The 132,702-nt window shown below is 43.8% G+C and overlaps 8 protein-coding genes across 11 annotated transcripts; 4 read left to right on the forward strand and 4 right to left on the reverse strand.

Annotated features, from left to right (window-relative positions):
* Nucleotides 1-5,663: 5,663 nt before the first annotated feature.
* On the forward strand, nucleotides 5,664-56,022 carry kcnh3 (potassium voltage-gated channel, subfamily H (eag-related), member 3). The gene is made up of 14 exons (XM_069662632.1): nucleotides 5,664-5,808; nucleotides 11,960-12,094; nucleotides 19,638-19,777; nucleotides 21,464-21,722; nucleotides 24,106-24,263; nucleotides 24,757-24,958; nucleotides 32,170-32,544; nucleotides 36,727-36,926; nucleotides 37,135-37,384; nucleotides 47,228-47,442; nucleotides 52,532-52,788; nucleotides 53,094-53,194; nucleotides 53,288-53,340; nucleotides 53,684-56,022. The coding sequence occupies exons 1-14, from the start codon at nucleotides 5,679-5,681 to the stop codon at nucleotides 54,644-54,646; spliced, it is 3,438 nt and encodes a 1,145-aa protein (XP_069518733.1). The 5' UTR covers nucleotides 5,664-5,678; the 3' UTR covers nucleotides 54,647-56,022.
* Nucleotides 56,023-57,559: 1,537 nt separating this feature from the next.
* On the reverse strand, nucleotides 57,560-69,691 carry armc8 (armadillo repeat containing 8). Of its 2 annotated transcripts, none has more exons than XM_069663716.1 (22): nucleotides 69,614-69,691; nucleotides 67,799-67,875; nucleotides 66,590-66,661; nucleotides 65,960-66,102; nucleotides 65,756-65,853; nucleotides 65,249-65,341; nucleotides 65,058-65,138; nucleotides 64,874-64,949; nucleotides 64,696-64,786; nucleotides 64,553-64,613; nucleotides 64,267-64,467; nucleotides 62,752-62,847; nucleotides 62,583-62,665; nucleotides 62,374-62,455; nucleotides 61,803-61,889; nucleotides 61,618-61,710; nucleotides 61,337-61,486; nucleotides 60,801-60,896; nucleotides 60,475-60,570; nucleotides 60,145-60,217; nucleotides 59,263-59,356; nucleotides 57,560-59,178 (listed from the first exon to the last, which is right to left on the reverse strand). In XM_069663716.1, exons 3-22 carry the CDS (start codon nucleotides 66,655-66,657, stop codon nucleotides 59,145-59,147), a joined length of 1,896 nt encoding a protein of 631 aa, XP_069519817.1. In that variant the 5' UTR covers nucleotides 66,658-66,661; nucleotides 67,799-67,875; nucleotides 69,614-69,691; the 3' UTR covers nucleotides 57,560-59,144. The 2 variants fall into 2 exon arrangements, with proteins under 2 accessions (XP_069519817.1, XP_069519816.1); XM_069663715.1 differs by having other exon boundaries at nucleotides 69,418-69,674.
* Nucleotides 69,630-74,079, forward strand: dbr1 (debranching RNA lariats 1). Of its 2 annotated transcripts, none has more exons than XM_069663718.1 (9): nucleotides 69,630-69,713; nucleotides 70,658-70,872; nucleotides 70,955-71,079; nucleotides 71,163-71,243; nucleotides 71,328-71,413; nucleotides 71,516-71,740; nucleotides 71,867-71,944; nucleotides 72,032-72,177; nucleotides 72,925-74,079. In XM_069663718.1, exons 2-9 carry the CDS (start codon nucleotides 70,676-70,678, stop codon nucleotides 73,688-73,690), a joined length of 1,704 nt encoding a protein of 567 aa, XP_069519819.1. In that variant the 5' UTR covers nucleotides 69,630-69,713; nucleotides 70,658-70,675; the 3' UTR covers nucleotides 73,691-74,079. The 2 variants fall into 2 exon arrangements, with proteins under 2 accessions (XP_069519819.1, XP_069519818.1); XM_069663717.1 differs by lacking the exon at nucleotides 69,630-69,713 and adding an exon at nucleotides 69,991-70,116.
* A 1-nt stretch (nucleotide 74,080) lies between these two features.
* On the reverse strand, nucleotides 74,081-80,678 carry rab5b (RAB5B, member RAS oncogene family). Its single transcript, XM_069663720.1, has 6 exons — nucleotides 80,600-80,678; nucleotides 79,026-79,334; nucleotides 78,768-78,919; nucleotides 78,535-78,657; nucleotides 77,826-77,919; nucleotides 74,081-77,390 (listed from the first exon to the last, which is right to left on the reverse strand). Exons 2-6 carry the CDS (start codon nucleotides 79,189-79,191, stop codon nucleotides 77,275-77,277), a joined length of 651 nt encoding a protein of 216 aa, XP_069519821.1. The 5' UTR covers nucleotides 79,192-79,334; nucleotides 80,600-80,678; the 3' UTR covers nucleotides 74,081-77,274.
* A 561-nt stretch (nucleotides 80,679-81,239) lies between these two features.
* On the forward strand, nucleotides 81,240-87,066 carry lcmt2 (leucine carboxyl methyltransferase 2). The gene is made up of 14 exons (XM_069663529.1): nucleotides 81,240-81,393; nucleotides 81,822-81,946; nucleotides 82,091-82,172; nucleotides 82,270-82,450; nucleotides 82,579-82,735; nucleotides 82,836-83,025; nucleotides 83,151-83,258; nucleotides 83,818-83,905; nucleotides 83,976-84,203; nucleotides 84,322-84,567; nucleotides 84,651-84,748; nucleotides 85,617-85,804; nucleotides 85,923-86,058; nucleotides 86,244-87,066. Exons 1-14 carry the CDS (start codon nucleotides 81,346-81,348, stop codon nucleotides 86,406-86,408), a joined length of 2,040 nt encoding a protein of 679 aa, XP_069519630.1. The 5' UTR covers nucleotides 81,240-81,345; the 3' UTR covers nucleotides 86,409-87,066.
* Nucleotides 87,067-87,208: 142 nt separating this feature from the next.
* Nucleotides 87,209-92,880, reverse strand: crygs2 (crystallin, gamma S2). 2 transcript variants are annotated; one of them, XM_069663191.1, is made up of 3 exons: nucleotides 92,872-92,880; nucleotides 89,958-90,200; nucleotides 87,209-87,481 (listed from the first exon to the last, which is right to left on the reverse strand). In XM_069663191.1, the coding sequence occupies exons 1-3, from the start codon at nucleotides 92,878-92,880 to the stop codon at nucleotides 87,209-87,211; spliced, it is 525 nt and encodes a 174-aa protein (XP_069519292.1). The 2 variants fall into 2 exon arrangements, with proteins under 2 accessions (XP_069519292.1, XP_069519291.1); XM_069663190.1 differs by lacking the exon at nucleotides 92,872-92,880 and adding an exon at nucleotides 90,665-90,673.
* A 23-nt stretch (nucleotides 92,881-92,903) lies between these two features.
* tbccd1 (TBCC domain containing 1) lies at nucleotides 92,904-98,996 on the reverse strand. The gene is made up of 9 exons (XM_069663184.1): nucleotides 98,859-98,996; nucleotides 98,161-98,225; nucleotides 97,811-98,077; nucleotides 97,485-97,643; nucleotides 97,224-97,340; nucleotides 96,502-96,751; nucleotides 96,224-96,410; nucleotides 95,190-95,717; nucleotides 92,904-95,078 (listed from the first exon to the last, which is right to left on the reverse strand). The coding sequence occupies exons 1-9, from the start codon at nucleotides 98,917-98,919 to the stop codon at nucleotides 94,865-94,867; spliced, it is 1,848 nt and encodes a 615-aa protein (XP_069519285.1). The 5' UTR covers nucleotides 98,920-98,996; the 3' UTR covers nucleotides 92,904-94,864.
* A 302-nt stretch (nucleotides 98,997-99,298) lies between these two features.
* On the forward strand, nucleotides 99,299-106,962 carry dnajb11 (DnaJ heat shock protein family (Hsp40) member B11). Its single transcript, XM_069663168.1, has 10 exons — nucleotides 99,299-99,468; nucleotides 100,296-100,452; nucleotides 101,659-101,756; nucleotides 101,920-102,052; nucleotides 102,232-102,374; nucleotides 103,977-104,059; nucleotides 104,134-104,191; nucleotides 104,306-104,417; nucleotides 104,507-104,666; nucleotides 105,986-106,962. The coding sequence occupies exons 1-10, from the start codon at nucleotides 99,395-99,397 to the stop codon at nucleotides 106,048-106,050; spliced, it is 1,083 nt and encodes a 360-aa protein (XP_069519269.1). The 5' UTR covers nucleotides 99,299-99,394; the 3' UTR covers nucleotides 106,051-106,962.
* The last annotated feature ends 25,740 nt before the right edge of the window (nucleotides 106,963-132,702 follow it).

Genomic DNA, 132,702 nt, shown 5'->3' on the forward strand with positions numbered 1-132,702 from the left:
AGTGTGACACACTTGATTAAAAGTGGATCAGACTGTCGTCTGTTTGCAAGCGAGTCGATGCTCTGTGTTGTCTCCATCCTGCAATCCTTCTTATGAGCCACTTCAGTTCAGACTTGTTGAACTCAAACCAACCAGAGTCAAAGCCAAAAGAAGCCCTCGAAGAGATGAGAATCTGAAGAAGCAGCCCGTCCTCGTCTGCAGGGAGAAAGCTGGTGGCTGAATGAGAGTCGGCCTTTTTCTGCGAGTCATGGATTAGGTTTTTATTGCTGTGGCGTCGCGTTTTGCTTTCAGGCTGCAGCGATGTCTAGGTACCATGAATATTTAACACCTCTGCTACAGTAGAGAGCTAAAGATCAGCCAATCAGAGTCTCTTAAAGGGCTGCTATCAGTTCAGTGCATTGATATTTGGCATTAGGGCCTCTCTCTCCTGGTCGGCTGAGTAGGACGTCATCGAGCATTTTTAAAGTTTAAAGTTAAAACTTAAACAGAACAAACTGAATCACAAATGAAGCTTTAAGGTTTTCTGCACCAAATACATGAAACAACCAAACCACACTTCAAACTTTTAAAGCTTTTAAACGACGACGTACATCTGAGAGTTAATACAACACAAGCAACGATCGAGACAGGAGGGGGCGGAGTCAGTGAGAGCCAACACACAGCTTCAAGTGAAATCGGACGCTGGTGCTGACAGGCAGAGTGTAGGGCGTCAACAACATCAACAAGGTTGATATAGTCATCATCATCATCAGTATCATTAAGGTCAGAGGTCATAAAGAGCTGGGTCTGTAGCTTCTTCTTAAAGGTGAAAGGGACTCTGCGGACCGAATGGAGTTTGGTAGCTCGTTCCACCACCGGGGGGCAACTGAGGAGAAGAGTCTAGTTAGAGACTTAGGGCCCTGTTGTGATGGGAGCACCAGGCACCTTTCATTGGCAGAGCGTAGTGGGCGGGACGGAGTGTAGACCTGGATGAGGGCGTTCAGGTAGGCAGGAGACGTTTTTGTTGCTGTTTTGTAAGCGAGCGACAGGGTTTGAATTTGATGTGAGCGGCAGCTAGGAGCCAGTGGAGGGATACGAGCGGTGGAGGGATACGAGCAGTGGAGGGATACGAGCAGTGGAGGGATATGAGCAGTGCAGGGATACGAGCAGTGGAGGGATACGAGCAGTGGAGGGATACGAGCAGTGGAGGGATACGAGCAGTGGATGGATACGAGCAGTGGAGGGATACGAGCAGTGGAGGGATACGAGCAGTGGAGGGATATGTGTCGTTTTGGGTTGATTGCAGACCAGTCGCGCTGCTGCGTTCTGGATCATCTGCAGAGGTTTGAATGTGCATGCAGGAAGGCCTGCTGGTAGAGAGCTGCAGTAATCAATGTGTGATATCACGAGAGCCTGTAGCAGCAGGTGTGTTGCATGCTCTGACAGGTAGGGTCTGATCTTCCTGATGTTGTACAGGGCAAATCGACATGACCGAGCAATCGAGGCCCGAGACGTGAACCTTAAAGGTTAGCTGGTCGTCAGTTGTGACGCCCAGGTTCCGGGCAGACTTAGTGGGTCTGAGTTCAGTTTGTCCGAGCTGCATGTTGATGCAGGTGCCCAAACAAACCCAAAGTGTGTCTGTTTTATGACTGTGTTGTTCCATCTGTTGCTGCACACGTATGAATCAATAGTTTGGCAGCCTCCTCGTAGGTGCTGTTCGCCCCGTCTGGAACAATCTAATGGAAGTAGATTATAGCCTATAGTCTGACAATAAGACAGATAAGTTATCAGTTCAGTAACAGAGCGTCAGACATACCAAACAAAGAGTGGTGAATCTGTGGTGTTCAACGATCAGCTGACGAACCTGTTCCTCTTACACAGACGGCACTAATAATACGTAAAACACACGCACAGTGGATGTTCCCACACAAAAGGTCAGACCCAGCACTTCTCTGTATGTAAGTCCACTCACAGACAGCTCAGTTTGACCTCACAGGAAGTGACATAACTGCAGAAAGCAGACGGCAAGACGTTCATTAGAAGCAGCTCTCAGCTCGACACCGAGAAAGAGAAGGAGACAGGAGGGAGGCTGCAGAGCGAGAGTGAACAGGAGCTGACGGGGACGATCGCAGAAGACGGAGTTGAACCTTTATTAGAGAAACACACCTGTTACAGGGAGAGAGAGAGAGATGGGGAGAGAGAGAGGACGACAGTGACAGTAAGACAGGGACATGGACACGGATCAGAGCGCTCATTAAGGGAAGACGTGCATGAAAACTGTATCATGGCAACGAAAGAGGAAGACGGGGACGAATGAAAACACAGACAGAGAATATTTTAAAAACTGTTTGTTCATGTCGTCATGGTTAAAGTCGTTATATTTCTGTTTCTGTGCTTTTTCACTGAGCCAAGACGTCACTTTTAATTCCCCTGATAGGAATAATAATCTGCTCCTAAAAGAAGAAGTTGTTTAATTTCTTACATCCAAGAGAAATAATCAGATTCTCTCTGGTTCTTCTATTTACAGGTTTGTGTTTGTGACAAATAAACAACATTTCTCTTACTTTCCCTCCTGGGGATTAATGAAGTATTTCTGATTGTCATTCTGAAATCAGATCTTCTCAGTGAGCTCTTTTACTTGCAGACTTCTTAAGACTTGTTAAGAAAACAAAATAAGTTTTTCAGAGCTTAATAACGCAAGGAAAACAAGTTCCTGTTTAAACAACAGAATGTCTGAACTCAGGAAGAGGTCACAGATCAGTGTTTGGAGGAATAACCTGGTTTTTAATCACAGCTCTGCGTGCTCTCCTCCAGTCTGTCACAGAGCTGCTGGGTGACGTCAGGCCGCTCTTGGAGCAGCTCTGCTTTGTTTGATGGCTCGTGACCGTCCGTCTTCTTCTCGATCACATTCAGGAGGCTTTAATGGTTCACACCTGGATTGGGCGGCCATGACATGTAGAGAGAGATGCTGAGTTAAGGAACATGTGGAGTGCTCTCTTAGTTTGTTCTGCAGCTGTATAACTGTTGGGTTATTTAACAACACGGACACTCAAAAAGCTTGAAGTTATTGTTAGCTGGAAAAGAGTTATTGTAGATTACCCTCCAGGGTTTCTGTGTCTGCCACTGAGTCCAACATGACTTAGATGACTTAGTTAACTACAGCAGGAGTACTCTATCGCTACAATAGTGATATAAATATGAATAAATGCTGTCCTCAATAAACAACAAAAAGCTAAGAGTAAAAATGAAAGTGTTTGGAGAACTCCAGCAGTGATGCAACCTGTCGTCTCTCAGGGACAGGTCTTAGTTTGTTGTGTCTCTGCTGTAATTAACAAATCAAATGAGCATAAATGTGGTTTGTTTTTATGTTTCTCATTGGTCATGAAGTAACTTGAGTGAGAGCCACAGACGGGACAGACGGGCAGCATTCAGAGACACATTTTTTATTTTGTTTTTTTCCTGGGATTTGGTGACGATTTGAGAAATACTAAATAACACCTGCATCATCCTGACGATGATCATACGATGCAGGTAAAGTACATGACCAACGTCCACAGGCAGCTGGATAACAATATCTATTTGTTACCTTTGTTAAACATCATATCTTTGTTGTTGTTGTATAATTAGCGCGTGATGCCTTCAGGAGCCTTGGTCTCTGAGCCCGGTGTCTCCCGCCTGGCAGCGTCTCCAGGCTCAGCGCCCTGATGACATCATGGCTGTCTCCCTCAGGAGGAGCAGGCAGGAAGCACGACGGCCTGCGGGGACTGTGAGGAAGGTGGTCTGCACTTCTCCTCTCAGAGCTCCGCTTCACCACAGTGACAGTAAAAAGAGAGAGAGGAAGTGTGCACGTGTCAGGCACAGGACTAATTAGCTAATGAGAAGGATTACTTTGTGTTGTGATGGACGGCTGATAGTCTGAGCAAGAATACACAAAACATGCTTCAGTGCTTTGGAAGACGATTAGATTCACAGAACCTGCTTTTGTCTCCAGGATTTGTTACCTAAACACTTTCACACAAACCGCACACACACCATTAAATATTTAACACGGGGTCTCGAGGGCGTCAGAACTGATGGATCAATGAGAACGCCCGAGCTCAGAGTAATAAATACTCCATTTTACAATGTTCACACATTAACATGCCCGGGGCCATTAACTTAATATTCACTGCTAAAATGTTCCACTCAGACACACACGCACACACACACACACACACACACACATCTTCATCTGCTCAGCGATGGACATCCTGTGTGTGTAGCTGTTGTGTTTGTAAAGCAGGTAACCAGGTAAGCAGGTAATGCAGAGATGCTCCTGCCTGTACACGAGGCTGTTAAAGCAGGAGGGAGGAGGACGTGTTGTTGGCTTAATAAATGAAACCTCCGAAGGTTTCATGATCGTTCGTCAGTGTTTGTTTGAACCGATCGATTCTTGTTACTGATCTGCGGAGGCCTCCTCGCTGTGGAAACACAGCTGTGCTTCCAGGAGTCGCTCTCACGATGAGGCTGCTTTCATGCACGCTTGAATCTCTTAATGAGATTAAAACAACTTTCTCTGAGGAATCACTACTGAGGGTTTTGTATAAACGAGATCAGAACAAAAGGTGCAAAAAAAAAACAGAGAGAGACATCATAGGAAAGGTTCAAAGCTTTATATAACAGGAGCTGAAAGGAAACTTCCTGAGTATCCATGATGTCCTCACAATCCTAGAGCTCCGTTTGATTCGTAAGGGCCTGTGTCCACTAGCAGCGTTTTTGGCGCTGGCTGCTGCTGTTTTTCTTACAATGCAGTTTAGTGTTTTCAGCGCTCGGCGTCCTCAGCGCAAAAACGCCCTCGACATCGGCTGTTTTTGTCGCTGCACTCTCAGTTGAAAGTAGTAAAACACCGCCACCCTCTTCAATGTCACTTCTCCCTCACCGACCAATCAAAATCAAGAGGGGGCGGGACTTCTGATGTCGACTTTGTCAACAACAATGGTTTCGTTTTTTTTGAGGGTATCTCCAGGTGTAGAGCTGCTGCTGACGCCAAGAGACGATTCCTCTCCATCGTGTTTAGGTTTTCTTCTGTGAATAAAAGCAAATATTAAACATACAGAGCGTTTAAAACAGACTTTACGAAAAGCTGGAGTAGTTTTAGGGAGGGAGGGATCCTCCTCTCATGCATACACCAGAGACTGTTAGGTTTCACATAAGGACATTAAATACTCCAAACAAAATGTATTAACATAAATATTTCAGATCCAAACATTTCAAAGTTTTCACTTGTTTTTAAAGTTGAATTTCTTTCATTTCAGGGTTGTTTGAGTTGTTTGAAGATTTTTATTGGATGAAAAATCTGTTGAAGCTGCAGATTCTTGGACATATTGTGCAAATAACCATCTACTAAATATCTTTGAAGTTTTCTATGTTTTGATTCATTTTGGGCAATAATATACAAGTTTCATTCAGACCACAGAAAGAGCGTGACGGAGTTCTTAATTACACGATGCTTTGACTGAAACATAACGACCGTGTTTGCATGTTTAGTTCTTTGACACATCAGCGCTGAACTCTCACGTGAAGTCCTTCTGAACTGCTTCTCCTCTCTCTTTACAGACAGCAACTTCGTTCTGGGAAACGCCCAGGTGCAGTCGCTCTACCCCATCGTCTACTGCTCCGACGGCTTTTGTGAGCTCACCGGCTACGCCCGCGCCGAGCTCATGCAGAAGAGCTGCGCGTGTCACTTCCTGTACGGCCCGGAGACGAGCGACCGGTTAACGGCTCAGATCCAAGGAGCTCTGGACGAGAGGAGGGAGTTCAAGACCGAGCTGGTTTTCTACAAGAAGGAAGGTGAGACTGCAGGAGGGCTCTCTGTTACCCGACCTGAGAGACCCCAATGTTTATTCAGCGGAAAAACAAATCAATATCTCCGTCAGAGCTTCTTCCCCGGCCACTTAAATGAGTCAGAAGATGCTTTCTGGTACAGTTTCCTGTGACAAACACTGTCCGACTGGCAGGAGATGCCACTTAACACTGCAGGAAGTAATCTGATTCAGTTCAATATAAAATATTATCTGTTAATGGAGCCACAAGTGAATTTTCAAATTGAACTCTAATTGTGTTGAGTGAAAGAGAATATTAGAGGAAGGACATTAGGCCGTGCAGAAAGGAGAAAAATTAGAGGGAGAGCTTGTTCTCAACATTTCTGCTTCATTCTTAAACTGCAAAGAACAAGAAAAGATAAGTGAGAGGAGATTTTTATATTTTATAAAAAGACACGTCCCTCCTCGTCTTCTTTTTAAGCCCGGCCGACAATTATTCCTACATTAGAGGAAAAGGCAAGACGTGCCATGAAAACAAAGCTTTCCCTTTTTCTTACTGTGTCCATTCGTGCCACGTTAAACACACATATCAGCTTTAAAATGGTAAACTGTCAAAGCTTATTGAAACTAGTAAAAGAACCCTACCGATCATTAACGTCTAATAATGTTGAAGGTGCAGAAAGTTGACTGTGATTCTGTTAGGAGCATGAATCTGGGCTTGTCTTAGACTGTTCTGTTTGGACGGTTGATTTAAAAAGTTCTCTTAGTCTCAGAGGCGCTGAGCAGAGCCTTTAACCCCCGACAGCTCTCAGAATCAGCTCAGCAGCCGACAGATCACACTGAGATGCTTCTGTGCAGCTTTCAGGTGTGAATGTGTGAGCGTGTAAACAGAGCTTCCCTGGATACCAAACAATCCAAAAAGTCATGTTAGACTTTAAAAGCCCTGCTGACTTCCACACAGTAAATACTGTAGATTGAATGCTGCGCTCTGCCTGCTGTGTTGAACACGTTGGCAGAGGGAACGGGCTGCTTGTTTAGTGGCCCAGCGCTTCAAAATAAGATTCTTCAGGTCGATCAACCAAGCTACAGACTTTATTTAACACAAAGTGCTTCCTGGTTGAGCTGCAGAACATTCTCCACCCTCCACAACACAATGTCTAAGATGTAGTCAAAAAGGCCAGAGCAATATACTGTCAATGTGTGTGTCATCAGCACAGAAGTGTCAGCATGTCATCGTTAAAAAGCTGAGGACCTAGACTTGAACCCTGAGGAACTACGATACCCCCTTAGTGTCATTTCTGGACCCTGTCCTTTAGCTTATTGTTGTCATTTGCCACTGAAGTCAGGTGACGTATGAAGAGCAGAAAAGTCTGCTCAACATGACGGTCGGGGGTGAATGATGAGTCAAACAAACACGTATTTCATCATAAAACCTGGCTCCATGTCTGTGTGACACAAATCACCAGTAGTTGATTCTTTCTAAGTTAAGCAACATACGTTCGTGAAGTCAAACGTGATAATTTACTAACATATTCTTAAGCACTTATTTACACCAAAAACCTGATCTTTATCCTGAATGTATCATTGTAGTTTTTGCACCTAAACATAACCAATCTGCAGCTGTTTAACATCGCATTAATTATTATTAATTAATCGTATTATCGCCAACTTAACTGCTTTATTTTGAAAGTCTTACCAGCTGTTGAATATGTATCAAAGCTGACCTCATTAGAGATCTCTTCACGTGCAAACGCTGACACAGAGTGGTACCTAAACATCATATTTTGAAGCACTGTGGACGTTTTTGACTCTGATATGATTCCATATGTGCAAATCAGTTGACTGAGGATTTATGAATAATGTGCATATATAAAGGAAGCCATGGCTCTTTAATGTGCAAAGTCAAAAGAGCTTCCTCTTGCAGTGGCTGGCTCACATGTTTCACTCTGAATCGATCCAGTCAAACGCTGCAGCAGGCAGAAACGAGGTCGACTTTACAAACAACTTCACATGAATGTCATAAATTAATGAATTCTTAACTCTAGTAATGAGTTTACATTTTACAAATACTTAAAGGTTATATGTATTCACTTTATATGGCGTGCCAAAGCTCTTGATTGAGCTGCAGGAAGAGATGGAGTGTGTCGGGGCGGAGGAGAGAGAGTGACAGCAAAACAGGAGAGTGAAAAATGTGAGCCGGGCTGTGAAAGAGGGAGAAAAATCTCCACTCATTCATCCACTCTTTATTAATTATTGACGAATCGGAGCTGTGATTTGTGATGAGAAGGAGAAGATGAATGAGGAGGTGAAGTAGAAAAGGCTCGCTCTACAAGCAAGAAGTATAACTCGATAGAAGAGAGAGAGACGGGCAGACACGGACACATCTGCTCCTCTGAGATATAAGCCTGTAACAAAGAGCAGCACAGTGTTATAAAGCTTGTTGCTCACAAACACACAGATGACAAATTAGAAGTGTTTCATGCTTTTATCAGCTCCCTGTGAGCTCACATTAGCATTTAGCTTTTCTCCAGGGGAGCGAGGAGAAGAATAAACACGTAGTTCCCTCACCAGAGCCCGAGGAGTCGTTTTAAACTGTGTTTTATTAAATAAGTATGTAGTCAAAATATATTCACAGAAAAGAAACACATTGAAAGAATAACTGATAATGTTCGTTGTTTAAAGAGTAAAAGACAAACCAGTCCAAGTTCACTTTAACTGTGTTTTAATAAATATCTTTTAATTGATACGTGGAATAGAAGGGGCAGTGGTTCGAGCTGTCGCCTCTCAGCTAGAAGGTTCCTGGTTTGAGTCCCGGTTCAGACGTAGTGGGCCTTTATGTGTGGAGTCTGCATGTTCTCCCCGTGCATGCGTGGGTTCCTTCCGGGTACTCTGGCTTCCTCCCACAGTCTAAAGACATGCTGGTTAGGTTCATCGGTGACTCTAAAGTGCCCGTAGGTGTGAGTGTGAGCGTGACAGGTTGTCTGTCTCTATGTGTCCGCCCTGTGATTGACAGATGACCTGTCCAGGTGTAACCCCGCCTCTCGCCCAATGCGAGCTGGGATAGGCTCCAACCACCCTGCAACACTTGATGAAAAAATAGTTTTTAAAAGATATGTAATAAAAAACAAGAAAAACAAGTGAAGCTCTTTAGGCACACCAGCACTTTGAGCTCAACGCTAACTCTGGCATGCTAACATGCTCACCATGACAATGCTAGCTTACTGATGTTTAACAAAGGCGTTAAATAGCAGAAAAAGACTTTTGCAAATTAGCCAGGAACAAAGATTACAAATGACACCGATGAGAAAGTCATAAAGCAAAGTTCAAATGAAAGAAAGAGGCACTCACTGATGTGACAAGATGTTAAATACCTTATCGTATGTTATCCTATCTTATCGTATCGTATCGTATCGTTAAACTGTATTAATCATGTCTTGATGACCTATGACCTTACCATCAAACTCTCGCTGATGGAGGCACAGAACTTCCTCTGCTGCCGTCCTGTGTTCAGCTGACAGAGCGGTCAGCATCCTGCCAGGAGAGACACGGTGTGACGTACGAGGACTTTATGGTGGACAGAACAGCAGGAAGCACTCTCTGTCTTTCTCTGACTAAGATATTAAAGCCTGAGACTAATGAAGCTGATACAGGACTTTGACATGTCAGGCTTTATTTTGTTTCCTCTTGGCTGATATTTATGCATGCTGAACCCGAACAGGAGACAGTTTGTGTTGTTGCAGCTGCTTTTGTTTCCCATGGTGTTCCAGTCAAACGGGGACAGCCTCAGCGCGGTGTGTGTTTTTATTGAGGCGATCCTCCCTCTTGTTTAAATGCATTATTTACATGCATCATCCCCTGTTGGGAATTAGTCTCAGAGCTGCAGGGAACAGTATGAGACGTACAAAACGGACCCGCAGTGTCACGAGTCGGAGCTTACAGGTGAGTAACAGGAAACCAGAACAGATTGTTGGAGACTGATTTCATGCTTTTATTCTGCAGCCAGCAGGAGGTCCTGTTCCATGACCTCAGGTTCAGGACGAGGATGCCAATATTCAGCTTTTAATGTCGTCAACAAGTCCAACCAAACAGCCATTTAGAGATCTCAGAAAAAACGTATTGTTTTATTTTCCACAGTTTGATGTCTCATATTCTCCTGCGCTGTAGACTCCTCTCAGGGCCGAAGTGGAACTCGTGTTTTATGCGTCTGACCAGCCCGCTATAGTTCAGAGCCGACAGGAGATATAGAGCCTAATAGAAGGTTTATCACTGCTGCAGTGCAGTAGTAATAATGTTGTTCTTAATGTACTTTTTATTGTATAAAAGGGCCAAACTTCTGTCTGCGTGCAGTTTTCTTGCTCGTGCAGTGAGAGACAAAACGGCTGCACATGAGTTTGTTTCTATGATGACAACTTCTTGATAATTAGGTAACATAGCACCCTCTCATTGCTGCTGTATGATAGATTAGCATCTCCCTGTTACTCTCTATTATAAATGTGTGATGCTTATTATGTACATGATTCACAACCGTCTCCAGCAACGTTCAGTGTCCGTCCAATCTGCTCCCACATTTGAGCTCCTCTGTCTTTGTTACGATCTGTGATCCGGCGAAGTTCCACACGGGCGGGGCAAGAACAAGCTTGTCTTTCATTTCCTGTTCACTACGCCAGAAAATCCTGCCCGTCTAATGTATTAGGATGCTGGGTGTGGCTGCATGCTTCCCGCATCCTAAGTGATCTTAAAGAAAATTACGATCTTAACGATCTTTGTGCCTCTTTCTATTGTAGTTCAATTAAAAAGACATGCTGATTTATGTCCATGTGTTCATTTTCCTGACAAGTTAACTTTTAATTATTTGATGATGTAAAAAGCGGGTGTGACCTCATGACTGACAGCTCTGTTGGGGGGGGGGGGGGGGGGGGGGGTAGCTTTAATGAGAGGAGGAGGAGACGTAGTGCGTCTTATATATACATCGGTCCTCACTCACACTAGTGCATGAAATAAATATGCAACAAATGCAAAAACACTTGAGTGACGTGCCGAGGTTACAGGGCTCAGCTGTTTCAGGCAATCACTTAATTTTCCGTCCATTATCTCCCGCCTATTTACAGTTTCATCACGGTGGCTGCATGCAAGGTTTTCCAGATGAAATATATGTCCTTCAGTGAGTTCTGGGTCTACACACCCCAGCATCCTGACAGGCATCCTACTCCTACTACTGAAATCGTCCTTTTGATGCAAACGAGCAGCAGCTCTGGACGTCCAAGCTCCTCCCTTCACCTCCTCCTCTAAGGCTGAGTCCACCCTACAGAGGAAACTGTCAGCTGCTTGGATCTGTATTCTCTTAAGTGAAGATCTGAAGTAAGATCGTAAACTTAGACCAAAGGTGTCTTACAAAAAAGGTTTTCAAACTAAGCTGCGTTACTCTGTTTTTAAGTTCAAAGTCGGTTGATTTTAACCTTTGCGGACCACAATCATCTTCTACAGTGTTAAAACACTCCTTCTAACAATGTAAGCACAAACACAGATGGCATTAATGATGCATGTTGGGCGGCGGTTTAAATATGTGATCAGAGCCGAGGAGCTGCCTCAGGAAGGCCGTCAGAGGAATCTCATGCAGGGAATGTGTATGTGTTTTCTGTGCTATTGTACTTCTCAGTTGAGTCACGGCCTGGAGGAGCTTTAAAGTGAATCTATACTGCCTGTTATCTCCCTCTCCATACTGCTCCTCCTCACATGGGATCCTCTGCAGGATATTCAGAGGGCACAGACAGCAGAGAAAAAGCAGCTTTTTGAAGCAGCTCTGAATGAATACAGTCTCATTATAGCTGCAGGCTCGGAGTCCTCTACCATGTGGTCACACGTGGAAAAGTTCTGAGAATATAATAACCTCTCTACCGGTCAGGGAAATGTTTTTTTAATGAATGACATAGGAAATGTTATCGCTGACGCACACAGATGTCATCTCCTGCCTTCGCTCACTTTTTAATCGCCTCTCCTCTGAAAGCGTCTCATTTGAAGTCTCGGTGTGTTTGACGGACTCTTCAGATCCTGAGCCAAAATGATTCAGATCACAAAGATTTACACAGTTAAATTATCTTCAATAAGAGCGCTGATTCTCTATGTGGATGTACGTTTGATGAGTGACGCACTGACTGTGTGCATGTTTGTGTTCTCTTTAGGTACTCAGTTCTGGTGTCTTCTGGACATTGTACCCATTAAAAATGAGAAGGGTGAGGTGGTTCTGTTCCTCGTGTCCCACAAAGACATCACAGACAAGAAGAAGGACCAGGACCCGGAGCAGGGACCTGACACAGGTGAGTTACACCTGCTTGCATTTCTAGTAATGGATGTGACACTATGTATGACTACTAACCGTATAGTAGCCTCGCAGTCTGTCAGTCAGAACATGACCTGCTGTCATTTCTGTTCGGAAAAGCCAACAACCATCCTGACTGACATGTACGAGCCGCCACAGATAAATCAGTGACACTGACAGAGGTCTGGTGAGCACAGACACAGCTAGCTGCTAATCAGTGCTAACATGTAAATATAATAATGAGTGTTAAAACAGTGTGTGAGACGTGTTGGACGGTCTGTTCGTCCAACAAAGCGCACACACAGATTATCTGTCTGATATTTACATGAACAAATCTCCAAAAGGCTCCAACAGCACAAACACGGCCCAGAGGTTACGTTCAGTGACTGAGTTAGCTGAGGGGACACCTAGCAGACAGCTAGCAGCTCCCACCTGTCATTCAAAGAGGCCACGCCCCTAATGCTGCATCACTTTAAGCCTTAAAGGTCCCATATAATACTCCTTTTCAGCAAGTTCACATCGGTCTCAGAGGTCCCAGAGGTCCCAGAACAGTCAATTTGAAGTCTGTTGCCTAAACACCCAGTTTGTTCCTGGCCTTCAGCCAGCCTGTAACTCCCTCTACTGAGAATGAGCTGTTTCTGTGTCTGTAGCTTTAAATGATAATGAGCTGTGCCTGTTCACGCTCCCTCCCGCTCCGGTACCATGCGCTAATTCGGTTGCTATTGGCCGGCTCTGCCTTCAGTCAAAGAGAGACAGGCACCTTCCTTTAACACCGGCTCTGGTTGGCTATTGTAGGCTGAGAATCAGTAATGGAAGCTCCTATTGGTTCGAATGAGACCTCTATAGAAAGCTAAGCTAAGTTATTACAGTAAATACACGGGGAAATGTGGCATTTCTGACGGCTAATTAGTAACGACGAACGGCGATCCATGGATACTTATCGATGGAATAATGCTTTTGGACTAAATACTTTACTGGATTATATCATCTGGACCTTTAGCAATGTACCAGGAGGGAATTTATGAAAATAATATGCATCAGTGGAATACAGCGAGCCTTCATCGGTGAGTTACGTCAATTTTGTAAATGTTTGTTTATGTTCTGTTGCCTTTGATTGCACCCGCTGTGGTGATTGGATCTTTTAATGGTTCATATCAATCGAATCTTGAGCTTGATCGTAGCTTTCCAACGATGTGACACACGAGTGGCAACATAAAGTTATCATCGTAGCTGCAGGGCAAATATTGTAGCAATCGCGATGACGGCCCGCCGGCGGGCCATAGAGTGGTAACGGGTTTTAACGTAGTATAAGGAAACTATGTTACCAACAGTAACTTACGTTAGCTGCTATGCTAAAACCATTCAACAGGCTATCACGCTCGGTAGGCCTATACAGTAAAGCAACATGACCTCAGACGAAGGAGGTAAAAATAGACTCCTGTGCTCGTTTGTGCAGCCAACAACAGAGCAGCTGCCACGCTTTGCCCGTACCTTCGCCATGTTTATTTGACCGGAGCAGCGTTTGCAAGAGGAACAAAATAGCGCCCGCAAGGAAGTTTCAGGGGGCAGACCAAACATTTATCTGGGGCGGGGTCACCAACCTGGAGGAGGTGTTATTGCCCTTCATGACGTCATGTAGGGAAAAGCTGCAATCGGGCTGTTTCAGCACACATTTTCTGAGAAGTGGAGCAAGAGAGGAGAGGACAGACTTTTGTCATGTCGGGGGGGGTTTGTAGACGGGCAGGGGGCGCATGTTATTGTTAGGAAACCATTCCAAAGGGAATTTTGCATAATATGGGACCTTTAATATAATGTAAACAGGTGAGCTGTATAAAGATTCTCCCCGTACAGTTGTCATGAAGAGAGAAATGAGCTATAGAGACCCAAACTGTTTTTGTACCAGGCTGTAAACATGTTTATTTCTGCTGTAAAGTTTAACATGGGGCTCTATGGGGACTGACTCACTGCTGGAGACAGCCTCAAGTGGACACCAGAGGAACTGCAGCTGTTGACACTTATGGATTTGGATTTCTTTTGGTTCTAAAGGTGTTCATAATATTTGGGTTAAAGTAAACACACAGCTCAACCAAAACATTGAACATGGGTCGATTTAAAGATGCAGAAATGTAACCTTGTTGGAGAAGCTCTTCGTGTCTGCTGATACAGCACACGTAGCACCGTGTGTGTTTTTCATCTTCTCAATGAAGTTATATTCTGGGATCTGTTTCAGATTTCACAATGGCTGCTTCTCATAAAAAGACATGACAGCTCTGTCGTCTTCTCCGCGTCGTTTGAATCGTTTTTAAATTACCTTTCATAAGCACAGAGTGACTGCATGTTACACCTTTCATCTGTTAAAGTGCCACCGTGGTTATTGTAATCTCAAACAAACAGCAATTAAGAATCAGTTCATCATTTTCATCCGTCCTTTAATCCTGCGTCTCTCTGCAGTGTAAATCTCACCCTAATTAAACGTGTCTGTCAATTTCATTATTACATTCGTATTAATGACTGCGTATATTAAATGCACGTGGTGAACCAGAAACATGCTGTCAGAGACGACACACAGCGGCATGATAATGCAGATACTCGACGGAGGGGGGGGTCGCAAGTGAGATTACCAGGCTGAGTTTGTGAGTTAATTAGAGGCAGTCAGGAAGTGATTTATGTCGGGGACATGCAAACTGTCAGACATCTTTTATGTACACACTCGCTGACGTGAGGACTTTAAGAGACAATCGTGAGACTGCCCGTCTAAGAACGGCATCCGTCGTCCAAGTAGGTCCCAGAACCAGAAGCAACAAATTACAAGAGCTCATGTTGCTGTGACTGAGTAGCTTTTTCGTTTACTTGCACTTTTTAGTAAGTCAACTGTGGACATTATGCTTAAGGTTCCCAGCTCTGTGAGCAAATAAAAGAGAGGGTCTTCACACATAAAATGCATCTCTGTCATCATAATAGTCATGTGTTCGAAATACCATACTATACTAGCAGTACACACTGATGTGGCCTAAATGTAGTGTGCAGTATGCAGACGAAAGCTAAATGTGCAGTATGCCAAAAATACCCAGATACTGATTTGGAAAAAATCTCCAGTCTACCTCGCCTACTGTATCCCACAATGCAAAGTGCTGCAACGTCACAGCGGCAGTTGAAATGGCAGCAGCAGCAGAAGAGCAGAAGGGGGCGCTGTAGCTAGAGAAGCAGCTTTTTCTTGTTGGCGGGCTGTTGTTTAGTTCTGCTTTCCAAAACCGGAAACTGACGCCTGGCGATGCATACGACAAAATACATTTGATCAGCTCCGTACTACAGACTACCGCTGAACGCAGTATGTCGTATGTAGTATACAGTATATAGTATATAGTATACAGTATGCAGTATATACTATACAGTGTATAGTATATAGTCTTAGTCTTCCTGGGTCTGAAAAATCTGCGTCATTGTGCTGATTTTGGTGCGAGGGGTAATAGATTTGCAGGACATCTTGATTTTTAATTTGTTTTTTTGACTTGTTGAAAATAATTTAGCACACACTGAAAGTCTTGTTTCTGGCATGCAGGGCCAACAGAATATACTTGCTCAGATTACGTCTGTAGGACCTATAAAGGGAGCCCCGTGCCAAGTTCACCCGCCTCCATCGTTAGATTTTTGTCGCCTGTGGCCTCGAGTCCGTTCATCTCCCTGATGTTCACACCCGGCCAATAAATAGATTTTAGTTGTAAACGTGGTGGTTGTGTTTTACACTCTTTATCGAGCCTCCATCAGGTCCTGCTGTGAGTTGTTTGGGGCGTGTTGAGCTGCTTGTTTTTCCTGAATTTAAAACTGAAAGAGCAGATTTAAACATCTCAGAGGCTCGTGTTGAGTCTGTGAAGGAAATGTCTTAATCACTGCTCAAAACTCAGCATTCAATATTTTGTAATCCTGCAGACGCCTTCCTGAAAACATCGAACACACGGTTATTACCAACATTCAAATCTGACTTTTAAACCCCCAAATCTCTACCACAGAGAGAGCTGAATACCGACCGTGTGGAGAGACGGGGAGAGAAGCAGATTAATCAAGACTCTCGAGATGAAGTGGGATGTTTAAATCTGTAGTTTTTTTACATTAGACTTCAGAGCGGCGGTCTGCACTGCTTCCTCGTGGGAAAGAGCACCTGCTTGAAATCATTTCCCAAATTTCCACCCACTCTCTCGATTGGCTGAATATCTCATCGCCTTACAGCTGCAATGATTGAAGCCTGCTTTCATATACTGCGGCTGTATATTACACAATGCACGAGTTATTAGCTTTTAATTCAAGCTCCCATATTCAGGGTACAGTACACGCAGCAGGGGGCCGAGCACAGATAACGAAACAGACAAGACAAGAGGGAGGATGAAAATGGGACATGACACTTTATCTGCTCACACGACGCTCAGGTTTCTTCCAAATTAAACACCTCTGGATGTGAGAACAAAACAAAAAGTGACAAACAAGGAGGAAAATGAAGGAATGAAAAGACTCTGACATTTACACTGTGATGAACTGACACGTACAATCACATTTACCTGTTTGTGCTGCTCAGTGGGAAGCTGCTGCCGGGCTGAGCGGCTCACTTCTGGCACTTAGCTCAGCGTGAAGCGCCTTTCTAAACACAGAATGAGTTATTGAGAGGGAAATGGAGGGACTGAGACGGCTGAACAAGGCTGGGGACACAAAAATCAAAGAATCAAACAGAGGGACTTAATAGACCGTACACAAAGGCGTACTCTTAAGAGTACAAACTGACACACTCTGGATTGAGCTGCCACTTGCTCACACATTCCCTCACTGTTAATTGGCTGTGTTAATAATTTAACATGTATGGCCAGCCCATTTTCCCTGCCAGCACGCGCAGGCTCCCCTGGTGAACGCGTATACTCTGAAAAGCAGCACATCAGTAATCACGGCCTAATGAGAAGGATGTACCCGCAGGCCCGTAAATACCATCTCCTGCTTTGCATTCGCTAATCAGCCGGCAGCTAGAGCACGTCGAGCAGTTTATAGTGTAAACAGACCGCAGCCTACGAGTCTGCTTAAACACCTTTATTTCTGTGTGGGGCTCTGAGACCTCAGCTTCCTGCTTCTCTAAGTCACACTGATAAATCACAAGGCCCATTTGTTTTGTCCCTACAGTCATATGATGTTGGAAGACTCAGAAAAATGTGTGTAAGACAGGGAGAGGTCACCCGTAGGAACAAAGACCAACTGGAAGTCATATTAAGCTGAAAAATGGTGGATGAAAGTAAACATTGTGGAGACGGCAAGACACTTCTATGAACTCATGTATTGTAAATCATTTTTTTCATATGGCGTGAAGTAAATCCTTCGAAGGACGCGGTCTACGAAGGAGGAGTCATTTGAAGTGTAGACGGTGAGGCTTAACTAAAAAGAGACAGCTGGTCTATGTCGCCTAGCAACAGGTAGCTAGCAGACTAACTAGCTATCGTAACTAACGTCTAACTTAAAGATAATTTGTTTCAAGGCCCCTTTGTCTTTTTAACGTTTTTTTTAAATCCAACATTTACTAAATCTAACACCTCTAAAGGTCATTAATTACACCTGTGCTGATTTACTGTTGGAGAGGGAGGAAGAGGGAAGACTAATAATTGAGGGGGACTAGTGACTTCCTGTAGTCTGAGAGTGATTTTGATGTATTGATATCCTCGGACACGATCGAGAGCCATCTACCATCGCCTAATGTGCAATCAACGTGATGAAGTTCGCCCCAGGTGCTTTCATTTAAACGATTTAGTATATAAAGCAGTTAAAATGAGCTTAAAAATCTACAGCAGTGAAATCCAACATACACATTTATGTGGTTAAAACATTATAAACTCTGTACGGGACCATCTCACTGCACAAAGGCTTCTTTTACTTTCATACTTTGTGGATATTTCCCTGATGATACTTGAGTCACGTTTTGGACGCAGGACTTTTTCCGGAGTATTTCCAGAGAATCTGAATCCTCCCCCACCGCTGAGATGAGGATACAGAGTTCCTGCAAACCCGCCCTGAATATGACGCACAAATCTTATTTACTGGCTGAAGATGAAATGATTTGGTTACAGGGCTGGGTATTTGCCAAGCATGACATCATATTAGGGCCAGACAGAGGAACGATCATAATAGGAAATGTAAAATGGAAATGAAGCGGAGGAGAAAAGATTTTCTGTCTTGATGGCGGCTGAACAGAAAATAACTCTCTTACCTCTGCGGCGTGTGTACAATCAATCTGTGCTCTTTCCTTACCTGCACGACGACTGCTTCACCTGATCTTATCTCTCAGTTATTCAATAAATGAAAGAAAGGATGACGTGAGAGAGAGGTTGGAGAAGAGCGGCTATTGTTATCGATTGTGCTCCGCAAATAGAGATCTGGATCTCAGCCCAGATTATGATATTCCACATAAAGAGCTCCCAGTTTAGTCAATAAAGAGCCACGAAGGCAGACAGCAGGTCAATATCATATTAAATATTTACCCACAGACTTGAGCAGCATGTGTACAGCAGAACATAGCACTGGCACACAGGAGCAGTGGGCGAACATAAAGGGGATTCAGCGCTAACACGAGCTAGCAAAGAGAAATGGTTTGACACATGTTGGACTGGAGGTAGCTGGAATGAGACAGCGGTGTTGTGTATCTCGAGATGTACAGGTTACTGTATGTTTCCAGTGCCTCTGTTAAACATGGCTGTGAAAGCTCCTCCTCTTTGCTAAGAGGAGCTTGTGTTTCAGACAACTGATTGATTTACATGATGCCAGAGGAAACGCATACAAATCAAACTACTTGTAATGTTTGCTAGAAATTGGTTGAATGCTAATGTTAGCTGTTGTGACGTAGCTGTTGGTAACCAGCTAACATTACCAAGGTATTTAGACCTTTCTTATCGTATCATGCAACACTATCAAGCAGTAATGTTAGCTATAACGTTGTTGGATGCTAGCATTAGCTGTTAGCTAAAGATAGCGAAGGGGTTATCAAATGTGTTGTTTTATTTTGAAATACGGCAGGATAGAAGCGACCATGTTTGGATGACAGGGTGGAGATGGAGAGGAGTGAGAGCTTAGCAAACGTACTCTTCTCAGCAAAGGCAAGAACTAGCTTGGTTAGCATTTTTCGCTTTAGACACAATGTACTTCCAAAGAACAGCAGAGTGTCTAAGCTCAAGGAAACGCTGAACAACAGATTATACAGGTCGCTGTTTAATTCCAAGGTAGCCCCGCCCTGTAGCAGACCCTGCTTTATCATCTCTGACTCTAAATGGAGCATCAGTGACTAAATGAACATCATGCTGTGTTGAAGAAGACTTGAAACTAGAGACTGAGACCATAAACTCATTAGGAACATGTTTACTGAGGGAATACATCAGGAGAGGAGGAGGAGCATTTTCTCATAGACTTCTATAGAATCTGACTTCTTTTGTAAATCATGGAGTTGCCCCCTACTGACCATCACAGGAATGCAGGCCAAAGGCATGTACAGAACTGTAACTGTTTCGTTCCCTTCTCCTCCACAGACGAGGAAACGGGTCTGGAGGTGCATCAGGTCACTCGGCCTCCGGGCTTCAACGCCAACCGGCGGCGCAGCAGAGCTGTTCTCTATCACCTGTCAGGACACCTGCAGAAACAAGACAAGAGCAAGCTCAAGATCAACAATGTAAGTCTCTCTGCACATGTGTACATCTTATCTAGCCGGCTCATGTCATCATTTTTCAATGATAAAATGTTTGGCTGCCAAACTCGCCCCAGACCGCCTCTGATGTCATCAGTGTTTTTGAGACGTTTGCATTGATTTATTTACAGAGGAAAGGATTCTTTAAAACCCTCCACAGATTGTGTCAACAAACAATCTGTTCTGAAGACATTTCCAGATTCTTCAAAGACTCGTTCATCACAAAGGAATAACACGTTAAAACAGAAGTTTATTTAATTGCTTCCCTCGTTGTTAGTTATGTTACGGAGGCCCTGAGAGGAGAGAGAGCAAGAACAAAATCTGGAGATCCGTTTTCTCACTCTTTTTTATCCTGTGTTTATGAGCACGGAAAGACCAGCAGGTACAGATATAGATTGCCTTTTGTAATAGCAAATAAGTGCATTACTTTAATTTATCTGTCATCCAAGAACAGCTGGAGGAAACTGTTGTCTTCAGTTCATTTCTCTATTTTTTTATTTTCATGGAAAAACACGAGAAAAGAGTTTAACCTTTTTTCAATCAGTTCTTAAGTCATAAACCCCGAAAGAAAACACGTGGGTCAGCATGTTATGTTGCCTCTCAGGGCCTGAGTAACATTTACATGATCATATGATACAACACAAACTCTGGGCTCAGCCCGCTCTGGCTCTGACACACCACCAGAGACATCGGGGGTCAAACTCAGAGGAGGATGCGGCCCGGCGCTGTGGGATCTGTTTGTTCTCCACACGGCAGGTCGACTGCAGGACAGCGGGCAGCGCAGAGCCGGACAGATGCTGTGAATGTCATCAGGGTGCATTTTACTTCTGTGTGACTTTAGGGTAACAGAGCTCAGCCTTCTGCTGATATCAGTGATAAAACAAACATGCAGACGTGTGCACTTTGCTGCCTGCAAGAAGCTCACCTGTGGAAGGATTTAGTATTTATCAGGATCATTTTTGTTTGCTTTACATAGGGATTCATCTGTTGTTACTTTGTGTATCTAAAAACAGGTGAATAAACAGGCAATTAAACGATAAATAATTCAAAGTGGAAGTTAAGAAGAAGCCTTAACCTTTTTAAATGAGCAGCTCCTTTGTGTTTCCTCTGATCATCTTCTACACACAAACATTTCCTGAGGGGATGATTGCAAGAAAACCTTGTTTACTGGGAGACGTTTTCAAAAGCAGACGAAACAACAACCTTAGGATCATTGAGGGAGCACAAATCTGGGTGTGAATTAAGTTAAAACCTGCTTCTTTCATAAACCAAAGATATCTTTGCTGCAGGTACGTGCAGGTGAAATATTCATTTGAAACAAATGTTCCCAATTTTCTTTTGAAACGTCTCCTCTGGTTATTGAAAACATTTTTTCTCACAGTGACTCTGCAAGACGCTGACCTGAGTGAGACATAGTTTTTATGGCTGCACTGTTACAATAAATGGAAACTCTTTTTATACGCACTAAAATTCATCTTGCTTGGCTTTGTTGGAGACCTCGGGAGCTTGTCTAGAATGATACTAAACCTCTGTGTGTATTTAAATTCCTGTGTGCACGATATGAGCTGGAGAAGGATCAGTAAAGTGTTGTTCTTGTGTGCAGGTGTGTGTGTGTGTTTTGTGTAGTATGGAGAGTAGTGTTAACCCCTGTGTCCCTGTTGTTTAATTCAGAACATGTTCGGGGAGAAGCCTCCGATCCCGGAGTACAAGGTAGCAGCCATTCAGAAGTCCCGCTTCATCCTGCTCCACTACGGGACCTTCAAGGCCGGCTGGGACTGGTTGATTCTGCTGGCGACGTTCTACGTGGCCGTCACCGTGCCCTACAACGTGTGCTTCACGGTGGTGGGAGGGAGGGATGAAGGGAGCAGCAGCGCCCCACGGAGCCCGCCCAGCGTCAGTGACATCCTCGTAGAGATCCTGTTTATTTTGGGTGAGAGAGCGTTCTGTGTTTGCTAACAAGAGTCAAGCGTGTAAATGAGTCATAGCTGCAAAAGGATTTGCTTCAGGAGATTGCTTCAGCTGAGAAACAGGCCGTAATGGCTGCAATGTAATGCTTTCAGGGAGGGTCCATTAAATGTGTTTGTGCTTCCACTGACAGGCTGAGTTATTCTAAGTGTCTGACAACATCACAGGAAGGATCCATACAGAGATAGACCTTCTTGTTACGGAGGAAGATCATTTTTTGCAACCAGAAACAGCCGTTACTTCGTTCTCTTCAAATCCACCAAACTCCATTGACAAAAACACTGATTTTACCTCCCAGAACGATGCTTGTCTCCTGCTGCCTGGATCAGTCTGGGGTTTTGTGTACTTGTGTGCCACACAAATATTGTGTTGGATCTGAACTAACCATTTAAAGCAGTAAAGTCAAAGTGTAACTCAGTCACACTAACAGATCCAGACATGGTGCCAACAGCTTCCGTGTTCTGCAAGGTTAAATGGCTGTTTTTGTCAGTGGAGTCTGGTGGCTTTGGGGAGAGCAAAATAACAACTCCGTCTTTAAGTAAAAGGATCTAACCTTTAAAGAATAATGTTGTCAGACATTTTTTTGGACATACATTGATTAGGCTCACCTGCCCCTGAGGATCACATTGCAGCCATTACAGCCTGCCTTACAGATGCTAGTGGAAGCAATCTGTTGGAGTTATTACAATTTGGCCTATTTCTCATTTAGATCCAAAGTATGTGAAAAGAAGGATCAGGTTTGAATGCATGAAATCCCCTTTATGGCTGCTTGTACCGCTTGTTTGATAAGTGCTTCTCTTATCACTCACACCAACGCCGGCTTCATGAAGTAACTTTGTAAAAGTTGATCAAGCTCATATTAAGTCATTAAAGCAGCCCGTGTCTCAGAGGCTCGTCAGTCATAATAAACGTTTTCTTGGAAGTTTTTAATGACGCACAAACAGCAATTAAAGGATGTGAACCATTTAGACCATTATGTCTCATTGCTCACTCATTTCCTCCCAAACAGCCGGCCTCTCTGTCCCTCGTCTTGTCCGTCTAACTGAAGGAAACTTGTTCCTCTTTGGACAATTGAGCTTAATGGAAAAGAGTGAACAAACGCCCTCCATCAATAAACGTATGTAATGAAATTAGACGCGCCACCCGCACTTAAAAGGCTGACTCCTGTCAGTCGATATCTCATTTGTTAGAACTAATGGGCCTGCCTGTTTATCGACACGTTCACAGAGCCAACAATCGTGGATTGAAATGTGCAATCAGGCTTCCGATTGTTCGCTCTTTTTCTGTTAATAAGCTGCTCTTCAATTACTTCTTCCTGAAGACTTATAGAGACTTAAACATGGAGGTAACTTAAGAGCCACACTGTTGGTTTTGTCATCATGTACTGTGCTTTAAGACAGACTATGGTGTCTTTTTGCGGTAATTCCAGTATAAAATGCAGCCTTTACGTTTATATTTTAGGGTCTTAGTAATTTTACCTCACAGACTTAGGGAGTTCGTTCAGAATCAACACAATACTTAATGCAAAACAAGAACAACATTCAAGGCATGAGTAGAACACTAACTCCCATGTTCTGGTCGGTTAAATTAGTGTTTTTGTCAATAGAGTTTGGTGGCCCTAAAGAGAGGGGTGTAACAGCTGTTTCTGAGCATCTTCCTGTTTAACAAAAAGGTCATCTCTGCAGGGATCCTTTTGACCCCGAGCACTGTGTCGGTGCCATTAGAGCTGAAGCTGGAGTTGATCTACCTGAACAATCCCAAAGCACAGAAGTGTAATGTGGTCGAAACTTTCAGCGAACAAACGAGAAGTCAGGAAACATTTTTTGTGCCGCAGTTAAACTTTTAAAAAGTTAAATTAAACATTTTCATAGATTCAACATTTTTACAAAGAGGGAAAAGGAGTCGATGTATTTTTGATCAGTTCTGACTTAAACTTCTTTTGAGTCATAGACTGTGATGAATTATGATTCAAGGCCGCCGTCACACATGTCCGGAGGGGATCTTTAACTATTTATGGTTGGTTTTCATATTAATTTAAGAAATTCGCCTGAAGTGTCTCAATCAATCTACAGCACAAACTGACCTTTGAAAATAATAATGAAGTCATTTACCAAGCAGTCCCTCGGGGGTCAAATAAAGATTTTGGGTGTAACTTTCTTCAGTCAAAGGAACGTCTGGATGAAGTGTTCTTTGGGTTTGGATCCTTCAATGAAGCTTCTCATAAAGTTAGTTTGTCAGCTGTTTGTGTTACTGACGTCTCTTTTTGTCTCTAACATGTGGTCCGGTGAAATTATTGTTCTTCATCTTGTAACTGTATCATCCTTTGCTCTTGTTGTCGTCCTCTGCAGACATTCTGCTGAACTTTCGAACCACCTTCGTGAGCACGTCGGGTCAGGTCGTGTACGACGCCCGCTCCATCTGCGTTCACTACGTCACCACCTGGCTCTTTGTCGACCTCATCGCTGCCCTGCCCTTTGACCTCCTGTACGCTTTCAACGTCAGCGTGGTGAGTCTCCTCTGTGTGTCTGATCCTGTGTTTACATTAAGGAAACTGCATGTGATGAATTAAAAGCACTTCACTCATTTTCTCTGGGAAAGAGAAGCACTCGTGATGCGCACCAACACGCTGCTGGCAACGAGTCAAGTTGGAAGAAGAAAGAATTAATGCATAAAGTCAGACGCTCCCTTGTGAGTTTGTTAGATCTGAGTTGAAGGCTGTCAAACAAACAAATGGCTCAGAGCCAGGCTGCACATTCTGCAGCTCTCATTCGTCTGTGTTTTTCATGCTCCGAATCCTAACAGACGATTCAGCTGCAGCTCGATGACTGCACAGCCGTGCTGAACGAGTACTCGGCCTAAAATGAGTGTGAATAATTTATACTTGAAGGATGAATTAAAGATCTTTTGAATGAAACAGTCTACTGGTTCCTTCATAGTAAAATGAACATTTAGACCGTGCATGTGCGTGTGATTAATGAGGTGTGCATCTGTCTTTGCAGTATTTCGGGGTGCACCTGTTGAAGACGGTCCGGCTGCTGCGGCTGCTGCGGCTGCTGCAGAAGCTGGAGCGGTACTCTCAGTACAGCGCTGTGGTTCTCACTCTGCTCATGTCCATGTTCGCCCTGCTGGCTCACTGGATGGCCTGCGTCTGGTACTTCATCGGTCGCAGGGAGATCGAGAGTCCCGGCTCCTGGGACATCGGTTAGTAAACGCTTTATTTCACCCACAAACAGTGCTGTTAAATTTCCTCCGAGGCTGTGCTTGGTCGAGTTTTGGAGTTAATTTACTTCACACACAACCACATTCACATTAATCTATCACCTCATTGCATTTCAGACGCTGTGTACATTTGGTTTTCGCCTTCTTTAATAGCCTCCACTTGTTGCCATATTGTCACAGCCAGATCAAATGTTGCCTTCAGGTACCCACAGTAAACTGTTCTCTCCTCAGATCCAAATTTAGTTTCAGAAGCAGCTTTATTGTCCATTTTCTCTGCTTGCAGAGCTTTGAACGTACAGCTTTGAATTTCTCTCAAGTTTTTAACTGTCACTCTGCATTCAGTAATATCCCTCCAGTGCCAGACAGCAGAATTTCATTTGGGCAAATTGAGCAAATCCACAGTGTCACAGTTGGAAAAGATTGGAAACTCGATTGCTCTTCTCAATCATACTCTCAGCTGCGTCCTCGGGAAACGATTTTAGGGCTCCCTAGCGGACATTAAAGGAGATCTTATGTAATTGCCGCCTCCCTCTGAGCTTCAGTCTGATGAGATCATTAGATTTTAACATAAAAGTGTTGCATACTTCAGCTTTAACAACTTGTACATTCTCCCACCTTGTCTTGTTTGAAACACAGTCCTGACCTGACAGATATCAGCCTCAGCAGAGTGATGTCGGTAACTTTGTACTCGGAACAAAAGCACAAAGGCAGCTCAGCAGAAGAATGGCCCCTGCACGTCTCACATTTCAGCACGGCCGTTGCTTTTAATAAGACGCGGCTTTGTTGATTTTCCACAAACATCTCTCCGCGGAGAATCTCGACTCCTGCGGGCGACATGAAACTCTGGCACACAATCTGATAAACTTGGGATACAAGCAGACAGGCTGATTGAAGTGTAATCTGTCTGACTGTGATCCGGGCCGAGGAGCAGAGAGTGTCTTTTATTTAACTCTACCTACCAATCAGAAAGAATCTACCTGCTGCAGGAACTCATAACGAGATTGATACTCCTGTTGCTTTTCTGTTTCCACCTGATCTTATCTCCTTCCCTCCAACTCTCCCTCTCTCTCTTATTGACTGCTACAAGCCCACCGATCATTATCCTTTCAGCAAACCACATAATGACAGGCAGTATCACTGCAGTCAATTCATGTCAGCACTCCCAGGATTTACTGTTCAGACAGACGGAGGGAATCCAGGAGGCAACAAAGACCCGTCTGCGGTCTGACCTTTCTGTGACACAAACACACGTCTGATATCGGCGTGTACGCGGCCTGAGCCGTCCGTCTGTCTGTCAGAGGATCGGCTGCTACCTGGTGGGGGTGCAGCTTTTTTTTCTGCAGGGCTATCAATAATTCAAGGGCAGTGGAGCCATGGCCCCCCCGTCAGGCTGTAGGTTTCTAAAGGAAGATTTCCATACATGAATTTAAGTTTTTCTCTTGTCTGTTTTTTCGAGCCAGAAAATCCCAACGTGAACACCTTTAGGCTTTAGAGCAGGAAGTGCTGAGAGTGACAGCTTGAAACATCTGTCAGTTAGTCAACATGTAGAGAACCTTTCTTTCATTTTTTTGTATACATTTGTGAGGAGACGTACGAGAAACATACGTCACAAACCTCAGAGGAACGGTGTTATTTATTTTGTGACACTTTCAATGAAGTTTGTTTATTTTTAGCAGCATTATCACACATTTATACTTTCCTTTGCTTTTATTATCAAAACTCTATGTAGATATTAATCATTGTGCATGTCAAATTATAACAAGGTGTATAAAGCATTGATAGTGGTGGACATGCTGTGTTGTCCACCGCAGTGGGTAGTTGGCTGAGAAGTAGTTCCAGGAGGGGAAGAGAGAGTTTTTGTTATAAAGCTACTTTTAAGCGGGACTTCGGCGTTCTGGGGAAGAGAGGACGCATGTTGAGCGAGCGAGAGCTAGGCGATGAAAAGCAGTTAGCCAACCTGTGTGTTGTTTATCCGGGGACACCTGAACCTCGGGTTAGCTGCTGCTGCGACAAGGAAATAAATCTGGGCTCTGTTGACCGAGCACATCGCCTCTTCCTCGTCCTTCCTCCATCCGTCGAGCTACCCCACAACGCTACAACACTTTACACCTCCATGCCAAAGTGACAGTCTGAGTCCTGGCTCATGCAGCATATTTCTTTTGGTTATTTGTTTTATTGTCTTACACTTTACTTGTAGTAATTACACTTAGTCTCATACCAGAATAATTCTTAATCAGGTCTGTAATTTGACTCACTTGTCTTAACGTGCTGTGTGATTCTTCTTCTTCTTTCAAACTCTGTCGTCACTTTAGCACGAAGTATGAAAGCTGAACTTCTGACACATTGTATAATACTCTGTTTAAGAAAGCTGTATAACTTAATCATGTTGTCTTCTGGATGCTCTTCTGATCCATCACAGACGTGATCTTTATGGAAAGTCTTCCTTTATGTTCATCTTACTGTTTTTAAAAGACTCAGATGTTGTTCAACGTTGAGGCTCAGTGATTTCCTAAAACTATTGTGCTCTGTAATTTAAGAAGGAGTTCCAGAGGTCTCGTTGGGGACTACTTTCAGCTGTGGATGAATACAAACTTGGTTGTCTTGAGAGTTTTTCCGGCACAAGGACGGCTTCTGCAGTATTGACTCAGAATAAACTACGCTGGCCTTTTCAGCATAACGTCCCCTGGTGCAGCAGTGTGGCTCATTTATGTCTTTTTAATACTTCATGTGTGGAGCTCTCTGGCCCAGAGGAGGGAGACCCCCGGGCCATGTGTGGCTACATGGACCCTACCTTTGAATGGGGTCATTAATTGTTGGTTTTATGTCGTCACATGGGATTTGTTAACATGAGAACACTGTAAAAGAAAGGTCATTAATTCTGCGCTGGGGCCAGATGTTGGTGCCACTTCTATTAAGGTTAATACTCCTACTATCATATCTGTTGTTTCAGGTCTGACAGAAACATGCTTCAACAAGGTCATAAAAACACATTCACTGATGTTTTTAATCTAAATGTGAACAATTACTTTGCTTATTATTTGTATCCAAAGTGATCATGGCTCCGTGCAGCAGCTAAAGCTAAAATAAGGACCAAAATCAGAATCAGAATCTGTTTTATTGGACAAGTTTAGTATTACTCTCAATGTACAGACAAGCTAATGAGACATACTGCTCTTTAAACAAGTTAGACAAAAGGTAGCAGTGCTGTGACGCCTACCAGAGGAGATAGGTTGAATAGGTCTGCAGCTGTGTTAGCTGCCCGTTTCCGGACCCTGGAGCCGTATAAGTCCTGGACGGAGGCCAGGTTGGTTCCACTGATCCTCTCTGTAGACCCGACTGCCTGTTGTCGTCTGTTCTCGTCCTGTTTGGTGGCAGACCCAAACCAAAAGGACCGGCTCAATAGTGCGAGAAGGACGGCAGTTAAAAGCGGATCAGTTTGTTACCTGCTCCGATGAAAACAAGAAAAACAAACACATTAAGATGAAGAACATCAGTCAACATGTTTTTTTATTATCTTCTGGAAGCAGTTTTTAGTCAGATGTGGAACAACAGACATAATTGGGTTGTAGTGGGACTTGTCGTGTCTGCTCCATTAGCTCCAACAGAAGTGGCACCAAAGCAGAATTCAGATGATGTAATGACCTTTCTGTCTCTTTAAGTTTCCTCTGTTTTTAGTAAGAACAAATCAGCAGTCTTTTCCTTCCCTGTGCTGTTTGCTGCGTGTTCAGGTAAAGCCCCCCCAGCTTGTGTTTGCATCAGGACGTGTTTGACAGAGGTAAACAACAGTGACAGGAGCAGTTAGCGTTGCCTGCAGGGAAGCACAGTTAGCTTCTGAAATCATTTAATGTGAGCACTTTTCTTTGTCAGGCTGTCGAGCGCTCATGAGGCTACTTAACCTTTCTAATGCAGCTCGATAAGACACTTTAAGCCGTCCGCTTGCTCTGGCTGAACTATAAACTATCTGTGCTTTTTCCACAGTGACTTCTCTGTGGGTTGAATGTCATCCTACTTTATGTTTCAGAGTGGTTGTGAGATTAACATGTGTGACACAAAAACAAGAGGAAAAAAAAGTCTATTGATAAAGATTTGCAGCTCACTATGCAACACAGAAAGTTACCAAAAGCCTGGCTGTGATCACCAGCTGGGTTCTGACCTGAAAGATTCCAATTCATTCCCATGACATGGACACCGTAAAACCCAAGCACCTTGTGAAAACGTCAAGACAGTACAGGAGGGTGTAAGCTTTAACAAAAACATTGGCTCCCATTACCAGCCCAGCAGCAAAAACTCTCAACTCTCAGCACATCAGGAAGTGCACCAGGCTAGCCGTTGAGCTAACTAGGAATTAGCAAGATAGCTAGCTTGGTCCCTAACCACATAGTCAACATGGATAATGTATTTAAGAGACACATTTGTACCATTCACCCTATTCACACTTTTCTCTTGAACTTTATCAAACTGTAATAAACACTTTAATAAGTGTTGAATGCTATGCTAGCTATCGTTAGCTCCTTGGTTTAAGTGTAAGCAAATCCCCTGAATGTAGAGTTTCCATTGTAAAAGTCAGATTTAAATCCAAAAGCTCAGTGTGGTAAATAATGGTGAGTCAGAGTGGATGACAGGAGTTCAGGACCACGGACAGCTCCCCAGTGAGTGCAGGCCATTCTGAGAGAGAGGGGGGAGAAACCAGCACCTTGGACAGAGGCAGAGCGGCTCCACTTGCATGCTGTGAACAGTCAAGCAAAAGACCAGGCCAAATTAAAACCTATTTCAGGTTTGGGAAAATTCCAACTCCCTTTAAATTCTTCTCTGGTGTTTTCACCTTAAGTGTGCTTTAAGGGTTCTGATAATGGTACTTGTAACTACAGGTGAGACAAAATATCAATACAGCAATGTATTGTCTTCCTGACTCGTGCAACACGATTATTGATTGGCTGGAGCCGAATATCTTTATCTTAATATACCAATATTTGGTGCTCTAATCAGATTTTCCTGACTCGCCGCGTCACTACCTCATGACTCCTTGCAGCGGCGCTTATCACATGCGCCTCATTTATTTTTAACAGTTGTTGAATATTTCTGGAAATGTAATTTACAGACTGAAAACACGTTCACTGTTTCATCTCAGTTTGTGTCGAGTTCTGGGAAACACCAAATTGCAGTGAATGAAAACATGAATCCTGCACTTTTCTTTTTTAAGGGGCATTTTATTTTCTTCTTTTAATCTGTCCTGCAATATATCAGTTATCACAGAGTCGCTGTATCGTGACATTATTGCTGTCGTGGGCCACGTGTCGCGTATCGTATCGTGAGTTACCTTGTGAATCCCACCTCTACTTACCGGCCCTTCTTTGTGTGTATGTGTGCTGAGAATGACCAACTCTAGAACCACATGTATGTAATATCCCTGGGTTATAATCATCGATGAATTAATGTGCTTCACTAAGGCTGTCGCTGGTGAAGCTGGAGCTTATTCTGTACGCTGCCCTGTACGCTGCTTCATGAGCTCTGTAGTGTGTCATAATGTAGTTAATTTATATTTCGTATTAATAATCTGAATATTCAAAGTGTAGTAAAAAATGTAGTGAAGCATCAAACAGAAAACATCATAGAAAGTTGAAGTAGCTGAAAAGTGTTCAAAGTAAACGTGGTTAAATGTGGCTGCAGACGTTATTATCATTTGTCTCGTCAGTGACATCAGTGATGCCGCGCACGTTTTCTGTTCTAACAAGAGAAGCACCTTTATTTTTCAGGCTCTGATCCTCAGGCACGGCGGTGCATACCATATAAGGTCTTAGTCAGGTCCTCGTTTCCTCAGGGCGGCGGAGGTTAAGTTCTGCTAATGACAAAGTAATTAGGAAACTACTCAGGTGTTAAATCCTCTAATGTTGTTGGTTTAGCTGCTGAGGGGAACTCTGCTCGCAGCTCGACTGGCACTTCTGCTTATTTATGTTGGCAGGCTGCGCCCACTGCCTCTCTCTCTCTCTCACACACACACACACACACACACACGCACACACACACACACGCCAGGTCAGAGCTGCTTGCCTGCAGAGTGTGCTGCCAGAGATCAATGAATGGATGCATCCATATTGTATTATTTATGTTCCCTCTCTCGCTGCCTCTCTGTGTCTGATTCTGCTGTCAGAGGCTCAGCTGGGCTTCTCACTCATCCATCCCAAATACTACTTTATCATTTATTCATCCTTCCTCCTTCACTTCATACGTTCACTCTTTCCCCTCTCACTCTCTTCTTACATAGATTACAGCTCTTTTCTTTCCTGAAGAATGATAGTTTCTGTGTCCGCCGGAACAGTTTTCATTTGATTTTACGCTTTGTTAGAATGATGAACATGATTTGGGTAATTTAAGGGCGTTTGCTAAATTGGCAAACAAATGAGCAGCATGAAGGAAGTCTTTGGTTTGAGCTCTACAATCCAGCGCAGGTCCGACAGAGGCAGGCGGGAACTCACCTCCGAGTTGTAGATGCTGCCAGGAGAAGTACTGAAAGTCTGTTCATTTAAAAGTTTTGCAATGATTCTACTTGTGTAAAAGTTTAACCAGCAAACTGAACTTAAAGTAGGAAAGGTATACGTACTCAGTATGCAGAGGAGAACCCTTTTAGAGTGTCAAACCACTGAGCCCTGAAGGTCCTGAAAGATTATAAGAATCTTTTTTAGCAGCCAGGTTTGTGTACTCAAAGAATTCATTTCACTCTGGTTTCACATTCCTGTCAGCGAACGAACAAAGAAACAGACGACACGCAGCTTTAAACAAGGTCAACAAGCCACACAAGGATACATTAATATTAACATCATAGGTACGGGTGTACAGATATAAATATTTACATAAAACTGCACCACTCTCCTGTCCTATTATTGTCTGATGTGGTTGTTGCGGTTGTATAATTTAAGATGTGTAACAGGTGGCTTCATATGCATGAGGCTGATAATTAGGATAGTAAATAAACTGTATGAACAACCTTTAATTATTATCTAGTGCAACATAAGAAATAACTTCTGCTGTCCTGATCAGAAAAACAGAAAACTTCATGCTTCTTATTTGTGACTTATTTGTGTGAAGTGATTAATGGTGTCATAATATCTGCTTAATGTATCTTTATTATCCCTTATTATCTTCTTTATTTACATTTAAATAAAGGTTTGTGTGATTTATCTCTCTGTCTCTTTCAGGTTGGCTCCATGAGCTGGCCAAGCGTCTGGGCTCCCCCTACTTCCTGTCCCCCCTGACCACGCTGGTCTCCTCCACCGTCAGCAGCCTCTCGGCCAACAGCAGCCAGTGGAACGTGTCGGGGTCAGAGGTCACGGGGCAGAGCTCCTGGAACTCCAGCCAACCTTACGGGAACGTGTCGGGAGGCGAGGCCGTGTCGGGGACGGGCAGCGGTGGTGGGGGCTTCGGGGTGCTGGGTGGAGGCCCCTCGATGAGAAGCAGCTACGTGACCTCACTGTACTTCGCTCTGAGCAGCCTCACAAGCGTCGGCTTTGGAAACGTGTCGGCCAACACGGACTCAGAGAAGATCTTCTCCATCTGCACCATGCTCATAGGAGGTGAGGAGAGTGTGTGTGTGTGTGTGTGTGTGTGTTAATTCTCACGCTCCTCTCTTTCGTTCCTTCATTCTTTCTCTTTGAATGCTTGTTAGTGTTTCCTCTTCTTCTCCTCTCGGTCTGAAGTCCTCACTCACGTAGCATCTGGTGCCAGTGATCATTGATGAGCAGCTGAGCACATTTTGTTCTACTTTTAATTTCTACTTTTTCATATTGTAGAAAAAAAAAACTGTTGCAAACACGTTTGTTTGTAAAAACCAACCATTCACTGTTTCATGACTCCCACTCTCCTGAGTTACTTCTTCAGTCTCAGCTCTGAAATTCTTGTATTTATTTTCATGATTTAGCAAAAACTTTAACAGATTTCAGGGATAGATGCTCATATTTCTGAGCACCGAGTCCACGCAGCAACATCAAACATCAAAAGATGTCAAAAGACAAAAAGTATCTCAGAGAATAGTGGGGTTTTTTTAAAAGAGGAGGTATTATGCTGTTCCATTGTAATACATATATATAACGTTACAGTGTCGGATGTTCAGACTAGACGTGGGTGGAGTTTCAGACCTGTAGGTCAAAGTATGTTGGAGTAAGCCCCAGGCTCCTCAGCTCCGTCTGCAGGTTTTTCTACACGCTGCACTCAGTGACGTCACAAAGTGCAGCCTCAGCTGGTTTCGGAGAGCTGGCCAATCAGAAGAAAGTGGGCTTGAAGGGGCGGGGTTTCTTAAAGGGACAGAGCTGACTGAGGGCCTGCACAGAGCACCAGTGTGAGAAACATGAGGAGTTTTTTTAACTGTAAATTATGCTAAGCTATCATTAGCATAATACCCCCCTTTAAGGGGAGGCAGCACTCTACAGAAAGCAGCGTGTCTCCTTCAGTCAAACTCAGACGGATGATAAATCTTTAAAGTGAATATTTTAAAGATGGATCATTAAATATGTAAATGAATTAATTGACCTGAATGTCTAAAATTAACTTCACTAACTTGTCTGTTACAATATTAATGGGAGAAAAAAGGAGCACAGCATTTTAGTGACTCAAACTCAGACGTGACAGAAACAGCAACACAGCGGTGAAGAATGATACAGCTGTGATTCTAAATATAACTAACTGGATTTATGAGATGATGTAAAATGCAGCAGAATCTGCACTGAAGCTAAAATCGTTGTGGATAAAAACACAAGAAGCCTTCTAACTTATTTCCCTCGTCAGTTCAAACAATAACACCACAAACATACAAATGTTCCTAAGATGAATCATAAAGCATATTTTTAAAGCCCCTGGAGTTCGTGGGGAAACTTCTCTGCAGCCAAATAAAGTCGTCACATTAAGTTTTATAAAACTAAGAAACATTTTTAAAGCAACCTTCAGATGTCAGCCACCCTGTTTACACCTGGTTTAACCTGGAGCTCTAAAATACAGATTGATCTCTGTTGTTGAAACATTGGCACCAAAACAACCACAGCCTGCGGTGAGGACATATTTCCTGTTACTTCCTTTTGACTCATCAGGATGCATGAGCGTTAACACCACAGATAAATGATGTTTATCGAGACGCAGACAACCGAATAAAGTGGTTGGGATGGTCAGATCAATATCACTAGTACATTAAATCTACCACTATACACTTGTGATCCTGTTTCTTAAAACAAAGTGTAAACAGAGTCAATGAGTGTTTCATTCACAGAGAAGGAGCTTCTTAAATACACCAGCTTTGAGTCTTATTGTAAGGAAGTGACATTCTGCAGCCCGTTAGGATCCTTCTCTGCTGCATAAAACTTAAAGTACATGTTGGACACATTCAGGACAGTATTATATAGTTGAGCCAAGAGTTCTGCTGGTTTTCTGCTGCTGCACGTCCGTAACAGGAGAGAACGATGAAAGAAGAAGAGAGAGAAGGAGGGATGAAAAGGTGAAGAGAGCAGAGGAAAGCAGTGATTTATGATCGGAGGACACAGAGATGTGTGGGGACGTCTCAGGCCTCAGCGCACATTAAGTGGGCTGTAAATGACCACACACACACACACACACACACACACACACACACACACACACACACAGTGAGAGATTTATTATCATATACCTGTGAGGACGTTGTATTGACTTGCTTTCGCTCTCCTGTGACTAAAGACCGAATTGTACCTTAACTGCCTTCATGCAGTCACACACACACACACACACACACACACACACACACACACACACACACACACACACACACACACACACACACACCTTATAGGTAACAATCTCATTCATTTTCCTGCTGAAAAAATGATGATATCTGCTCTTATCCAATGACAGGTGCAAAGACTGTGCGAACCTCTAATATGTTAATCTATCACTGACAGTGGGTGTGCTGCAGCTCTGTAATCAGCCTGTTAACCAGCTGTTTCATTAAACACCATGTTGTTGCTGTAAATGTTCAAAGAGCATTGAACATACTTCGCTGCACAGCTGGAATAGTTTCGTGCAGATATTCCGTTCACGGTTGTTTCAGTAAGATTTTCAGCAGCAGCAGAAGTTTTTAAGCATCTGCACCTACAACAGCCGTGGACCGACTGATTCATTCATTTGTCCGACCCATTCTTAAAACTCCAGAAACACCAGGAGGGAAAATGATCCACAAAAGTTGAGTCTGGTTTTAGTCCACGGTATAAAGAGTTTTCTATGTGTAGAAGAATTATTATTCCCTTTTATAGTGGACAGCTGATTCCACTCATTGAGCACTATGTGCCATCATGCACTGAGCTGACAGAAAACAGAACATGCACAAACCCCTCGCATACCTGTTTGTTCTGCACACCTGTCCTGCGACTAATTGTGGTGCAAACTCTCGTGCTTTCAATATTCAAATATATATTCTCCATCTCGGCCAAAGTTACGCTCTCGTTCTGCGGGAAACAATGGATGGGAACTAAAACTAGACGCACAAGTGCAAGGTGGTACAGTGGTTAGCGCTGTAGCCTCACCACTAGAAGGTTCCCGGTTCGAGTCCCGGTTCAGGCCTTTCCGGGTTAGCCTGCATGTTATCCCCGTTCATGCGTGGCTTCCCTCCGGGTACTCCGGCTTCCTCCCACAGTCCGAGGTTCATTGGTGACTATAAATTACCCGTCAGTGTGAGCGTGAAAACTTGTCTGTCTCTATGTGGCAGCCCTGTGATTGACAGGTGACCTGTCCAGGTGTAACCCCGCCTCTCGCCAAATGAGACAGCTGGGATCCGCTCCGGCCCCTTGTGACCCTGAACAGGATAAGCGGTATAGATATTCGGCAGGAACCAATCAGACGGATGTCAGATCCAGTGATGGGAAGGGAAGTTGTTTGACAATAAGACAAACATTAAAGCTTCCTGTCCTTGAATGTTTCTTTAGAGTGATTTGAAGTGATTGTTTTGAGTTGCATTGATTTTTAGTCCCTACAGTGACATGTGTTCAGTCCTCTGTCAGAGCAGAGCGAGCTGAGCACAACACAGAGACACAGAGACCACAGATTCATTAATCTCTCCCAGTTTTGTCCTCATGAGTTTCGAGTCCTCTGGTGGGGGCGGACCCTGCAGCCCTGTTTGCCCTTCAGCTGTTATAAAAAGACACTTTAAACATTTTAACACCAGAGTTTCCCAAAGTGTGCAGCTGGTGACCGCGCCTGGAGGAGCACTCACCCAAAAATAATGGCTGTCAGTGTCCTGTGGAAGTGCCCTGTGGTGTGAATGCAGCTCCAGCACATGTTAAAACGTAGTGAGAGAGTTTCTGCAGTCCACTGAGGAAGGTGCAGGTACATATGAGACAGGCCTGTCTGCAGGCTGCTGGTTAGCTGAGCTCACAGTCAAACCAGACTGAGACTGTGGAGAGTCCCGGATTAGAGCAGGTTAAGGAATAATACGTTTTGTTCAGTAGAAATAAAAGATTTATTCAACACTGGGATTATTTTTATTTAAATAGTGTCTTCCTGTCATTTAGTGAAGCAGTAATCCACTCGGAGCGGTCCTGTGCACTGGTTTCAGAGCAGCTCAGTCGTTTTAAGCTCTCTGCTTTTTCCCTTCTTGGAGCTTATAAAGACGTCCGATAAACCTCCCTGCTCTACAGAAGCATTATGGGATTTTCCTGAAGGCCATTCTAGATCCAAAATAATGAACCAACTCTTTAAGTCAAACTGTATCACACTGAAACACTCTCTCTCTCTGTCTGCAGCGCTCATGCATGCCGTGGTGTTTGGTAACGTGACAGCGATCATCCAGAGGATGTACTCGCGCCGCTCGCTCTATCACACCCGCACCAAAGACCTGAAGGACTTCATCAGGGTCCACCGGCTGCCCAAGGCCCTGGAGCAACGCATGCTGGAGTGTTTCCAGACCACCTGGTCGGTCAACAACGGGATAGACGTCAGTGAGGTGAGCGGACTGACACTTGTAACACAGATGTTTATGGGTGTGTGAGTATTGCTCTTGATACACTTGAGCTTGGATGTTTCAGAGACTGTGATTAATGCAAAGACAGATCCGGAGTCCGGAGAGGATGACGAAGTGCACACGTTTGGGAATAACTGCTATCACAAGATCATCTTTTAAGTGTGAACCCTCCTTTCCCTTCACCGTGCAGCTCCTGAAGGACTTCCCAGACGAGCTGAGGGCCGACATCGCCATGCACCTGAACAAGGAGCTGCTCCAGCTGCCTCTGTTCGAGTCTGCCAGCCGCGGCTGCCTGCGCTCCCTCTCCCTCATCATCAAGACCTCCTTCTGCGCTCCGGGCGAGTTCCTGATCCGGCAGGGAGACGCCCTGCAGGCCATCTACTTCGTCTGCTCGGGGTCCATGGAGGTGCTGAAAGACAACACTGTGCTGGCCATACTGGGTGAGTCAGAGGAGCAGGAGGACGTACAGAGAGGAGTTCATGTTCACGAGCATGTTGTGGATCTCTGAAGAGTGTCAACAACTCAGGCATGTTTGGTTGATATCGTTATATTGATAAGTGCACTGCAGCCATGAAATAACTTTAATAGGAACACAAATCTATACAAATCTCTAATAGGATACAATTATGAAGTGAGGATCAAAAGGTCAAAGGTTAACTTCCCTGTGACATCAAAATGTGCTGCAAAAACACTTCCCCTCCCGTCCAGGTATCTCAGGTACACCTGAAGAGATCATCTTCAAACTTTCACTTGGACTCGAAGATGAACTGATTAGATTTTAGCAGAGCTGTGGACTTGAGACTTGGTGACTTGGACTCGAGTCGACTCGAGTCACTGTTTTGATGACTTGCGACTTGACAAAAGTATGTACGCAGCGCAAACTGGGAGTCATGATTGGACGACTCAAAAAGCTCCCCGGTATGTGATCGTCATGATTGATGGCTGGCTGTCAGTCAAACTCCTCGCTATGGCAACACGCAACATCAAAGCCCCCAAAGAGAAGCCTCATCAGTCGTACTCGTTACTCCTCAACACGCTCTCAGAGCAGACCATCATCATGGCTGCGTCTGTGCCAAGATAACACAGATACAATTCACTGTCAGACTTTTTGAACAGGTTATATCAACTGGCCAATAACATCATTATCAGACGGGCTGCTAACACCTTGTCTTTTCTCTTTATTAAGACCGGATACTACAGGTAAGAGTGCTGTAACTTGGGTGGGAAAAAAGTGACTTGACTCGGGACTTGACTTGCCCAAGAAAAAATGACTTGAGACTTGCTTGAGACTTGAGCAAAGATGACTTGGTCACAAAACTGGATTTAAGCTGTTGAAGGTCAAAGTTTACAGTCGCTGTGATGTCTCAAAAAAATGTTTAAAGCCACTGGTCAAGATTTCATTTAATACACAGTTTTACACAAATGTTTTAAAGGAGAAACACGATACATAACTGGAAAGGCAACAAACAAAAAGTACACATCATACAAAAGCAAAAGTGAGTGTTACTAAAAATGAAAATGATAAGAGTGTTAACAGTTTCTGACATTTTTTTACCCAAAAGGTTAAAGGTCAACTTCACTGTGACATCATAATGTCCTGGAAAAGCACCCATCTCATTCTTTTGCAGGTGATGTCTCAGCAACGCCTGGAGAGAATTTGCTCCCATGGTGTGTATTTTAACTTAAGATGACATTTGTTATAGATTAGTCGACATTTGTTCTGCTGCTGTAACACGAGTCTACTGACTCTGCAGAGAAACCCAGAGGAGGGACTGTCTGCTGTGATCCTCCTGTAAGTGATTGTCATGCAGCCCAGCCTGTTAAACGTCTGTTTTAATATCTTTTACAAATATAAACCCATCAGGCCGTCGGGTCTCCTGAGACAAACAAGAATCTGGAACATATCCCCAAAAAACCAAAGGAGATCTCATTAATTCCTCAGAGTATTTCTAAGTTAACACTTTAAAATAAAATCCGGAGCTTTTATGAAGTGTGAGATTGGATTTGTTGATCGTAGGATTGTAAAACGATATTCTGGAATCCTAATTAGACTAAATGAAACGAGGGAGGTTTTTTATTTGGGGAAAATTAGTGTAAATTTGTGAAACAGAATTAGATGAAAACACAGAGTCTCCCTGCAGCTCCGACAGCCGTTTACTCGTCAAACTGAGTCTTAATGAGAGGATGTGAGATGATGATGACTGTGGGACACCGTGCTGCATCGTTAACGAAGGTGAGGACTGTTCATCTGAAGAACGCTCCGATACGAACCAGGAGGACGTGTGTGTGTGTGTGTGTGTTTGATATCAAATGCTGTTAATGAAGTGAGCTCTCCGGAGAGAAGAAGAAGACACAGATCGGTACTCAGTTCAGTGATTACAGTTCAAATGATTTCATAGAGCCGGGTTCGGTTTCATCCAATCAGACCTGAAGAGAGACTCGATCCGGACTCGAGTGGAAATTAGGTTGATGAGGAAGATGAGGGGAAGGAGAGAAAGAAAAAGGTGTGTGCATCAGTCAAACAAGAGGGAGGGCAGGGCTGTCAGAGGGCTGATAGAGAGCTGCTGTTTGTGCTCTGCTGCTTTGAAGAGTTATCGTCACGCTCGACACACACACACACACACACACACACACACACACACACACACACACACACAGTCATGACCTCCCACAGTGTCGGCCTGTGAGCGATACAGAGTAATCCTTCAATCCGGTGTGAATAGAGATGTAGGAAGTCGTGCTATCAGACCGCACATATGGCAGAGTGTAGACAGAGAACAAGACGATGTAATGAATGAGGGTGTTTTCTGTTTGTGCTGCAGATAGGGCGGATAGATGAGCACCAAATGAGGCTGCAAAGCTCAACAGGCGTCTGTACATTCTGCAGAGCACAGACCAACACAATCCCAACTCCATCATGGTCCCCACAGTAAGACCTGTGGATGATTCAGTACGCACACATGTTCATATTATAGACATTTGTTTTGCTGCTCATTTTGCAAACCTTTCCATTATTATCGAGCATGGCGACGATTCAGTCTCAGGCAGCAGCGGCCTACTTTTCAGGACTTCCTGTGTAGCCAGCAGTGAGCGATGAAGGACTTCAGGGAAAGACTTTCTTTGCCGTGGTTTTCATTATTCACAGTCAGACGAGCAACCTGCAAAACCTGCAAAAAGAGTGCAAAACAGAAACAAAGTGACAGTAAGGCCGAGATATATTTGTATTTTAATCTTGCATTCTCGTACACAACCGGTTGCATCATGAACGTAATTGTTCACATACTTGTCTCTGCACTAAGCGTGTTACTGGAGGTCACCTCTAGAGGGCACCAGAGAGCTCAGGCCGTATGCAAGTACCGTGTGTGCGGGATGTAAACAAGAGACATGGAGACACTCGAGGAGGTTACTGTGATGTTCATTCTTTATGTGTACGCTGACAGAACACATCGTCCCTGCTCCGTCTCTCCAACATGTTCCTCCGTGCACGGACGTAACGCTCCCGGACGTGTTTCCATTTAGTTTTGCAGGTTTCCACGTCGACTTCTAAAACAGAACTTATCTGTCTGCAGCTGTTTGACAGGCATGTTTGTCTCTGTGCAGCGGCAACGACACATCGTACGGATGTGGATAATCGTGGACTCGGTCTATCAGCTTGTCTCCAGAACTTTCTGCCATTGTTGTCCCTGCTGCTGTGTTGACCCTGCCACATCCCCTCTGCCTCTACACTGCCCCTACTGGTCATGTGCAGACTGCAGCTCGCGACACGTAGTGTTAATTTTTGAGGACGTGCACAGCCGACGCTCCAATCAGACGCAGGGCGCGCGATGCAGCCATCATGCGCACACGAACACGTAGTTAAAAGCAAGTTTATCTTTAGGATCACAAGTTGCTCATATCTCAAGTTGCTTCTTAGTGACTTTCATGCAGACATGTATCAGACGTGCCGTATTGCTATATATTTACAATGACAAATTTAGAGTACAGGTGACAGCATGTCCAAAAAGTCTGATGGGGGTTATGTCAGATGTAAAACGTGTGTATGTAAATATTAGTTTAGTCAGATATCTTCATGGCGGACAGAAGCTGTGATAAGTGCTCAGTGTGACGTCGATGTTTTTCAATTCAGACAGACAACTCACGTTTCAAATGTTTACTGCAGCAGCAGCGCCTCGGCTCCGACCTCGTAACTCCTCACAGATTCATTTTACATGCACAAATTTGAGGAGTGATGAGATCATATCTTAAAGCCCCCTAGTTGGAGCCTGCAGGTGGACGCTGGGGTGGTGGTGGGGCTGGTGCAGGGCAGCAGGGGCAATGACAGAGCAGAGGGGAGACTGGAGATCTTGCAGCTTAAATAGGCCGTCGAACTAGGAGGACGTGTTTGTCAGGTGATTGTGGAGAATGTTTTTTACATCTTGGTTTCTCTTCCAAGTAAAGTTTGACTTTCGGGCCGTGGAGAACTTCTCTTACTGTTAACGTACAAATACGTACTGAAAAATGCGTGTCTGCCCAGATTACCACATTAAACACCCACGTCTGGTGAGCTTGTTTTTAAGGCCATTTTGAGCCACGAAAAATAGAAACAGTTTTCTTCCAAGTGGTTAAAATGTATTGGAAAATAACTTGCAGGATAAATTTAGGAGTGTGAACTTGTACGTGTGTAAGAGTGCACAAAGTGTTTGAATAGAAGCCAGTGGTTCCATACGATCAGATTCAGACGACCTCACACTGAGGTTTTCCATTTCTGGCAGAAGCATGTGACTGCATGGAAACCTGTGTGTGAGTGAGTGTGTGTGTGTGTGTGTGTGTGCGTGTGTGTGTGTGCCGGCATGGTGTGATCATATGTCCTCACTCACGTTGCTCTCTGGAGATGTGAGGGTGGAAATGTGTTCATGAAGCCTAATATTAACCAGGACTGATTAACAGACAGTGAGTGGGAGGAAACGCCAGAGTCATGCTCTGCACGACGATTTCGACCGCAGCCAAGAACCACCAGGTTCACATTACCTCATCGTCTTTATTCACCTTAGTACTCTCAGTGCAGTTATTTCATTACATTCATTAAGTGTTCGTCTTTTGTGCTGCTCAACCTTTTAGCGTCAGTTTGACGGCCTCCCTCGACTCGTCATCATTTTCTCCAAACCCGCACAGTATGTTTCCTCTCAGGTGTCAAAGCCCTTCGTAGAGGCAGTGGTCATTATAACAGGAATAACAGAGGAAGTCATGCTCTTGTGGTCACAGAGTTCTTATTAAGACCTGGATACAGCGCTGTCGTTAGCCTTGTTAACCAGGAGCAACGCGCGCACAAGAAAACCCCTGTGACACCATTAAAAAAGACACGTCTGTAAAACTGTCAACAGGATGTCTCAAATTAAAATTCTCTAAATTAAGAATTTATATTTTAACATTTTGAACCATGACTGATTCACATCTATTAAACTGTTTGCAGGTAGTTTTGGACAAGTAAAGTATTTTGCCTTAATTACCGGGATCACCCGAGAAATAACAACTCACCCTGATGATAAAATAAAACATGTTAATTTAATAAGTTTGAAACTAAAGCTGAACTTCTTCTCTGATCAGAACCTGACCCAACAGATCAGATGGAGCTAACATAACCTTCCTCTCTTCATGGCTCTGCTAGCATCAGAAGCTAATCCGTGTCGCTGCACAGATTCAGTTTGTGTCGTTTAGTTTGCAAAGAAACAGTTCAACAAACGAATGAACCAACATTAAGCATTAAACATGAAAGGCAACCAGCACTGAAGAGAAACATCGTAAACTGTCGATTGTGTGGTCAAACACGATGTCGCACCTGTGCAAACAACTTAGAATAATTCCTCTCGCTGGCTGTCTCACAGGCTGAAATCTAATTTCCTCTGGATGTGCTTCAAAGCCTCTGCAACACTAATCCTGCAAACTGGGCGAGCTTTCCTGAGGTGTGTGGGTGCGTGTGTGTGTGTGTGTGTGTGTGTGTGTGTGTGTGTGTGTGTGTGTGTGTGTGTGTGTGTGTGTGTGAGTGACAGACAGGCGGATGGGGAGAAAGGGGGGATGTGTGTGTTTGTGGCAACGACAGATGTATACGTCTTAAAGTCGGTCTGAAAAGGTCAAGATGTATTGAATTAATGGTCTGTACCTGTGTGTGTGTGTGTGTGTGCGCGTGCGTGTGTGTGTCAATCTGTGTGTGTGTGTGTGTGTGTGATGAAGTGCATTTATCTTCAAATGCCAGGCCCCCAGCCCTTACTTGATCCTGATCATGACACACACACACACACAAACATCAATAGAGGTAGTGTGGTGCTGGTATTAATAACGAATAGATTTACATTATTAAAGCACCTCGGTTATTAGTGCATGGATCCAGCCGAGTCCTGCAGAGACCAGGAAGCTCGTTTCATTTCATCGTAGCCTTTAACAAGAACGTCCGTCCAAAGTTCTGCTCCAGGAATTAGCCTGTGTCTGTGCTGATATATGAATGGTTCATTTGATAATGATGGTGAAGTGTACCTACAGCCAATGTGAGATCCGCCTCAAGTTTTGCATTTTGTTGACGCCATCTTGGATTTCTGTAACCAGAAGTGACCATATTTGGAAGAGAGCTGGAGGTGTTGGCAAACAACAAAGTTGTTCAGTCTGTGCCAAAGGTTAATTCCTTAGTTTGCAAATAAGTTAGCCAAATACAGAATGAGATTCTGTTTGTGAGCTCTTTATCAGACTGGTGAAGCTAACGGAGCTTGTGCAGCGTGACAGACTGCCCGCTTGCTCGCTAACATCTCCAGTGGGAGAAAAAATCACTAAAGCCTGCCATCTTTTCTGCGGGTAAAAGCCAACATGAATCCTGACTCCCTGCACGGCCTGCCACAGATAAATCAATGTATGGCAAACACTGAACGAGCTAACAAGCCAGGTATGGTGAGCACAGACACAAATAGCTGCTAATTAGTGCTAATTTCACTGTCTGTGTTACTTTGAGTGTAAGAACAGCGTCTCAGACTTGTTGAACGGTCTGTTAGTCCAAGCTGAGGGGACACCTAGCAGACAGCCAGCAGCTCCCAGCTGTCACTCAAAGAGGCCACGCCCCTAATGCTGCATCACTTTAAGCCTTAATATAATGTAAACAGGTGAGCTGTATAAAGATTCTCCCCGTACAGTTGTCATGAAGAGAGAAATGAGCTATAGAGACCCAAACTGTTTTTTGTACCAGGCTGTAAACATGTTTATTTCTGCTGTAAGGTTTAACATGGGGCTCTATGGGGACTGACTCACTGCTGGAGACAGCCTCAAGTGGACACCAGAGGAACTGCAGCTGTTTGACACTTGGCTTCTTTTTCAGTCATGTTTTAACCTCATGCTGCACATTGTGTTGTGTTAACAATTCTAAAACATTAACACACACTCCCTCGACACACACACACACACACAAACAGCAATTACCAGCAATATCATTAATAGCTAGTAGAATCCACTTTCCCCTGCAGACCAGCAAACAGCAATGTCATGATTTCAGCAGTGAGATTGATTAACAGGTAAACAGCACAGGGCCCTCAGTGGATAAATAATCAGCAGCTCTCTGTGTGTTTCTATCACAGAGCTGCAGTTGTTGTTGTAGATGTAATATCTATCTTAAGCGGGGGTTGGAACTTTCCCACCATAAATGCATCATGAATTTCTGCTCCGAATCCACTGATGTTCAACATTCGACTTCATGCGTGACAAATGCAACCTGTTGGTGCTACATAGGATGCAGGCACCTGTTGGATCAAACACACTGAGACTAATTCTCTGCTAATGTCATTAAAGCAGAGCCAGTGATGTAACACTTACATCAGGCGGTAAATCTTTATTGACCTTTAGTGCGACCATCACGCCACATCAGCGTAATATATGGAGGAATGTGTTACATTAAGTGACATTAACGGTGTGTGACACAGGTAAAAACATTGACCTTTTATTCCACTGCTAGGCGAGGACAATTTGTTAGCATGATTTAACAGGTTTCACAAAAACAGAAGAAAAACTGGAGTTTGATACAAAAGGCTCAGAATCCCTGACGCTGATAAAAGGAGCTTCTGTCGTGAGTTTTTTGTTCCCTGTTCTCGTCAGTTTTCACACACAATCACGCCAACAGATGAAAGACAAACACACACTCCTAAATGTCACTTTGAAGCACTCATCTCCCGCTCGGTTTAACATTTTGCTGTGATTATGAGCAAAACCTTTCCCCGACGCTGCTGTCGCTCTCTGCTCCGATACCACCCATCGTCTCCGTCACAGAAGACAATCTGAGCTGCAGCGAGGCGGGGGGGGGGGGGGGGGGGGGGGTTGTGGTAATGGAAGGAAGGACTGGAGGAGCAGAAGTGTGACTGATGGGGAGAAGATGGGGACAGACATGAGGGACAGATGGAGCACGTGAAGAAGAGCCCATCGAGCCAAATCAAGAGGCACGGACGGGGGAGGGAACCGATGGCTTCGTCTGCGGCCTTAAGCTTCAAAATGTGACGATCACGGCTCCTCTGCAGCGTCAGTTTGGCACATGCAGGGCTGCGAGGTCGAGACCGGTTACATCTCCAAAACGAACATTTGAACCCGTCTCCTGAATGAAAGCGTGTCTGTCTGCGCTGCAGGGTTATACACACTGTATGTGACATGACAGGACCGTCACCTCGCTTTAAAGGAAGTCAACTTTTCAAAATAAGATGTCAGTCTTTGGTTTGTGTTTTGACTTCAGTTTTAAAGCTTGTTTTGTTTTTAGTCAGAAGTGACCATATTAGGACGAGAAGGTGGAGCTGGAGGGAAGAGAAAGGTTGGCATCTGCTCACTTCTTAAAGTTGGACTCATGAGCTGGCTAATTAGCTGGTTAACTAGCATGTTGACTGAGATTCTAGTTCTGGTGCTGTTTTACCAAAGTAACTAAAGAGAAAGAAACTTCTCAAAAGAAATGTTTCACACGGGAAGCAAACGCTGGTCTGAGAAAAGTTCGGTGTTTGTTTGATCGTCACCACTTTCACACTCTTTCATTGCTCCTGACTTCAAGGGCACATAACGATGAAAGATGCCAAAGGGCTTCCTGCAGCGTCACATATCGACTCTTTGGGCCACAGACCAAGCTGCTGTATTTGACGACTTGTGCAGCCTGTGGATGCAGCGGCAGCAGGAGGTGGCTGTTGGAGGATCTCAGTGGATGTAGAGGGCTGTGTCTAATAGCTGTTCCTGCTCACCCTTCCTCCCCCCTTCCTCTTCCTTTTCTCACCCTGCCCATTTATTCCCCCTCGATCAGCCTGTGCCAGTCTGCAGCCTCCCCCACGCTCCGTCCCTCTACAATTCCCTCTTTCCTCGCTTCCCTTCATTTTTCTCACCCTCCCTCTCTCCAGCCCTCCTCCTCCACACTCCATCACCCATTTTAGGTCCCTGCTCACAGCTGCCCTACCCTGCCCTCTATCTTCTCCATCCTCTCCTCGCTCTCTGCATGTTGTTCTCAGCTGTGAGCCTCTGCAGCCCTCAAGCAGCCTTTGTTCGACTTTTTCCCCGTCATGCTGCAGGAGGCTCGAACTGTCTAAAGCCTCACACATTAATGTTAAAGACTTTAATATGTTTCCATTTTCTTTTTCACATCATGCTGTTCCTTCATTTAATAAAATATTGCCTTGATTTACTTTATATTTAAAGAATCTGAATGTTTTTAGATCAGTTTGGTACAAGTGGAATGTGAATGAACAGACGGTGGTCGGAGCTGTCTGCATGCTGGTCTTCAGAAAACATGACAGATTCTATTAAAGCAACAAGAGATATTTACGGAGCCCCTCTGGTGACAGTGAGGGGGAATGATGCCACGCTTTGTGGCTCAGAAACAGCTCCAACGTGAGTCGATGTCCGTGCATCCATTTCCTTCTGACTTCTTCTCTTGATATGAGACATAAAATCAGAGACATGCCTCTTTCAAGCTTCATTTTCTGTCTGAACCACCTGAAAACAACATTCAGACGTTCAGAGCGTGAACACTAACTTTGTTCTTTGTGGAGAATCTTTATGAAACATTAAGTGTACCTGGAGGGACTTTAAACACACAGTCCAACACGCTCTCCCACCTGTCTTTGTTATAAAGACTTTATTGGTTCACTCCTTTGATCTTCTGTCTTTAATGATCTGCAGCCGACGTCTCTGTGATTCAATTATTTAACCGACTCCACGGACTCCCTCAGGAGGAGAGAATGAACTCGCTCTGAATCACTGCTTCGTGTGTCTGTCTGTCTGTTTGTCTAAGGTCTGTTTCTGCTCCTCCGCAGGTAAAGGCGATCTGATTGGCTCGGACTACCTGACCAAGGAGCAGGTGATAAAGACCAACGCCAACGTGAAGGCCCTGACGTACTGCGACCTGCAGTACATCAGCCTGAAGGGCCTCCGCGAGGTGCTCAGACTGTACCCCGAGTACGCGCAGAAGTTCATCAGCGAGATTCAACACGACCTCACGTACAACCTGCGAGAGGGCCACGGCGCCGACGTGAGTACGCAGGGATGTCGACGGTTAAAGAGCTGAGAGAAACATTTATGAGTTTGTGTGGAGTTTTGTTTGAGCTTTTTGCCCCTCTAAGAAGAAATCTGTATTATAACTGGACAGATCAGAGCGCCCCCTTGTGGCAGTGGGTTTGACGACAAGCCCTGTATTTGAGCGGTCGTTGTGATTGGCCAGTCGTGATTCTTGTCTTATGGAAGTCTGTCTGATGGAGAGCGGGACCAGACTCACCTGCTGGAGCAGATCAAACATGAGCTCGTAGATTCATCTGGTTTCTGGGTTGTTGGATTTTCTTAAACTTTCTGCATTTTATCGAAACGTTGATGTATTTTAAAGGATAATGAAAGTAATCCTCTGGGTGGATGTGGTCATTGATCTTTTTCGTTTAAGAAAATAGTCCCTGCTCGGGTTTCGACCTGTGGCCTTACTGGAGACGTCGCGTCATAGTTGTATTTGTGCTTTTCGCTGCTCTCTCGGCCGAGTCGAGTGACAGATTAATCTCAGTGAGGTGTTCACCTGGTGAACGAAAGATTCACATGTATATCCTTTTGTTTGGGAAGGTTATGTCGAGGCTAATTTATCGAAGGACTAATTCCTGATTTTTAGAAGCTTTCATATCAAGATGTTTGAGGAGCGTCTCTTTATGATGGGTTCAATGTTTCTGCTTGTATGTTTAGTCAATATGCATTTACACACTGTCCACCTGCAGACCCACCATTTACACCGTACACAACCCACCGGATCAGTCGCTCCACTCAGAGGTGTGAAAGTGCAAATGGAAAAATGAAAATGTGGTGCTAATGGACGGCCTGAGGAGGCTCACCTTAAGAGGGGTCTGCTGGATAAAAGCTATGCATGACCTCTCCACCGCTGCTTTAAAATGCACACACAGATCCGTGCACGCATCGCGCTCTGACAGGCCGAGCCTTGAAGTGCTTTTTTCTGAACACACAAACACACAGCCCGTGCCTCTGGCTGGTGCAGCAGCAGCAGAGGGAGAGAACACGGGACAAGAATAGCTCAGTGTTGCTGTTTGAAGCTGTCCTGTTGCTAAAAATAGTGCAGGGGGGAAGCACGGGCTGTCCCTGACTGGCTGAGTCCCCCGCAGCTGCTGCTAAGATTGGATCCTGCTCGATATAAATAGCCCAGCCAGTCGAGGAGAAGAGAGAGGAGGAGGAGGAGGGGAGGTGCAGGGGAGGGGGGACTCTGGCTATCTTTCTGTTTTGCTCTTCTTCTCCACTGCAGTGCCGTTTGTTTCTCTGAGGCACGGCACGTTTACTGCAGAGTGTGTGCTGGGTGCTGATGTGCAAACGTGTGCACATATCAGCGTGTGTCTGCAGCAGGATCAGGAGGACGAGACATTCCAGATGCACAAGCTGCCGCTGCCCATATCTCAGGTCCCTGTTGCAGATGTCCATCCTGGTTATGTATGCAAAACCCTTCTGGTACCAGCAGCCCAGGAGAGTGTGTTTGCATATGCATGTATGAGAGACAAGGCTGCAGGAAAATGAAAAAGTAAACATATACACTGAGAAGCAATCTCATAGGATGAATAATAAGATTCATAGCAGCTATAGAAGCATGTTGACTCGTGTAGACGTGCCAAAAACACAAGATGATATGGGAGCAGTGATTCTCATGTTGGAGATGTAGCACCTCTAGCGGCTGTTTGGAGAGATGCAGGTTAATTTAAAGTCCTACAGAATTCCTCAAACAATTCTCATATAAAAAGGTGGATAAAAATGTAAATGTAGGTTTGAGAACCTGCATTTTATATTGCAAGTGTTTGCGGCTGTAAACTGTCTCTGGTTACCTTTGTTTGTTACGTTGTTTACGTTTGCACAAAGCCGGTTTAAGGGAACCGGAGCGAAACCTCCGACGTTCCTTTACTGTCAGGACAAGAATCGAATAGTTCTCGTTTTAACACATCCCCAGACTTTGTCTCTTTTTTGTGTGAAGAAATTCACCACAGCTGCATGAAGCCAGCGCACCAAACAATGTTTTTCAGCTACAAGGACGTTTAGTTATCCAGACCCTGATGGCACAGCACTCGTTGTACCTCGAGGTCGAGGATTCTTGGCTGAAAAACATTCATGAAAAAAGTTAAATAAGTACCATTTATTTAGAGGAAGAGACAAAGGAGGAACTGAAAAGTTTGGGTACCAAATGTAGAAGAAGTTTGGGCTGAAAACTGTCAGAAAATGATGAGAAAACAAAAGATCCATGATGGCTGAGTCGCTCCCTGCTGATTCACAGGCTGCAGGCTGACGCTCTGACCCCGGAGCCTTCAGAGAGACGGAGTGAAAGACAAACTAGTCAGCTGGGCTTCTCTGCAGCAACGAGGAGATATTACAGCATGTTTTGTTTCCTGCTTTCATGACAGAGAGAACATCATACTGCTGCAGCTGTACATACTGTACACACACACACACACACACACACACACATGGCTGCACCAAACATAAGACAAACAGCACTTTGTTCATATTTGTCCTTGCGAGCACACACGCCTCACATACATCCATTTACATGCCTGCCTGCACTTTCATGTCTGCATGCAGCCCGACTCCATCACACATATTCTCACAACTTCAGCACACCCACGCATTCACACACAGCCGAGCACGTGCAGACACGCGGCAAGAGCACACTTATCACGCCCCCGCATCGCACAGCACTCCTTGGTTCCTCCGGAGCTGCGAGCTAAGATTAGAACAAGAGAGCTAAAAATACATTACGGTGGCACGGGAGGAGGGGTGAGGAGGAGGGGAGAGGAGGGCAGTGGGGGAGGAGGAGAAAAAAAGAGTTTGCTGAGCAGGCAGGGATGGAGGGAGAAGAGAGAGACTTGATTAGAGGGAGAGGAGAGAGCGAGGGGGAAAGGGGGAAGTGGAGGGGCGTTGGCTTGTCTGCATGATGAGATATGAAAAACATTCATTACTCACTGCAGCCGCTCCGTGTTAGCGGATGGAGACGGTTTTATTTTGAAGGCGGCGCAGAAGAAAGCTGTTGTTCTTGGAGTGGATGTGATGTGTGTGACCGTGGAGGTAAAGTCCGACCGACTGCAGCGTTTCTTTGCAATAAATGCCCTGATTGCTCAGGCTGAAGCGCCTGCGGGTTCAATGACCTCATGTTGCTCCTACACGCACACACATATATCGTATGTCCTCAAATAATAGCTTCGAGTCTAATTAAATGCACATCTTGAATAATAGCTTTGGGCGAGGCCGACATGAACACATACAGCCCAGAGGAGAAACAAGGGGGGGAAAGCTCCTGGTGGCTTACAGATTATGTAAATGCAAACAGTGCAATTAAAATGTGAAGGCTTTACTTTAACATACCCAGCGCTTAAATCATGTTAGTTTACTGTAACCAAACTGTATTTTGTAGTAACAACCAACCACCTTGAGAGGGCAGTATACGTGTATAGTAAATATGCATTAGAAGGGATTTGGTGAACTGAAACGCTCTCGCAGTAACAGAGCAAAGCTGTCAGTGTCGTCTGCACTCTCGCACACCAAACATCCAGACCTGTTATAATAAATTAACACCTCCTTTCAGCGCTGGTTTTCTCCTGCGCTGTCGTCTCTTTGCACATCTCTCTGTTTGAACACAGAGTCCTGTTTTGTTTAGCTTGTTCTTTCTGGAAGTTTCAGCGACCCGGCATCAACACTTAAGTCAGCCTAAATTATTCAATTCATAAGCAAGGACGCGGCTGATGGTGCGCAGGGAGGGGAGAGTGTGTGTGTGTGTGTGTGTGTGTGTGTGTGTGTGTGTGCTGAAAGTGATGAGCAGAAGTGAGACGCAGCAGTCTGCATTCAATGTACCATGACAGACTGTTTTTGCAGTCTGGCAAAGACGGCGCCGAAACAATATTCACTTACAAGTTATGAAGAAATAATTGGAATTGAACTCGTCTCCATTTCTCTCCCTCGTGTTTCAGCAGCTGACAGATCTGCAGAGAGCGACAGGAGACGTTCAGACTCTTGACTTCTGCATGAGTAGTTGCTTGTGATGTCAGCAGCCTTAGAAATGAAACTTATCCTGCTTCAGTTTAAAGTTACAAAACTGCAGGAACATCTTAATCCTCATCCTAATTATGTAATCTTTCATTGTGGACACGCTGATAGATAAAAGCAAAGAAGCACCATTAATAATAAAAGTCAAAGCAAGTATTAAAGCAGCTACGAGGAACTTTCCTGTTGTGTTGATTTGGCGCCCCCTGTGGAGATGAGCGGTTCTTCTGGTGCTGTATAGATCTGGATCTGGTTAGCATGACAAAGAGCTGTTTGCAGAGAAATAACTGTAACATGATGCTCATAGAAGTTTTATTAGTAATTCTTTAGTCTACAGATAGACGAGGTACAAAGTCGACTCACGTTATCGCTTCCTTTGTTCTAATTCTATGTTGCATTCTTTAAATCAGCCTTTAAGCTTGCTGTCCTCCTCACTGGGTTCCCTTCCTGGTCTGCTTTTTGTTGATTGGAGAATTAAATCAAGACGGTGCCAGTTGGAAAGTTCATGCACCCAGGATTTTAATTAGTTCACCAGCACTCGAATGTTCCCTTTGCTTCGTCTTAAAACTATCAGTAATAATAATAATATCATGAAGGGAAATAATCCAGAAATGATGATATCTGATGGTCTCGTAAGGATTGTGAGAACTGTGCAAATAGAGCGAGAGGACATTCTGTACGTTTCAGTCAGGGTCGGATTTTCCTCCGTGCAAAGCTCCAGTTAAGACAAAAAGGTGCATGTGACCCTTCTGAACCAATAAAATCTTCTTTACTCTCTAAATGTGCAACTCTCTAAATCTGCACAAAATAAATACAGTAATTTATGAAAGAACATTTGCTCACTTTCAGTGAATGAACTGCACCGAGCTGTAATGCGAGTACAGTACATCAAATATTCAGGGCTGGCAAAGAATCAGACTCTTGTGTGTGTCTGCCTCCCTCTGGTACGACCACGTCTCTACACTCTATTTACCAGCCTCACAGTGATGTAACACTTCTCTGCTGCCGACAAATCCAACAGGTGTGATTTTACATTAAACATGATTCTGTCTTCCTGTCAGGGCGACTGGGAGAGTAACGGCGGCCTGGTGAAGAAGCTGCCTTCGATCCGTGAGGACGAGGAGGGCGACGAGGATCAGAACTCTGTGTCCCGTGCTCCTCGCTCCCCGCTGCGTCTCAGCAGGGGGCTCAGCTCGCCCCTGCGCTCCCCCCTCATGCCTCCCAGACCTTTCCGCGCCCCCTCCGAGCACTCCCGCCCCACCACCCTGCAGATCCCGGTGGTCAGCTTCAGCTGCGCGCCGCCTGAACTCAGCCCGAGGTAATTAAGCACACTCTGTATGACCAATAAGGAGAAAGATGGAGAGAGTGCAGCAGAGGTGTCTGGCTGCCATGGTATCCAGCTCGGGCTGCTGGTGTTCAGGTTTTCACACTGTAGGATGATGTGAGCACATGGAGAGTGAACGTGTCCGTGTGTGCTCAGATTAATGACACCCTGTCTGCTTTTATGTTTGAATGCAAACACAGACACACACTGTAATTAGTGCACTTTCAGTTCTTCTTCTCTGATTTATATTCCTCCAACGTGCTCTTCTTCTTACTTTTTAATCCCTCTCTCCCCCACAGGTTCGTGGACGGCATTGAAACAGAGAGCATCTCCACCTCATCGCAGAAGTTTGAGTTCAGTCCCAGCATGTCTCCTGCAGCACCGCCATCCCCGTACCACGGTAACACACACAAACACACAGCCACAGAGAAGCCTCTCTCTCTCTGCAGAATCATTATAATGTTCATGCTTGTGTTGTTTGTGTTGTGTGCAGGGATCCGGGATCACTCTGAGATCAAGCAGAGTGTTTCTAAACTGACAGAGGAGGTGAGTGCTGAAGCATGATGACAAACATGAACCCTGTTTATGTTTAGCTGCGACTGGCTGTTTGTGCTGTTTTTCATTACTTGGACTTTCCTTTGCGATGTGACTCATTTGCATAGAAAATGTCTCATTTTGCACCCAATATGTGCATGTGATTACCTCATTGAAATACATGCAAACGGCACCACGCTCAGGTGCGTTTCACTTGTTGCTTTTGGTTTCTTTTTGCGGTCAGAAAAGACGCTCAGCTCTTTTGTGAATCTGCCCCTTAATACATATTTGCATGGATTGACCTTTGACCTGTTATCTCATGTGTATTTACGCTGTCTCTCTCTCCCTCACACAGATGAACAGTCTCTCCAAACAGGTCTCCACGCTCAGTCAGGAGCTGCAGGAAATGACACGCCTGCTCAAGCCCCTCCTCCAAACAGCACCACAGCAGCCGTTCCTGATGACCATGATGCCAAATTTAACCCCGCCTCCCAGCAGTGCCAGCCAGTTATCATCGAGCACCTGCCTCAGGGTGCCGCCCCCGGCCACACCTTGTTCCCTGCAGAGACCGGACACTCACTCCCTGTTGGACAGCAGGGACATAGATGGGGCGGATCTGCCAGGATGCCTTCTGCCCACCCCTCATTCACCAAAACGGCCTCATTCTTCTTCCCCTTCACTCCCACAGCCCCCGTTCAAACCCCAAGGCTTCCCCTCCAACCTCCCCTCACCTGAGGACAGACTTCCTGAGGGATCCCCACTCCCCCCAAGCTCCCACGCCTCCCCCAGTAACGGGATGTTTCTGCCCCCCCTGCAGGATCAGCCCCCCTTGGTTTCTCGCACTCCCTCACCTTCTCTATCATTCTCTATGTCTCTCTCCTCCTCATCATCTCTCTCCCCCTGCCAAGGCCCCCACCCGTCCCAACCTGGCAGCTGCACCAGCAGAGGCCTCCTCCCTCCGCCTCCCTCACAGGACACTCCTCCTCCCCCGTCCTCTCACTGCTCAGCTCCTCCGTCCCTCACATCCTCCCCAGGCGACCTTCGGCTGAGGCCTTCTCCTTCTGTCCCTCTTGTCTCCCCCGCCGTCTCCCTCCACCCCTCCACCGTGTCCCTGCCCGTGTCTTTGGACTCTACGAGGAGAGGGCAGGGAGACACCCAGACTCCAGCCTGGTGTAAGTCACAGCTGCGCCACAGGGAGGCCAGACCAGGCGCTCACCCGCAGGAGCTGGAGATGCAGGAGTGGGGACGACAGGTGGAGGAGGAGAGGTCCTCCATGGAGCACATCAGCTTCATCGACGAAGAAGAGCCGGCATTATGAACGGGTTTCACTGAGCAAGCATGAGCGATGAGAGTAACAGAGAATGCCCGAGACAGAAAAACGGAGATCAGATCAGGAAGAACGGCGTCTGCATGGAATAAAACTGGAAACAAACAGGAAGTGACACATGAGGCAGGGAAAGGACAGACAGGTAAACAGCAACGCACCTGGGAGGCGGAGACACGATGCCAGCTGTCAGCAAATCAGTGTGAAGGAGTATTGTCCTACACTGATCCACCACAGAGCTGCAGCAGCACACGTTCTAGTATCAACACTTCAGTAGCATCAGTCGCTCCCAGCAGCCACTGGGAAACACAGAACCAGGACACGACTTGAACCGGTTCACTTCACCTCTGGAGCCACAGTCGGCTCCGTCAGCACACTCAACACCCAACACTGCTTTTAAAGTCAGACACGGAGGTCTCCTCTTCTTCAGAGGGCAGGAACACATCTTTACTGAAGCCAGATCGTCCGAGCCGCCACTCTGGGACTGGGAATGTAAACTCTTCATTCAGTCTCGGTCACATCAGGTCACCTCACCTGAAGGCTTCATCTATGGGATTCTTTTTGTAAAGGGATATCTGCCTCTGGGCTGGGGGTGGAGGTAAACACTCAGCTGACATTGACACATATTTTCACTCACATCCAATTTGTCCACATTTTCTTTCTCTGCAGAGGAAGTCCACAGTCGATTCAACACACGAGGATGTAAACGAGCTTCTGTTTGAGTGAGGACCTTAACGTCTGAGCGAGCCGTTGGGTCGTGTGCCAAAGACAAAAGCAAACACATCACCCATATATAACTGTTTGTCACCATCATGACTGTTTACAACCAGCCAGGCCGATTGTATAGAAACTCCCACATCACTCCTGAGCTTTAGCCATCCAGCCATTCGTGCCTTCTCCACACAGAGACATGAGACTTCACTAGTCCTGCACCTGTCACCTACAGGACAGCATTTGGATCAAAATTTGACATAGAAAGCCATCAGAGTCACCTACAGAGAACACTTGCACCTTTTATCTCAATTATTTATTTATTTATTTAGGTTGTGTATTTATTTATTTTTGAAAGCAATGAGGAAATATTTTTATTGTCTGGGGCAGAAACAGGCTGGAGAGGAAGGTTTACTCTCTGAGGTCACGTTTCCACCACAAAAAAACGTCCCCAGGAACCTTTGAAATAACTCAGAGTGTTTCTACTGCAGGGGGCAGGGTCTAAAGTAGTGACTCCATAAATACTTTCAGAGTACAGGAACTTTATGGGTGGGATTGCAGCACCATAAATATTCTTAGCATTTTATTTTAGCCACCGTTTATAAAAAAATCGACAGCTGCAAACCAGTATGTTTTTGTTGTGCAGTTCCTCTGGTGTCCACTCGAGGCTGCCTCCAGCAGTGAGTCAGTCCCCATAGAGCCCCATGTTAAACTTTACAGCAGAAATAAACATGTTTACAGCCTGGTACAAAAAACAGTTTGGGTCTCTATAGCTCATTTCTGTCTTCATGACAACTGTACGGGGAGAATCTTTATACAGCTCACCTGTTTACATTATATTAAGGCTTAAAGTGATGCAGCATTAGGGGCGTGGCCTCTTTGAGTGACAGCTGGGAGCTGCTAGCTGTCTGCTAGGTGTCCCCTCAGCTAACTCAGTCACTGAACGTAACCTCTGGGCCGTGTTTGTGCTGTTGGAGCCTGTTGGAGATTTGTTCATGTAAATATCAGACAGATAATCTGTGTGCGCTTTATTGGACGAACAGACCGTCCAACACGCTGTTTTTACACTCACAGTCAAATATTTTATTTGTTTACTTATCAGACACATGCATTAGGCTTGAGCTTTATGTAGCTTTGATTACGTAACGTTTACTAACCCCTTGCTCCTTTCCTGCTCCACCCTCTCGTCAAAATGTGGTCACTTCTGACTCCAGAAAAACAAGATGGCGACGACAACATTGTGAAAACTGAAGCTTTTAAATGGTAGTAAAATATCCAATGGGTGGTGTCTCGTGGCTACATCAACGTCTTATATTTATTCTATGCTAAAAACAGGTGTCGCTTGTTAAACGTTCTTTGCAGGTTTACAGACCGAGGTGCAAACACAACAGGCTGAGGGAACCTGTACGTTCACCGAAAGGTTCCTGGGACTCAAAGTTGTGGTTATTTTCGGTGGAAACGTGACTTCAATTCTGAAAGTAAAACCTTCCTCGTTCTTATGTAGCACACATACAGCATATCTTGAACACGCACACACTTTTCATCATCTCCAGCCCCTTTGCCAACAACTGAGCTCAATGCTGGTACGAGTATACAGCCTAACCCTGGAACTACAATACCCAGGCTGCATCACTATGGAGGTCTCAGGACTTCTGTACATTCTTCTTTTGGCTTTGTTGAGGTGCTTTGTGCACCACGTTACTTGTAATATAGACAGTCAGATTTCTGGTTTCTATTTTCTGTAACGGGACGACCTGGACTCTTTACACACAAAGATTCAGCGAGCAGAACTCCTTTGATGGCTGTGGAGCTCTGATTGATCTTGGGGGTTAATATGGGGCAGGTGGGGGAGGGCTTGGGTAAAAAAAAAAAAAAGATTTAAAATCAAATGCATGTCACAGCTTTTTTTGCATGAGGAATGTGCCTGCTTTTGAACTGTTGAGGGCGGCGGGCTGATTGGACGAGACGAGCCACCCGCCCTGCTGGAGGCTGCCGGGTTTCAGACGTGTTTTATTAATGACTGCTGTTACATAAAACTTTACCAGGATTACATACTGTACAACAATAAAGAAGTGTTGTTTTGTAAGATCTCAGACTCCTGTGCAACTCTATGGAAACACTGGCCTTTTTTGAGACACCTGGGTTTTCAAAAAATAAGAAGTTTTTAATAAATACTGAGGATGTTCGAAAAACAAAGATGGTTTAAGGTTCCTCTTTACAGACTGTAAAATCTGTGCACACACACACCAGCTCTTTTCAGCTGACATCTAAGAGTACATGAAGAGATATCTACTGAATTTTAAAAAAGTGTAATGATTCGAATCCAGCACCTCACCTTTAAAAGGTGAAAGAAAAGCGTGACCATACTTTACCCTCTGAGGAGAAATAAGACACAACACAGAAGAAGTCCTTCTTCAGGTCTGCATATATTTTCAATGGTAACATTCATTCTATCAGAGTTTCAGTAAGGTGTGAAATGTCAGGAAACAACACTCTAGAAATAGCCTGATGTGAAAAGAAATTATTAGAGGGATGACACAAAACAAAGCGCCTGATTCTGCTGCTGTGGATGCACTCGGTGCCCCCACCCTCCAGGGGCCACACTCACATTGTTCTTTTACTTCCTTGCATCTCTCTGGCCTCTCGCTTCTGCAAACACGTCGAGGAAAGAAACCCAGGAGCTTTCACTTATACCTTTTGACAGACACGTAGAGAGAGAGAGAGAGAGAGGAGGGAGGGGCTGCAGAGAGTGCAGAAACAGCAACAGACATGATTCAGTTGAGGTGCGAGGACACATGCATCCTCTTATCTCGGGTGTTCTGTGTACTCATGCCTGTTAATTAATAACCGGGCAGGTCAGAGTGAGCACTCTGGAACTACATTTCCCATTGGGATTATAAGGATGTCGGACAGAAGTGAAGGCTCCAGTGCACGCAGAACCACAACGGTGAGGAAAGAAACAAACGGGGGGATTACATTTCTTATCCTAATTCACCTCTACAGACCATGAGCCAGACCGCAGTGGATTCCCCCCGCTGTGCAGAGAGACATGGTTCAGAGAGATGAACGAAACAAACAGAGGGTCAGGGGGGAAAATAAGAATCCAAAAATATATATTTATGTTTATATTTATATATATTTATATATTTACGAGGTATGTATCCACAAAAAAAGAAAACACCCAAAATTTCAAAATAGGCAGTCTGTGTTTTTTTCTCCAAATGTGTCCTTGCTTGCGATGCCTTAAGGAAATATTAATAGTAATATTAATTAAGAATTAAAAAAATAAAAGTGGGAACTGTCCAACAGCCCTGCTCGTGTGTCAAACCTCGTAGTCCGCTTCTCTGAGACCAGAGTCTCCTCCATCGGGAGTCCAAAGCACCCAGCTGGTGGTGCTCGTCCTCAGGCTGCAGCACTCCAAAAACAAAGAAAAAAACTAAAAGATTGCAAATCACAAAGTCCCAAAAGGAAAAAATTCACTTCATTGTTGAAAGAAAAACAAAAGAACCTCCTAACCGTTGATTTCCCAACAACCACAATCTCAGAGTCTCCAAGATGGAGGTTGGGAGTGAGCTAGACAGTCGAGGTGGTGGTAGTTGGAGGTGGGTGGGAGGTGAGGGGAGGCCAGCCACAGGTCCAAAGGAAAAAAAAAAAAAGGTGTCTTTGTGCAACAAACCGAGCCTCGAGATTAAACAGAACAAGAAACAAAAAGGACCGACAGCAGGCGTCCTCCCGACGATTGTTAGTGAGGCTGGCAGTAGACGATCTTTGTCCTCTGTAGTCACGCTAGGTACTGCTGCATCGCCGTCTTCGCCCTGAGAGACAGACACAGTCAGTCCACCCTGCTGACAGATTTAATGACTTCTTTCTGGGTCTTCTAATTTGCTGTCAGTGCTCACCTGTCACTGAGGTTGGGGTCAGCTGCCTGGGTGAGTTTGTGCAGGATGTCCACAAAGCCCATCTCCCTCAGCTTGTCCTGACGCTCCTGAGAACCTGAGAACACCGATGCAGAGAGGAGAACTGATTTATCTCAACGTCTACTGATGTCTGCCAACATCTAACGCTCTATGGAAATGAACACAGACGCATGAGCTCAACTTTGTAGTTGCATTACTTTTGACTGGTGCAGCTAAAAGTAGACAAAAACAACTTGAGTACCGAACAGGCCTGAAATCAAGACAAGACAAAAAAACATGTCGTTTGGTGAAATCACACCTTTGTAACAGTCTTTGAGACATAGCTGTGTACTGCTAGCAATCTTAGCATGTAAGCTAATGACTATCAACCACTAAATTAACTTTAAAGAGTCTTAAACCTGTTTGGATGTAAGAGGGGATCACACTATAATATTCTGCACTGACAGGGCATCGTGCAGGGTCAGTATTCACAAGACTAAACCCAGATTCAGGTTGAGATTATTTCCCATCATGCTCCTGGTGGATTTTTACAAGAAGAAAACAAACAACTTGTGTGTGTAGTGTTTTTTGTCTGCAATGATGAAGACAAGAAAAAGCAGACTTCAGACAGCTCGGACTGAGTTTAATGACCACCTTTAACCGAACGCTTGAGATCACGGACAGCGCAAAACTTCCATCTCTCATTATTTAAATGTCTGCGACCTCAGATTTGCTTGAACAGCAGCAGATCGTGCAGCTCAGGACCCTTGTTTTTCTGCTGTGATGTGAAAACGCCTCCAGACCTTCGTTCACTCCCCTCCTCCTCTGTCCTTTCTCTGAACTCGGGCCGTTACTTTCTCCTTCTTCCACTTGTGTGTTCCTTACCGTCTTCCTCGTTCCAGATTAGGTTTGAGATGCAGAAGGTGGCAGCGAGCTGCAGTTTCACATTCGAATGCCCCTGCAGGAACAGCAACAGTCAGAAAAATTACAAGCAAGGAAACACAGAACAAAAGCACATCTCACATGGCCGACATGAGACCTCTAACTAATAAAACAGTGAAGTCTTTAGTTTGTATGACACGCTGCATCATCTGCTTCTATAAGAACTCATGACCAGTTTATATGCAGACAACATGTGAGGAGTGGAGGGCATTAGATCAACAGAGAACAAGCATACAGCACAAGCTACAGTAGACGTATTGTTTGAAGGAGTACCATGTAGTATTTGATTTTCTGCAGCATGTCGTCGTTGGTCATGATGAGTTCCTTGGCTGTGTTGCCGTCTGCGATGTTTGCTAGGATGCACAGAGTCTGACAGGAGACAGAAGCATTTTACGTCACTCTGTGAGTCAGAAACAAACACTCTCTGATGTGTTCCCAGCTCTCCAAATACCACCGCATCACCAGACACATCATTTAGACCGACCTCAGGAGGACTGACTGTAATCATCCCTGCAGAATGTTAAAACTGCACTGCAATGCAGCGCGAGGATGAATTCTGCATGAAACCATCAGTAAGCATGAAGCAGAGGGGTGCTCACCTGCTCTTTGACCTCTATACTGTGCTCTGCCTCCAGGATGAGGGTCACTGCCTGCATGATCTGCTTCCCATGAGAGCTCATGATCTGGTCGATGTGCTGACGACGTGAGAGTGAAGAGGGGAGAGGATCAGTGTGCATGCACGATTAAAGATTTCTGCAGGATTTCTGCAAATCCAGCACATACCACGGCATGGAATTAACATCTAAAGAGAAGGTTAGAAAGCATGCAGCGTTCAAGGTCGCTGCTTCAACCGTTACTTTTCTGCAACATGCAGGTAAAGCAGTCATGGGACATCTGACCACAGTACTAAACCGTAGAAGAAGCTACCTGCAGACCAACAGTCTAAAAATAGACCCAGAAAGGTGCTGCTTTTCTCCTGCAGGTTTTTTCTTTGCACATGCCAGTTTTTTTAAAGACGTGGATTTGGAGAAAAAGCATGCAACTATTTGACCTTAATTAGTACCATTTACTGCATGTTGGTGATGCTTTATGTCTCTAATCATGCTTGTATGTGTGTGTATGTTCTCTCTCTCACCGGGCGTGTTGACAGCAGATTTCGCAGCAAACCGAGCGTCTTCATCAGCACGTTGGTGTCGGGGTCTGACAGCAGGCGGAACAACTGTTCTGTACCCAAACACCGAACAATCTCCACCTTCACCTTCTGATCTGCCTGGAACGCCATGTTCTGAGCACACAGATGGAAAGAAAAAGATCTTGCATTATATCTCAACATCTTCAGTCCTGGAGGGAACAGATCCAATGATCTGTTCTGGACTCTGATGGTCGTAAGAAGCCTGTAAGTGTAACACTTTGTACCATCAGGGCCCAGATCCCGTTGACCCTGAGAGCCGGACTGTCGCTCTGGGTCAGACTGCATAGTAACTCGATCACCCCGGACTCCAGGATGGGCTGCAGACACAGAAAAAGATGGTCTCAATATTAAAGTTAAAAAAATAAATCCTCTTTGTTACGTTCAGAGTGAGCGTGTGATGGTTGTGTACCTCTTTGCTGGGCGAGAACTCCAGCAGGAGATTGCATAGTGTAGAGGAAGCCATGACCAGGACTTCATCTGGAGCGTTCTGAAGCAGCTACAACAACAACAACAACACAGAGCTTAGCATGTGCTTAGACTGCAAAGAGGGAAGTCTTCATGATATCTGTCTAATATCTTAATTTAATTATTTTTAATCTGATAAGATATTTATTTTTAACAAGAAGTTCTTACGGCAAACTTATCTAGTTTGTGATTCCCTGTCATTCATTCTTTCTGTACGCATCCAGTCTTATTTCTAGAACAAGTACGTTTAGTCAGGGTTAATTCATTTAAGCACAACATGCTTTTTTCCTCTGTGAATCTTATGGTACATAGAGCTCTCATCAGATGATTGGAAAAGCATTTGATGCTGAAGTTAAACAGATTTTCCTTCATACTGAGAAAATGATTTCTGTCAGACAAATGTACTTCGTATCACATCTAGCGGCCCTAGTTTTTCAGATATCTGTGGGTAACTTTTTCTTCTTGTTTTTAGGAACTAACTTTTTGCCTCTGTTTTCCTTTGAAACTCGACTGACCTTCATGAGGGGTTTCCACACGGCGTGGTCATGAAAGCTGGTCCTCAGCTGCTGCACCGACCGCGATAGACTGTGAAGACACCTGGACATAAAAGCAAAATAAGTTCAGTCACATCTGCATGGTATTTATCATTGCATCAGTTAAATTATGTTAAACGGTATTTCGTTTCATCAGGGCGTGATGACAGAAAACCTGGATTTCATCGCACCTGACAGCCGCCAAACGGACTTTAATGCTGGATTCTGACAGGCCGCTGACTATCCTGTCCATCATGTTCTCCGTCTCTGTGATCTAGAGAGGAAAAACAAAGCACAGGAGAGATTAGAATACAAACTAGTGTGTGCGTAATTATAAATGCAAACAAACAGAAAGGTCACCTTTTTCCGGATGTCCTCGTCGTTGGAGCCTAGCGAGGCGTAAAGTTTGAAAGCAGCTTGTCTCAGCTCGTGTGCGTGTTTCAGGTCATGGTCCAGCTGCAGGTGACACAGGAGACAGGAAGTGAAGTGGTGCACGATGTCGACAGGTGACAGGAAACTTTCCTCTTCATAATAATGTTTTATATTTGAAATGCATTCATTAAACACAGAAGCTGTAACTGCTTTCACAAACAGGCGATTTGCTCATAGCTGATGATAGCAGCTAAATTAGGCTGGCTGAGTGCCGTCTGAAAAATAATTCATTCTAATAAATTATGGATTTTTAATGACTCACTAAGACAATTAATTGCGTTTTATTTGCCATGCTCGCAGCGCGGCTCTGGGGATTTAAATGTCAGTCGGTTTATCAATGTGGTCCGGACCGAAGTCACTCTACAATTATTACATAGACTGCCATTAAACTTTGCAGTAACGCTCATGGTCCCCAGACGATTCATCTTCGAGACTTTGATGATCCACTGACTTTTTCTCTGCACCAACCACGAGGTTGACATTTGTGATTTTGAGTGAAATCTAAGTTTGAGAACTTTATTCACAAGTTCAAGGCGGCCTTCTCGGACTTTCATCCTCATGGTAATAATAATTACCAGGAAAACTAACGATTTTCTCTCAGATATATTCTGATATCAGCCTCAGCTGTAATTTGTGTTAATGACAAATAATAAGATGTTGAATTTGATCCATTAGAGATCAGGTAAGGAGCTCAGACATCCGGAGAGAGCTCAGAGTAAAGCCCTACTGCTTCACATCGAAAGGAAGTCAGTTGAGGTGGTTCAGGTATATGATCAGGATGCCTCCTGGGCGCCTCCCTGTGGAGGTTTTCCGGGTACATCCAATTGGGAGGAGACCCCGGAGTAGACTCGCTGGAGGGATTATATATCCCACCTGCCTGGGAACGCCTCGGGGTCCCCAGGAGGAGCTGGAAAATGTTGCTAAGGAGAGGGACATCTGGGCTAACTTGCTTAGCCTGCTGCCACCGTGACAGATCCCCAGATAAGCAGAGGAAAATGGATGGATGAATTCTTATTAACATTGTATACTGCCAGTTTGAAACGTGGAAGCATAAGAAATCATGTTGCACTTCAAACAATCCCTCTCTAGTCAAGGTGCAGAACTCCTCTGTCCCTCAGGAGCAGAGTCTGTGTTGTCCTTCATACTGTTTGAAGCTCAGCTGCTTTGCTGCATTACTTCACTCTGGATTCAACGCTGTCATTGTCTGCCAGGTTGCAAGGGACGCAAAGTCCGCTTTTAAACCCGATTTGAGCTGCCACAGAGCATCAGGACCGAGACACATCTAAAAACATGAATGTAAATTGCATATCAAACCTCAGATGTGTCTTGGATCTGATTTGAATCGAGCTCACAGGCTTAACAAGGCAAACACGTCACCTGCCCCTTTTCAACGCTCTAAAGTAATGGCACATGAAAAGGGAACACTGAGACCCTCTGACTCACCCTCTTGATGTCAGTAATGGCCGACACAGAGCTTGGGTATTTGAAGTAGTCGGCCAACATGGCCACAAGGTGATCAGTGGTGCTGGCGATCCTCTGCAGCTCCACGTCGGGCTCCATCAGGTAGGCCAGCGTCTCAGCACCCTCCACCCGCTCCTCCAGCAAGTGCTCTTTACTGCACATACGCACGAGGCACGGCAGGGTCTGAAGGAAGACACAGGAAGTCATTCAATAAAGAGATGCTACAGATATTGTATGATGATTATAATGAGGATGAACAGAGGTTGACCTTGAGTACTATGCAGCTGTCGTCTGTCCTGATGGCCCCTGCTCGACACATGTAGGTTAGACTGCAACAGAAGAGGACGGGTCACGTTAAAGAGAAATGGATTCATATATGATTGCTCATCATTGTGGTTTTATGTCACTCACCATTTGGCTGCTGTTAGCTGCATTTCAATGGGTTGATCCCTTTGCATCATTCTGACAAATACCTGAGAGAGCAGCTCGCCATCCACCAGCACTGAAAACACAAACACAGACAGACGAGGGTTTAAACAGTGAAGCTCGTAGGACGAAAAGAAAACAGAGAAGAGGAGAATTTGCTCACCATTCACCAGTGTCATGGAGACCTGAGTGTTCTCATAGGCCAGGACCGAGAAACACTTTAACGCCTGCATCCGGACCTGGAGAGGGAACGACGTGTGAAAGACAGAATGAAAAACAGGCGAAACAGAGTTCTGTGTGTAAGGTTGTATCGTCCCATTGGACATATATATAGACGCTAATATTACCTTATAAGAGGGTGAGATAAGCAGAGGGGCGATGTTCTGGATGGCACCGTGGTTGAAAAGAACCGTCTGGTGCTCGGGGGTCTGGAGACAACAAATAAAAAACAAAACGTACATCAACAATGAAGCTACGTTTGACAGCAGATGTGATGGCCTCCACTGTGTTCTGTGTTTGAACAAACACCAACAAATACCTTACAACAGTGGGAGAAGATCTGTGTGATGTACTCCTGGGTTCTCTGTGAGCGGCTTAGTAGAGACATTAGATGAGGAATCACAGTGGGGTCCTAAAAAACAACCACACACAAAAAAGATTTTAAGATGGGAAGTTAGAAAGGCCTTTCTCCTGCTATATGATATAATTAGAGGTAGCATCAATATTAATGCTAATACAGCTTTTAAGCCCCCGTGGTCTGCAGGATAGTGTTTGTTTTAAATGCAGTCACAAACGCTTGGATGTAATGTGTATAATTAAATCTGCATCAATCAATATCTGTAGCGTTATTATCGCAGCATTTGTTTGTACAATGTGAGACGGTGGCTCGTGGTCCCAAAAAGAATCATTGGTATGGTCTCACAGCCTGCACACGTACAGGATGGCTTGATCAAATCAGACTAAATTCACAAATCTGTAGCTCTGTCCAACATCATACTAATGTTAATGTATATACTGCAGGCAAAACATGCATGAGTCAACCTACAGTATAGAGCAGCTGCACAGGGGTGACCGGACTGATGAAGACTGTTCTGAGACACCGAAGACAAGCTTCAATGAAGATGAGGTCCGGACACAGGAGACCTGCAGGCACAAAGCACAGGTGTTGTATAGGTCTGTGTCACTGCAAGATTCCCTCTGCAGTAAGTATTAGCATGCATGATTTTATGTGTGTGTATGTGCCTCCAACCTTGAAGAAGGGCAGGGATGATGTGACAGTCCACCAGGGACTTGATGTTGTTCTCGGTGCCCATGGCCAGGCTGCCCAGCACCACAGCACACTCCGTCCGAAGCTCCAGACTGGACGAGCTCTGCTGGAGCAGGTACAGTAACCTGGAACCAATGAACACACAGACACCGAAGCAGCTTCACATTAAAGGGCGGTCTTAGTCACCTGTAAGGTGCAGCGTCGATAATGATAGAAAGAAAAGTTAGCTTTGATAATAAATGTAGTCAACTGAAGCAGCAGATTCCTCTGTGCTGCTATACTGACAGAGAGGCAAAGTTCCACTTCCTGTTGAGTATTGACCTGAGGGCCTACATGTACCAAGATGCAATGCTCATAAGCAGCCACGGCCTCACTCGGCTACATTTCTTCGGCTTTATAATCTGGCGAGAATTAATATGGCTCTACATTCAGCCAGAAAACATTATGTAAAATGTATCCTCGTCCAGAAAATCCTCTGCACTAAGATTTTTGGATTTTATTTTCTCTGTTTGTAGAGACGCTATATTTGTAAAGTCATTTAAAATTAGCAGGATTTGAATGTTGGAAGTCGGAATAAGAAATGTGGGAGTGAAAATGTGTTCAGAGACGTACCTCGGCACAGCTCCGAGGACGATCAGATTGGCCTTCTGCTTGTTGTTTCCTATGACAGCGTTCTTCATGTCACTGAAGTCAAATACACACAGATGAGGACAAATGTATTTTGCTATCAATGATATGACATGAAAATGCTAAGATTACGGTCCAAAATATGAAACTTAATTCTTTTAAATTTGTGAAATTTTTGAAGCAATGGTGTAGCAGCTTAGCACTTTCCAAACAAACATGTAGGTACAAGGAAACAAGCTGTGAGGTTAGGCAAGACTGGAGGACAGTATGAACCACTGAGTAGCAATCTAGCATTCTCATAATCTCAGGTGTTACTGCTGCGACAAAATGCTTCACTCAGTCTTGTCCCTTGATAATAATGGTTAAGCTAAGAGTCGTCAGATTGCGGCAGTGTGGAGCACAGCAGAGGCTATTAGCTACACTGAAAGTTATAAAGACACCGGGCAGACAGAGAAGCAGCTGTGCCACATGAATGAGCCTGTTCATTTGTATTCAGTCATTCTGTTTTCAATGCAGCATTTCCTCTGCTCTGTTAGTGCCCCAGATGATATCAAATGGCAGGTGAGTAAGGCTGGTGGAAAAGTACAGCTGTAGCAGGCAGTCAAGTCAGTCAGGTGGAGCGGTGTACGCCGTAACCAGAGCTAGACTCTTCCGAGGTTAAAAATAACGATGAAATAGTCCGAGTCCAGGTCACCGCAGTGAGAGTTAGAGTGAGAGAGATATGAAATCACACTGAAGAGTGAAATGCATTTTGAAATAGACGGTCACATGAAAGCCTGAGCATGTAAACACAGATCAGACTCACTCTGAAACTCTGAAACATCAACAACATGAACAATAAATTCTAGTTGGGATATTCAAAAGAAGTGATTTTACTTGCAAATGTATTTAAAGGCCAATTCTGCAACACCAGCTGCAAGAGTGCGGACATTTCCGAACAGAACCTGTCTCAGTATTTATTAAGAAAAGAAAAAACAGTCAGGTAAACTGACGGTGCTGTAATGCAGTGGCTGAATAAAGTCCACATTCTTTCAGGGCTGGCTGCTGTAACAGCAGGATTACCTGCTCTACATATTATAGTCCTGAAGGGAGAGGCTGTCATCTGCTGCAGAATAATAAATTCACACTCTGTATAATATGTCCCTGCTTTAATAAAGGGAGATCAACATATACATTAGGTGCTGATAGACTTACATGACTCCCTGCAGCACTTTCTGTGGGTCGGGGTCAAACAGTCTGTCAACATAATGGCGACTAGTGGCAGTGACTTCCTGCATGAGGACAAAGATAACAGAAAGATTAGTGACAGAATTCACTGACATAAATTTCACAGCTGGAGCTGCCTTGCTAGAAAGTTTGCTCAGTTTCTTTCTCACGCAGTGGCACACTCATAACAAACACAGTGTACAGATGTATTACATATTAGGAGCAATATCACACACATACTTATGTTCAGAAGCTGAGAAATAAGTGTTGTCGAACAGTAAGTCTGAATTACCAGGTTAGCTTAGTGCTTAAATGAATTTTCCAATTAGTGCTTTTTGACATCTATCTAAAGCAAAGGGTTTATAACTTCTAGCAGACATTGACAGTAGTGTATTGTCATATTCAGAAGAATCAATAGCAGTGTACTTTAAAAGCTGGTTTAGCACCCTGTGTCTACATGTGACACCCAGTAACTTTGTTTATATCATGGACAGCTTCTACTAGAACTTTCCACATGACACCAGGGGGACAAACCTCACCAAGCAATCAGCATGCTGCAACTATTGGCGTCTGGTGTCTACATGCTGCTGAGAAGGTGTTCAGCCCACTCTGTCTCTACCTGCATGTACATGTCTTTTCAAATGTGTGTTCTTTACATTTTAGCTTAAATGTGCGTCATACAAATACACTTTAAACAGTAACTGAGCATCTCAAGTTCAAAGAGATTGCCAAATACAAAATAGGCCATGGTTATACATTGGAGGGTCTTAGACATTATGCTTTCTTCATGTACCTGGCTAACGTTGGGGCATTTAACTTGTAACCCCAAGTAAGCTCGTGTTTGTTACATATTTGCCACATATTTAACATTAGCCACGTAAGGCGTTGTCAATCGTTAGAATAAACTGCAATACCGTACAAATGAATACTATAACTGCTGTCACTTTTACCCTCAAGAAGCAAACTTCCCAAAAAGTAGGCAATGACTGAGTTAGGTTAGCTTCGCTAGCTTATCCGTATGCTAGTGGTTAGCCAACATTACTTGCTGCACATACCATTTGCTAGCTTAACAACGCTAAGTTTGCGATTACAATTAGCAAGCTAATGATATCAGATTTTTGCAATAATAAACTTGTTTTTGCAAGTTATTGTCCACTGTGTATAGTATAATGTTTCAAACGTGCTTTGCTGTCTTGTAAGCAAGCAGTTGTGACAGCACTCTCACTCTTAGCAATTAGCTGCTAACTCATTCCGAGTGACACTGACAGGTACTGCGGTCGTTTGGTTTTGTTCATCAATACACCGACGGGGCGAGCGGACACATTAATCGCGTTCTTTCCCTCCCATCTCCAGAAGGTTCCCGCCCGTCCGGAGGAGGTCAGGATAAAAAACGTTCTCATCATCAGCTACGTAGGCGGACCGCTACAGAGCTACATGTTGCAAAGGCTTTAACTTAGCTAGCAGCTAACAGAGGACATGAACCCCTCATAGTTTGACAGCTCCTGGCTTCTTCATATGACTGATCAAATGATATTAACCACTTGCTTTTGGAGTAAGCATACTGTAAATTTGACAATGCTACTTGAAATCATGAGGGTGACACTCACAGACAGCACACTGATGCGGAGAGGGGCCTCCAACAAGCACGCCATCTCTCTTCCACCGTTCGAGCGCCCCAATCGGCGCAGCACTTTGCAGGCACTCCGCCCCCCAGAGCAGCTGTGAGCGGCTTTTTAAAAGTAACTGCAGCTAAATCACGCAACTCCTAGCAAGCGTTAGAATAGAAACAGATAATATTACTACCTCTGTGGGCTCGAGTTTTATCACTAGCAACAGATATGCAACAAAAAACAACACCGCTAACTTAGCGAGCTGTCTGACAGGCAGTGGATTTGTCAATGAGGTAAATTTTGTTTATAAATGTGACGTAGGTGATGTCTCACTGAGGTAGATTCGATACAAAACTATTACCAAAATCAATCATTCTAAAAATACAAAAATATTATTTTTGAAATACACGCTGTTTAACAGATAAGAATTAATATAGATTTTAATTCAACAATACGTAAATATAAAAATTTTATTGTATGCATTTTGGGTAGAATCTGCCGCTTATGATCAAAATACGATTGCTTAAGTTGTTGACGTTTTGCGCATGCGCTTAGAGTGGGAAAAAGCGAGGTGGGAAAATTCGTTCTGTTGTGCCTGTGCTAACTTGATACAAAAACATGATTTTCAGGAGACGTTTTTAACTTTGCGGTGTATAAAACTGGACATACAAACTCTTTAGATACTCATTCATCCCCGTAAGTTATGTTAATGCGTTTGTCTGCTTATATTGTTCTGGTACGCTTTTGCTAGAAATACGATTCATTCTCTGTTTGCTATCTAAAACAACTCCGTGAAGTAGCATAGCTAGCTATTGACTGTAAACGTGTTCTCTTTTGTTGCTAGTGTTACCTCTTAAGCTGTTAATAGTGCGTTTTAATTCGATATAACTACACAGAGTAAACAAAGTATTGCAGAGGCATCGCGCACTCTCATAGTAGGTTGACTGTTAGCAGCAGCCCCGTTTGTCAGATTAAACTAACCTGGTTTGACTACTTTGATGTGCAGGTTTTCAAAGTAACCAGAAGCAAAAAGTTCCAAAAAGGCAAAAGTAATTGTGCCCTATGCCAAGTGCATTAGTGAATATTTAATGTATAAGAAGTGGTCAGTCCCATCAGCCTTCTAGGTTATCTTCTGTTACCCTGATTTTCATTTAACTGGCACCACACGGCTTACACGTTTTTCATTTACATAGATTGCTGTTACTGTACTATAATCTTTTTCTCTGGGTATCCGCAGTTTACCTGTTTGTGTAGCATGAAGATTGCAGTGGAAGGATGTTGTCATGGGGAGCTGGACAAGATCTACGAGACGATCGGCTACCTGGAGAAGAAGGAAGGGGTGAAAGTGGACCTGCTGCTCTGCTGTGGAGACTTTCAAGCTGTGCGAAATGAGGGAGACATGAAGTGCATGGCGGTACCCGCCAAGTACAGAACGATGCAGACCTTTTACAAGTTAGTTTTTTGTTATTTAATGTTCAAAAATCTGCAACATATGAGTGTGAGCTTTTTAACAATAAAATAACTTTCTTTGCAGATACTATTCAGGAGAGAAGAAGGCTCCAGTCCTGACTATCTTCATTGGAGGGAACCATGAGGCTTCCAACCACCTGCAGGAGCTCCCATATGGAGGCTGGGTGGCACCCAATATTTATTATCTGGGTAGGGACATGCAGGCAGTAGATTTTATTATTCTGTCTACCTGACTTTTCATTCCCAGGCCTGACTTGACCATATTTTTGTAGGTTATGCTGGTGTCGTTCGCTACAGAGGGATTAGAATCGGTGGCTTATCTGGAATCTTCAAATCACGCGACTACAGAAGAGGTGAGGGTGTTTTCTTTGACTGTCGAAGTTGTTCATGTTACACACGCTCTTAAATATGTTTACCAGAAATGTGTGCTCTTTAAGGTCACCATGAATTCCCTCCGTACAACCCTGATACACTTCGAAGTGTTTACCACATCAGAAATATTGAAGTGTTCAAATTAAAACAGGTAAATACTCTAGAATCAACTTGTTCTCTCACAACATGAAAGATTGCCAATTACATTATCAGAACAATGTTTATTCATTCATAAATGTTAATTTCCACTAAGATCCAGATGCCCATTGACATTTTCATGAGCCACGACTGGCCTCGTGGAATCTACCACTATGGAAGTACGGGGGAATTGTTGCGAAAGAAGAAGTTCTTACGACAGGAAGTGGAGTCCAACACTCTGGGGAGTCCTGCTGCTGAGGAGCTCCTTGCTCACCTCCAGCCCAGCTACTGGTTCTCTGCACATCTGCATGTGAAATTTGCTGCTGTCATGCAGCATCAGGTGAGAGTGACGGGGGTTCAGCAGCTAGCTGTATTCATGTAATAGCCAGTATCAGCCTCTGATACACTTTTACGCAATTTCAATGATCCTTTCTACCAACTAACTCTTTACTTCTCTTGCCTCCAGCCCAAAGGCAATTCTGCCCCCCGTGTGACCAAATTCCTGTCCCTGGATAAATGTCTCCCCTATAGGGAATTCCTACAGGTGTGTAAAAGTTTTGTTGTTAGACACAGTCTGGTGTAATGTGTAGGAGTGATGTTCCAAATAATGATGTATACACTTTTGTTGTAGATTGTGGATGTTCCAGAGAGACCGGGGTCTTCTGAGGGTCTTGAGTACGATCCAGAGTGGCTTTCTATTCTGAAGGGCACCAACAGTCTACAAAGGATCACCCCGCACCCCTGGAACCCCCCAGAGAACAACGGCCTGCACGAACGGTACTCACATGTTCAGACATACAATTACAGCAGGACTCCCATGGGCATGAAATTGGAAAAATTGTAATGGTTTAAAATTAATCAAATGTTCCAGAAAAGTTTTTGTTGGTTTAAGTGCAGTATTGATTTGCTGCTGCTAACACTTCTTTTGTGCAATAATTGTTAGTCTATTCATTCACTTGGGACGCTAGGCTGGACTGCTACATTTCAGCTAATAATTCTCTCCTGTTAATTTATCTGTTTATTTAAATCTAGCACTACTTTATTTTTATATGCACATAGCTGTAGATATATTTTTTATGTAGCAGTTTTTGTAAAGTTGCTGTAGGGGTTTGCTGCCAAACAAGGTTTCATTGCATTCTTTTATGCAATGAAACCTATCCTGAAAAATGTTCAGAATAATCCCACAACATGCCTAACATTATACAAAATATGTTCCTGCATCTGAAGCCTCACTGAGCCAATCTTTGCACGTGCTTGCACGTCATATTTCCAGTTACACCTGTTTTTATAAATGAGCCGAACAAATGTAGCTGCTTGGACATAAAGCCGACTTCATACACAGAATAAATTGTAACTTTATTAAAGGTTTTCTTAAAATAATGTCTTTGAGATGTCAGGATATATTTTTTATATTTCTCAGATAAATTCCAAGAAGCCAATAAATTCTCTTTACTGACCTCCAGTGTTGACAACCAGTTAGTGTATCATGTTTCCTCTGTAACATGGGTTGTCTGTAACCACCAGGTGGGACTTCAGAGCTTCAGAGGCAGCCATGATGCAGGTAGTGGAGGATTTCAGTGGTGAACTCGCCATCCCAGACAACTTCAGCCGGACCGTGCCAGCTTATGATCCCAACAAGCCCCAGCCCCACGCCGCCCCCAGCTGCAGCACCAACCCCCAGACCACCGAGCTCTGTGCCACGCTAGGTCTCACCGACATCTACGCCCAGGCCGGACAGGGAGGCGATGACACCAGGAGAGTTCAGGGCAGCACAGGAGGGGAGGATGATGATGAAGATGGACAGAGTGTAGGGAGCGCCGACGAGCCCAGCGAGTACCCAACCGACACTTCAGGACTGTCGAGCTCAGTTAACCCTGATGAGATCACGATAGAGGAGGAGTGGGAGGAAGAGGAGGGAGCGGAGGAGGCTAAGGACAGCTCAAAAGCAGCAGTAAAGGGAGACAAGCTCTCTGACGTACCTGCAGGTGACTTCCACACCCCCAGCCGTTTGGTTCTGCCCAAACCCAAATCTGATTTCTCCCCTACACTGCCTGACCTCCTGAACCTCCCCCCTCCCTCCCACTCCACCCCAGAGGTCCTCCGTTCTCACCCTGCAGCAGAAAGGGAGGGACAATGTGAGGATGAGGAAGAGGACGCTGCAGCTGTACGTATCCTAAAACGTACCAGCGATGAGAGCGGGGATCCCGTCAGCAGAGAGACGACTCCCAGAATCAAACGCAGGAACCAGGTCATCTATACGACAGTGGAGGATGAGGAGGGTGAGGATTAGAGGGCAGGGTGATCGAGGAAGAAGGTGTGGAGTCATTTTTGTCACAGAGGTTAGGTTCTCCATTACTTTAAATTGATTTGCTAAACTTAATTTATGTATTTACTGTCGCCTTTTATACAAAAATGAGGGTATGGCTTTATTACTTTGCCCTGAAAGCAACGATTCAGTTTCTATTAAAACTATCTGATAAATATGATTTTTATAAGTTTTAATCAAACAAGGAGATTTTAGGAATGAGATGTTTTGAGTTTTGTTATTTTTTTTACATGTAACAAGACAATTGCAGAGATTAACAGCTGTAAATCCTTTTTTTAAACCATGAATGATAACGACAAACTGTACAGCCTCCTGGCCAACTCTTAATAAAGAAAAGCAATCAGCACTCTGCACTCAGAGCGTCATTCACAGCTTTATTGAACACTTCACATACTCAATGTGCTGATGAAAAAAATCGTGTTTTTTAATCACCTTTTGTCGTTTTAATTGCACAGAACACTGAACCTACTTGTGAGCCCTGCAGAATGAATACCTGTAATGTGGCTAATGAGCTGTTAGTGGTGAATACAGATTCAAAGTTCTTATAAGACCCTTAATTAGCTCGCCATGTTTTTAAAATGCCTTTTTAATACACGTGTGAGTAAATCTGAAAACAAAAGATGTTTATCGGCGTAAATTTAGTTTGAATGAGAAAGAATTATAACATCAATCGATCATTCCAGGTTCACAAGTGTGCTCTGCTAAAATCAACAACACTTCCTTTAAAATTAAGACAATAATATACAACATACAGTGTATTCAACATATCTCTTTACATCCATACAAACAGCCAATACAGTTATCTATAGCCTAAAGACAGGGTGCCGAGTTATTGGTGTATAGTACAAGCTGATGTCCGGGAGATGAGTTTTCCTGCACTTGATCTACGAAGCAAACACACTGAAAGAAAAGCTCCAAACATGATGCACAGAAAAAAAGAAAACTGGGAGTAGGCACTTCTGTTTTTCATCAATTCTTTACTTATTATCTAAAGCCAAGCCTCGGACAGCAACCAAGCACAGCACTCTTTGTTTAAGAGCTTCATATTAGGTTCAATAAATCACTTCAACCATTTAAGATCACAATGATTTCAGTTCACCAGCAACTCAGCCAGAGGACAGATGAGGGACACGTTAAACACAAGATGGGCTGCTTTTTCAGGTTTATCCCTGTATTCGTATCTTTCTGCCCTTCGTTCTGCCCCTAGAGTTTAAAAGGACAACAGTCCCCAATATATTATTATTCATCTATTACGTGTTTTCATCTGTGCAGAGCCAAAGATGGATCTGCTATTATAAAACTTCACTCACTGTAATAATTGTAAATCTGATTAAAATGAAATTCCAGTAGATCTGAACTGTGGCCCTATTTTTAGATAATTATATGATTTGTGGTCTTAACAACTTATATGTCCAAAAAGTTTGGACATGTTTCCAGTAGATTGCTTCATCCTGCAGCCACAACTCTGCAACAATTGCTGCAATGTGATCCTCGGGGTGAACAAAATACAACCACCAAGTTCTTGTTTTCTCCACTGACTGCTCAGATTGTTATTCTCAGTGTCTGACAACATTACAGAAAGAGATGGACCTTTTTGTTAAGTATTAAGATGCTTATTTCTAACCCAAAACAGCCGTGACATCGCTCTCTTCACAGCCACCAGACTCCATTGACAAAAACACTAATTTTACCTTGTAGAACACAGAAGTTGCTTGTCTGCTGCAGTAAGATTTTCGGGGGAGTTGAGTGTAAGTCAAATATATAATGTGTTGTATCCACACAAGCCAGTTAAAACAGCGCAATCACTGCGGCGCTGGTTTAGCTCAGTTGGTAGAGCAGGCGCCTCATATACAGAGGCTACAGTCCTCGTCGCACCGATCGCAGGCTCGACTCCCGGTCTGCCGATCATTTGGTGCATGTCGTCCCCCACTCTCTCCTCCATACATTTCCTGTCTATCTTCAGCTGTCCTATCAGTTAAAGGCAAAAAGCCCCAAAAATAATCTTTAAAAAAACCCAGCACAATCACGAAACACAAGCAACTGAGAGGCAGCAGTAGACCAGAACCTTCTGTGTTCTGCGAGGTAAAAATGACTGTTTTGACAGTGGAGTCTGGTGGATTTGAAGAGAGCAATGTAACGTCTGTTTCTGGTTTTAAATAAGCATCTTCCTCTGTAACAAAAAGGTCTATCTCTGTAGGCATCCTTTCTGTAAGGTTGTCACACACTTAGAATAACAATCTGAGTCAGTGGAACATTTAGTGGACAGGAGCAGTTGCTCTCAAGGATAACACTTCAGCCATTACTGTAGATGCTGACTGATGCTTATCTACTGGAGCATTACCAAAACTTCTTCTACCAATCCCTCATTCAAATACCAAAGTATGTTTTTAGAAAAACGGCCTCAGGCTTGAAAATACAGGAATTTAAGCTAATTGTTAAGAACAGGGACTTAGTAAGTCTTGCATGTGACACAACACATTTCTCTTTGGGTGTGAGGGGTTTGTTCTCTGCTACAGACATGTGATTATTCAACAGTTACCAGGTCCACAGCAATATTGTCATGTGACTACACACTCCACATCAAGTCTATATTGTTGCTTTATAGAGAATAGTAAAAGGTGCTTATGAGCATTCACGCAAGTCATTAAAACCCAAACAATCTTTCATTAAACAAGCACGTCTACTGGACCAAATGTCTGCATGAGAAAAAAAATCATCAAAAAACTCAGAAGTTTAAAAGTCTGCGTCGGTTTCTATGTGGAGAAAACAAGAGCAGAAATGTGAGTGTGCCTTTAAAAGACACTGGAGCGTCACTACCAGCAGTCAAAACACCGGACAATAAATACGTACAAATGGACGTTTGTTGGGAAAGCTGTGCCATGAGTGTTATCTAACATGAGCCTGGACAGTGACACCAGGGAAGGTCAGGCAGGACAGAGCGGGATTATGAGTTATGGGATCATTGCAGGCGTTATTCACAGCAGGATCTGATTGATTCAGGACAAGGAGGAGGCAAAGCAAGCAGGCGCAAGCTCTGACAAAGGAGAAGAAGAAAGCAGCCATTACCTAACCATTCGGGTTCTTAACTGTTGTTTTTCTCCTGTCCTTTCTCGGCTACTCGCAAGCGTGTGCTGCTCATTTTGTGCATTTTTACGCCATCAGGGCTGTGACAAAACAATGCAAGGCAGAATGAATACAAAGAATTTACACACTTAGTGCTAAATACTACAACAGGCTTGTCATTGTCTTCCACATTCTTATTTTTTTCCTCCTCAATCTCAGTCTTCTCTACATCCCTCAACGCGTCTTCCAAACGAGAATCTCAGTTGGTCACAACACAGACGTTAAACTCTGCGTCTTTCTCTTCCTCTGTTTCTCTCCTTTGAATTTCTGTCTGCTCGGACAGGAGGATGAATGGAGGGTAAGGGGGTGAGTAGATACCGGGTATCCCAGCGTCAGGCCCCCTCTGTGAGTTGGTAGAAGGAGACAGGATGTTTGAGGGCTATGCGGTGTGCGGGTGGTGGGATACTGGTGCGAGTGGCGAGGGTCTAGTTTCCTCCACAGCAGGCTCGGCTGGAGTGGGCGTCTGGATCCTGGAGGTTGACGCCCCGGTGTCGCGCCGCATGTGTGGGGTTCTGGGTGTCTGTTTTTGGCATCTTTTTTGCTACATTGAGAAGACAAAGTGAAATAGTTTAATACAGTGAGGAACTTTTACTTTGTGTCGACCTTGTTAGCTCCTGTGGACAAAGCGGTTTGTCTCATCTCTTTGCTGATGTCGTCCTGTACGTGCGTTATTTGTATTCTGCAACAAAGACAATCCTCCTGCTGTCTTTAAACTGTCACACCTGTCACTCACTGTGAATATCTGCCGCTGGAAATGTAAATAAAAACTTCCAGTTTGCTTTACATCTGGTCCCGTTTGCTTTTGTAGGTCATGTAGAGGCATAAGTAATCATTTCAGACTGCTTCATAACCAGCTAAAAACTGAGCTGCTAACTAACGAACACTTTCGGCTCAGTCAATAATCCTCCATCTTATTCTCTTTAGAAATAAAGGTCAGAATTTGTGTTCAGTGTAAATTACAGGATTCAGCACTCACCAATGGCCAGGAAGAGCTCGTTGACGTTCATGGCTGTTTTGGCAGAGGTCTCCATAAAGAGCAAGCCGGTGTCTTCAGCATACGTCTGCGCTTCCTGTATCAAACAGCACACAAGCACAAATAAAACATCAGATTAAAAACTACAAACTCTACAGAAAAGCCTGAAGCTGAAAAAGGAACTTTGTTTCTTATCTGCAAATAACACACACCTCTCACGACACAAGTCTGTGAGCTGTGAAGTTCAGCCTCTGCTAAATATGTTTGTTTTGTATCCAAGACTTCCTGACAAAACGGCAACATAGGGACTTTTACACAAGTATTCCCATGCAGCCAAAGAGGTTCGGTAAAAATGTGCTTAAATTCCTAGATATGGACATCACAACAACCTTTGTTCTGTAGTCTAATATTTTGGGAAATGTGCACACAAGCATGAGGCTGGGTTCAACTCCCACAGGCTATAGAGCACGTATAAATGTTTGCATGTGAGTGGCGTCACCTGGTCTACTTATAGCACTGAAAAGATCTGCAAAGACCAAGTGCAATTCAATAAACTAAAAAGTCCTTCAACACCACAAACAATGCCAGCCACAGAAATGACTGCAGGTACTAATAATTCATTTATAAAACCTTTCTTACCTTTCATCACCTGCAATTATTACAGTCTAAGTTCAGGAAGGTAATTATATCGTTTAGGACAGCAGTGTGTTACCTCGTATTCTACTAGTCTCCTCTCTGCCAGGTCAGCCTTGTTCCCAGCCAGGGCGATCACAATGTTGGGGCTGGCCTGCCTCTGCAGCTCCTTCACCCAGGCCTTGGCTCGCTCAAACGTCTCCTGCACAAACACAACGATAGAGTCAGGTAAATAACCAACAATGTTATTAGGCTGTTTTAAAAGAATGAATTAACCCATGAATGTCTGAAAGTCAGGTGTGTTCACTATACCGGCTTGGTGATGTCAAAGACAACGATAGCAGCCTGAGCGCCGCGGTAGTACATCGGAGCCAGGCTGTGGTATCGCTCTTGTCCTGCAGTGTCCCAGATCTCAAACTTCACCGTGGTGTCATCGAGACACACCGACTGAGCCAGGAACGCAGCTAAAGGAGAGACGTGACAGGTTAGCACTTAGCATTGAAGCCAACACAATGTACAACCTTCTCGCCCTCCCTGCTCACATACACAGCCCACATTCCCACTCCTCACCTCCTATAGTCGTCTCCTGGAACTCGTCAAACTGTCCCTTGACGAATCGCAGCACCAGGCTGGACTTGCCCACAGCCATGTCACCCAGGAGCACCAGTTTGAACTGGCAGATCTTGGTCTGTGGTAGCGTGCCGTTGGAGCGGCCTCCACTCCCTCTGGAGCTCATACCGGCCCGCTGTAGGAGACAGCAGGGGAGCTGGGCCTCCTCCCTGGAGCAGAGCACTGGCACTTATTCTGAACAGAGTGTCTAAACAGAGTCGAAGTGTCTCAGGCAGGTGGTGTGATGACCTCTGTGCACTCCTTGTTTCTCTGAAAGAAGAAGTGAAAGGTTATTATTTGGTGCAGGATTACATCATTCCTTTGCTCACTCACTTTTTACTTTCCTTATCAAGGCAACAGAAGGCTCTTCCAATTAAGGCTGCACAATAAATCGCATGTTCAAGGCGATAAGACCGTGCCAAAAAACACATCCTAAAAGTCTGCCTGAATCGCCCTGACTAAGAAAAATAATGTTGTGTATCCGCGCCATTCTTTCAAACCTGAATGCAAACATTTGACCATCAGATGGAGCCCCAGTCAGTGACCTTTAGATAAAATCAAGTCAAGTTGGTGCGGCTGGGACCAGACCAATGGTTGTGGAACAAGAGAAGAGCGAGGGCCTTGTGGTGAATGTTGACCACATCTCAACCAGCAGAAAGACATAAGAACTGTAAGTTATAGCTTATATGCAAACTTTAATATTTTTCTATCATTTCAATTCTGAACATTATTATTGCACATTGCAGCTTTTCCTCATATCGTACAGGCGTTCATCCAAACCATCTGTAGGTCTAAAGATTGTGATTTCATGAGGAGAATGGGCATCTGACCTGAGGCTGAGTAACAGCTCTCCACAGCTTTGCCTTGGAGCTGCATTTCATTACATTTAGCAGCCCTGGATATCTGCTGTTTTCACATCTACACTTGCCTCTTTTCTTTCTTTCTCAAGGCAACAAACGCTTCCAGTGCATCTTCAAGTCAAAGATTATTTTTATGAGGAAGGGTGGAGACTTCTTTGGCATTAAACCAAGAAATAGAAGGAGAAGTAGTTTGTACTGCAACGTGAAAATCCCATTTTTTTTACTCTATCTACCTTGGTTTAAAGCGGTATTTTTAAATATTTCCTTTGCAAGCTGTGTCCCATTATCCTGCAGTGGTAACTTGAGCTTAACAGGGATGCTGCGCCTGAGATAGCTGTCTCCCACCTCATAGACAACAATGCTGAACATCCATCACTGCAGTAATTTGGTCGCTTGAAAAACACAACGTCCTACTGTGAAGTATCTGGACACAGGGCAGCTGACAATAGTGTACTCTGTCACTAATAGCGTTCACTCCCACAGTAGATGTTATCAGTTATCAGCAGCCCTTATCTTGCGTTATGTGCTAACGGGACAGCGCTCCGATCACTCAGGTCGGACGAGACGAAACTGAATCAAAGCTTTAAATTTCGACGCCTAATTAGACACACCAATTCTACGTATTCATATTAACAATATAAGGCCACTAAGGGGGAAATATAAAATTATATTTACCTTGTACACTGTCCTTTAGCAGCGGAGGAATCGCAGGCTTAACTGTTGACAATTTGGCTATCAGCTGGTTAAAGACAATGTTAACACTTCCTGTAAATTGGCGCATGCGCACTGAGTTCCGCATTGTCAAAAAGAACCGCATTCCCCAACGGTCCCTTCAGTGACTGGTCACATTTTTACAGGCTTTTAATAAACGTACTTCTCTTGAAAAATGTGTCGTCTTTTTCCATTCTTATTTTTCTTTCTTTTGTTGGCAGAATTTTTTTTATTTATTTATAATAAAATCTATGAAAAATGAATATGACTGAATATGAATATCCAATCAACATATTACCAACGTATTCTAATATATTTTTTACTAACGGTTAAATACATTATACTACCACTAAAGTACTAAAAATTTAAATGCGTTTTTGAACGGTACTTTATTCATCGAGCCCTTTTTGTATTGTGGCTTCTGATCAACACTCAAGTCCAGAGGGTGGCGGAAATGGGTCTACACGCTGTCTACCGACCGCCAATATGATAAACGAAGAAGAAGAAACAAAATGGTGTCCTCCAGACCACAAGGGGGCGCCAGAACGCAGTCAGGAATGCACTCGGAAGTCTTTGGCACATGAAGGATGTTTGAATTGTTTACATCAGTGGACTAATCGGAATAAAGAAACACTTTCATATAAACTCTTTTTAAATACGCTGAACATTGTGTGTTGGAATGTCTGTTGATATGCGAGCCTGCTGACATAATGCCGACAACAAACAGGAAGAAGCAGAAGCAGGGAAAAGACGCTGCTGTGAGTTAAATGTATTCATTAACTAAGACTAGCAAAACCTGACATGTTTAGTATCTTAAAGAATATCACTATTTTCATGTTATTCACTACTGTATTTCATATACTTATGCTTTACTTGATTATCCCTGTAGTATGCTTCTGTGTACTTAAATTTTACCAAAATTCAGAGGGTAATATTGTACTCTTTACTCAGTTACATTTATTTAACAAGCAACATTTCTTTCCACTTTTGATGCTTTGATACACATATTTTGCAAAACATATTTTCCTGCATACTTAAAAAATGTTTAGGACCTTTTACAGTGTGATATAGCTGTAACATAGCTATGTTATTGCTATGTTATGCTATGTCAATCAAGCAGGCTCGTGTGTTCACAGTGAAAAATGGTTTTTTTTGTTTGTTTTTGGTTTTATGTTGCTTGTTCCAGGTTCAGGGAACCAATGACAGCAGCGTTGTGAGCAAGGTGTCTGCTGCAGCCCAGGGATACTTCCAGGATGTCTTCCTTCAACACTTTGTGTGCAAAGTGGCCAGGAGAGCCCCACTCATCAACAGGTTGGGTCATCTTTTTCTTAGTTGTGCATAGATCTCATTGAGAGTGTTTTGTCTTTAAAGTTTATAGAGTGGTAAAAAGAAACATGTTGTAAACTTTATATTAACATCCACTATGTGTTTTACAACTTTGCATGTTTGTTTTAGGGGCTACTATGTGCGCTGGAGAGCTGTGGATCACTGTGTGAGGAGGTTTCTACACATAACTGAAAACTGCCCCAACAGACAGGCAAGTATATTGTCTCTAAAGCTAATTTGTTTAGAAAGTTTTCACTAAGAAGGGTTGTGTATTTTACAGACCCTCATTCCTCTTCTGTCTCTTTTAGATCTTGTCTTTGGGCGCAGGGTTCGACTCTTTGTATTTCCGCTTACACGCCGATGGAGCACTTGACAGGGCGGTCGTGTTTGAAGTGGATTTTTCTGATGTTGCCCAGCGCAAAACTGCCCTGATCAACTCTAACATTACGCTGAGGGGGGCGTTAGACTCCCACCTACCTTCTCCTACAGGTTTGTATCTTTCCTACACACATCACACTGATGTTCACTGAGATTCAAAGACATTCTCTTTCAAAAAGTTCCACAGTTCCACTGGGTTATTTCAGATTTCATAAAGTTATGTCTGCCTGTGTCCTCAGGACCTGTGTATGTGTCGAGTGGTCAGTACCGGCTGCTCGGGGTGGATGTTAGGGAGGAGTCCCAGGTGGAGCAGGCTCTGGGTGCAGCTGAGCTGGACTGGGATGCCCCTACACTAATTCTCTCTGAAGTGGTGCTGACCTACATGGAAACAAAATGGTAAACTTGAAGCATAACACATCATGAGAGTGAGTGTGGCGTGGTCCTGTGGTCCAGGTGCTAATAGTTATAGTCATGCTGTATGTTGTGTGTCTTCCAGGTCAGATGCTGTCATCAGCTGGGCGGCAAAGCTTCTTCCTCAGTCTCTCTTCGTTGTGTACGAGCAGATCCATCCACATGATCCCTTCGGTCGCATCATGCAAGATCATTTCCTGAAACTCAACTCAACTCTACACGCTCTGCGACATTACCCAGACACAGCAGCGCAGAGACGCAGGTTCCTGGACAAGGCCAGTATGCAAACCCACTTAATGTGCTTATATTCTGTGTTTCCATAAAGTGTAAGTTCAGAATCGTATGATGAATCATGTTTAGTTTGTTAAAGTCCCGTGTGTGTGTGTGTTTGTGTGGTCAGGGCTGGGAGCAGTGTGTGTGTCTGGATATGAACGAGTTCTACCTCGGGCTGGTTCCTGAGGAGGAGCGAAGCAGAGTGGAGACTCTGGAGCCTTTTGATGAATATGAGGTGAGCTGTTCAAATGTGTTTACGTCGTCTTATTTTGTGAAGCTCAGTGTATTACTTTAGCTAACCAGATGTCAAACCCAGCAGTGACGAGGCTCTTATTTTTTTAAATTATAAAACCATTTGCTGTGTTAGTTATAGATTATACAGGCTGACTCCAATGCAGAACAGGTGTTCCTCTATTCTTGTGAAATGTGAAAAAAACACAACTTACTGTATGAGGGTCAAACCTTTAGCGGTATAAAGCCATGTGACAGGTGACAGTTCATGTGCAGGCACAAACTGGCCGAGGGAGACCGTCGGTTACATCATTTTGTTTTAATAAAAACAAAAACTCTTTTAAGTTTGTGCAGATTTTAGGAAAATGAAGCCACTCAGAGATATTTCATCACAACAAGCATAAAAACTAAGCTTTAATTTTATCACTGCAACAGCCAGTGTCCTCACAGTGACTGGCTATTATTTGTGGTTATTCCAACAACATGTTTAACTACAGCGTTGTTAACAAACACTTCAGAGTAACTCTAATGAACAGAAGGACTGTTTGTGTGTCTGTCCTCAGGAGTGGCACCAGAAATGTTCCCACTACTTCATCCTAACTGCCTCTCGTGGCTCTTTGATGACACAGGCTTTACTCACACCTGCTCCAGGTAACCATCACTTCATTTCCCTCTCACAGAAAAATCTCCCGACTTCCAAACATTTTTAGTTTTTCCTCAGTCTCTCCAGTGCCGTCCATTGTGCCGTCATGGAGCCCCACAGCCCTGAGCGTTCAGACTGTACCGGTTTGTTTGGGGGGGCTGGGGATGGCGTCCATATCGGTGCGTCCAGGGCAGGTTCTGCTGACAGGAGGCTCCAGCAGAGGAGGCAGGGGGGCAGTAACAAGGATCCTCCTCAGGGGGCAGCAAGGCTGGAAATCTGTCAGTGTGGAGCCATCAGAAGATTTAGGTAAGAGCCTTCTTCCTCTAGTGTTTTTGTGTCCTGTCAATAGTAGTTTTTCTTCTAGTTATCAACAGTTTTAAATCAAGCGAAGTACAGTAAGACTCAAAATGTTTCTTTCTCCCAGGAGTTCGACTCTACCACTCTGTCACTTCTGCCCCTGGAGGAGGTGTTGTGGTGTTTGGCGGTCGCTCCTCTCCTCTGAACCCAACCAGAGGCCTTTTTAGAGTAACCCCGGACCCCGATGGTCCGCTTTGTCCTCTCGACTCAGAGAGCAGAGACACAGTGAAACTTAGTGTGGAGCAGATGGTCTCTACAGGTGATCCACCGACGCCAAGATGGAGGCACACTGCTACTACGCTCCGTCACACAGGTGAGATAAAAAAGGTTTTTATCACTCGTTCATTTTCATCCAGATTTACTTTTTGTGCTTCAGCCTTCTTATTTTGTCTGCAGGCAAAGACTTCCTGTTTGTGTTTGGTGGAAAGAACGAATCAAAGGCCGCTCTGAGTGACGGCTACTTCCTGTGTTTGGAGCAGCAGCACTGGACTGAGGTTTGCTTGATCCCTATCAATGTTTATGAGACACACACACACACACACACACACACACACACACACACACACACACACACACTGCTAGCACTTACATTATCTTGTCTCCTTCAACTTGAAATTACATTCGTAAGAACAGGTTTGTTATTAAAGGGGAGGTAGTGGTTTTAAACCTTGGCTGTATTTTTATGTTTGGAGGTGTGACAGGCTCAGATTGTTATTCTAAGTGTGTGACAACATGACAGAAAGGATCCCTACAGAGATAGACCTTTTTGTTACAGAGGAAGATGACTGTTTTAACCACAGACAGCTGTTACTTCGCTCTCTGCAAACACACCAGACTCCATTAAAAAAACAAAAAAACATGAGTTCCTGTGTACCGCTGCCCTGACTTGGTTCTTTGTTTGTTACTTTGTGACTTTAGTGTTTTAAAAGGTTAGTTCAGATCCAATGCAAGATGTGTGGAGCACAAAATAACACAAAGAAACTAACTAGTCTTGTTGATTCAGGACTTTTTTGTCTGACGATTTCCAACAGCCTGAGACAGTTTGAAACTCTTTTTTTGTGAGTGAAACTTGCAGAAAATTGAGGTGAACATGTGAACATGAGGTGAACATGCAGCCACATTGATGCAATTTGAGGCATGTCCAATGTTTCGATAAATGAATCTTACATATCTGCACCGACTCGTGAATGGGTTGAACTCACCGGGCTGAACTTAGCCTGGTACAACAAGTTTGTCCAGTTAAGAGACTTTGTTGAATCCTGCACTCGACCGCTCGTGTGAACAAACCTCACAGGTGAAAATCAGAGAAGGATCTGAAAATGATCTTGCATTAGGCTCAGAGTGTGCTTGTATTATTTACAGGTACCAGTAGAGGGCCCGGCAGCAGAGGCCCGACATTCCCACTCAGCCTCTTCATACCAGGGAGGTCTGGTGGTGTTTGGAGGACTGGACAGGAGAGGAGTTCCTCTGGGGGACACTGCCGTGTTAAGGCCGACTGAGAGAGGCTTCACCTGGGAGAGAATCGAGGTGCAGCCGCCTCCTGCTCCCAGGTCTGTGGTTTATCAAAGCATTTACATCGTTCAGGTCAACGAAACAAAACTCTGAGACCATGTCTGGAAGTTTGAACTCACAACAAGATAAGAGCTGGCGTGATGTGCTTTGTCTTAGGTACTCTCATTGTGCCCATGTGATGGGAGAAAAGCTGGTGGTGGTCGGTGGAGTTTGGCTGCATTCAGACGGTGTGCCAGGTGTTGTCATTATCAACCTTGCAACACAAAGCAGTGCAGAGTTCAGTCTGGACACGGTAGGTTGATATTTGTGGGACCAAATGGACACAGATGTTCTACTTCCTGTACGGGTGCCTCTGATCCCGAGTGGGTTTGTTGCCTGTAAAGTTGCATCAGTTCTTAAGCGTGTCACATTGATCATGTTGCCTTAAGATCTTTCACAGATACTCTGTAATTAATAATTTTGTGTTCTGTCGTCTAGACCTCGGTGCCCTGGCCTCTGATGCTCCACTCGTTCTGCTCCGAGCTGACAGACACAGAAGAACCACAGCTGCTCCTGATAGGTGGAGGAGGAAACTGTTTCTCTTTTGGGACTCACTTCAACCTTCAGCCTGTCACTGTGGACCTCAGACCTGCACTGGGATGAAGGAGCCTGAGGTTCTTTGTCTATGAAACTGTCAGAAGAGGAATTCCTGTAGTTTTATTCCCTGTTCATATTTTGAGGTCTTAAAAGTTTTGGAATTAACTTTGCAGCCTGTCTCCTGCAATCCTTTGGGGCAAATGTGCCTTTTTTTTAACCAAAAAACAGCCGTTACAACCTTTTCTTCAAAGACACCAGACTCCATTGACAAAAACAGTGATTTTACCTTGCAGAGCACAGAGTTGCTGGTCTACCTCCGCCTCAGTCAGTTAGTTTGTTTCTGTTATTGTGTGACTTGGTGTCTTAAATGGTTAGCACTGGTCCAACACAATATTGATGTAGCACACAAAAAGACATGTCTAATACATATACATGTACGAGTAACTCACGTGTTCTGTGAGATAAAATTACAGTTTTTTTCCATGTGATTTGGTGGCTTCTTTTCCGTAATGTTTTCAGACACTTAGAGTTATATTTTGAGGCTGTCAGGTGCAAAAACAAGAACATTTAAGTGGATACACTCCAACTCCAACCACCAGAAAACTAAGACAGGATCAAAAGGATAAACTTAGATCATCAGGGTTTGAATAGAGCTTAGTGTTGTTGTAAATAATCTCTAAACTGTAGATTTCTTTGGCACAAAAGTCATTAAACATGTCATGAATGAGCCCCACAGAAACGTCTTCAGTCTTCTTACAGGACAGGCTTTTATTTGTGAGACCTCAGTTTAAAATCACAAAATAGTCGATGAAAATCAGCAAATTTCAGCTTCGCAGGTCTTTGTTTACATTTTGGATGGAGCTTAATCACTCGGTGAAGCGCCTGAAGGACTGGACGGTGGGACTGACGGCGCCCCAGTCGCCAGGCTTGCGGTATTCTCCCTTCTCCAGGAAGTACTGGCGTCCGCGGTAGTTGGGGTGCTCATAGAAAACCCACCAGCCGTCGTAGACCTTGCAGGAGTAGACTTCCCTCCAGCGGAACTTGTCCAGGAGGGAGGGGCAGTCCTCTGAGGTCTCGTAGGCCTGACCGCCGAAGTCTGCCTTCTCATACAGCTGCATCTTGTACATGGTCCCGCTGGTCTGGAGGGAGGAGACAGAGGAGGAAGCCAGGGAGGTAGAAAGAGGTAGAAGAAAGATGGGGATGGGTATGATGGAGGAAGAGTTGAAGGTGGTGGTTAGTACAGAGGGTTGGGTAAGAATGGGGAGGTGATGTGGGATGAAAAAAAGGGGAAGGGGGGGATATATAGTGAGAAGAGATCTGCATCTTACAAAAGGGAAATGTGTTTGTAGCAGAGCCCGGCAGATGTGGGACTCTGTGATGAGGTGACTGTAGAGAAGACTGATTCTGCAAAGGTGCTGAGAAGGCTACTTTTTAAATATCTACCTGCATTAAAGAACTATTCTTGTGTCACCTGCCCGTCTGCTCACCTTTGATGCTCTGCTACAAGCACTGCAGACTGTTAGAGTAGGGCTCTAACTAATGACTATTGTTGGTTATCTATTAATCTGCTAATCGTGCTTCTATTAATCATTTCATCTTAAATATATCAGAAATCTGTGAAAAGACTGAGCTCATCTAAATTTCCCAGAGCCCAAATCAATTCCTTCATGTTGCATCATCAAAGCAACAGGTCAACAACAAAACATGTCTTTACAAAATGTCAAAAGGAATCAGTTACTGGAACCAGCAGATGTTGAAAAATCACCAAAACATTTAAAAATTATCAAAATACTAACATTTATTTCAGTGTATTAATTTATGAATGGTTGCAGCTCAAGCTGAGCGGGATGTGAACTCTCTCATAAAGCTCACTTTACTGCACAAACAACGTGATGACACCATTTAAATCAACAGAAGACCTATATGCTGCTACAGATCGAGGTGAACGGGCCGGTATCGACCGATTATATCCCCTCTATGGGTTTAGTTTGTAGCTCTGTCTCTCACAAAAACATGGCCGTCACAGAGAACTAGCCGTGGTACAGATTGTATACTCAGTGAATCATGACCTCCAACATCAGTGAGATCACGAGCTCCTTTTCCTTCACTCGTAGGTTTTGGCCGGTTTGTATGCTACAAAACTGCAGTTTGATTTTTGTATGAAAGCTCTGACTCTGCCTGCAGGCCGTCTGTTAGACCGAAGCTCCATCATACAAATAGACTGACCCACATATTGGTCTGCATCGACAAAGCCCTGCGGTCACAGCATCAGCAGCCTCTCTGCCTGCACTCTCTGTGGCTTTCATCAGGTCAGCCAACGTCCGACTGTCTGAGGCACCAAGTTCACAAAGTGTTCAGAAAACCCTCAAAATGTTGAGTCAGTGGAGTCGAAGCAGTTCAGTCTCCATCAGCGGAAAAGACATTTTAAAGTGTCAAAGTCTCATGAAGACTTAAAGTGGAAACTTCAGGAATCTGCAAAACTATTTTAACAGGTCAAAAATTTATTTTTACACGAGGAGATTACGATTAGATGAGTTCTGTTCTGATGACTCTCATTCTAGATTTTAGCCAGTTCTTTTTCTCTAGTAAGAATAACGATTACAGAAATCTACAACTGATTTTCAACTCGTTAAAAAATTATTGTTACAAGTGGAAATGTGCTTTTTTATTTTAACAGTGTCTTTGCAGACATCCCTGACATTAATCACCATAAGATTTGAAAAGAAGTCACTTGTAAGGGCCTGTGTCCACTAACTGTCCACTAACTATTTTCTATACTAACCAATACGGTTCAGCATTTTAAGCGTCCTCGGTTGTCAGCTGTCTTTCGTCGCTGCGCTCACAGGACTCTAACTGGAACACGGCCACGCTCGTCAAAGGCTGTGTTCGAAATGGCAGACTATATTCTATAAACTGGCCAAATCAGTATGCACTGCTAGTGTAGTATGCCATTTCAAACACAGCCTCTGTCACTTCTCCCTCACTGACAAATCAAAATGAAGAAGGGGCGGGACTTTTGAGATCAACTTAGTCAACAACAATGGAGGAGGAGAAGATAATCCTTTTGTTTTTTCGAGGGTACAATTTCCAGGTGTAGAGCTGCTGCTAACGCCGGGACACGATTCCTTTACATTGTTTTCTTGAATAAAAGCAAATATTAAGTGTACGGTTACTACAACAGGAAGCCAAAGTGCCGCCAGACAACTTTAGTAAGCAACAGTAAGTCCGCGTGAAAAGTGCTCTGAAATGTGGACACAGGCCCTACAGGTTAACTTTTCTTTGCTGCTATCAAGAATGAACATTTTGACTAGTGAGAAATTAATCTTTAATGACAATTGCTAATAGTCCAAATTACACTACAGGTTGTTGACTGGAAAATAAGTCAGTGGTAAATTTGACTTGTTGTAATAAATTATCTGCAGAGGGCTTTTTTACGAGTCAGATATCGTTAATATCAAAAATACATATTTTGACACGTGTGAGGCAGAAGTCTATAACTGCTGTCACAGCGACTGATGAGAAGTTCAAATGGCTCCATACAGAGTCAGGCCCCTCCCCTCCACAGCTAAAGTCAGAGATCCTTCTAGGTCAGAGGTTATTTAACGGCTGACTTACAAAGTGGATCATCTTGCAGGAGCTGAGGCGGTCGTTGAGGCCCATCCAGCGCTGGTAGTCTGGGTACTCCCCCCTGGTCAGGACGTACTGGTAGCCCATGTAGTTGGGCCTCTCGTACACCACCCAGGCCCCGCTCTCCACACGGATGGAGTTGCAGCGGCTCAGGTAGGTGTGGAAGTCGGAGCAGTCGCTGTCGCACTCATAGCGACGGCCCTGGAAGTTCTTGTCCTCGTAGAAGACAATCTGCGGGACGAAACACGAGTTATACGTTTAACTGTCCCATCAAACACTTTCAAACATTTCTTGACTCTGGAGCGCTCGAGTAAACAATCTACTTTTTTAGCTTTCCAAGAGATGCAGCTTTGACCTGCAACAACACCTGCAACCAGGTCAACCCCCAGTACTCCCTGCACAGAGGGTCCCAAATAAAGTCTGGTCCACGTCCTAACCCCCACATTCAATCAAACCATTTATATTAATATGGCGCCAAATCACAACCAATCTCAGGACACTACAAACAGAGCAGGTCCAGACTGTACACGCTCCATTGTTTACAGAGACCCAACAACAACTTCCCCTCACAGGCAGAAACCTCGAGCAGAACCAGACTCATGGTGAGCAGCCGTCTGCCTCAACCAGGTGGGCACACTTCACCTTCACCTCACAGTGTTAGCTGACCCTGCCAGTCCCATTAGGTCCCGACTCACCCTGCCCATCTTGGATCTAATGTTGTTGGTGATGTAAGGAGATGCTGGTGGTGGTTGTTGTCCCCCTGAGGTCTCGATGTTGCTCTGGCCCCTCACCGCTCCCTTTTATACCCCCGCCGTTCCCACGTTTATAAACAGCAACAGTGGAGGCAAAAGGGGAACAATCGCTTTGTCATGAAAATGAGATCCAAAAATTGAGTCAGTGATTCTAGTGCTATTCAGTTTTTCCAGAAAAGCGAGGAAGGATTACGGCATAAAGGCCGGGCATGGTTAGCGTCCATTGACCCCCACTTCTGTACTGGCTGGGTCCAGTGCCCACCCCCCGCTCCAGCTCTCGCACCATGTCACACATGCCAGCTCCACCAGCTTGCCCCCACCTGGTGAGGACCTGCCAACTCAGGACTTATTTCTGCCTTATGGATGAATCCAGACAGAGCAGAGGGCAGCGGTGAAGGAGTGTTCAGACACTTCAGTAGAATATACTGAAGCATCAAAGTACTCCCTGAGAAAAGGCCCCTGTGTATAATGTAATGTACACATTGCATACATGTAGATTATTTATGATTTATTATAACTGACGTTGGAGTTTCATGCAGAATTTTGCTGTAGTAGACATGTTTGTTGTTGTTTATAACTGTGCATCGTATCTTACAGATCCATGAAGTTTGCATGTAAAGCACGTAACGATGCTGTATTTCCTTCTGTGCAGAGGTTTTCAGTCTTTTCAGAGGTGTACTAAACTAAGTCTGCTGATAAGTCTTCCCACTGCAGACACCAACAGTCAAAGAGCCTAGATCATGATAATTATACTAGGGGTGCATCGACTGAGGAAATCAGGGCCGATTTTGCAGATGGCCGATGACGATGTTTTTTTCAATAACTGTAATTTTTGTAATTATTAAAGCCCTTGTCTGGGTAAGGGGCCAAAATTAACGTTAATTATACAGAAATAAATGTATTCAGGCCTTCATCACACTCTGAGAGAAAGCATGAATTCAGTCTTTAAAATTCATCTTTTCATTTAAACTTCTTTCACATAAAATCATCTTATAAAATCCTTCCCGAAAGCCTCTTTAGTCTCTTTTAAATCCCCTGCTCACAGTACAAACATGTTTCAGTGCTCACATAGCCGAAAAAAATCTTTCTGAAATCAGAAATACTTTTGTTACACTTAAATGTACTGCACAACTAAAGCAGTTAAATAATAGAAACATCGGCACATGCCACCTTATTTACCGATGGGCCGATGTCTGTCAGCATGGCCGACATCGGCCGATTCCGATGTTCAGCTGATGCATCGGTGCATTCCTAAATTACACCATCATTCTGGGCCGAATAAACCCTTTTTGGGTGTAGTGCATTGTCACTTGCCTCGTCTTCTATTTTATGGACGTCTTTAGTTTCTATTCGACTCGTTCTGCTCACATCAACTACTGCAGAGTCTGAATTCATCTGTGTTTAGCTAACGTTAACATAACTAGCTCATGCTGTGTTTGAAGTCATGTCAGCTCTTTGTTGATGGGCAAATTTTATTCTGACACATTTAAATGATTAACAACAAATGTTTTACTTCCAGCAAACTAGGATTGAACACGCTCCACAGTTTGGGAACCACTGGTGTTATGGAAGTAAAATGGTGTGTAAGAGGAATTCTCATGTCTGGTATCAGTCACATTAAATCCCAACAAATCATTCTGTTGGTAAGTGTGACTGGACCTTATGCATTTCAGTCTGTTTCTTTATCAGTCAGATGAACTGCATCAAAGCTGGAGTAGAAAACCTTAAAAGAAAACCATTAGTAAGTTACAGTTTGAAATGATCTGGCCACTCCCCCAAACACCTGAACCTGCTCGGCGTGTGTGATACGGTTTACTTTGACAACGATGCACTGTGCTGCTCTTCTAACTTTCTCGTGCAACTAGCTCGTTAGCTTTAGCTTGTATAAAGACTGCTTATGTGCAACGAGTGCACAGGCTGCATTTGTGCAGTCTGAAAAGTAGGTGAGCATCTCATCACTTCATTCAGACCGAGTTTAATGATCTGAAACTTACTATCGGCCTCTTTGTTTCAGAACAATTCATTTATTGATCGCTGACGATGTGTGCAGAGAAAACAACAAAGAGTGCATCCTATTTACCAAACTACGGAGCATACTGCTGTGTGCAGAGGAGAAGAATCAAAACAATAAGCAGGTTTTATTCAAAAACTTTATTCATGTTTATATTTTTTACAATCAAAATCTATATTTTCTCTTCATATAGCTGCTGCATAGAGGTGCTTGTGTTTTCAAAGTTATCAACAGCAGTGTGATCACCGTCCTACTGACGGCATTTTAAAGACTTGCAGTAGTATTCTCTCATGTGTGACATTTTACCTGTACACTTCTGTTCTGCTGATGCCACAGTCTGTGACAGCTCAAACTGCAGCATGCTGTATGAGCGGGTGAATGCTAACAGGAAGCTAAATGGCTGAAGTACACTTGGGGGGCTTTTAATGCTAAAAATGGTTCTGAGGGCAGGTTAGATGTAAGAAAATAATCTTACTATGATGCTAAAATAAACATTTTCATACAGGTGAATTCATACAAAAATAAACATTCATTCAGGCAACATCAGGACAGAAATTCTGCCTCAATTGGCACTTCTACAGACAAAAGGATAAATCTGCAGGGAAAGTGACGCCTCGCGTGGCCCGACAGCACTCACTGATGTCAGAGCAAACATTTCCATTAAGCTGCTGAAACCACCGCTGTGAGATCAATAACTGGGCTGAGGCAAAAAGTTCAACATGCTTAAAAGGTTGAGCTCATGGAGAGCAGTGCGACAAGTACTGTTGACTTATATGACAATGTTCGGACAGTGCATCACGTACCTACAGTAAGTGTTAATATTCCTTCCTTTTGACCTCAAAATGGAAAATGTGTGACTGGTATAATTTAACACAAAATAACGACCTGAGCTAGCTAGCTAAGTGCACAACATGTCCTAAATACGCAAAGTGCTGCATTTATTAAGCTTCCCTTACTGAAAATAATGTCCTCACAGAAACAGCACAGCACACACGTGGGCACAGACTTGGAGGAGATGCTAAGAATCACATTAGATTGATGGAAGAGAGCCGCAGTGCTCACAGCTGTCACCGTGCTCGAGGAACAGCTTCCCCTATTTGCATTCTGTCATTTGAATAGACTCTAAAACATTTGAATGCACTGAAATCACACAAAAAAATGTTTTACTTTTTCATCACGTTGTTTGTGGATTCACTTCTTTAATTGAGTCTTAAATTGGAATTCTGATATTTTTTAACCCGAGCCTGATTTTTCATCATATTTCCAAAGTAAAAAGTGCTGACAACATCACAGAAAGGATCCACACAGAGGGTGACCTTTATGTTACAGACGAAGATGCTTTTTTAATCCAGATAACTTCTTTACGTCGCTCTCTTCAAAGCCACCAGACTCCATTTACAAAAACAGTAGTGTTACCTCACAGACCGTTGCCTAATTCAGTACGTTTTTTTGTTACAGAAATATTGTGTTGGGTGCTAACAAAGTCACACAATGACACAAATAAGAAACCCATTGAAGCAGCGGTACATAATCAACTCCAGGTATCTGTGAGGTAAAATGACAGTGGGCATGTTTGACATGTTTTTGTCAGTGGGGTCTGGTGGCTTTGAGGAGAGCACTGTAACGGCTGTTTCTGTTTAAGAAAAGGCCTCTTACTCATTTCCACAAAGTTGCCAGACACTTATCAGGTGAATAGGCCCTGGGTTAAAAAAAAACAACAACCCAGAATGACCCGTTAATGCTTCAAGAGAACACTTCTCATGTCTGCATGCCAGTGCCGTGTTGTCTTTGTTCGTCCTCAGCAGAAGGTCCTTTTAAAAGCGCGTGGTGACGTCGCAGACGCTGCACCCGTGTTGTTGTTTTTGAGTCAACAGCTCCCCTCCTAAAAGCAGTGCTGCAATGTTGTTTTACAACATGCCAATCCACTCCCTGCTTGGCTTAGGCATGTTAAACTTAGCTGCCTTTTCTTGTGTTGTAGCACCCTTCCACTCGAGAATGAGTTGCTCATCGTTGCTATAAAAGCTGGACAGCTCCAGACACGTCACAGTGACATACATAACCACAAACATACTGTACAATAATACTTCTAGGAGCCGTGTTCTCTAAGACCCAAACTAGACCAACCAAAAAATTCAACAGGCCATAGGTGACTGTCCCCCCGGCCGGCCGTTCCTTATAGGTTTGCTGTCATTAACATGCGGCGTGTCCGTTTCAGGGCTGTTGGAGTCGTTCAAAGAGGATATCGTTGGTGGGATAAGGCTGTCCAGTTCCTGCCTGTGCCCCGTTTCAAGAAGCCACTCGTGGAACTTGATCTCCACCAACTCCTGGAACTTCTTCTTCTGCTCCCTGGAGAACATGAATAATAAACCAGTTACAACAGGACAACAAAAAAGGCCATTTACAAATATTTCTACATATTTCTATTTTTTGGTAGATCAGAGATTACAGGCCACTCACTTGTTCAGCCGAGCCTCCATCACAGTCTTCTGCCAGTTCTGTATCCTCTTCTGCTTTTCATCGACTGCTGTCTGATACTGAGGAGGTAACCCCCCCGGCACCTCACAGGTGTCTCCCTCCATGTTGAAAGGCACAACCAGAGTGTGGAACTGAGCCGGGGGCAGCAGGCGATAGCAGGCAGGGTCTGGGTTGGACGATGCGTTCGGTGAGGGGTTAATGCCTTCAGTCCCCAGAAGTAAGGGTCGGTCCCAGGCGTTGGGGACGACAGCCAGCCCCACGTTGGCCATGTGATCCTCCAGGGAGGGGTAGAAGGTGTGGAAAGGCCCCAGTGTAATGTCTGTGTTTCCCGGTAGGAGCAGAGGCCGGGTGGGGGTTAAGACGTGGATGGTGCAACACGAGGAGGCTCCAATAACGATCCTGCCGGCGACACACACAACCCGCACGTTCTGGCAGCTGTGGATGTGGACGCTGGTCTCAACGGGACCCAGAACCACTGTGGTGTCGCGACATTTGTCCACACTGACTGATCTGAAACAGGACACGGAACAAAAACAATTACAGGTGAACTGTTTTCCATGAAAACCGTCAAACTTACATTGACTGAGTCTTTACATCGGCTTTGTTTTAACCAAAGACAGCTGTTACATCACTCCCTTCAAAGCCACCAAACCCCATTGACAAAAACCGTTATTTTACCTGCAGACTGCAGGACTTTCTGATCTATGATCCTCATCAATTGGTTGGTTATTTTGTGTTAGTGCGTCACTTCAGTGTTTTAAATGGTAGATCTAACACTATATTTGTATAACACACATTACTCACCTACCAAGGCAGCGGAAAAGCAACTCAGTTCCACAAGGGAAAATTAATGATTTTGTGAATGGAGTCTGGTGGCTTTGGAGAGCGTGATGAGAGTGTGGCTACAGCTGATGTCCAACCTTTTGTTCCTGTTATTTATTTAGACCACAAAGTTTGTTCAAATAGAGCCCAGGTATAAAATATCGTAATTTCCCTTTAATGGACGCGAGCGTTACCTGAGAGGTGAGAGCAGGTATATGAAGGCATCTGAACATCTGTGGATTTTGATGTTAGCACCGGTCAGCTTGTCTGAGGTTTTAGCCAGAGTCTGTTTGAAGACCTGTGACATCAGCACCATCTTACTGCCGGGTGGAGCCATGTGGGTGTTTCGGGCTATTTTGGCTCTCTTCATGGCCCCCTCCACTATGATGAAGAAACAGAGAGCAAAGAAACAGTCAAAGAAATGTAAACAGAAATGTCAATAGATTATTGTTAGCAGCAGATTTCAGGATACCTTGTTGAGCCCAGGCCAGTTTCTTGCCCGAGCGCAGGCAGGCGGTCATCCCAAACGGGTTGAGTGTGAGGCTCTGCTGGAGACAGGAGAGGAGCTTGTGCAGTGGGAAGGAGCGGCTGAGAGAGGAGTAGCCAGCTTGTGTCTGCAGCGGGCCTTTGGTCAGCAGCCTGTGGACGGGCTGAACAGCTCTGCCCTGGCTAACTGAGCCCTCTAGGAGCAGGCCCAAGCTCCGCACAGCCTCCAGGGGTATCTGGTAAAACACAATGTTAAAATCAGCTACAGCTGCATGCTTCACTGTTGCAGATATGGAAATTAAAGGTCAGATTTGTTTACTGTCATCAAGCTCTCAGTTGTGATAAATAACTTAAATCTTACACCTTATGGGGGTATGCTCAGGTTGTCTCTAGCTGTGTCCGTCTGCTGCTGAGCAGGAAGTGTACACAAGATTTTTAAGCGCCTGTTCTCAGAAAGTAGCTGCCTGCTGCAGCCCAATAAGAGCAATAAGAGTGAGCCAAACCACGCTGTGGCCTGGACAGGTAAACAATGAGCTGACACTCTGTAAAGCATTCGAAGATACACACAATGATATTCTGTAGGTCCATCACTACCCCTTTCCAACTGTCATTTGGACTATTTTGTATTATTAAAAAATTTATTTTAGTTAGTAATAAAAATGTTGTTGCTTTAAAGTAACGTGTGATATGTGCCGTCTGTCCACAGACCTGGCAGTCTCGGAGGGCCTGTCCAGACTGGGACAGCTGTCCCGGCTCCACCAGCAGCTCCAAAATCTCAGCTAGGTGGCTTTGGACAAATGACAGGTGGGCCTGATCGTCCCAGTTCTGCTGACCCAAACAAACAACAGGACAATGAGAAGGACAACACAAAGAAATTAGAAATGACAACTAAAACTTGATACTCCAGAACAACAGAGTTTTGCAGTATCAGCTATCAATCTGTCTTTTGTCCTTCACAGGAGCAGGGACCTTGTTCTGAGAGCTGGTCTTGGCCTCTCGGTCTGATGGAGACGGGGAGCGAGTGCGATGACTCGGCCACTCTTCACCGATTAGAGAGGTTCGTAGAGACACACGATTCAGCTGCTGGATGTAGAGGAAGAGGAGGAACTGCAGGGTGTCCACAGACAGCTACAGAGAAAGAAACAAGGGGTGCTTATCAATGTGTAGCTACTGCTTAAAAGTCAGAGTAGAGTTACTGCCTCAGGCAAAAGAAAACAACACAATGACCAACACAAATGTACAAAAGAGTCTACAGATAGTGTTACATTCGGTGGTAATTGGAGTCATTTTGATACCTTGGTCCTTTGTTGGTCCAGCTCACTTTTGGACGAGCACTGGGAGAGACACTCTGCCAACTCCAGCCTCTCCTCTGGTGTGTGGCCTATAAGAAGGTCAAAGGTCTCAAAGTAGAGCCATGCAAGGTCTTCTGGGAGCTGGAGCTTTCCACAGGCAATATGCCTCCACATGGACCACCCCAAAACAGGGAAGCAGCCCTCCCGTGTTCGCACATACGTCGCCATCTTGCGAAGGTAGTGCAGGCTGAGCTTGGATGGGGGAGCCACCTACAATAGCATTAAAACTTTTTTAAAACAATTGATCTGCTGGTAAATCATATAAAATTTAAAGGTGGGAAGGGTATTTTCACCTGCAGGGCACCCAGTAAGAAGGGTTCCATGCGTGGCCATATGCTCACACTGTCTGCCTCCATGTCTGAAGAGAAAGAAGACAAAAAAAAGATATGACAGTCTGAGATATTAATGGCTGTAACATTCGATGAATCTGAATCAATATATTGATCAATATATGACAATATCATAGATGCAAAGTGAATACATCGATCTATATCATCTACTTTATGAAAAACCTTTATTTTGAAATTCCCATGATATTATTTTTGCTGTTTTAAAGTTGACCATACAAGTGTACAATCATGTAAACAACAAACAGACTCGAAAATGTGTTTGTATGTCGCTGATTTAAGATGGTGGAATATTATCTCCTGTAGTACCCTCATATAGCTCCCATGACAACAGGCAGCCAGACTGCTCATGTCATCAACACCAGACTTGGCATCATGATATCAAGTTTGGCACGCTAACAAAGCTGACTGTAAGCTAAAACTAATCCACTCAGACAGTCAATAAATATGCACAACACTCACTTCCTATTTTACTGAATGTGAAACGCATCTCTGTAGCTGTAGGAACCAGTGAAATGCTGTTTTTTCCTTCAAAGCTAACTTCACCAAACTAGTTTAAGCTGGCCAGCTAACTTAGCTACCGTTAGCTAAAGGGCTAGCAAAGCAAAGGAGAGTGGGAGAAAGCTAACAGTGTTTGCGCTTACTTTCAGCCTTCTTCTTCTTCAGGAAACGATCTGCCCCGTCTCGCCGAGTTAGATCACTCATAAGTGACAGTAAAGATGAGAGTCATGTCGTTGATGCTGGTTGTTGTGATTAGAGGCAGACCCACACACACACACATCTGCCGTTCTTCCTATTTGGCGCCCTCCTCTCCACCGAGACATCTGTTGCGCGCAGCTCGCGGGGGCGCGCTTCTGCCGGCACTGGGGGCTGTTTTCATTCAGTTAAAAAAGACATGCTATTATTGCTTAAGTTGAATTCTAATATACATTTTGAACACTTTGCAGCAAACAATTATACACTAAAAGAACGGATGCTGTATTCAAATATTTGATTCAAATATAGGGTGAGGTCTGTTTCTTTAAATGTGGGCGTGGTTTGAGCTAGGAGGCGGGTCTGCCGACATCCAGTGGGAGGGCTTTCTCTGACAGGAGGAAGAAGGCTTGTGACTGGCAGCAGGAACCAGCCCTGAAAGCCGGCTCTTCTTTCTGCTCCTACCTTTCAAGAAACACTGGGATCTATGGCTTCTAAAGGAATGAATCTTTGCAATGTGTGCTTTCTGCTTCTTTACGTGATTACGGCGGTGCTGGCTGGGTAAGTGGGGTATGCTAGGAGATTACACACACAGCGGTGAAATAGCATCGCCAGGTGGTACACATGTTCCTCTGTGATTGGTCCAGAGCAGTTATACATGTGTGGAGGAGACTGGAGCAGGCTCTCACAAATTAAGCTAACGTGCTAATAAGTGTTTTGTTTGGCTTTTGTCTTGGTAAGCTAACAGTCAGCAAATACTGCTTGCAACTGTAACGGCAGTTTATTATGGTCAAGCCAGCAAACCCCTGTATTTCTATTGCGCATGTGATTTGTTGTTTACGGTAATTGCTATGAAACAGCTCGGTGGAGCCGTTAGTGACTTTTACACACACATTGTGACAGATTTTAGTTAAACACTTTACCATTAATTATTCCCGGTTCTGAACTTGCGGATCATCAAATGAATATACAGTGTAATAAAGAGATCACTAAAATCTACCGTAAATCCCAGTAACACTTCCGGATTTCAAAGTAAAGGATGGCAGGGGTGCCATTTCATTTATTTACCATTTAATTATGAAACAATTTGATGTGGAATGAAACCAATTTCTTCCATGAGTAGTTCATGAGCCTAATACTTCTTAGACTAATTGCACATAGACTAGGAACTGCTTTTGTACGACTAGCTAGCATAGAGGAGCTAACACTAGCTTCATACCGGCTTCTTTTTCAATGAATGCAGGTAGCTAACAGCTAGCTTTGTATCAAAATAAATCACGCTATTAAAGTAACAGCAACGTTCTCTAGCTAGCATAGTTTTCTCTTCTTTTTTCTTGTCTGCGTTGCTTTAAACATGTTTACTCACACCTTACCTCCTCGTATTGTAGGCGAGATTTCTACAAGATCTTGGGGGTGACTAAGAGTGCATCAATCAGGGATATAAAGAAGGCCTACAGAAAGTTGGCTCTCCAGTTACATCCCGACAGAAACCAAGACGACCCCAAAGCTCAGGATAAATTTGCGGACTTGGGGGCAGCTTATGAGGTGAGTATAAGCTATCGTTGTGAGTTTCATGCTTGTGACAAATAAAAAGAGGCACAGAATACTTAATTTGACACATGATAGGGTTGAGAATACAAAACTGTCAGGAGACGGTATTGTAGATTTAGTATAGATATTTGGTTGTGTGCGGAAGAGCTTCAGGCACAGATACAAAAGTCTTTTGTACGCTGGCTATTTGGTTGTTGTTGGAAATGAGACCTTTGCTGTAATTGGTCGAGTAGACCGTGTGGCTGCATCTGATTGGCTGTTGCAGCACAGCTGGCATACAGGAAAACAGGACGTGGAGCGGTGGGAGTGGATTCATGAGCAGGTGTTTCCTTATCAAATATTCGCATTGCTCTTACAAATAACAGAGATTAGACCTGTCATTACATACATAGTGAGTAGACACAAGAGCAAATTATGCTTAAGTTCAAACTGAGGTACTTGGGGGGGCATATTGTACTGTTACTCCACTACTTTCGTTTGCCGGCTTTGCTTTGTATTTACTCTTGCACACGAAACGTAAATGATACTTCCTAGAAGTATTTACAGGTGAACTAATTTATCCATTATTTAATTGACATAATGTATCCTGCTTTTTAAATGTGAATATTTGCTGCTGTGTTACTTTGGGCTCTTGTTCATTGTGATGCAGTTTTACAAACCAAACAATCAGTTGCTTAATGGAGAAAATAAGCAGTGGATTAATCCGGGATGAAAATCTTCATTCTTTGCAGTCCTATATGAAATGGTTTAAAATGAACTTCACCTCAACCTACTTAAACAGTTAAATCCTGTTTTTTTATTAATACTCGAGTTCAGTTGTATGATATATAATAGCTGTCAAAGGGGGCATTTTTCTGAATTAAGTACTTGTAAAACTTAAAGTACATTTTCCTTTTTATATTTACAACCTTTACTTTTGATTGCAGGAGTTTTAGTTGTTCTTGAGTGTTTTTACTTTGTGATATAAGTTATTTTATTTAAGTAAAGTATCTGAATACTTCCCCCACCACATCTGGTTTAATCATTATAATTTTCACTTTTTAAATGTTCTAATAATAAAGTTCTGTTAAGACTGTGTCAAAGAGGCGTTATTCGTGTTTTTTAAGGCTGTGCTTTGTAATATTGTCATATTGCATTACACTGTATTCAAAAGGTGTTTGTTACTGTCGCTGTGTGACTGACAGGTTCTTTTATTTGTAGGTGCTCTCAGATGAAGAAAAAAGGAAACAATATGACGCATACGGAGAAGACGGACTCAAAGAGGGTCACCACGGCTCACACAACGATATCTTCTCCAGGTTAGTTTCATGAGCTCACCTGGGCAGGAATTCTTTACTGTATGCAGCTAAATGGCTAATGCAATGTCAGATGCTGAAATGAATCTAGAGATCAAAAACTGTTTCACATGTCTAAAAATAGTCCTCTGATACCACTGCCTCTCTCACTCTGCCCCGTCTGCAGCTTCTTTGGAGACTTTGGGTTCATGTTTGGAGGAAACCGACAGCAACAGGACAGAAACATCCCCAGAGGAAATGACATCATACTAGACCTGGAGGTCACGCTTGAAGAGGTGTACTCTGGGAACTTCGTGGAGGTGAGGAGAAAATAATCAGAATTATCAATATTTGACTTTTACACAAAGTATGTGTCTGAATGAAAGATGTAAAGGGGAAAAACTGAGCTTTGCACTCGGCATTGTGCCGACCTGCCCTGTGATTTACTCCTGGTTTGCTTCCTTAAAATAATCATTGCTAAATCATCATTGTCACTCAGGTTGTCCGTAACAAGCCTGTAGCCAAAGAAGCCCCCGGCAAGAGGAAGTGTAACTGCAGACAGGAGATGAGGACGACGCAGCTCGGACCTGGACGCTTCCAGATGACTCAGGAGATGGTGTGTGACGAGTGTCCCAACGTCAAGTAAGTCATGTGACGTGTTTTGTCTTGCTTTTCTTTTCAATCACAGCTGCATATCAATGTGTGTCGTATCAATGTGTGGCGTATCAATGTGTGGCGTATCAATGTGCAGACAGTGTGCTCTGTTTTTGGATCAACTCAGGTCGACATCGACTGTCTTTTGCTTTATTCTATAAGCTGAACAGAAGGGGTCGTGCTGTCCTCGCTGTCTTTTGGATCTGATCCCTTAAGTTGAAAAATGATGTCGTTTGTGAGGCTTTAGCACTCAAATCTCGTGGCTCAATAATCAGAGTTGTGTAAGCTGTAAGAAAAAGACTTAAATGGCATAAAAACAATCGAACATTAGTTCCTAAAATATTCTCCAGTCTGGTTTCCTGTTAATAGAACACCAGAGGTGGAAAGTGTCGTCACATTTCCTCTAAAGAAACTGTTCTTAAGCTCAACAGATCACCTCGGGGTGTGAGGTGTGTCGAATAACAATTTCACTGATTTACTTTTAACATTTTTATGCGGCACGCCCATGTGTAACTAATGCAGTGTGATCAGTCCTGCAGTAAAGCCTCCCTCTGGAATGGTTTAGATGTTCTGTATTTAGCCGAACATCTTTGATACAAAATAGTCACTAACTAAACACTAACGCTGTAAAACTCAGCCTCTCCAACTGAGAACGAAAGAGAGCCGTTTATTGTAACGCTTTATACTCAGAGGAGTTTCTACGACTGTGTGAAGAGAAGAGAAATATTCTATAAACTATAAAATTCAGAGATTAAAGTCAGAAAGTTGCTAGAAAATATCCAGAATATTTATGAGTTATAAAGTCATAATTTTGCACGAGTCCTCTCTGGACGCCGACCCAAGCACATATCACCCTTAATATAGTCGTCAGTCACGACCTTAGGATCGTTGTTTGTTGTATGAGCCTCCATACAAACAAAACCACTGAAACCACTAACTTAAAGTAGTTTTGTATATTTCTTGTCTGTAATGCAGGTTTGTTTCCTGTTAGTCTCCGTCATGAGGTCGTAGGGTAACTCTCATGTGTGATGTAACCCCTGGGGCAAACGGGGAGCTCCTTGTGTGCAGAGAAAACAGGTTAAATCTGCTCCGAGCTCCGTGTGTGAGCAGCAGAGCCAACAGGGCAGAGACACAGGTGAATCAGAGGGAGGGGGCCGTGAACCACAACCTGCTGTTTGGGGGGGTCGTGGCTTAGAACACGATTTTACTAGTTTTTGTTTCTCGCAAAAGAGTAGTTTTTTTTTCTCGGACCATTTCTCTTTTCCTCCGGCTCTGTTTTTGTTTTTACGATGGCTCTGATTCGCCGTCGTATGTTTGTTTATTTTGTCCACCAGAAATGTTTTCTGTGACAGTTAATAACTGAAACAGCTTTATATAATTCTTCAGAAAACTACATCCTGTAATCTGATCAAAAAGTGAAATCCGTCTTTACAACAGTTTAAAGATGAAACGCTTCATGAAGGTGTCAGACATTAGATGAATCCTGGTGCAGCTGATAAACGAACAGCTGAGCTGATTCCAGAGTTGTGATAACATTTATGTACAACTCTTATTTTAAACATGTTCCTTATGATGCCGTCTCGCCCACAGGCTGGTGAATGAAGAGAGAACCTTGGAGGTAGAGATTGAACAGGGAGTGAGGGATGAGATGGAGTACCCTTTCATAGGAGAAGGTAAATCTACATAAAGCTTCATGTAAATATTAAGTTAAGTTTTATCTGTTGTTAACATCTTCATGTGACCACAGGAGAACCTCACATCGATGGAGAACCTGGAGATCTACGATTCCGCATCAAAGTGTTGAAGTACGAATAAGCACGATTCCTTTTGTGTCTGTTACGTGCAACACAGCACATCTATAGCAGAGTGTTACATGAATGATGCACAGTAACTTTATCTGGGCTCTTTCCTTTTGTTAGACATCCTGTGTTTGAGCGCAGAGGAGACGACCTGTACACAAACGTCACCATCTCCCTGGTGGAGGCTCTGGTTGGCTTCCAGATGGACATCGTACATTTGGACGGACACAAGGTTCAGAACTCAGACTGTTTAACGCTACAGAAAGAAGGGTTTTGAAGTGAATGTACCAGTGTGATTGAATGGCTGCCTCTGTTTGACAGGTTCATATAGAGAGAGATAAGGTCACTAAGCCCGGAGCTCGGATGTGGAAGAAAGGAGAGGGTCTGCCGAACTTTGACAACATCAACATCCGAGGTTCCCTCATCATCACGTTCGATGTGGAGTTTCCTCAGACTCAGCTGGACGACCAGCAGAAAGACGGTGAGGGTGAAGGAGGTGTTGAAGGAGGTGCAGGGATGTTGATCCTGCCTGGAGAAGCTTTGGGAAAAGTTACTTAAAGGTCTACTTCCATTGCTTGTGAGCCTTTTGAAAAGAGACATGCAACAACTTTAACTAAAAAACCAGCTCAGAATCATTTCGATGGGACACTGACTTGTGATGATGCCACTGTCATGCTCCGTCTGCTCTGAACACCGGATCTTTACATATATCTTTAGTGGAGCGACTTCCATCTGAGAGGTACTGCACAGTTTTATGGCTGAACACCCTGAAGTTTAACACCTCATGTTAGTGGTCTCAGCTTATATTCTCAGCACTTCATGGCGGAGGGAAGAGACCGAACAGGACGTTGACGTTGCAGAAAAAAAGAGTGACTGAGCAAAAGGTCTAAAGAGAGTAAATCACGCACCTGCTCTTACGTTTTTTTGCAAAAGGGTCAAAGTCACAAAAAATACCAGTTTTTGCATAATGTTGCTGTAAACTTGTACTCGTGGTGGGAATCACCGGGCAACTCACGATACGATACGTGTCCCACGATAACGATTCTGCAATAATTGATATATTGCAAGACAATCGTATAATGATACGTCGTGATATCGGATGAACTGAAGAAAACAAACTGCCTCTTAAAAGGTGCAAAAAGAAGTGCAGGATTAATGTATTTATTACTGCAGTATGGTGTCACTTTCACCGAGTTTGACACAAACTGAGATAAAACAAAGTTTTCACTCTGTAAATTAAATTTACAGAACAAGTGTGAAAACGAATTAGGACTTTGGATCCTCTGTCACTCTGAAAGCGGCTGGTGCATCTCTTCACTTCTTTTCACCGCTATCGAACGGTAGCCCGCTCTCTTCTTCTCTTATCCTGCTGTCCAGTTAACTTCTGTTGACATAACCCTCATTCATGTAACACGCGCCACCGCGAGGAGTCATGAAGTGACTGGAGTCAAAATCGCAGGGAAATCTGTTCAGAGCGCCGTTTATTTGTAAATGAAAATATTGATATTTGACGCCAGCCTATCGATAATCATTTTGAACGAATCAGGATGAGGATATGTTGCCGTATTGATAAATTGTCTCAATCCTACTGTGCACTACTTAAATCAAATGTAGAATTTCTACCAGAGAACTGTGAACTGTTATTTTCCTTCAACACTTGAAACATGCAATTATTGTTGAGTTATGTCACTAAATCATTTGGAAACGATCACAGCCCAGTTAAAGATTATCTGATTATTTACATGAATAAAAGTTTTTTATCTGCCGCTGTTGATCACGGTTATCGTCCTCTTGTTGCAGGTATTCGGGGCCTCCTGAAGCAGGGATCTGTACAGAAGGTTTACAATGGACTACAAGGATACTAACACACCAACACACGCAGCCTGGACTGAGTTATCTGCCCCACACTCACACACACACACACACGTTCAATCTACAGGAGGGCCAGGGTGTATTTATTATTTCAGATTGTTCTCAGGATGGCTCAACCCAATTTAACCTTTTTAAAGTTGTGCAGGTCGACAGCAGCGGCTCATGTAACGTTTTATTTAAAGTGTACAAATAGAAAACATGCCATGTTATTTTGTCCTCTTGTTTCCTGCATCATGTTATCATACGGCCTTCTCCTTTTTAAAATCAAACACTTGTTTCTGTCGGGGTGAAGAGGACACTCTGCTGCTGCTGACGAACTGAGGACAAAGACCCCTTAAACACCTTTAAACGTCTGCAAGAAGACCAGAAGCTTCTCCCATGTGTTCCTTTTGTTTTAGGAGTTTCATGAATGTAACAGCGCCACCTGGTGAATGATGAAAGGTTTATTGGCTCTGGTCAGATTCCTGTTCAATAATAATTCTTTGTAAATAGGGAAGGACAAAGCTCCTCTGTTTGTGTCTCAGTTTTCCTAATTTATGTCTCCTCTGACTCGCCCGTGTGTGACAGGAAGCTGTCACTGTCCCCCTTTGCACTGTGTCAGGAGTTGACCTCTTGCATTAAACAGTGAAGTTTTCTTTTGGAGGACTTTCCTTATCCTCGAACGCCACTGTAGAAAACGTGACGACCTCCCTGTCTGGGCTGAAACCCTCTGACTCAAAGGGACTCCACAGCAGAAAGAATCAGCCTCCGGTGGTTTTAGGACCTTTTCTTCTTCTCTCTGTTTTTACTGTCGACTGCAGCGCTGCCTCCAGGTTTGATGAGTGTCATCATGGCCTTAATGTGAATTATTCGGCCATTTTTAATGAGTGCTCGAGGGGATAATGTACTTTTGACTGACGATATAAATAAAGATTTCTACAAATTCTGACGAGGTGTTATACGTCGAACTCACCAGCAGATGGAGCCCCTGGATTTAGTCAGGTGGCACACCATTCAGACAGAGCAAAACGTTTCATGCAGGATAAACACAACAGTCTGAACACTTGGCCCTAAGCTTTGACCAAACATCCTTTGCAGTCTGTAGGGGAAAAAAGGTAGAAAATAAAACGCCTTGAGTTACACAACCCAGCCTGCAGAGCTCCTCGTGTGATGTATCGTCCTCTGCTCAGAGGATTAATGTCCAATAAGCATGGTATTTTTTTCATGCTTCATTTTGCGTACAGATATATGGATATATTAAAACTGTTTCTGGCAAACTTCTAGTATAAAAGTACGGAAAGCCTCAGATGTCAAACTCATACCAAAAAAGTTCTGCACTGTGATGGAGGAGTTCACTACCTGTGCTCCAGATGTCCCTTACAGGTTCAGGCGGCACCAAATTGAATTTATCGATACAGATAATTTCTTAAATTTCATATTTCAAGGTAATCCTTTAGAAGAATAAATCATTATAATAATTTAGCCCTGTATGACCTGAACCATCACATTATTTTCAGAAAGTTAAATGTTTTTAATCTGGAGTCTTTGAGCTTCAGACAGATTAAAAAACAAGATATGATCCTGAACTTTGTTTAGTGTCATATTTGATGAGTCAGGCGTTTGTGTTCAGCAGTTTGCTGGTTACATTATGTTTTCTTAAACAAATAAAACATTGTTACCCTTTAAACAGAACCCACCTCATAGAGCTGATATAACCACCCACAGTGTGTACCACACGACCTACTGAACACATTTTTTAACCCTTAAACTCTGATCATATTCTCCTCTAAGCATTAGTTTCATTTTGTACGATAATGTATTTTTTGTTAAAATCAATTAGCAAAAGGAAACTATGAACAGGAGAGCCGCTTACTCTCTGTGACTGTGATACAGCAGGTTGTGTATGTAGAAAGAAACAACACATTAGGTTCTAAATGTATCAGTTTGCACTCTAAATGTGGCCAATTTAAACTTTAATTCAACAATCAAAAGTTTCATGATAAAGTGCTAAAGAATGAATATTGATACATTATCTTAAAAACCTGCTGTGTCTAATTTGATTCACACATTTCCACATGATTTTACATTAAAATAAGTCATCAATAAATAAATACAATACCATTAATTGTTACTTTAATCCAGTAAAAACTCCTCTTGAATATCAGTAACAATTTTAATGTTTTCTTGCCTTCCATGAAAAACCAGGTGTGGGTCACCGACTGACCTTCATGTCTCATCCAAAGCTCCTGTGGGTCTGACACTCTGCCCCCTGGTGGATCATCCGCTCACTGCATGTGTCTGTTTTTATTCAACAGGTTTTTTGGGGGGAAAAAATATCACACTGATGAAGAGGTCTCAAAAAACTGTATCAGATATGATAATCATACAACGCACACCAGCAGTGATTGATTAACTTCAAAATGACAGCTGTGAATGTTCAGTTTCTTTAGGAGTAAAAGTTTTGGACAGTGTTTGTCTGCTCCTCACTTTTTCACTGACAAACAATCGAAGAGTTTTGGTTTAATCCCTGTTTACCATCGACTGTATTTAAGTAGTGGACGTTTTGAAGCCTCGAGTTCAGCACGTTGAAATAATCTGCTCTAAATTCATCCAGAAAATATGTCACTGAGTCAAGAGTTGTGAGTTTATTGAATGACAGAAAAGGCGTCTCTGAAGGAAAACAATTAGGCCGATAAAGTTAGAGAGTCGTGTGTTAACATGTTGGAGCATTTAGCCGTATAAAAGTATTGATTAATGCAGCTCTTCAGGTCGGGGAGATCATATTTAATGTTGGTCCATGTGATCGCAGACCTTCACCTCTTACACGTCCTGACCCTGTGACCCCTCTGTGGCGTCACCTCTCTGTGGGTTTCACTGTAATCTGCTGTCTGAACACATGTCGGTATCACACACACACACACACACACACACACACACACACACACACACCCCACACCTTGTGGGTGGAGGTCTGTGGGTGGGAGGCTGTCGGGGAGTCTGTCTGCCGGGGCGAGGCAGGGGATGTCCACAGAAACAAATTCATACTGGTTAGTTTAGAGTGTGGTGACTGCTGCAGACATCTGCCCACCACTGTGTGTGTGTAATAATCCCCCACAATAGAAGTTGCATGTGTGCGTTTTGTACATACAATGTGTGCTTATGAATGAGTGTGTATTCTGGTGTGTGTGTGGCCAGTCTGTGTGTATAATGAACTCCCACAGAGATAGCAGGGCTGTGGTGGAGGGAGTTTCCTCCCCGGCCCACCGCACATCCCGGAGTCATTTTCAGCCTGAGGAGGCTTCAGAGGAGAAGAGACGCTTTGTGAAGCAGCTCAGATTAAACCTCTCACTGTCTCCGCTCACTGTTAAATGTTCTGGTTATTGCATCCTAATAGGAACAGGGAGACATTGTGATCTTTAAAGCCAACACATCCTACAAAGCTAAAGTGTGTGCATGAGATGGACATGACTTAAAGGGCAACTCCGGTATTTCTTTAAACATATTTTAGCGTCTACTCTAAACCACTAAAAGATGCAAATTTTTGGCTGCATCATGACCCTAGGGTCCTGTCAAAGTTCGTCCATTTAAAGTGACAGGCTCAGACTGTTATTGTAAGTGTGTGACAACATCACAGAAAGGATCCCTACAGAGACAGACCTTTTTGTTACAGAGGAAGATGATTTTTTGAACCACAAACAGACGTTCCATCGCTCTCTGCACACACACCAGACTACATTCATAAAAACAGTGATTTTACCTCCCAGGACATGGAAGCAGCTGCTCGACCAAAGCCTTCGTCAGGTCGAGGTTTCTGTATTATTGTGCGTTCAGCAAATATTGTGACGGATCCAGACTAAACATTTAAAAGACCAATAACACAAAAATACACAAACAACAACCCCAAGACTTATTTTGTTAAAGAAACGTGTTTGTCTTTCTGCAAGCGAGGCAGTCTCCTCTGTCGTGCGTGTACATTTAGTCAGGGTTACTTTTTAAGCACTTTATTTTTACAGGATCATTTAGCCTAATTTCAAGACGGCGGCTGAAGCATTTGATGTTAAAGTTAAGCATCATTATCCACATGTTGGGGGGATATTAGTTAAATCAGACACATGTTCTTGTTTTTAGTTTTGCTGTGCACATTTTTAAAGACAAAGGTGTTAGCAGTGGCTAAATTTAAGCTAATATTCCAAAAATCTTTTCTTTCTATCAGACAAATCTACTTGTTTTTTTTTATTCTTACTGCAGTCATTTTATAAAACACCTGCAGGTTATTTGAAACAAATCTTCTTGTTCTAATTGAGCTTTTTAAATGATATTTTCATGTTTTTGTTTTATGCTGCTTTTTAAGAGAAAATGTTTTAGTACAGCTTAAATGTTTTAAACAAAGACGACTTGAAGGACACAGATGTCTCTGTGGTTGTTCAGCTCAGCGTGTGGATCTGAGGGTCCATCAGGGTGGAGGAGAGTGTGTGTGACCCTCTCTGTGAGCCGTGGGTCTGAGCAGAGAGCAGCTGAGGGATGTCGGGGATTTACTGATCGTCACAAAATCTTTTAACCGCCTGTAATTACAAATCATGGAGCACACGAGGGCAGCATCGCCTCTTCAATCACAGCCCTCCTAAATCACTTTTTATTACCCTCAACACTCACCAGAGGTCTGTGTGTGTGTGTGTGTGTGTGTGTGTGTGTGTAAGAGAACGCCTGCACTTGCCAGTTGTTGATGCAGATAAGCGCAGGGATCACACTTGACCCTGAGTGTAATGACTTATAAGCGTAGCTGCAGGGTTAAGAGAGGCCCGGGCTGAAGGAGGGCTAATTGAGCAATCGTGTGTGTGTGTGTGTGTGTGTGTGTGTGTGTGTGTGTGTGCGTGTGCGGTGGCGCCAATGGGTGTTTTGACCTGCTCTGGCTCGGCAGTGTGCTCTGTTAATGGAGCCTGACCTGTTTGTAAAGAGAGCCGCCCCAAACGACACCCGAGACTTTCTGACAAATGTTGTCAAATCACAGAAATAAATTCCACTTTTCACAACTTTTTATTGTTTTCTTATAATAATTAAAAACACAAAATAAAGCAGCTAAAAAAAGATTTAACTGAGTTTTTAAATATGAATGGCTGTGCTGTGATGTGAGGAGGACGTTGTGTTTGATGTCACTGCTGGTTTTCATCGTACAAACGAACATGGTGGACGATCAGAGCTGCACGCAGGGAGAAAAATCATCAGCTGTTATCATGACTCATCGTTATTTATGCAGCAGCTTTAATACAGGAGCTCAGAGTTCTTTATGATAAATTAAAGACGCATGAGAAAGAGTGCAAATACTGCAAAATACAACCAATCAATCAAATGAAAAACAAACAGGAGCGTGTAAAGAACAATATGTGAAAGTCTTTAAAACAAAGGAACACACAACATCAATAAAATATGTAAAAGAGGAGAAAAAAATTGTTTTGTATTGTTTAAAAAAGCTCACAGAGTTTGCGTCTCTTAAACTCTGAGTGGGAGTTTAATAGTTTCACATTTCTTTATTTGTTGAATATTTTGTGTTTGGCTGCAGAGGAGCTCAGAGGACATTTGCATCACTGAAATCTAAATGATGTGCACCAAACAAGCATGTTGTCTCACTTGTTGACACCTTCCCTTCATCAAACAATGCAGTTTATATAACTTAGATATTGCACTAAGCTATATCTCTAATCTGATGATATTCTGCAGCCCTTAAATGCACTGAAACAACTACTTCTCCTGGGGACACACGCTGAGGAGAGTTCTACCTTTTAAAGCATGCAAGAGAATCCTGCAAAGGTCTGTCATGTGCAGAGATTGTGTCATGTGTTTAACGACGACGCAAACCGTGTTTCACAATGACTGTGCAGTTTGAAGCCTGCAGCATTAGAAGTTCATATCGTCTGACTCTCTCTCACATGATATTCTTTTCACAGCTAAGATAAACACTCTTTGCATTTCTCCAAGAAGAATGAATAATTTGATGTCTTTCCTGACACATGGAGGTGTTTGTGAAAAACACGTCTGACTTTCCTATAAAAAGAATAAAGTCATAAATAATCTGAGTTGGTTCTTTGAGCCGTGCAGGGTGCAGAGCGACAGCTTACTTCCTCTCCACGGAGCTGAAGAGAGGATGAACTCATCAGACAATAAAACTCCTCTGAGTGTTTTCAGTGTGTGCAGTTATCGATAGCATGAACACACACTCAGGCCGAGGAGGGCAGAGAGGACAACAGGAGAGACAGAGGGAGGGAAAGAAGCAGGACTCTGCCCGAAATAAGAACCGTTGACGGACAAAGCCTACAATTTGTGGGATCTGAGCATAAAGCAAACAAAGGGCAGCTTTTGTAAGGAATAATGCATGTCAGCCGTGTCCTTCTCCCGCCACAGCTTTGAACACTGCTGGGGACGTCCATTGCTCCACTGTGTATGTCGCGTTTCTATATTAAAGCCAGTCACCTCAAAGGGAAAAGCCTCAACTATTCAACAATTGAATGGTGGGGCTCTCATTATGGCCGATGTGGGCAGGAAAAAGTGGCTTTGGGGGTTTTCGATTCAGCGACTTAAAGCCCTCCTGTTAGCCGGGACGAGCTGCTGTTTATCCCAGCGTCTTTCTGGGGGCTAAACATAGTCAGCTGTCATTACGGATCTCTCTCTCTGTCCTCCTCCTCACTAACATTTATTTATTTCTCTCCCAATTTTGTCATCTAATGACCCGTGTTGTGTTGTTGTTTGAAGGGGGCTGATGGCGCTCCGCTCGCCCACATCCTGAGGAAGAAAAAGGGGCGGCTGGGATAGTGGAGGCCGAGCAGGACAAACAGAGCAGCAGACCACCTATATGGATGAAAGCCACAAGTCTACGGACGGCATTCCTCAGGCAACATAACGCCTGTGTGCTGAGCATGCCTGCGCTGGATGTATCAGCGGTCTGTGTATGTATGTATACCCTGCAGTCATCCTTCATAAGAGAGCTAGGGAGGGGAACTCTGCTCGATTATCTGCAGCTCCGAGCGGCTCTTCATTTAGCAGCTCTCATGATTTTAGAGTTCAGTCAGATTCAGCTTGACCAACGTGCACAAATATTACCTCATTATTCAACAAAGGTTTACTAAGACTTTTTAATTACAGGACACCTTAATTTCATGTTATGTGAAGAATAAAATCCAAGCTGCAACCTCCTGAGCAGAGAAAGCAGAAGTGTTAAACCCTGCAGTACCTCTGGTGTCCACTTGAGGCTGTCTCCAGCAGTGAGTCAGTCCCCATAGAGCCCCATGTTAAACTTTACAGCAGAAATAAACATGTTTACAGCCTGGTACAAAAAACAGTTTGGGTCTCTATAGCTCATTTCTCTCTTCATGACAACTGTACGGGGAGAATCTTTATACAGCTCACCTGTTTACATCATATTAAGGCTTAAAGTGATGCAGCATTAGGGGCGTGGCCTCTTTGAGTGACAGGTGGGAGCTGCTAGCTGTCTGCTAGGTGTCCCCTCAGCTAACTCAGTCACTGAACTTAAAGGGATAGTTCAGATTTTTTGGACACCAAGTTGTATGAAATACCCGCTATAGTGTAATGGATGTGAAGCTATTAGCTTACTCAGTGAGTCCGGTGGTCGGAGTTCTGACCGGTTCCGAACGTAGAAGTAGTTCCGGCGAGATGCCAGGGTCATGAAACCTAAAGGCTTTTTATGCCTTTATTTCAGAGAGGACAGTGGATGGTGGCAGTGAAATGGGGGAAGACAGAGTGGGAACGACACGTGGCAAAGAGCCGAGGGCGGGAGTTGGACCCGGGGCCACCGCATCGAGAACTGTAGCTTCTGTGTATGGTCGCCGATTTAACTGCTGAGCCAAGCCAACGGCCTGAAACCCAAACGTTTTACCCTACAAAAACAACACGCAGGCGATGGTGATCTATTTCCAACACAATAGGATTTCATAAACGGCGCCTTTTTTTGGCACTATTTTCTCTCTTGAAAAATCTTATCACTACGCCTGCAGCAGCCCGATTCGCTCCCATGACCCTGGCATCTCGCCAGAACTACTTATTCTACGTTTGGAACCGGCCAGAACTCTGACCACGTGACTCGGTGATACAGCCAATAGCTTTGCATCCACTACACTAGCAAGTATTTCATACAACTTGGTATAAAAATCCGAACTATCCCTTTAACCTCCGGGCCGTCTTTTTTGTTGTTCGTGCTTTTTAGGTGGCTTTTTTCAACAAGTTGATTATGTCAAGAAAACAAAACAACAAATACTGTCGTTAACTTTTCCCCATGCCTTTTTAAAATGCTCGGCATTTGGCACCACGCTCAGCTTTAAACCAAAGTGAGACGTCTCTGGATCATCTGTTTAGCAGAGAGTAGAAGCTCCTCTTGTTAAAGAGCCATCTTTTGAAGCCAACTCGTCCCTGATTGACACATCACTAAGAAGAACCCCCTCCTCTGTCGTCCTCTACAAAAGCATTTTCTTCATCACATCAGTGTCAGGGTTTCTGACGGTTGGCAGAGCAGCTTCCCAGCAGCACATGAACAGGGCCACGTTAGAAAAACTGTACGCACACTGTATATGAAATGATGTAAATATGTATTAGCGGGTGAGGGGGGATCACTGCGAGGGAGGTGAAAGCGGTCTTTGTGTTACGAGCAGAGCCCTCTGGTGGACCCTCCCCTCGGCGCGGGGTTGCCCGGGCCCTGTGGTGGCGGATCACAGTTAATAACTGTGCGGTGGGCTGTCAGAGGCACTTAGTGTGACGCTGGGCAGGCCGGGGCCAGGCTGGGCCCCGATACACAGCCCTCCTGAGCCTGGACCAGAGCAGCCAGCCATGAAGGAGAGGAGACGGAGAGAGAGAGAGAGAGAGAGAGAGAGCCTTGTAGAGCATGGAGAGGATGGGCACAAACAAATGGGAATATTATAGAATACATTTAACAATGTGTGGATCCTTTCTGAAACTTCTTACAGAGTTACAGTTCTACAGAAGAAGGTCAATAATCAGCATAAGGCCGACGGAGCTCGAGTGTCGTCCCCTCAGAAACGTGTGCCAGCTATAATTCAGGACGGCTCAGTCCAGCATCAAGTACAATGGAGAGGTTCGCTTCTTTGTCTTTAAACAATACTCACATGCATTTACTGTAAGTACACTGTGACTGTTTGGAGCACTGACTCTATTTAAAGATGGTTGACGCCTCCACCTCCTCTCGCTGTACAAAGGTGAAGCCTAAACCCCCCCGGAGCGGGCACTGCCATCTTGCTCATCTGTATCCAGAGAGTGTGCAGTAGAGATCGACTGGTGGAGCCGCAGTCTTGACGTCCCGCTCCTTCCTCTACCCGAAACACACCTTTACCTTGTGTCCTTGGCGTGTTGGAGCCCTCAGGTGTGAGAAAAATGTATTTACTGTGTATTTTAATTTTATAGTTTGACTCATGTCCCATCTGTTAACATGGAGGAGGCGGGCTTTATGACCCATACTGCAGCCAGTCAGCAGGGGGCGATAGAGAGGGTTTGGCTTGTGTTTTAGGGAGCTGTCATGTCGGCCATCTTTTTATACAGTCTGTGGTTTGGAGTTGCTGTACATTTTTCAAATGACACTCAGCCCAAAGTGTCCAAACAGGGCAGAGATGAAGAGATAAGGGATTTATTGGCCGAGGGGCTCCGAACACTTTAATACATGCGCGAGTTTTGAGTTTTTCCCAGTCAAGAAAAAAAAACATCTTATCACACAGATCTTCTGCAGCGTAACAACAGTACTCGAGATAAACAGACTCATGACTCTGATCTGTGCATAAGACTTAAAAAACTGTATCCTGTCTAATTAATGAGGTGAAGACACGCCTACCTTGGACTCCATCACTCCTCAGTGCTTACTAACAAATCAGTCTGTAGGTCAATGCTTACAACACAACATTTAATAGAAGCTGAAGCACGTTAACGCTGCAGAGGGACCTCAGCCCCTCCAATCATCAGCACCAGACGTTATCTGACCTCCACCTGCTCTTATCTGATCCCCGCTCGTAAAGGAGGAATCACGAGAATCGACCAATGAAGACCCGTCTGATGTTGAGTGACGTTTTATTTCCCGTGCCAAACAAGACTTGTAGACAAACCTGGCCTGTCTGTCTGCGAACTCCAAAGTCCAGCTCATCCCTGTTGACTAGATTAGATAACCCTGTTTTAAAGGCAGGGAGGGCTGTTTGCTCAGTGACTCCTCTCCGCCCTAATAGCGTCTGATCTAATGGGAGATTGCAGGCTGCTTGTTGACAGTGCAGACCCGCACAGCGTCATGGCAATGGCCAAACAACACGGGGAAACAAAGCAGGGCTGAGCTTTAGTAGCTGTAATCACCAGATAAATATCAGCTTCTTTGCTTAAAACCTGCAGCAATAAATATTATACGCTGCCTCAATTACACCTATTATCCTGTCTGTAGTGTTCAAATATTAAAGGTTCACGCAGACTGGACTAAAGCGAGTTACTGCTTTATGTTTGGAGCGTTTAATTGTTCATTGTTTACCTACAGATGTAAATCCCTCAGAATACGTTTCACTTGAACTAATTTAACACGACTGTATAATAAAGAAGGGCGAACTGATGTGTTCGATTTTAACATTGAAAATAAAATAAATCAATAAAACATTTATTCGGGTTTGCAAACTCTGACTTTGGTTGCACTTTTCTGGATCTCAGTTTGTCTTTTTTATTTTTACACCACATAAAAATTTATTTCTGCAGCCAGTTATGAAAAAATAATCATGTATTTAAAAAACAGCCACAAGGTCCAGTATTTACAATTTAGTTATTGTAACGCATTAAAACATGTAAGATATAACAGAATACCGTGAGCCAGGCTAACTGTTTCCCCCTGTTTCAGGTCTTTATGCTAAGCTAAGCTAGCTAACTGCTGGCTTTAGCTTAATTTTTACTATTAAAACATGAGGTTGATATCAATCTCCTCCTCTAATTCTGAAGGAGGGCAAATAAGTGTATTTATTGAGATGTTAAATTATGTAAGTTGGCTGACAAAAGTGAAGCCAAACCCTCTCTACCGCCCCCTGCTGACTGGCTGCAGTATAGCTCATAAAGCCTGCCTCCTCCATGTTAACAGATGGGACATGAGTCAAACTATAAAATCAAAATATACGTCAAATACATTTTTCTCAAACATGGTTTCTGTCATTATAGTTAGTTCTTATCATGCTGATTTATGTCCAAGTGTTCATTTTTCTGAAAAGTTTATGTTTAATTAGTTATTTGATGCTATAAAAAGGGGGCGTGGCCTCATGATTGACAGCTCTGTGGACAAATGGGGCTCCTGCAACGTTCTGTTCCCGAGTAGCAGAGTAGAGGAGGAACGGTGAGAGGAGACGTAACTAACACTAACACTACAGTCATTGAACTTTCCATCAGCGTGAATATCTGCTTCAGACCGACACAAGAAGCTGTTCTGCTGCAGACTGAGCCCACCTGAGGGCTCCAACACGCCAAGGACACCTGAGGGCTCCAACACGTTAAGGACACAAGGTAAAGGTGTGTTTTAGAGGAAGGGGCGGGACGTCATGTGCAAGGCAGCGCCCTCTCCGGGGGTACATGGAGAAGCGTCGGCCATCTTTATATTCAGTCATTGTTCCCCATCACCTTGTAAGAAAAATATCTGTCTGTTTGGCTCCAAAACTTTCTTTGATGTTTGATTTTTTCCAAAGAGCTGCCTGGCCTGCTCGGGATGCAGAGATGTTGATGAAAGAGTCGGAGTGACCCAAAGAATGAAAGCTGTGTGGCTGAACTCTGAAACAACGAGCTAAAAGAAGCTAACATGGTTTAAGCTCCCGAGAATTCTCTGTACATTCTTCACTACTTGCAAACCCTCTCACACACGAGCAGCCGTGTGATCCATTGTTGATCCGATGACATATTGATTACAGCCGCTTTCAGTTAAATGGCGACGTGAATATGAAACATAATTCAAAGCTTACCTGTTCCTTCCACTGTGCGTTTAGTTTCAGTGTTAAAGAGGGGGAGGTGGGGGGTGCGGGGTGGTTCTGTTTCTGGCGTCTGTGGCGCTCTGTTTAAACCATCACTTCCTGTTCTCAATCCCCACGTCTGCTTATCCATCATTTCATAAGCATGCATGTGTATGTGTATGTATGTGTGTGTGTTGATGTTCTCAGGGTCCTATTGCACCTACTCCAGCCTCCCATGGGTGGCGGCGGTGGGCTGCTCCCTCAAGACACCCCCTCAAATTATGGCCTAATCAGTTAGCCCCGGGAGCAGGCCTTCCACAGCTCCCAGACAGACAGACCGACCTGCAGCAAACATCATCTTAACCCCATACCCCCCCCCTGCCTCCCTCCTCCTCCCCCTCTCCCAGCCACACAAGGAGGCCGAGCCTGGCCTTGTCCCTGCAGAGACCCCGCTCCCGCTCTCCCTCCTCACACTGAGATAAAACAGGTCCAGCTTCGGTTGGAGGAAAGTGTCGGTGGTTCCTGTCTCTCACTTATCCACTCCTCTTGTCTAGTCTCTACGCACACACACACACACACACACACACACACACACACACACACACCATATTTGACAGGTTACACAGATATGCAGACATACTGTAAATAGATGTAGATGTTTACAGACGGCTCTGTGTGATAGCTGAGCCAGAATATTTGAGACCTTGTGATCTCTGCTGCGCCTTTCAGACACAAAGCAAATTCAAAGTCATTTACAGGGACACGTTAACATATTATGAAAACATTCAAAATTGCATTTAAAAACAAAAAACTAAAGTTGGCCAACAAAAAACTTTGAGATTAAAAAATAAAGCGCACACACAGATTATCTGTCTGATATTTACATGAACAAATCTCCAAAAGGCTCCAACAGCACAAACACGGCCCAGAGGTTACGTTCAGTGACTGAGTTAGCTGAGGGGACACCTAGCAGACAGCTAGCAGCTCCCAGCTGTCACTCAAAGAGGCCACGCCCCTAATGCTGCATCACTTTAAGCCTTAATATAATGTAAACAGGTGAGCTGTATAAAGATTCTCCCCGTACAGTTGTCATGAAGAGAGAAATGAGCTATAGAGACCCAAACTGTTTTTTGTACCAGGCTGTAAACATGTTTATTTCTGCTGTAAAGTTTAACATGGGGCTCTATGGGGACTGACTCACTGCTGGAGACAGCCTCAAGTGGACACCAGAGGAACTGCAGCTTCTGACACTTCCTGGGAGGCTGCTGCTTATTTTTTTTTTTCCACTCTTTTATGAGTTGAGTAACCTCAGTGAACTCCCACCCCGTTGTATAATCTGAGAGAGGCATGTCTGGTTGGAACGTGAAGCTTTTTTTGTTTGTATTCCTGCAGCTAAAACAAGATTTCACCCAACTGGATTTCTTTTGTAGCGTGAAAATAAACCACTGAATCATATTAGTTTTCTTTCATAAATCTTATAGCTTGTGCAACAATGACTGCATCAAATTTTATTATTTACTATTTATGTGATGTTTTTGTGCATGAATCATTTTGCAGCAGCTCCAGGAGAACATTGCAGTCATACTCAATAAGCTCTCGGTAATAATAGATATAAAACAATGCAGTGATATCACTTTGGCACCTCAGTTTATGTCAACAAGTCTCTGGCTTTGCCCTGGATCATTAATCTACACACACACACACACACACACACACACACACACACACACACACACGGTTGGATCCGCTGCACTAACGTGATGCTTTGTCAACTAAATCATTGCAACTCTCCCCGGTTAATCAGTGACACATGGAGGGTTCTGGCAGTGTCAGACCTTCACTGACTCCATCCACTCATCTGCTTTGTCATTCCCATTGCCTCTATTACCACCCCCCTCACACACACACACACACACACACACACACACACTCCATGTGCCAAACCAGACCTCTCTCCATACACACTAATGCTCCTGTTCCCTGCGAGCAGCTCCATTTGTCATGCTCACCTCGCTTAGGATTCCCATTTGTTTTCAGTTCACAGTTTTCCCTAAACACCACACACACACACACACACACACACACACACACACACACACACACACACACACACACACACATGCAGGCGACTATCCACACATGCATGTGTGCACAAGAGCTGCAGACATTTATGCAGAGACAAACACATTTACGATCACCTTTCCTGACCATGTGCATGAGGTAAGAAGGTTGTTATTCTGGCTACAGAAGCAAAGGAGAGAAAACAGGCGCAGGTTCTTTAAGTAACGGAGTTCCAGAAATGTGACTGATGATGACCCTTGACCTTTGCTGCTTATTGTGCAGTTTGTTTGGTTGGTTCGTGTCATTGCACGTGCAGGATAACAAAGATGCATAGTGCAGTAGTTTAGACTTTGATTCAGTGAAATACAAAACTATGATTGCATTGCAGGTTGAAGCTTTTGTTCAAATGAGAAAATGTCAGTGAGCATTTCCAAGCTGCTTATTCCAGCCTTGAGGATGCTAACCGCTAACCTGGTGGTGGATATTATGTTGCCAACATGGAGGATAACGAGGACTATCGAAGCGGACAGTCCGAACCAGCTGCATCATTTTGTAAGTTAGCGTTTTTGGTTACTAAGCTACAGCTGTGATGTGCCGTTAGCCTCGCGCTAAAGTTAGCTACAGATGTCAGGCTGCAGCTAGCTAGCAGGGCTACGCTCCCGTGGATTTGCTAACAGAACTTTTTTCAGTTACTATGATTTAAGTTTGAGTAGTTGTTCTATACTTTTGTAGGCTTTGATTAATTCCCGCTCCAGGTGTTGCTACACATTTTAATAACAAACCTGAGAGAAATTAATTTTGTTTTTTTATGTAAGATTTTTTTGTTATTGTTCGATGCATCAGAATCATCAGTCACGGTTCCCTGCCGCTGCTGCTCGAGGACTGAGATTGAGGAAAGGACTGAAGGTGGGAAGGAGCCGAGGAGGAGTGATCCATATCTGGTATCTGCTCTGTGATTATTTGAACAGCAGTTATAAAACCTGCTGGTTCCTGAACATGTTGATTTTAAACCTCCCAGGTCTATAAATAATGACTGATCTTACTCTTTGTCTCACATGTCCAGCTCTCCGGCCCAGCATGTTCTGTATTAGTGAGTCTTTGAGGAGTGTTTGAAGTTGGAGAATTAAGGAGGTGGGTGGGCATCCGACCACCGTACTCAGAGGAGAGCAGTGACGCACACAGAAAGATCCTCTGACTCCATTAGCATACCTCTGCTGGCACCGCCGCAGTCAGCACAGAGCCTCTGCAGACGTCTAATGTGGCCGCTGTTGTATTTGTTTGGAGGCGACACCACAGAAACGATCTGGAGGGTGAAACATGTCGATTAAACACTTTAGATCCTCCGAGATGTGCCGCTGCTCTGCTTTAAGGACGTCCATGTTTAAGAAGCTGAACAGAACCGGCCGACGAAGTTACCAAACCAAGCGAGCGTGTTTCTGTTGAAAAGACGTTTCAGAGACGACCGTGGCCTCCGCTGAGAAGACCTACTGGTTCAAAGTGAAAGTTTGTTCACCAACTATTTGAGGTTAATTTCAAGTCCCATCTCTTAGCGGCTAAAATGATTGCATCACAGTAAACAACCAAAATATTACTGCAAACATACTGTGGAGTTTGATTCCATCTCACGACAGCTGCTTTCAAGTCCAGCACTCGTCACCGTCGGCCACCAGGACTCATTTTCCCGTCAGGTATGAATCACCTCCGTCAGCATCCAGGGCTCGTTCTGCCTTCGTAGCCGGAGCTGCACAGCCGAAGTCCCTGCACATGCTCAGTATTCCTCTTTCTTCTTCTGTGGGGAATGTTTCCCGCAGCACATACAGCGCCATGTTTTAACCCGCCGCTGCAAAACGATTGTGGACAAGTGCTGCTACGAGCATCACTTTCGTCAGCCTCTCAACGCTGAAATGAACAAGTTCTCAAAATTATAAAACAGAAATGTGTTTTCTGACATGATATTTTAGCCGGTTAAAAAATGGTCTAAATGAGGTCTCAGATGTTCAGACGTGATTTCCTGTTTTCAACCAGATTTCAGCGTTGAAATCCCGCCTGGTGCTCACTGAGACGTCTGCATTAAATACAGTTAGAAACAATAATAATAGTTTAGTAATCCGTAATAATCTGATAATAAAGAGCTTGTTTACGTTTAAGTATATTTAAAGTAATTTAATTATATGTAACAATATGTGAAATGCTAAACTACATGTTCACGCCGACTTACAATAATTTTTACGTGATTATATAAGAGTTTCTCTACAGCAGCCCACAGTATCATGAAAAATCAAGCTATATATAAATATATATATAACTTATTATTATCAGGTTATTACAAAATCAATGTCACTATAATTATGACTTTTATCTCCTTGTTGCAGCTGCATAACCGTTTTTTGTCAGCAGGTTAGTATTACTAATTTTCCTTGTTGGTTTCTTTAAATAGGTTCCCATTGATGCTCTAAACTGATTACTTTATAACACTGTTATTATCAAACTATTACACCACTATTATCATGTTATTACCAAGCTGTCATGTAAAGAGCTGCAGCTATAAGAATAGAAAGTCTTTATATAAATGTACAACAAATAAAGAAGTGCTTCACTTTAGCTGCACGACGTTCAGGCGTCCACAGTAACAAAGTTAGCGCAGCATGTCGCACAGTGAATAATGTATATTCAGCAGAAACATGTTGCACAAGCAGAAAAAGTGATGATAGCTCACAGAGACAGGGGAGTAGCAGAGGGGGATAATGCATGTTACTTCATAGTGTTTTGTTTTTTTCCAGCCTCTTAAAGTGTGAAATTCATGGGTTTTTTTACATGCAAAACGTCTGTTAGCTGTTATCCACATGTGCACATGTGAATCACAACATAACATAAACTGACTTTTATTTGTCCTCCTGATACGTCTAAAAAAATCATCCTTTTGTGATGAACGTTTGTATTCTGAAAACGCTTTCTTTGTAGAAGTTAAATGAACTGCTTCAGTCTTTAACGGGCTCCTCCTGATTCTGCTCTTTGCTCTGAATGTGAGTCGTTTAATTTGTTTGTACGTGTCGTATTTTACAGAATGAATAGAGCGACAGAAAACAAAACATAATGTAGACAAGATGACGTAACAAAGCGTGTTAACACATTTACCGTTAATTTACTACAAAGTTAAAGAGCTACAACATCAGCACCAAGAAACACAAGACAAATGAGTCCGTTGATGACAACTGTGAAATAGTTTTAATGATTGAACTCTTAAACAAGTTGACCTTTTCTCTTTAAATAACTGAATCCTGTTCATGAAGCTTAAACTGTCTCTCTGACGCTCTGCTGACGCTCTGTGCAGTCAGACTTTACTCAGACCGCCGGGGATCTTTGCTGAGTCGGCATATAAATACGTAGGCCGATTTAAGATGAATTACATGTTAAAAACTCGACACCTTTTACCACAAACATAAACTCTACAGTGACATTCAGTATCCACATCTCTCCGTGGTCGTTCCCCTGAACATTGGGCCGACACAGAGCGCAGCAGCTTGGCTCCCGTCCCTCCTGCAGGAGGATAACATTTCACCAGCTTAGATTAGTCCACTCAGGACCATCAACACATGTGGAAGTGACCCTCAGACGCCCGGTGACTGAGCTCTGTCTGTGTGTGTGTAAGTGTGTGTGTGTGTGTGTTTGTGTGTGTGTGTAAGAGGAAGTGCACGGCCCAGCTGATGCAGTGTGTGCTATGTTAACCCGTCCAAGGGCAGCAAAGCAATAACAAACAGGAGATCACAGCGCTGAGGTCACCTCTGACCCTGCACCCTCCTCACAGCCGGCCAGATCATTATCGCCCTGACAGCCACTCAGCATGCACACACACACACGCACACACACACACACACACACACACACACACACACACACACACACACACACACACAGTCAGACACACTAAACACTGAGGACAGGCCTCTATGGGTGTCCCTCAATGCATGTTTTCAATCATTGACTCCCTCCAGAAGAATCAAAGGATTTACGTTGGGAGACAAAAGCTTCCTCATTGGTGTCTGACAGTAAATGATTGACATTTACTTTGAGAGCTTTGGCTCCGCCCACCCAGGGGGGGACCTGCAAAGTGAAACCATCCAGTATACCCCCGCACACCCATGTTTACCCACAAGGCCGTTTTCTCGTCTGGTGGTGGTGAGGAGTCGGAGAAAGTTTGGGAAATCTGTGACGCCGTCTTCGAGTGTGGACGACCTTCGAGGACCAGCATGCTTCATGGTAGGATCTGTGTGTGTGTGTGTGTGTGTGTGTGTGTGTGTGTGTGTGTGTGGCTCTTGCATTGCTATTTTTTTTCTTACTTTAGCATCTGCCGCTCCACCTGCGACCTCCCTCCATGAAAACACTGAATCTTTCTGCACCCTCCTCCTGCCTCTGCCTCTTCTGTTTACAGGAAACGTTTCAAAATTAAAGCTTCACAAAGTTTTCAAAATAAATCAGAGAGCTCTTCAAATCATCAGTTTGAAAAGCAAATAGACATCAGGTCAGTGTAGGCAAAAAGCAGGAAATAAAAACTAATTCAAAGAAATAAAATAGAGTTGAAAGAAAATAAAAATGTAAATAAAATCAGGATCTGCTCGTCAGTAAAAGTATTTTTAAGTGGAGACTTAAAGGAGATCTCTGACTCAGCCGACCTGACCTCCTCCTTAATATCCTCATTTTTTCCACCCCTCTCCCTCCTCCTCCTCCTCCTCCTCCTCCTCCTCACTTTTAAAGCGTATCGGTTTCCGTTTCCTCCAAACATCGGCCTGCTCCTGACACGAGCTCTCAGGTACGAGAGGTCTGCTGCTGCCTGCTTATTAGTGCAGACAGGCTGACATGTGTGTGCAGAGGTGAGTGTGTCGCACTAAAAGGGGAACAATTTGACTGGGATTTGGTTTGACTTCACTGTGTGTGTTTGAGGCAGGGGGAACATTTAGTTGCCATATTGTATCACATATTTTTATTATTATTATAGTAATTAAAGATTAAGATTAAATAAATAAATGATCAGTGCAGAAATATATTTTTAGTCCACCTGATTGTGCTGTTGTTCTGCTGAGGTCAGCAGAGGTCAGAAGTCGGTTAAGACAAAGATGGACACATTATTTAATTTTAATTTTACAGGATTATATTTGAGACTTTTCCTTTGAAACCTCCCGCTGGCTGAAGAAGCTGCAGAACACAACATTTTAATTTGTAGCGTCTGCACACGTTTGCATCCGCAGCTTGTTGTCGATGTTTGCAGCCCGTTCGGTTAAAACGTTCAACTTCTGTGATAATGTTGGACATTGGGGACATGGTTTGCAGTTGAAGCAGAATAAACAGTAACAGTAGTAACACTGTCCAGGAACACAATTCTACAGCAGCTTTGTAACTGTGTTATTTAAGGTTTAAGTCCATTAAAGTTAACGTGTAAAAGAATTAGAAATGAGCTTCAATCTAAAACAGAAATAAAGTTTCTTTAAACTTTAATGATATTAGCTTTGAATCGGGCATCGTGACGCTCTCATATTTATTTTTAAAATTACTAAATTAACTCCACAAACCAATAACAAGAATAGTAACACGAGATGTTCACATGTTCACACATTAGCATTAGCTTCGTCTCTGTACTGATGGCCACAGGTGCAGAGCGTTCACCACAGCTGTCTGCATTTCAGCTGCAAGAATGTAAGTAAGTACGGAAGCCCTAAGCGGACATGCATCCATACATTTGATGTTCTCTGTTGTCCCGTGATAACGAGTCATTTCCATTTGTTTATTTATCGTTATCTCAAGATAGCCGCCTAACGTCAGGTGATCATAACTCGGAGAGCTGCAAACATCGAGACAGGCTTCACTGACCTCGTTAGTGTGGCCGATGGCGGCACGTCCTGCTCTGTGACATCACAGTGAGCAGCCTGTTGTTCTGTTTCTACATCGACAGAAAATGATCCTGTTATCACCAGAAAACCAGCTTCGATATCTCGAGATAACGAGATAAATAAGTGGAGATCTCGAGAACACACCTGGAAACTAAATAACAGTGTAATTGTACGGATACATGTCCGCTTAGCACTTCCGTAATGTAGACCGTTGGTTGGGGGAGTTTCTGTAATAATCCAGCACTAGCTAACATCACAGAGCCTCTTTTAGCATCACATTCATTTATTTAACAACTAATAATAACGTAGCATCTGTATGCTAACTGCTAACTGTGATACAGACAGCAAAGCATCTGACGACTCAAATGTTATGTTTAGGTCTGCACTACACTGATTGTCACGTGTGCCATTGTTGTGGGCGGAGCCAGAGAGATGTCAATCAAAATTGTATAGGCCACGCCCACACTGACTTTAAAAATAGTCTAAACCACAAAATGAGCTGTTTGTTTCTGATAATTAGGACCTTTTATTCTCCCGCAGATTTTTGCAGATGCTAAATGAGACTCAACTCAACATCCTACTTTATTCTACTGTCAGAGCCAAACATCAAGAAGCTTTAAAAATACAATATTATCGTGATGATACCTTCTCCTCAGGCCTTGCATGTGTGCAGCCTAAATGACCTTTACTGTCCCGCTGGTCTGCAGGCCGTCCGCTCGGTTACAGGCTGTACTTTCACAGAGAAAGAGTTCACTGCACAAACTGGCAGAGGCAGAAAGGATCTCACTGAGGCTGAATATTAAAAGCCGAGTTACAGGATGAATCAGTCTCCCCTCCGTGACGAGGTGACCCCGGCACATTCCCTCGGCTCTGCACAGGTCTCAGGTAGTCGGGGGTGATTTCTGGGACAGCTCAGCTCAAACTTCTGGCACTTCTGGCGTCCATTTGGAAGACAATCCCTCTGGCAGGTCAAGTAAACGCTGGCCCCCGAACACTGAGCACACTTTCCAAACCTCATTACAGAGACCTCCGCTGTTTTGTTGCTCGTGGGCCCCCAATCAAATTCCCACAGCTCCCCTCCTCTCTCCCCCCTCTCCCTTTTCTGCAGTTCTTTTCAAATGAGAATTGAATTTCTTTTTTTTTTTCACAGTGTTTATGTTATCATTTGTAAATCTTAGCAGAGTTGGACTGTGAGGCGCACAAAAGGGGAACTCATACACACTTTAATGAAGTATTTACAGATAATTCCAACTGTCAAATACTTGTGCTCGATGACATAGTGCAGAGAGCTGACGCTCACAACCGCCTCCCTCTGCCTGCAGCTCGCCGCCTCCTCGTTAAGCAGCAGGATTTGATTTCAGGTAAGAACTTATTGAGGAGGAAAGAAAGAGGCTGCAGGGGCCCCGCCGGCGGGGGCCACGGCTTTTAACCAAAAGGAAAACAATCCTCTGAGCTGCACGTCAGAGCTCAAAGAAGCCAGAGAGAGAGGCTGAGACAGACAGGGACATTAGAGCTAATGTGTGTGAGGGACAGCAAGCCTCCTGAGTTAATGACACGTCTGTTAAACTCTCTGCACACGTGTGACTCTCTGATCAGGCCATGAAACCGTTAATACTTCATGAGTCATCCAGGGGGACAAAAGACTTTAATACACTTTATTTAAAGGTTAATAAATCATTTACTAATGCTTCATTGATCAGTTTTAAGCCACAGAAAGAACACATTTAATTTCCAGGCTGTGAGAAATATATGTGTCCAGTATTTATATGTTGAAAATTAATGTTTTTGAATGTTAAAAAAATGCTTCATTAATTCTTCTGTAATAGATTTTCTTCCTCGAGGTCTCCCGTCAGTTCTGGATGAGTTTTATTATTTATTAATTAAATGTTCACTGTTGTAAATTAAATCAGTTATTAACCATTTATAAAATGTACATAAATAAAATGTCTTATTTTTAAAAAGAGGAAAGATTTAACAATTATCATACTTCAATTAAAAGTCTACGAGATAATAAATTTATCTTTTTATTGACTTCAAAAAATGTGAATTATAGCTGATACAGCATGCACACACAGGTACAACATGTGCAAACAGCCTAATAATAATAATGACTACCCCTCCATGATAATAATAATAATAATAATAATAGTAATAATAGTAATAATAATAATAATAATAATACCCTGTGATTAAATGTGCTTGATGGTCTAAAGGAGCCATGATGGAGTGTTGACCTCTGTGCAGCTGAAAAGACAAATTAATGCTCGACGGAAACGAGACACATCCTTTCAAAATAAACTATTTGCACCGATTTGGGCGATCAGTGAGGAACTGTTAACACCAAGCAGGAGCTGCGGAAGGCCTAATATAATAATAATAATAATAACAATAATAATAATAATAAGGGTTAAATAGGCATATTTTCCTCTTCCTCCTATTTAAGTTCTTATTTCCATTTTTATAATTATGATTATTAACAAATATTCCGCCTAATAATGACACATTCAGCCTCCTGAGTCTTTGTTAATGTTACACACAGAAACAAAATGTTTTTAATCTTTCTCATCTTTTTCTTTATTGTTTCCGGTCATCACAACAACAATCTGAATTCTGATTTGTGCACAAATATGAGTTTATTTTTGATCATTTGTTTGTTTGTTGTCTCTTTTGTGTACTTTCGTTTTCAATTAGAGGCGATTTCAGCACGAGCGTTTCATTCAGAGCAAACATTTAAAACGTTTGCTTCAGTCATGATGATGATAATAATAATAATAATAATAATAATAATAATAATAATAATAAGGGATAAATACGCATATTTTCCTCTTCTTCCTATTTAAGTTCTTATTTCCATTATTATTATTATGATTATCAACAAATATTCTGCCTCTAATTCTGCTAATTATTTTGCATTTAATGATGTTATTTTTCTTATTTAAACGTATATATTATAAATTATATAAAGTGGTATATTTTTGTATTCATCATTTCTTTCTTCCGGTTTGTCTTCACGTCCCTCTGTGTGTCTCTTTCTCTCTCACATGAATAAATGAGCTCTCTGCGGAGGGAAGCTGCTGTTGTAGAAAGATAAATAATTATAACATGATTATTTTCTATAGTGGAGTTTTAAAGCATCTGTAAACACTAAACATGTTGATCTGATGAAGCTGTGAGCGTCTTGTGCGCGTGGATCCTGCAGCTCTGACAGGATTTTGTCAGAATATTAAAACATGAATTATTTCTCCTGTAAACATGTTCGAACAGTTTCTCTTGTCACGTTTCTGCTCTCACGTTAAATATCTGAAAGACTTCCTGATCGTTTGCAGCAGGTGGTTATAAACTCCTCACCTGTTGTGTGTCCACGCGGACGAGTCTTTAACAGGGGAAAAAACATTATTAACTCTGATGGACCAAAATTTGTGAACAAAATACATTTTATTATTTAGGAATGAAAAGCCAACAGGGACGTTGAATTTCTCCCTGTGAAATCAGAGCAGCACGAGGCCGCTGTGAGGGTCAGAAACACGAGATTAAATCGGACTTTTATTGAACAGGGTTTGGTGCTCCGGCCTTTTGTTTGTTTGTTTGTTTGTTTCCTGTTTTCTCGGTTGGTTCTGTCTCTTCCTCTCCACCACACAGCCGCGCTGTTTGCACAAACCATGCTTCTTTTTTTTCACTCTCACACTTACAAGGTGACAACACACATCCAGAGACTCACCCGAGCACAACAGCTTCAGGGTGGCAAACACACGGACACAAACACGACATGAAACCTGCAGGCAGACGGACAGAAGGCGAGCAAGAGAAACGTCCAGAAAGAGCTCTTTTACGCAACTCTTCTTGGTGTTTTGTCACCAACATAAAAGCACATCATTTATTGTTAAAGGTGAGCAGGTTCAGTTAAAGGGAGTGTGTGTGATGTCTTTTTCTCCTGCAGCTTCTGTAACGTAAATTCTGGGCTCAAACTCTCAGAGCTTATTTATTAATGTTTCACTTTTCTTGATCTGATCCAGACTCATTGTTCTCTGTGATTCCGCTGACTTCTGCATTTTAAACGAGCTTTGTTTTCTGCTCACGAGGACACGGTCACTCTCTATAAATCGCTCTGTTCCCTGGAAGTGAAATGTGTAAAAAATGAGTTCTTATTTGCGTGTGAGGAGGGAGGAGGAGGAGGCGCAGTCAGAGGAGGTTACCGGCCCAGCACGGAGCGCAGGGCCTGGCTTCGCACACACACACTCCACACACACACTTACCTGCACGATAAATATGTTCTCAATAAGTGTAAGTGGCCCACATTACCCTCCAATCACTATCATGTTAAACACACGCTGTGGGGCTGCAGAAGCGCCTCCATTATTCACAGCAGTCCTCTGAGCTGCTTTCCTGCGGGGTTATTTCAGGGATCAATATTTCATTCTTCTTCGCGGCGCTGCGGAGCTTTTTACGCGTGTTTGGCCTCGTTCCTAGATTCCCAGATCCCCAAGAAATGGAAAATAGACAGAGGGAAGCAGCCGGTAAGTGATGCAGCGGAGGAGCGGGTCCCTGCCGCTGCTGCCGGGGGCGTCAATAATTCACGCCGCCGGCTGCAGCGGAGTGTTTGCATGATGAGGTGAAACTCACATGATGCAGTCAGTTAACAGAACATTTCTCTGAATAAATACAGAACACACACTCCGCTGCTGCTGCTGCGCTCATCCTCAGACTAAACTACAGACTTCATCTGACGTAATGAGGCGCAATTATTTCTTTTCTTTTAATCTGAAGGAAATATTTTTAATATTTACAAACTGGAAGAAAATGTGCGTCATTATTGGTGATATTTGTTTTAAATGTGCGCAGGCAGACTTCACTTTAACTGTAGTGATGAAATATTTAAAGGAAAATACATTTGTGTTGAAAACAGGATTCAGCAGGAATAAATGAAATATTTAGCACGCGCATGATCCTCCTCACAGCCTCACACGTTTAAAGGACCTCACAAAGAAACAACCAAACGAAATATTTATGTTTCTCCACAAACAGTTAAACACGTTTTTAATTAATTTAAAGATACTTTTCTGCTATAAATCAAAAATAAACTACAAGTGCTGCAGTTAAAGGCGGCTCTTCGCCACCACCAAATTATGGGAGAGAGTTTGGAGCTTAATATCGCCTTCTCCAAAAACCGCAGACACTTTGGGTTTAACGGCCTGTGTGGTGAGAAATAAAGCTTTAAATGGATTTTAACGATCTTATTTAAACCTCTAATGAGCGCTTTAGAATTAAAATAACTGCAGGAGCTCAGAGGAGACCTGGACGCGTCACCTCACGGCGAGATAACATCACGATCTGCTCGTTTACAAAGTTTAACGCGCTCTTTTTATTATGATCATCGCCATTAGGCCCGCATGTGCGTCACTCTCAGCGCGTGCATCGACATCATCATCGCCGTCATTATCATATTTAATATTATTGACGAATGAGCAGCGAGCAGCAGACTGGCTCACAGCCACCGTCTGCTTCCACTTAATCCTTTACTCCGCGTCTCAGGGAGCAGCAGCAGCCAGGTGTCTCCACGTCTGACAGGCTTCATTAACAAAGGTGAGTCAGAGATGGGGCGGCTCGGTGGGTTAAAGTTTGAGATGTTTTAAATGTGATTGTAAAGGAAACGTACAGAGTTAGAGTGAGGCCGGGACACAGGCTAACCCGCTCTCTGTGGTTGTTTGTTTGCTGCGTAAAGGTTCTTTTTGTGGTAAATTTCCAGCTTTTTATTCACTTGTTTCCTCGCTTAATGATCAAAAGCCTCCCTATTGATGAAGAGTTTAAACTCCATTAACCGGGCCTCGCTTCTCTTTCCTGGAAAGCTTACACGCACGTTTGGCGACGCACACACGCGCTCTTTTAGAGATCCCCTTTAGCTCCTCATCACCCTAAAGGAGGCCAGGAGAAAGCAGCCGCCACCCCCTCCTCCTCTTCCTCCTCCTCTTCCTCCTCCTGTCACCGCTGCCCTCCGCGGTTCCTCTCACACCAACACATCTCTCCTTCAGCCATCACGCCAGGACACATTTTTACGCACAGTCTCAGACACAGTTTCAAACCTGTGGCGTGTTCTGTGTTGCTCTGTTGTGTTTTGCGCATGCTCTTGTTTTATTCTAATGTGCAGAAAGTCTCTCCGTGAGGCCGCAGACACGGAGGTGCACATCTGAGGAAAGAAGGGAATCAGGAAGAGCACGTGAGCTGCGCAAAAGTCCTTAAAAACATTGTTTATAATATTTACGGTAAAAGTTCTTACATGTGACGAACCGGAACAATCGTTGCTCTGATTTCTGTTCAGATGAGATCAAACTTCTGACTCAGGATTTTTTTTTAAACTAATAATGATTCAACAATAATTTAACACTGAACACAAAACTGATCTCATTCTAACCTGCTTTTTTCCGAGTTTAAAACAACTACATTTATTTTGTGACTTTATAAAACTGATGTTTTTATTATAAATGTTATTATTTAGCTTTAGTGTCACCTGACCCTCGCAGGCTTCCTTATCTGAAATCTTGACAAGGTCACTGTTGTAAAACAGATTTTAATCTCACTGACGCCACGAGGTTCAATCAAAGATATACTGATATTATATATATCTGTCTGTCGAGGGTTACACACAATTAACACACCTGCGAGGCTGTTATAATGAACTCAGCTGGGACGTGATGAGGCCGTGTGTGTCCTCCTTTGTGGATCCAAACACACACGCAGTGTTTCAGTGTGTTTTAACTCTTAAACGAGC

The sequence above is a fragment of the Semicossyphus pulcher genome, unplaced genomic scaffold (genome assembly GCF_022749685.1).
Source record: "Semicossyphus pulcher isolate SPU_LCO1_2020_fin unplaced genomic scaffold, fSemPul1.0.p SCAF_15, whole genome shotgun sequence".
In the NCBI taxonomy this organism is placed as follows: Eukaryota; Metazoa; Chordata; class Actinopteri; order Labriformes; family Labridae; genus Semicossyphus; species Semicossyphus pulcher.

Coding starts and splice junctions, on each gene's coding strand:
- armc8 (XM_069663715.1), bottom strand. CDS start 69,462: ATGGCGTGCTTGTTGGAGGCCCCTCTCCGCATCAGTGTGCTGTCT. Junction 66,662..67,798: donor AAAGTGCTGCAGGGAGTCAT/GTAAGTCTATCA, acceptor ATTTGACTTCAG/TGACATGAAGAACGCTGTCA. Junction 61,487..61,617: donor ACGGGATCTGGGCCCTGATG/GTACAAAGTGTT, acceptor CTGTGTGCTCAG/AACATGGCGTTCCAGGCAGA.
- lcmt2 (XM_069663529.1), top strand. CDS start 81,346: ATGCCGACAACAAACAGGAAGAAGCAGAAGCAGGGAAAAGACGCTGCT. Junction 83,259..83,817: donor AGCCTTTTGATGAATATGAG/GTGAGCTGTTCA, acceptor GTCTGTCCTCAG/GAGTGGCACCAGAAATGTTC. Junction 86,059..86,243: donor CAGAGTTCAGTCTGGACACG/GTAGGTTGATAT, acceptor TCTGTCGTCTAG/ACCTCGGTGCCCTGGCCTCT.
- tbccd1 (XM_069663184.1), bottom strand. CDS start 98,919: ATGAGTGATCTAACTCGGCGAGACGGGGCAGATCGTTTCCTGAAGAAG. Junction 98,078..98,160: donor TCTTACTGGGTGCCCTGCAG/GTGAAAATACCC, acceptor ATGCTATTGTAG/GTGGCTCCCCCATCCAAGCT. Junction 96,411..96,501: donor ACTGGCCTGGGCTCAACAAG/GTATCCTGAAAT, acceptor TCTTCATCATAG/TGGAGGGGGCCATGAAGAGA.
- dbr1 (XM_069663718.1), top strand. CDS start 70,676: ATGAAGATTGCAGTGGAAGGATGTTGTCATGGGGAGCTGGACAAGATC. Junction 71,244..71,327: donor ATCACGCGACTACAGAAGAG/GTGAGGGTGTTT, acceptor GTGCTCTTTAAG/GTCACCATGAATTCCCTCCG. Junction 72,178..72,924: donor AACAACGGCCTGCACGAACG/GTACTCACATGT, acceptor TGTAACCACCAG/GTGGGACTTCAGAGCTTCAG.
- dnajb11 (XM_069663168.1), top strand. CDS start 99,395: ATGGCTTCTAAAGGAATGAATCTTTGCAATGTGTGCTTTCTGCTTCTT. Junction 101,757..101,919: donor CACAACGATATCTTCTCCAG/GTTAGTTTCATG, acceptor CCCCGTCTGCAG/CTTCTTTGGAGACTTTGGGT. Junction 102,375..103,976: donor GACGAGTGTCCCAACGTCAA/GTAAGTCATGTG, acceptor TCTCGCCCACAG/GCTGGTGAATGAAGAGAGAA.
- kcnh3 (XM_069662632.1), top strand. CDS start 5,679: ATGCAGAAGAGCTGCGCGTGTCACTTCCTGTACGGCCCGGAGACGAGC. Junction 5,809..11,959: donor GGTTTTCTACAAGAAGGAAG/GTGAGACTGCAG, acceptor TGTTCTCTTTAG/GTACTCAGTTCTGGTGTCTT. Junction 24,959..32,169: donor TCCCGGCTCCTGGGACATCG/GTTAGTAAACGC, acceptor TGTCTCTTTCAG/GTTGGCTCCATGAGCTGGCC.
- crygs2 (XM_069663191.1), bottom strand. Junction 87,482..89,957: donor CCTGCAAGATGATCCACTTT/GTAAGTCAGCCG, acceptor TCCTCCCTCCAG/ACCAGCGGGACCATGTACAA.
- rab5b (XM_069663720.1), bottom strand. CDS start 79,191: ATGAGCTCCAGAGGGAGTGGAGGCCGCTCCAACGGCACGCTACCACAG. Junction 78,920..79,025: donor CCAGGAGACGACTATAGGAG/GTGAGGAGTGGG, acceptor TCTCTCCTTTAG/CTGCGTTCCTGGCTCAGTCG. Junction 77,920..78,534: donor GGAGACTAGTAGAATACGAG/GTAACACACTGC, acceptor TGTTTGATACAG/GAAGCGCAGACGTATGCTGA.